Genomic DNA, 120,975 nt, shown 5'->3' on the forward strand with positions numbered 1-120,975 from the left:
TGCCGTCTGTCCGCAGCTAAACTCGCATACTACTAGACCCATGAGCCTGAGATTTGTTGTTCACATTTATGTTTCATGCCGCCAGTGAGTTGTTCCTGCAAAACTTTACAAGAACAACTTTTTACAGTGTAAAGACTTGCATGCCAAGGGAAGACAATTCTGGTTTGTAATAATTTAAACAGACATCACAGCAATGGTCCTTTCTGCTGCAAATCACAAAGACACTTTACAGTATTTAAAAGTATTCACTGACACATTGGTATTTATTACTCTATCTATGTTATGTAGTCAGAAACCTCCTGCTTGCCGTACCTTTAATTAAATTGCACATCAAGTTATGCATTGCAATTGTTCCCTTTCATTTGCCTTTCTGCCGATGGTTACAGAGAACTGTGAGGCCAACACTGTGAAGCCTTGAGCTTTTTTTTTTTGTTACATGTACAAAAGACACTTTGATCTGGCTTTGTTATTTGCAAGGAAAATGGCTTTAAAAAAACGGATTTTCTATTCACACCTCCATTTTCTTCATACACTGTAATGATTCCCTGCCAGTGAGAATGTAATAGACGTTTCGCCAAGGACATCTATGTTACTACAGCGACGACGAAGCACCGAAGATCACTTGCAAGTAGAGAAATCTTCATTTACTTGGAAATGAAATACATTTTACAATTATTTTTATTTCTTCACATTATATGTTCATTTACATCAAAGTGCATTCAACTATATTTGTTCCTCCACTGACGCAGCTCATCTTTTCTTCTTCTCTACCTGCTACCACTGCCTCTATTAGACAAAGGGTCATGCACACACACACACACACACTCACACAGCTTTGGAGGAGTGAGTCACAGGGATAGTCCGCGTGTCCCTACCTGTCAGTCAAGCCTCCATTAGTGGCTACTTGGCTGGGTAGCTCGGGGTCCAATGCTGTGGACGTAGATGTGAGATGACAGCACTGTTTCCTCCCCAATACACGCATTCTACATCCGTGTGTGTATCGTTGTTCGCTTTATTAAACCACAGACAGAAAGCAACACGGACGCACACACCTGTGCATGAGTGGCCATGTTGGATTCACACGAGGGGGAGACGTCTTTCTCCTTTTTTGTGTGTCTGTGTGTGTGTGTGTGTACGCTCACGGACCCCAAACCACGTTGTATTCCTGCAGGATTTCAATTTTATGTCAAATTCTAATCTCGTTTTGTGCACTCACAAGCATTTAAAGGTTTGTGAATATGTATGTGTGTGTGTGTGTCCCTTGTGCCCCCCCTGGAGGCAGGTCGTCATGAATCATGTCAAAGCGAATCTGCGATTAAAAGGAGCCCTCCGCACTGAATGGAAAGTCACACACAAACAAACACACAAACAAACACACGCACACACACGCACGTGTGCGCGCGGTGGCCAGTGGCTGGTTTGTAGCCAGCAGTAGTGAATCACAGCGGTCATCACTTGGTGTTTCATATGCGGAGCATGACAGACACAGATTAGTGGAGCACTGCTGTATAACTGGCATCTGGTCTGCTCGCCTCTGCACCTCCACCTCCTTTCTTTCTTTCCTTAGTTACTTGTTTTCCTCTCCCCCTCTCTCTCCCATTTCTCCATTTTACTTTCTTCTATTGTGCACCTTCTTTCTATTATTCTCTTGCAGCTCCTTCCTTCTGCTACACTTCCTTTTTCATCTGCATCTGCTTCTCCTTCTACTGCACCTGCTTCTCTCTTTCAGAACCTCTTGTTGCTCTGCTCCTCCTCATCAACACCTTCATTCCTTTCTTACCACCTTTCCTCTCCTTCTTCTCTGTTTTTGCACCTCCTTTCCTACGATTACTCATCTGGACACGTCCTTCCTTCTCCTCTGCATTTCTCCTTTTCTTCTATCCATGCTAACTTTACATTTCCCCTACCTTCCTCTCCTCTCTTTTCCTACAGCTTTCTCTTCTCCTATCTCCTTGTCACCTCCACATCCTCCTCCTGTCCCCATTCCACCCTTTACCTCTCTTTCCTCCTTTCTCCATCTCCTCAAACACTACCCTCGTCCACGCATTCCTCCCCTCCTTTGGCAGCCCGGTGCACCATTTCTGAAGTCAATATGAATAATGTGTGGTTTGTAACAAGGGATGTGATCAGATCCAGATGTGAAGAAAAAAACACAATAAAAACTATCGCATGCTTGAGAGAAATACAATTCAAAATAGATCAATTCACAGTTACAAGTCAAGGTTTTATTCTCAGTCACGTCCTCGTGGAATTTAACCTTGTCGGATTAATTACCTGCTGTTGCCTCCAGGTTGCCTCTTAGACACGTAGTGTGCATGTCTCGGTAGTTTGGGATGGATAATAACTTCTGTTAATCAGCTTTGGACGAATCCTCATTTCTTTCTTGAGATTAATCTATTTTAATTCCTTTTCAAACATTCTCTTATCCCTCTTTGTCCAGGTTTCAACTGTTTATTTGGACATTTTAAGCCCGACTGTGTTGGGTAAAAGAAAAATGAAATTATAGCTCTATGAAAGAAACATATATCTCAGTGAGCACTGTGCTGTAAGACGGCATGTTTGTGTGTGTGTGTGTGTGTGTGTGTGTGTGTGTGTGTGTGTGTGTGTGCGTGCGTAAACCGAAGGCAAGGCTGCCATCTATCGTTCCCACACGATCTAACCGCGTGTGCATGCATCCACTGTGGAGCCCCACTGAGTGCTCAGTTTTCCATTTAAACATCCATCATCAGATCCTCAGGACTAATGCAGTGCATACTCAGTGCAGTTAGTTCAATCAGAAATGGCTTGACTGTATGTCACATGTGGTCACTCAGGTTAGAAACACAGCATAGGCGACACGCAAGTGACGCCAGCGATGCCTCAAGTACTACACAGACAGAATAGTCGTGCCACTTCCTCGAACAAAATCTCCTGCGGCCGTATTGCATTCTGGTCTATTGCAGCTATTACTCATACTCCCTTAAGGACTGCTGAATGAGAAATACAAACGTGTTGTTCCAACAGCGCCTTTACTCTTTGATTCTGAGAGATTGACAATAAAAGTTGACATTTGCTGCTGTTTTAACATTCTTCAAACATGTTCTACTGCTGGAAGGAGGTAGGCTATTCTTGCTGAAAGGCAAACCCATGTTTGTGACTTTTTTAAAAATGTTTGTGCACTTTTCAATGATTTTTGGTTTAGAGAGTATAAATCATAGCTTATAATCCCTCTCTAAAATGCCTTCTTACCTCCATGACAGCAGTGGACCTGATGGGCGAAAGCAGTAATGATCAGATATTTCAATGGACGCACCTTGTAATCTGATTATGTTTGCATACCTGATGACATGTTCAATAATTCGCCAGTGGACGGGACAAAGGACTCTCAACAATGAAAGTTACATCTCGGCTGTGGGCCGATCCTCTGTGCACGAACACACGGAGCAAAACTTTCCACTGTTACCGCTCGGATTTCTTTAAAGCTCTGCGGCGGTTGTTGCTGTTTGCCTAAAGATCCGATATGTGCGGCGAGATCTAACCACAAAGTGCAATATGATGTTTGACAAGTCTGAGCCCCTGAGTCAAAATCCAATACTTCTGACTCAATAAAGTCCTCGAAGAGAAAATTGCATTGGCCAACATGTGTTGAAGCTAAAGAAATATCTGGAAAGTTTTGTCGGATTATGCGACGGGCTTCGTTGTGGGAAGTTGCGGCGGGCTAGGGGAGGGGTTCTCGAGAAATGTGTGCGCTGCAGCTTTAAAATGAAAGACTACCAGCGTACAGGCAGTTATTCTGTTGCGAACACTGTTTTTTTTATTTTGAAACAGGATGTCCACGTGCTATTTCACAATAAAGGTACATTTATACGTGGTGCATCTTGGGGGAAAGGTGTGGCTTTTGTTTTACTTTTGGTCACTTGAAACATTCCCTATTACTAGGGATGAGACTAACAGATAAATAAAAATATGTTTGAAAGCATTGACATTTGTCATACAGACCTCAGACTGTGTGCTTTTACATAATGTGTTTTCCACAAGTTGACGAAATGCTCATTAGCCGCTCTTGGAAGTTGCTCCTGTGTCTCCAGCTTGTAAGATATTTTTTCTATTTCTCCAATTGTGTTGAAGACCTCTGTTACCTACTGGCACGTTGCCATGGCAACCCCTAGTTAGGCTGGAAAAATACTACAAGGTTTTGATAAGACTTAGCCCCAATTAAGCCAGCCCACACAAATTTAGAAGGCCAGAGTGGAAATCGCACAGCCATTCCTCCCAGGGGGCTTTTTATTCCAGAAATATCATTTTGCATATTCGCCTGAAATGGCACTTTAACAAAGTAAAGCCTTACATGATTAGCTGTTTGACTAGATCAAGACAAAATCTGAAACGCTCATCAATGCCCAGAGCATTGTGTGTGTGTGTGTGTGTGTGTGTGTGTGTGTGTGTGTGTGTGTGTGTGTGTGTGTGTGTGTGTGTGTGTGTGTGTGTGTGTGTGTGTGTGTGTCTAAGCCATTCCTCAGTGCGACCACCTACAATAAGAGAGAACACATAAACCTTAAACACACACTCGCGCTCTGCCATCCACTTACGTGTGATCACAAGTAAACCTTCCTCTCGATCACACTTGTGTCGCACCCACGAAGAAACATATAGAGAATGTTTTTAGGTGTTTTTTTGGGGTGGGGAGAAAAAACAACAACAACTGTGAATTGACTGAAAAAGATGTGCAGGAGTGTTTGTCCTCTTGGTGTTGTGTCAAGTGCTTGTCTGCCAATCAGGAGACCATAGGGGGAGGCAAACCAGACACACTGTCATACATCATTAAACAGGGCTTGGTTTCGAAAGCTGTGGATATAGCGTTGTAAAAAAAAATGCAGTCTCGATATAATTGGGTAAATAATGACATGTCCAGGGGGCAGTTTGAGGGAGCATGAGGCTGGCTGCTTCCTTGTTAATAATGGATTTTAGAGGTTGCAGGTAAGCAGAGACCATATTCCACTATCCTCTCGTTAAATATGAGCCAGCTGCTCGATTTCATCATATAGAAAAATAAGTGGGGGTAGTTCTGACAATACAAATAATATATACAGGATTCCCAAGTTGGTGAGGCAGCACTTTGATAACAAATAAATTCATATAAATATGAATTGCAAGATTGCAACATTGGGCCCCATGCAGGAAGCGATATATATGTCGAACATACTTCCTCTGAATTATCAAGGATTCTCCAATTCCGTTCTTATTTTTGAACTTCTTTTCGGTAAAGAGTGTTTGAGAGCACTCTTACCAAGATAAGAGAGAAAAACATCGTGTTGTCACAGTCCACAAATTGTTTATCCAACTCAGGGTTTTTACATTTTTTTACTTGAGCAACATAAACTAAATGGGGGCCACGTGCCTCTCGTTTATGATCAAGTGGGATTCATCATTCATCTGCAAGAGCACATTTGGATGGTTAAGAACATTTGGTGCATCTGGAGCGGACTCCACTGATTTCTTTTCTCTTAAATAATATTTTCGGAGAATGTTGCCGCCAATTGTGTGTTACTTGTTGCACATGGAAAAATTGGCTGGATCCATACACTTATAAGCAACACTAATCAATCATTTTCAAAAGCTAATTCATATTAATAGGTGAAATCAGCGTGTGTAATGGGAAAGGGAGAATTCGCACCTGACTGCAAAAATTCCCCTCAGCTCAATGAAACGTTTTAGCGTTTTTTATCTAATTGCTTTGGTTTTACAGCCCGCAACTTAATTGTTCTGGCTCATTCTCATCCAAGCTGTTTCTCAGCGAGACAGCTCTGACAGGCTCGCTGTGCGCTACCTGTCCAGCCGAACAGCCGACAGAGTCAGCAACTAGCCTTTAGCAGCGAACGGCACAACTACCTTCCCCTCGGGAAAAACAGTGTTGATGGGAAATGGGGTTTCAAATTGTGAGAAACACAGAATTGAACATCTTTAAAGTTTTTGGGCTCAAATTGTAAACAGGAAGTGAAAATATTATTATTATAAAATTGTTGCGGTCATGAGGTCATTTGGGTTAAAAGGTATTCACTATTTCCAATTAAGCATGTCGGGCATATAAAAGAACCTCTGCTAATCGGTTCAATGTGGAGATGTTAGCAGCTGCTGGTCACACAGACATAGATAAACTTCTTGAACAATACATTGTGCCTCTTTGTCCTCTCAATATGTAATGTCCTTCAAATGTATTTATTTGTCCCAGAATGATCATGTAAGTAACAACATCTCACACCAAAGACACACATTTTCTAATGCAGTAGCTATTGGAGCACCACTGAATAAGAACTAATTAATTCAATGACATTTAAACGCACTCCATTCAAAGAATCAAATGATATGAAAAGAAAAATGGAACATATTGCGTCGCTGAAATATACTGCATGTCCGTTCCAGCTATCAAAACCTGTTCATCTCCTCCCACCTGCAGCGCCCGGCATCACTATTTCATAACTCCTGACTGGAGATGTCAAGGCTTCTGCTCCACAATTAATCTAATACATCTGTGTGGTTGCTGTTAGCAACAGGTATGACATCAGACCACCTTGGCACCTTCTGCCGGGTGAGAAACATCCGGAAATGTGTTAAACTAGTCCCTAATGGCTCCACACGTGTAACAAGCAACGTGCTGCATTGACTTATTTCCGGGCAACATTTTAGGGTCAAAGGTAACATCATTAATACTGTGGCCATCAAACCTCAGATCCTGTGTTCATAATGAGAGATGCCGCTATCGTTATCTTCTCTCTTGGATGTTTCTGCAGCTCTGTTGTTGTTTTTCAATCCAGAGTCTTTGCTATTCAACCCATATTCATTATCTGTCTTTTTTGATGTTGCTCTTCACTTCTTAATTTCTGTTTCACCTTCCGCTCTGACCACGGCATATGGAAAGTCTTTTCGCAGTGTTTTTAGTGATAGATGCATCGGTAAAAAAGTGGCGCCACAGAACTGACAACGACATCTCTGAGGTCATCAATACCTCTGCAAGTTTTCTTTTCTTTTTAAAAGTCTTCCAGTTCGGACAGTCCAAACAGCCCCGCAGAATCATCAGACCATGTCAGAACATCTTTAGGAGAGTGCTACTCACAGGGATAAAGTGCACACAGTCGCGATCAGCTGTCCCCGGTGGACTCAGGGTCACAAATTCGCAGCATGAGCCTCCCCGACAGAAACATTGCACAAGTCAAGGACTTGTCTGTGCCTAGTGGGGCGAGACGGACAATGATGACAATTCCAAAGAGTTTTTGACATTGAGCATTTGTTAGTCTCCATAATGGGGATCGGACATATGGATTGTGTTGTCCGTGTTGCCTTGAAGAATCGGGTACCCGTGGCAAGCGTCATAAAGCATCAAAACAAATAACAGGAATTCCTGAGGCATATCTGCAGGGCAGAAAGACTGCAGCGCTACGTCTTTGGTGCGATTTGATTAAGCCTCTATCAGGAGAGAGCAAGCGTTTTTATACCTTCATTCATGTGGAGACGAGACTCGTCTTCTGTTGATCTGCCAGCAGGTGCATGAGTAAAGGTGTGTTGAACCTTTCATATATTACATATTACATGAGTCCACGTCCCTGTTAGCCAAACGTGCAGCAGCTCCACGGGTGCTCAGATGCATGCATTTGTAATTAAAAGGGTTTTAATAATTCATTCATGGTTTAACACAACTATTTACATTATTAAACCAATAAAGGTGTTTTTTTTTCTAAATCAACACAGTCATGAAATGCAATCTATTGGTTTTGTGTACAGAGACACGAACTGTCCGTATTTTTCGTGTCGCTCAGAACGACTTTCTTTTCGTGGACGACATTACATAAGCAACAAACCACTTAGTACGTTTTTGGAAAAACATCGTGGTTGGGCTTAAATATATGAACAGTTAGGTTTAGGCAACAAAACAAACCTTATGTTTAGGCAACAATACCACGTAGTTATTGAGGAAAATTGTCTGGAACATTAATTTAGGCAACAATACCACAAAGCGGTGTCGAACACTGGTCTCGTGGTGGAATGTCCAGAGTTTGTTGGACCCATTGACCTCCCAACACCCGCCATAAGCGGTCTTTTTACTAAATACTATGTCACTTGCTCCGACCATTATTTAGTCTCGTGGATGCATTCAAACCATGTCCACCACGAAAAAGGATCCTAATTGACTTTCCATTGGCATTATTTTTGTCCTGAACGACATGAAAAAGAAAACAGTACGTCCAATAGATTGCATTTCTTGACTATTTCCCGACCTGCCATGATACTGGGCTGTGTGGTTAAAACCTCTGGTCGGACTGACGCTGAGTGGAGCCATGCTGAGAATTATGTGAGTTCACCAACATTCAACGTACCAATAACGGCACAGGGATAAGTTGTCCCGCCTTAACAGGAGCAACAGAAAAGTTGATCCACACAGTCCAAAGTTTAAACGGCATCTTTGGGAGTTTGAACTTACCAAGGTCAACTCAGTCAAAACTTCGGAGAATGGGAGGACGCATTATGCTCAATTTGCAATTGGGACAACACCTTCTTTTCATGTCGACTTCCATATTAAGTCAGCGTCAGGTATATCAAGGTTTTCAGAAAGGTTTCCCAGTTGAAATCATGACTTGGACGTTAATATGAACACTATTTATGAGTCGAATCTCGTAAAGATGGTAACTCAGACACAACATCAATGTGGCATCAGATCTAATCAGGCACACTAAATGACGATACCTGTGTGGATAATTCATAGGGCGTAAAATGATTGTCCTCTGAGTTTCCATACAGTTGGAGGTGTAAAAGAGGAGTTGACCTTGCAATGTTCAAAAGTCAAGACAGGATTGAGCTTTGCTGTGGTATCAGTGTCTCCCCCTGTGGTTTCTCTATTGTTCATGCCTACAATCATATTCCTGAGTGTTGAAGATAATGATGGATAAAGACTGTGAAAAGTAAATTTAGTCTTTAATAATAATAATTGGAGTTACTCTAAATCACCTGTTTCAGTCTTCAAATCACAAATGGACCTACACTGATGACCACCACGTAGAACAGGCTTTATTTAAGAAAAAACTACGTATTCTTCTTGCTTTTCTTCAGCAACGAGGTGTTGAATCTCTCTTTCACACAGATCGACCTGTACACCCACACATACAATGGCATGATGCAACTCAAAGTAAGAGGTTGCTCTATAATGAGGGGTGTAGGGGTCATCATAGCAGACATGAACCCCGTTTGTTTCCCACAGTCATTATCACCTTTCCTCTTTGCTCTTCCAAGATGATCCCTACGTTATCTGATCGCACCAGTAGCTGTAAAGACACAGGCGTGTACGCATTTACACTCCTACGCATACTCGCACATCAAAGGACATCATAGTTTCAGAAAGTCTTTTATAAAAATCACACACACACACACACACACACACACACGCAAAAACACACAACCTATATGTATTTCTAGTTGAAGTAATCATAATGATTAAACATTGGATTCCTTTTGGAGGTTACAAGTATGCCTCGACTCTTACTGAGGAACAATTGTTAATATAGCATAAATAAAAAGTAACTACGCCGTTGGAAGCCACTGCAGGGACCGATAGGATCTCTCCTGTTTCTTCTCTCTGGCACAATGTTTTAAATCTAATCTAAAACCAGCCAATCTGTCTGAGATGTTCTTCTGGATAAGATGAAACTTTTCATCTGCTGAAGGAAAAGTCAAAGTCTTTAGGATTCATCCTCTGGGGACCCTAAATGTCTGAATCAAATGTTATGGCAATCCAACTAATAGTTTTCTAATATTTCAGCTGTTTCAGTCTGGACCCAAATGGTTGACCGAACAAACGGCGTTGCCGTAGAGCAATGTGGTCAAAGGGTTCATCATTTTAAACTCTTTGTTTGTGTCCAACACAATGATATAGGCAGGAAGACAATACACCAAATTCCACCTGACACACGTACCTCAAGGTTGCAGGTGCATAAAATAAGACAGAGTGACAAGATGTATCTTTTTATGAGACGTAGATACATTTATAGAGATAGAAGTTTAGAAAGAGGTGAAAAGCACCTCTCAAACCCATAATCGTAATGCAAACATGCAAACATCAGTAATGGTTTTTTGTCAGTGGTTTATTATACTACTTTGCTACAGGGTCACAGCACAACATACATTTTCTATTCATATATTTATCATTTTAATATGATAGTTGAAGCTTATTACAGAAGTAAAATCAGGATTCAGCCCGAAGCTGAGGAGCTTCTATTATGCCAGAGAGCTCTGTCTATTGTCTCCTTATAGTTCACTGCAACACTTTTCATTACTTCTAATGAGTAAATCAATTACTAGAATCCAAAATCTGAAAAAGTAAAGTAAAGTAAAAATTCCCTAAACAATTATAAAAAAAAACACCTCCACTTAAAACTAAAGTATTGACTGAAACACATACGCTGTTGAAAATAAAGAAAAGCTCTGTTGTGCTACATGTGGCCCCAGTGGGAATCGTCCCACAACCCAGAAATCCTCAGCAGAGACAGATTGTCCATTTATAACAAGGCTGGTGGACGGTACATATTTCAAATCCCCTTTTGCTTTTCCAAACCACATTTAAAAAAGGAGGCAACAAAACAAGAACTTTTTGGCCTAACAAGGCGGATGCCATTTAATGTGAGCCACCTGACAGCGGCTGTGAGAGCAAAACATTTTGACAGCAGGTGAATGGTAGTCAGTTTGTTAAAATTTAACAAGGATGGTGGACTGAGGATTGGTCTCCATTCATTCGTCTGTCTGTCACACACATCATCTCAGATGCAGCAGATCAAATTCTGACAGCCTTGAGGGAATGATGCGTGTCACTGGGATCCTGGATTTTCTAAAGTTGCACTGCCCAGGAAGTGAGCTACAATGACATTTGTCCCTCATAGTTCACTCGGGCCAGAGGACTGCTGCATCACGTGTGGGGGATTATGTATATGCTGTTGCTTTGTTTTCACTCCTTTCTCATGCAGTCTCATGTTTGTGTATTAATACGACCCGTTCTCAATACCAACTCGTCAATTACCGACGCTCGGTCAGCGGCCCTCAGCGTCCGATACCTATACGCACCCTTTCTGGGCTTTCAACAAACTCCAATGTAAAACCCATTCGCTCCATTATTAGATGGTCAGAGCAACTGATGTAGTAGAAAGAGCGAGAACGTCTTCGTAGGGCGAAGTTGCTTCATTTTAACAGTTTTGTTACATAACTTCCGTACTAAACTAATGCCAGTGACGATCTTTACCGAAGCCCGACCAAGTTCTTATGTTGCGTAAGTAAACCTAAATGAGTAAATCTGAAAAGTAAGTAAACCTACATTGAAATTTTGTTTATTTTGAAAAGAGACTGTGATCCTGTAACGAGCTGAAACTGACACGCTGCCCATGACACGGTCAAAACTGATGCTAGAGGGTTACCTAGAGCCTCATAGGTTGAAGCAAGCATCGTCCGTATTTGACAATGTGTTGGTTAATAAGCCAAAAAGTCCCAAGAAATGCTAATTATAAACTGTGCTTCTTCTTTTAAGGTATAAAAGGAATTTAAGGACCAGTTGTAAACAGTTATAGATTCTAGGCTCATCTACAGAGCCCAATTCTCGTAAAGGAACCACCACTGAGTCACAGATAAGTTTGACTAAGAGTTGTATTGTGATTATATTCCAAACAAAAATTAATTACATACAAAAAAATAGACAACGGGTCAGAAAATTCAGTTCATTTTCCATATAGTTCACAGAGTCTCCGTTCAGGTTTTTTCTCATATTGTTCTCCGTTCCGTTAGTTTCTCATATATTTCATCGAGTCAGTTTAGTTTGTTCCTACCACACCTCTTGTTGGAAGGAAAGGAATTGTGGTCCAAAGAAATCTCCATTTGTAGCTCGCCATCCAAACCTTTACGTGCTCCGGAACTCAGTCACAAAACCTGACCTAAAAAGGCCACAAGGAATGATAAATGAACATGAACTTTTAAAGGAGAAATACAAATATCTGTCATGTTGTAAATCAGTCACTTTAATTATTAACAGGTTTTAACAACTGCACAGTAATGAATTGCTTAAACAAAAAGAAACCCAAAATAATTACAGGGCTAAAATAAATAAACCTCCACAATCAAATATTAACCCAGCTATGCTAAGCGCTAAACTAGCGGGAGCTAGCTAAATGTGAAGTCAGCTGGAGATTAAATTCAGTCTTAGTTCTACTCACCGCTGACTGCAGATTTAGTGCGCAAACCCACACGGTCTAGTTACCACACCGATCGTAGCCGCTGCTGCTCAGATACCGTCCGGCTGAACCAAAGGTAAACAGGAAGTGACCTAATATTGACCCGAATATTTATGGCAGCTGGCGGTCCGTGATTGGGTACGTAATTAAAAATAGTTTCTGGATCAGAGGGTTACATAATGGCTCTGTGAGATTGTACTTATGCGTACACGTGCTTTGAGCTAAATGCTCCTCTTAAAATGCTAAAATGTTGGTAATAACACGTTATTGGTTTATGGGTGAATAACGTGCTGGCTAACAACAGCCCAGTGAAGTGATAGGTTTGGTACCATCACAGCGGCACACAGACCAACACCTAAAGATGTGCTTGCTGCACAAAATCAGTTGAGGACGGGGTTACGTTAGCTCGGCAAAAAGACTGGAAACGGGGAAATAGCTAGCCCGACCATGTCTATGACATTGTGTCAAATAGTCAGTTTTAAAGTTGCTGGTCGGTGTTATTTTCAAACTCTGGACAGACCCAGGCCCACTATGGTTTCCAGTCTTTCAGCTAAACTAGACTAAACGCATCCTGACCCCAGCTCTGCTTGAGATTGATGTGTATCTTCTCATCTCGCTCTTGGAAAGAACACTAATCAGCATATTTCTTAAAATGACGAATGAAGTGGCAATCCTGGGACTTCCATGTGTTTTTTAACATGGGTATTTCAACATCATTTTGGCACAAGTCCTTACTGCTCATTGACATTTATTTATTTAGACAGTCCCATTTTAGCTCAACGGAAGCTTCGCTACAGCAGCGCCTTTGTCCCTAAGAGAGAGTAATGACAATAGGCAGATAAAGGGAAGTCACCACATTAAACAGCATTAAGCCACTCAGTACCAGACGCATTACCGAGACAGAAAAGGGGGACTGAAGAAAGGGATGAGAGTGGAGAGAAAACGACAGCGAGGCCCAGAGAAAAGAGCGAGGCAGTGACAAATCGCAGGACTAATCCGGGCTACTATAGAGGGATTAAATCGTTCTCTCGCCGCACGTTCGCCTGCTCTGTCAGACGGCAGAGGTTAAGCAGACCGCTCTCTCCCTGTCCCGCTTTTCTTCTTTTCCCCTCATCCCCTCATCCACCTTCTCTGCTTTTTCTCATCCGTCTAATGGCATTAGAGAGGTGGAAGTCTTTAATCGGAAGAGCAATGTAGTGAGGGGAGGTCTCTGCAGAGCGCCACACACACACACACACACACACACACACACACACACACACCAAGTGTTAGGCGGATGGAGTGTCGAGCTAATAGATGTCAGTGTTTCTGATAATCTGATGGAGGGAAGAGATAACAGAAAGAGTCATTGATTTCCCTTGTGGCAGGTGTGTGTGTGTGTGTACGTGGTGTGTGCGTGTTGTGTACTTGTGTCTCATTTCAAATGGGAGGTGAGACAAATTGCCTTGGGAAAAAAAATAAGCAATTATTACTGAGTATCAAAATTTAAAAAGAAAAACAAATTGTAATGTTTTTCCAAATTCTTAAATTATTCTCTTATACCATTTCATATTACAGCGCTTCAATTTTAGGTTTAAATATTTCATGTATTATAATTGGGACGACCGTGTGTGTGTGATGGAGGAGTACCAGCACCTTCTCATTCCCAGGTTGTCAAATACCGACGCCTCGTCACGCCCCTCTGCATCTGATAACACACAACTTTAGCGTCTGTATAAGACGCACAGGGCTTTCAAGTCACTACAGTGTAAACCCTTTGGCATCATGTGATGATGTTAAATCATTAATAATGATTCCTATTCATGATATTGTTATTATTGCGCAACTATCACAATTTACAGAGCAACCTCCTGGATTATGACCCCATGTACCTGCTGTACTTGTTTTTTGTTGTTTCCTTTAAAATGAGGGATTATTACCAACATTTCAAGTGCAAGTGCAGTTCAAAAGCAGATGTTGGCTTGTTTTCAACATGTGTGAGCCGTTTCTTTCCCGTTTGACTTTGTTGCAATGGCGTCTCCGTGTTCCCCTCTGATGTGGAATTACTTTAGCTGAGTACAGTGACAACTTAACTGAGGGAAATGAAGGCCAAAACTAAGTGGTATGGACTATAAAACACAATTATAACCATTTCTGGGTGGAATTTCATAAGCAGAAAGATATGTGAGCGGACAAATAAAATAAAAAAAACACCCCTTTTTTAATGCATGCATATATTACTAGTGTAGCCTACAACGCGCACACAAAAGAAACGTGCCGCAGCATTAGCCTGCATAGCGCAGGATGCAACTGTGCGCGCTGAGCTGGAGCTCTAGTCAACGCACTTTTACATTTTCACAGAGAAGTTGTCACGCACTGAAATCTTCACCTGCCTCACACGCGCGTTCTCTTGAAGCTGCAGATGAGAGAGAGCTTTTTATTTTTTTTGCCACAACCTTCCTCCTTGCATTGAACAAGTAATGACAGGCGTGGGTGTTTACCTCGCCGCACGAAAGGTTCAAGCAGACACCGGAATGCTCCTCTTTCTCTCTCTCTCTGTATGCTCGGTACTACCCCCCCTCCCTCCCTCCTTTCCACGCGCTGCGGTAGTAATTGGGTATGACATGGGATCAACAGAGAGAGAGAGAGAGAGAGAGAGAGAGAGAGAGAGAGAGAGAGAGAGCGAGAGGGGGAGAGAGATAGGACGCATTCAAATGCGCTGAACGTCGTCTTCCTTTTTTTCTCTAACCTGCTGCCTCGAAGCTCCCCGGCCCGCGCTCACCGCTGTTACCCTAGCAACATCTGCGCGACCACATCCCCCCCCCCCCCCCCCACCCGCGTGTCATTTCTTTTTTATTAAGAATGGCCGCTAGTGCCCTAACGTGTGTGTGTGTGTGTGTGCGCAACAGCTCGACGGAGAGGCGCGTGGCAGCGGAGCGTGGCCAGCCTAACTCGCGCGCTCCAAGCCAATTACACCGCAGCCTCGCCTACAGAACTAACAAGCTTCAACTCAAGGAAGAATTAGCCCGAGCAGAGAGAAGTGGAGCTACTTGAGTCACACTTGTTACATTAAGTCAATCAAGCACATTATTGCACACCTGGGTACACGTCAGTGTTGCTCAAAAAGGGGGGACATGGCTGCTGTAGTCAAACAACTGCCACGAAGAAGTCCATATGGCTTTTCTCCTGTGAAAATAAGAAAAGAAGGTGATTTAGAATGTGTTAAAAGAATAATTTTCTGTTTTCAATCTAACATCTTTGTTTCTCATGTACGTAGCTCCAGGCCTGAGGACAGCAGTCTTTTTCTCTTTCCTCCTAACTCTTGCCATTGTAGCTCCCTCAGGCTACAGGGCTGAGGACTCGCAGCCGTTTCTAAGAATCTTTCATTTAAATGTAAATTTAATCACAAATTCACTACTTTTACAAGGGCTCTGGTTCAAAATTCACCGTCAAGCCATCTGTTGTATGGCTGTGTGCTGCCCTATACCAAACCTCACGATTTCTGCCCGTTGTTAAATCCTCTGATTTGATCTCCTCTTTGGATAGGGACAAACGACACCAGTAAAATATAATAATATACTGTACATTTGTTTTTAATATTCATATGAATGATTCCTCCAACAGGGCCTACTTGAACGGGCCTATTCAGCGATGATGGGAATATCCTCTCAACACCACAGTACGTGCATCCTGTCCTCTTGTACTGTTGCTGACACAGAGCAGCATCTGTTCACTGTTGTCCCTCACGGACGAGCTGTAAAACATGTTCACACACGGTGCGGCGGTAACAGCAAGTGCGGCTGAATACGATATGTCAGAATACACGGAGGCAGCACTTCTACAGCGCAGCCAAACAAACTCAGTTGGTTACCTTGCTCTGTTTGTAGACCAGCTTCTTCAGGGTCATTGTTTTTTTTTTTTAGTGTTCCTCCAGCTCACTTCTTCACATCTTCGTGCAGGAGCTCACTGTTGTGTATCGCACGGGGAGTCGTCTGCATTACGGAGAAGAAGCCAGAGTCTCGTCTGCAATTTCTCAGTGCGGCCTCCATCAGTGAGAGGAAATAACGCATTTCTCTTCACAATTCATCACTTTTAAAATGGAATGTTCAAGAAAGAAATAAATAAATACAAAAGCTGGTTGAGTAGTTCAGAAGAAGAAAAAAAGGCGAAGACACAAACAAGATTGACGCAGGATATGAATGGTTTAATAAAATCATACATTACAGGTCTGATGGATTTAAGCCATGGCCAGGATTACCTGAGCTTTTATTCCTGTGTTGTTGAAAAAAAAAACAACAACCATGAAGCTCAAAAACAATAAAACTCAATCAGTTCTTTTTTTTTTCCCAGTCAGAGACCAAAACCAGGACGGTCCCTTTGCACTGGATTCATCTCACACCTGAAATGATTTCCTAGTTTTTCATCCCAACAAAAGGAAGCAGAGGACGTTAACTGAATTTCTGAATATGGAGGACTGACCCTGAGTGGATCTTTACAGCCCACATCTTAGGAATACTTTCTCCTGAATGACTGAATTGAAAGCGCACCACAAATCTAATAAGCATACTCATTTCTCTTTCAAAAGCTTCCTCTGAAAATGTAGCGGTGCAGAGCAACAGAGCATCCTTTACTGGATGATACCGCATGATAAATACCATAATGAGAATGTTTTTTAAAACAAAAGCATGCTGACAGCAAATCCACTCTCTCATAATTCAAAAACAGGAAAGCGACAAGTGCCGCCCTTAGTGCCAAAGTAAAAGCCTACGTCGGATAACTGTTCTGCCCTTTTCCTCCCGCTCTTTATCCGTGGTTGACCAGCAGGTTCTAAGAAAGGAAAGAAAATAAAGAGGAAAGAAAGAATAGAGAATTAGTCCATCTGCACTCTTGCCACCTCCTCCGACCTTTGAGATGCTCTTAGGAGCAAGGACAGGCATGTTTTGAGGACACTTTCCCAGCTTTAACCGAACACAGCTGAAAGGTCAGCGCTGCTAATAGTAGAGATTACCTCAGTAATGGAGAGGAGTGAACCATGTTGACTGATGTTACTCAGGCTTTTTCATGCTGCAGCAAATTGCAACTACAGGAGGTGGACAAGATGAGAATTCTCCCTCTTGGTTACCCTCAACTTGTAACCGTCTTTGTTGGTGCAGTCTGGGTTCGGCATTTGGTTTTTACATTTTTTTTTACAAAGACTGTTCCCCTTGACGTATTAAATCATTTAAAGTTTTTTGACCAATGCACTAGAAGTTTGGGCAAGGACATTCAAATGACTATTATTAATAACTTACAGAATATGTTGTGTTAAGTCCACCTTCTTCTACTTCCCTCTGTCTGTCACGCTCCCTACACACATAGCGAGCAACCCGGCGCTCGGTCCTCCTTTCTGTAATTGTCTCGGTTAAAAGTCAAAATGTATTGAAAAGAAGATGGATCTATATTTGTTAGAGTTGGGGCTTTTCCGCCAAAAAAAAAAAAGAAATGGAATTGCTTTCTAAGAAAAATCTCTCTGAATGAAAATTGTAATTCAAAGTCTGTACGAGCGCCAGTTAATGTTGTATGTCACAGTTGTTTAGACTGTTATCCCAAAGTAATCACTCACAGAAGCAAAAGTGTCCCTCATTGTGTGTTCGGAGCCTCTAAGTAAAACAGTGATGTGCGTCCCCGTGTGACTGGTGGTGGCTACGCAGCCATTGACATTACATGACTACAATTTAATTGTCTCTATCTGTATACTTTGTTTTAAGCATGAACAAAAAAAGAATAACCAACATGTCGTATTTCTGTTTCAAAATAAAAGCTCTAGTGTTTTTTTGTGGACTGAATCCCTTCATTTGTTAACACAAGGCTTTTATTCTGAAATATTTGCAGGACAGTGCAGGAAAATACTGTGACATACAATAAATACAGTTTAATCGTGGATCATTATTATTATGATGATTAACAAATGAGCACACACACTTCTCAACCTTTTTCTGTGTAAAATAAATATATATGCAATTCATAATGAAATGAATTGGCCATTATTAAAGGCAAGCTTTCAGGAGAAAGAAAGGGCCGGCAGTAGCGAGCAGCAACACTGTGCGGAGATCTTACGTTATCGAGCAACAGTTCAGCGAGATGGCAGTGTGGCCCGGGCTTTATTATGCAGGAGATCCACCCAAAACCCATTTCAAATAAATTCAGACAAATACTCGTTGGTGCTCTCTGAACAGCCTAGCATTCAGTTCATGTACGGGGGATGTACACCGACCTCCAAGAGAGCTATAGCCTACTTACTTGAAAACAGCTCTGTGCAATTGATCCAAGCAGTGGAACCTCCCATCTTTCAACCGAAGATCAATGAGGTCCTTGAAACCCTAGCACTTCATCACCCTGAGAGAACACAACAGGTCTGACACCGTGATTCCAAGCTACAGTGTACGACCTCATCTTAAATACTGTGAGGGGGGCTTCACCCATGAAATGGCCATGATCAATTAACACCTTGAAATCCTGGCAAGACGTTCCTGAGAGAGAGACGGCATATCAAGACAAGGCGATTAGCAGCCAATTGGAGTAGAGCTTTGACACCAAGCAGACCTATTCCGATAACCTTGGAGTTCAACCTATCGAAATGATCGATAAAAGCTCGGTGATATACCTCGTTAGTGTGATGGTCTCAACAGAACATATCGAGTTATAGATTAAGAAGTGGACGCTCATGGGTGTTTAAAAGTCGGTGTTTGGCCTTCAATGAGAAGGTCAACAAACTCTTTGAAGCCTTATTAGTTATTACTTATGTTTTCCAAGACACCCAATATCTAAAACAATGGCTCCTAGCTGTGTTTATATAAGCTTAATACCAAGGAAAGACTCATCCCAGACTACTTGGTCCGTTTTTTGGATGCAGATGTGATGCATTCAGCTCCAGACACAAATGCGGCGCCTCTCTCATTACCGCATATTCCTTTAAGGAAAGATCATGCAAATAACTGCTGGAAACATGTCAACAAAGTGATTATAATTCCGCTGGATTTATTGAGGTCAAGCCATGTGTGACGATCACGTTGGTGAAGAAAATTCTCTGTCGCTGAAAGGCAGGCTTAACAATAGCACAGACGGGTTGTGCCAGAAAGGGATTAACCTTTAGTCTGCCAGAAAACAAAATAGCATCAGTCATAGAGTGAGCACACCCCAAATCTATTTAGAGATATGTGTTGTTCAAGGTAGCTAGCAAGACTAAGAGTCTACAGCCATGTTAGCGACTACTGCTAATTAGCATGAAACAGAAATTACAGCTGATGGGAATGTGACTGGTTTTGCAGCTATTTTCCTTGAACCACAAATGTCAACGATGTGGTGTCGTTAGAGGAAACGTAGGACGATCACCTCAGTCATTAGGATACACTGTCTTATAGCCAGGAAATTCTGTAGAAAATGTAGTGCCAATCTAGTGGAAGATGATTGTGTAAACTTTGACTTGCTAGTGGCACGACATGAAAAGCCACCAGTAAGGTTATTAAGATTCATCCTCTGGGCATCACGGATCTCTGTACGGGAATTCTTGGCCATCCATCCAACAGACATTTCACCAAAAAGCAAATATTTATAACCTCATGTTATCGGGGGATCACCAACAGCTCATCCTTGTCGGTACAAATTTGTCATGGCAATCCATCCAATAGTTTGTAGAGATGTTTCAGTTTGGGGCAAAGCGTTGGACCAACCAATCACCATTAGCATAGTTAAAGATACACGAAGAAGTAAACATATTGGCTTGAACATAACAGACAGATTCTCATAAAGAGGAACAATAATCATCAAGAAAATGCATTAGATCTTAAGACTGTAATGTTACAATTTAGTCACCAGCAGTCTTTATCTAACGGAGCAGAAGTGTGGCTGAATCAAGATCCCTGTCATTTCTTTTCTGAGCTGCGATGTCAGACAAGTCACACTACTGTTCCTAATGCTGCGATAGCAGCCGGGCCAAGGGTACCGATGTCAGGCGGTCCAACGCTTCGGGATGGCCTGGAATATCTCTACAAATATTGGATGAATTGCCATGAAAGTTTGTGCAGACATTAATGGTCCCCGGATGACAAATTGTCATGACTTTGATGATCCCCTGACTTTTCCTCTAGCGCCATTATGAGCTTGACATTTTCCGTTTTGAATTAATTGTCTCAACAACTCTATTGCAAGGTTGGCGATGACATTTGGTGCAGATTCATGTCCCCCCCCAGAACAGAAAGTTGTAATAACTTTGGTGATTCTCTGACTTTTTATCTGGCACCATCATCAGGTCCCATTTTTTATATTGTCCATTACTTTAAATAATGACCAAATACCTGCCAAACTAATGACCTTTCCATCAGCCTCAGTTGTACTTTTTGTTCACTGATAATTTGCAAAATGTTAGCAACAGACTGAACTCAGATGGTGAAGAGGGTAAACATCAGTATTTCAGCATGTTGTGATTAAGAGCATGTTAGCATGCTGAGATTAGAATTTAGTTTAAAGCACCACTGTGCCTCCATACAGCCCCAAAGAGCCACGAGCATGGATGTAGACTGTTAGTGCTACATGTCCCAAAACCTTCTTCGGCCAAATGAAAACAAATCTGAAACAACTCTCCTTGGACCCCCAAAGTCGATCCCTATTTTAGAAAAACCACTTGGCTCCGATGTCTACGAAGGTTAAACCTGCAGCCAGAAAGCCTGGGTGTTATATTTGACAGTGACCTTTCATTTGAAAAGCAGGTTGCATGGATCGTTCAATCGTGTTTTTATCAGCTGAGAGGCATCTCAAAAATCAGGTCTTTTCTCAGTCAACCGGATCTCGAAAAGGTCATTCATGCTTGTATTTCATCTCGGTTCGATTATTGTAATTCTTCGTACGCAGGCTAAATAAAAAACACACACGCCTTAAGCTGGTGCAAAACAAAACAGCTCAGCTTTGAACAAATACCAGAAGATAAGATCACATCAGTCCTGTTGTAGCCTCCCATTACTGGCCAAGTTTCTACTGATTACTTTTAAATAATACTTCATGGTTTAACGGCATTAGCGTTACATTGTTTCAAATGCCGCTTTACTCGTAACATCTTTTAAATCACTCCTCAAAATATATCTTAAACATATTATTTTTTTAATTGAAAGATGTGTGTGTAAGATCTGGCCAGCATTTTGGTTTAAAACATTAAAAAATGTAATTTACATTAACAACTTGACATTCTGTTGATAGTGTGTTAAATTGTGTCAATGACGTCAGTGTATTGTGTTGCAGAGATATCTACTGAGATGTCCAAAAAAAAGCAGTGATCTTTCCACGAGAGGACAGAGAAGTAGAGCTGCCACGAGGGCTTGTTAATAGTTTTGATTTGATTTTTTTATTGCATTAAATCCAAAGTGGCAGAAACGTGAAAATGCCTGGCACACTCGCCCCGACCTCCCAGTTGCCGGGATGCTTTTTTAAACTGATGACTGTACATTTAGATGGCATGGACCCAGTAGTGGAGGTGAAATGCTCTGTCCCCTATTTCTTTGGCGCATGTGGTCTTACAAATTAAACCTGTAATGCGAGCAGATCATTATATTTTCAACATGTCTTGGCTTTTTATTGTCATTGCCTTCTGTGTTTTTTAAAAATATTACTTGGGGGTATTTTCTCTCCATTTTAACATTCGTCTGAATTTATTATATTAAAGTCATTTAATTAAGTTTGTTTTTTAACCATGTTAAAGCACTTGTAACTCTTGACATCCCACCATCTGATCTACTGCGTTTGGAAAACTGAAGGTGAATTAAGGTGCTTTTTTATAAAAGAAAATTGGATTTATAAAGTGAAAACTTTTAATGCATGCCTTTAACACTGGCAGATATTTCAATTTGTATGCTTTCTTCGATTAAGATTATTAATCCATGGTTTGTTACTATACAATAAAGCGAACACTAAAATCTCTGCTTTGGTGTGCCAGTCACAAATCGATGAGGCTCAGCCCTGCTTGGCTTTAGAGGCTGGACAGCCGCAGGGAGGAGGGCTGTTTGAGAATTACAACTGGTCCCACTGAAGTCCTTCAGAGACCCATGTGGAACGATGCACTGAGCTAGACGAGGTGCATTGACCGGTAGCCAGCCGGCAGAGGGGCAGCCTGCATGTATGTACCTGTATGTGCATGTGTGTGTGTGTAGAGAGGGCTTGGTATCTGTTCTAAGCATGGCGGAGTTCTCTCCAGCTGTGAAATTCAAACCATTCAAACCACAGAGAGACTCACAGAGCAGGGTGATCAATACGGCTCCCCTCCTCAGTCCTCTCATCTCATCCCTCTGATTTCCTCTTTACCTTCCCATCTCTTCCCATTCTTCTGCCCCAACATATCATCGTTTCTCCTCTCATCCACTGCTACATCCATTTCTTTTCTGCTCTATTCCACACTTCACTGGGTACAAGTAGTAGGTGTTTACTTATAGAATGATGACAAACGCAAACCTGAGAACGTGCTTCTCTTCTTCCTTGATTTAATTAGCCTCACTGAACACTCTAGTACCGGAGGTTTTGACATTTGAGAATCACAATTTGTGGGCCGCAATGTCTCGGGTTCGATTCCAGCATCGAGACCTTTGTTTCATATCATGAGCCGACATGGACAGGAAGTTGTGCTCGGGTAAATGGAAATTTTCTACAATTCTCCATGACAACTGGGCGAACTTTACCTGCTTATGTAAATCTTAATATGGTTGAAAGGGGGTGTAATTTATAAAATGGCGCGTAGGATCCACACTAAATGTTTGAAAGGAGGAAATGCACGTAAGCCAAAAAAAAATTATATTCATAAAACCCCATAAAACAAATAAAAAACCCATATATATACATATATATATATATGTATATATATGTATATATATATACATATATATATACATATATATATATATACATATATATATATACATATATATATATATATACGTATATATATCAATGGGTAATGCACACGTTCACTGAAGAAAGTTAGAAAAATGTCCGTGTTGCAGAGATTCAACAGCATTTGATGAAGAAGAGGGTACAATGCTGGAGATGGAGGGGGATGTGACTGGCTCCACTGACAAAGATCATCTCAGACTGCCAAGATAATCAGCTTTTTCCGCTCCTATCAAAAATACAGGAACTAGGAGAGCAACTAATGACAATTTATATTATCAAGTAATCTGCAATTATTCTTTCAATTAATCAATCTGTCCAAAACCCAAAGATATTAAATTTATGATGATATAAAACGTAGCAAAGAGTAGCAAATCCTCACATTTGAGAAGCAGGAAACCCGTTCAGAATGTTTGCTTGATTAATTAACTTAACGATGATGGTGTTCTACAGTATTAAGTCTTGCATAACCTCTGCTAGTAATGATACTCATGAAAGAGAATGCAACTTGGTCTGTGCAACAGACGCCAGCAAAAGTAATTAGTACTGCGACAGGTTCTGAAAATGCTGTGTACACTTTTACTGTATATAAAGAAGAAAAAAAACCTCTAACAACTCTCAACTCAGCCCACTAACAAACTAATGGATTTCCCACCTGTTGCTCTAATTGAAGATCCATCCAGAGTTCAAGCAGTCACGCACTAAAAAGTCTTGCTGGGGTTACACCACGCTGCCTCCCAGATAGCACGTTGGGTATCTGGGCTTTTACAACGAGCCTATTTTCATTAAACGTGGCACCGGCCAGCAGATCAGAGAGGGGGAGTGAGGGGAGTGGGGGAGAGAAGAAGAGGGACAGGGGCCAAACACAGTAGGAGATAGAAGGAAAAAAAACTAACAACAAACAGAAAGTCAGGAGAGGTAGACGAGCAGCAAAAGTCTGCCTGTTCTCCATTCTGCCTGACCCAGCTTGGGAGCCTTGACTCAATTGGAAATCCATTTCATCTGATGACTGGCAGGCAATTGGGGCTCCCAGGTGATGGGCTGAGGCTCTGTGGTTGATGGGCCTGACCACTCCGCTGCTGAGGGATGGAGGCGTGGAGGTGGAGGGGGAATGCGGAGGAGAACATATACTGCAAAGATTGTCTCCACTAACAAAGTTCATTTAAAGCTACATAGATACTCAGCTGCCTCCACAACTAAAGCAGAACTTCATTATCAATTGATACGTTCATTACTTTTTCATGAAAAGTCCAAAATCCAAAGCTATTCAATTAAAAAAAAGATAGGAAATGCAAGAAAAGCAGCAAATCCTTATGCAGACAAGCAGGAATGGTGAGAAGGGCGATGGTATCGGCCTTTCTTTCAGACCCCTCAATGGAAAAATCCCATCGGCTTTTTGTTTAGGGAACCAGTATGATGCCAACTTCCAGCTTGGCCTCCTAAAAACACATCATTGTTGCAGCACTCACATACCTGACCGCAAACTAAAGTGAAACAAAATGGAAAAGTCGATTGTGATTCATACCGTTGTAGGCCTCAAAAATTGCATTGGCCACCTCGATGACTTTGCGAACGCTCCGACGCACAACGTGTTGAAACCAGTTGCAATGCTTCATCTATCCACTAATCATGGAAGCTGCCAAGCTGCTTCGCTGCCGTCAGACTGCTGCCGTGTGACCATTTTACTTCATGGTGATCATTTTTATTGACCCAGAGTGGCGGAAATTAGCTGTTCTTATCTTATCTTATCTTATACTTGATAAAAAATGTGTGCTTCCCACACAGAGCATATTTTAAGTGAAGCGTTAGTAGCACGTTAACATTCAACCAATTGCCTAAACTTGTATTCTCTCTACTGCCCAGCAGGTGGCGACTCCACTAGTTGCGGAAAATAGTCCGATTGTATAGAAGTCTATGAGAAAATGACTACTTCTCACTTGATTTATTACCTCAGTGAACATTGTAAACATGAGTTTATGGTCTCAATCACTAGTTTCAAGTCTTGTTTAATACAGCATGATGTTTATTCAATAAATGATTAGAGTCAAATAGACCATAAAGTGGAGTATGCTTTAGGGCAGGCTCACTGCGATTGACAGGTTGCTATTGCTACCAGAGCCGTGTCCGGCGTCTTTACGTCACTCCTCCACAATCCAAATATGGTCACATCCGTGCAAAAAACAAGATGGCGACGACCAAAATGACATTACTTCGTCCACTTCTTAAATATAGTCTATGGTTAACACACTGAATTAAAGGGTGATCATGGTAATCAACATACAGTACCTGGAAATGTTAAAGGTTATACCTGCTAAAGCTTTATGTTGTCACTGTGAGCATGTTAGTATGCTGATATTAGCAGTTAGCTCAAAGCACCGCTGTGCCTATGTACTGCCTAACAGAGGCACTAGCATGGCTGTGGGGTCTTTGTCTCTGTTATGTTACTGGGAAGAGTTGTGATAGGCATAAGTATACTTTTGTGTTCAAAGCACTGGAAAAGAAATATATCCCTAGTTACTGGACACTGAATACACTATATAGCCGGGGGGCATAGCTATACTAACCTGAGGCTAACTGCAGGGCAAAACTTTGAATTACATCAACTGGAAGCACAGATGAAGATATTTCGATTTTACTGGGCAAAACCACCCAATGACGCATAAATGAATCATCGTTTTCGTGCAATGCAAATATGCAGCTGCCTTTGGTACATTGGCTTGACAAGGAATTGTAAATAACTGCAGTAACACTATCAACAAGAAAGAACTTGTCAACACAGCTCTGAGAGAAAACAATGACACAATGGCATTTATTTATTTACAAGAAAAAAATAAATCGATCTCTTTGGGAGTACATGGTGTGAATTGGAGAGCAATCACAAAGGAGAGGCAGGCCTCGATTCATAACGAAAAAGAGGAGGTGGGGTAGACGGACGAATTGAGTGTCAACGGGACACAAAAGAGAGGCTGGTATAAAGTGGACTGTTCCGATAATGTTGCGGGCTGCTTTGAGGCACTGAAAAAAAAAAAAAGCCACCCAAAAGCCCCGCTGCTGTCCTCTCTTATCCCAGCTGGTGGTCTTGGTTCCACAAAACCTCTTGCTAAGCGCGCCAGAGAGGGGGCGATGAAATGCTTACCAGAATATTGGTGTGAAATGCGCCTAGGGAAAAAAACTAAACAACTGAGTGCTTATGCAGCCGAGGGCGGCTTTCAACGGCACACAATACAGGGCTGTGTTGAACTATTATCGGGACCCCCCGCCAGAGAACGCAGAAAGGAGGAGAGGGGGCAGGGGGTCTCGTGTCGCGAGCCGACGGGCGTGGTGGCACTCAGAAAGGTCAGCGAGGTGTACAAAAGCTGGTGAAAACGCCTCTCTCAGGAGGCAATTGCGAGTACCCTCGACTCTACCCCCCCCCTGACTCGCTCCTCGTTTGAAAGCTCTGAGGCATCTGAGGGCCACCGGGGGCCACGAGGCAGATAAAAGAGGAAGCAGAGGCTCTGGATTTGGCTCGATGTGGCCTTCGATCGAACACTGTGGCGCAACAAAAGACAGGGAGAGTAAAAAACGGGGGGAGGGAGCGAGAGAAAGGAAGGATAGGGGTGGAAAAGAAAAAGTAAGAGAAAGTTCCATGTGTATTCATTGTCAAAGACGGTAAAAGTTTCATTTCTTTGCTAGAAGAAGAGCGAGGTTGTGATCATTTCTTATGAAAGGTTTGTGATGTGGTTTTCTTTTAAACCCCTCAGCTTTGTATCTGAGTTTGTCAATTCCCCCCCCAAACTTAAAGAGAAAAAGAAAAAGAAAGCCTAATTCCCTACCTAAATACTTAAATGTAGCAGGGTGTTATTTCACCGGAGTGCTGAATGGCTAGATTAGAAAATATAACCCACAGAGCACACAATACGAGACAGACGAGCAACAAAAGAGCGAGAGCAGATAATGACGCTCGCTGGTGATTGGTTGTGATCGGCTGTACAATGATCAATGCTGGCGTGAAAGGAGGCAACGATGATGGTTGATGACAGAGGGAACAACTGCCAACAGTATGAAAATGAAATCAATAAGTCAACTGCAGAGCAGGGAGAGAGAGAGAGAGAGAGAGAGAGAGAGAGAGAGAGAGAGAGAGAAATGAAGGAAAGAGAAGAGAGGGGTCTAGAGAGGAGAAACAGATCGGAGAAGACAAGAGAGACAAAGAGAGGGGAGTCGACACATAGGAAAGAGGGAAAAAAGAGCCGCAGAGAGACGAAGGAGCTAGATGAAAGGTGTTGGTTTAAAGGAAGCAGAGGCAGAAAAACAAAATTGACAGATGAAGGAAGATTCATTAAAGATAGATACAAAAAAAAAAAGAGACTACAGCGAAAACAAACTGACGAAAAAATCTGATAAACCAACTGCCAAAAACTTTTCTCAACAAACCGCTGGAGCTGATTCTAAGTGTACTTGAGTGTGTGGTATCTATGCATGTTTTGGGCTATTTTTTCATACAGATATCTGATATCGCAGAAAATAAATTGCAATGTCAGGTTTTTTTTCCCAATATTGTGCAGCCATAATATATGTTCAGGTACAGTAACCGTACACAGGAGCAGTAAGACGGTGTTTGACACATTCTCTCAGCTTCCCCACAGGATTAACCTCCTTCATTATGGGCGCTTCCACACCAGGCAGCAACCTCCGGTTCTGACGAGTGAAGCTGATGCGGAAGTGCCTTAAACTTGCATTCTCTCTACTGACCAGCAGGAGGCGACTCCTCTGGTTGCTAAAATGTTTGATTGTATAGAAGTCTGTGAGAAAATGACTCTACTTCTCACTTGATTTATTACCTCAGTAAACATTGTAAACATGAGTTTATGGTCTCAATCTCTAGTTTCAAGTCTCCTTCAATACAGCATGATGTTCATTTAGTAAATGATGGTCCATGTAGAGTAATCCAAGATGGCGACGGAAGTAGCCGAACTCGAGGCTTCAAAGCGGCAGTCTACAAACCAACGGCTGATGTCACGATGACTACGTCCACTTCTTATATACAGTCTATGTTCAACATACAGGGAAACGATGTGTCCTGTTGTTGCTTACAAAATAAAATGTCTTCGTTTGTTTCGATTTGCTTTTTGCCTTCATGTTTGAAAACTGGACTCACAGGTTCATGTGAGTTCTTGTAGTCTGCTGTTTGTTTTCACACACATAATGCAGAGTTTGACCGACATCCTAACACCTGCAGATCGTATCGTCGGTGGGATCCATTGGACTTGTCGAACACAAGACATAAAACATCCCAATCAAATGAAAACAACCAAATTAAATACTTTCCCCTCTTTATGTTCTTTGTTTTGTTTTGCTTTCTCCTGCACTATACCCTCTCCGTATAGCGGCATTATGTTTTGCGTCAACGTTTCTTCAAATTTTGCTTGTAAGAATCATCCACTCTTGAAATGAATAATCACGACTCTGACTCGATTGGAAAGCAAAATATTACCGACCCTGAACGCCCACACGCACACGACTGCAGCATCTGAGCGTCACCTTCCAGCCTTAAAGGCTCCAAACCAAAGCCAGCACGGCTCCAAGATGAAAAATCAGCCACGATGAATCATTGATCTGAATCCTGTATATTGTTTAAAAGTCACCTGAACCACGTCCGGAATGGCTCAAGTATACTTGTTGAGTCAAAGAGCTGAATTTAATAAGAATACAGATAATCATTTATGACGGATTGAGGGTCCATTTAAAGGGCAACAGACTGCCGCTGTATGACGTACATCTAAAACACCTGCACACGAGTATTGTCACTTTTCAACATTTTTTTTTTTTTTTACATTCGATCTGTAATCACCGAATTACAATTTCAGTTTATTACCACAACGAAAACTCGGATGTCAACTGTTAGCTAGACAGTCTCTGAAAGCTTCTCTCAACAGAGACTGGAGACAATCTCCTTGGTTTTGTTGCTAAATCTGGATTGAAACGATCCAATCCAATGACTTTAAGGAGGCCATTCAAAACAGTCGTAGCAGAAACAGACGGTTCACTCACTGTTCCAAGTTACCACCAGACTACCTGTTGGCTTATCACCCAGTCAGGCAGCAGAGGCCCGGGAATGAAACACCGTTGATTCTACAGGGTCATTTAGCATTAGGCTATGTGGATAACATTCAAATACATTGAAAAACATTACATGTGACTGCTAATTCGTTCAGTCCTGATTTTTTAATTTTTTAAAACAGTGCCAGCTCTGCTGCATTCATTGTTTTCCATCTTGACGCCAGTCAGAACATCAAAGCTCCACATAAGCAGCAATATTATCTGTGGATCGGTGCAACCATGAACCGTTCCTTGACCTTCTGTCTGTATGATATGTCCATGATGCGTATGTGCCGCAGGAATGGTACATGAGCCGGTGACTTGTGCACTTAAAAACGGCCACGTACGCGATGTTCCATGCACTACGCGCCTTAGATTGACAGTACAACAATAGAGTGGTGCAGGGATGACGTATTTTTGGAGGCCAAACCCCGGAAGTTAGCGTTGCCCTGATTCCCTTGACGAGAATCCAATGGAATTTTCTCATTGGGTTTTGGATTATTGCAGAAAATAAGCTCTGTGGCAAACAAATGCTTTTGATACTTTCACGTTTCTTTTCAGCAAGATATTCTTCGCATACGGACACCACTTTGATGATTTTTTTTAATTGTGAAGGCGGACACGTCGTCCTGATGACGTTTTCTAGACTCATTGAGCCACTTGTTAGCAACCACCTTTTTCAAGACACGTAAACACTTCAAAATTCACGAGGGGGTAATTTACTGACGTATTTCATATTGTAGAACAAAACTTTCAAGTCTCTTTAGCTCGTGTTAACCTCAGACCGAGACGATGGAACCAGAAGTGCAAAAATGCTAATTTTCCAGGTTTTCGGACTCGATCCCGCAGCACTTTATAATCCATTACAGCTAATTATCTTGTTGACAAACACAACTTGTTGAAAAAAAAAATGAAAGATGAACAACGTCCTTGGTACTACTCCACTTCTAAGTATCCATAACACATGGGAAATAAAACTTTTGGTCAATAGACATTCATCACTACTCTGAGCATTTGCACTGCTGTGTTCTGGCAAGTCTTAAGTCAACTTTTGTTCAACACTGTGAGCTTGGCTGGAAAAGAAATAAAGCAAAGATTATTCCTTAAAGCTTTTTCTTTTCTTGTCTGAAGGCAGTCACAGCTAATGAGGCACAAACAGACCTTCAGCTGAGAGCAGAAGAGAATGACTAAAGTGTGCTCCAAATGAACGTTACCTTTTTATGAATCGATTCAACGCCTTTGCAAAAACGGTGGTAAACTACTACTGAACAATTTGTTAAGATTCAAGATTTTCATTCCTGTTTTCTCCAGTGGGCAGGAAGTCACGCTGGGTTAAAGCACAGCCACAAATAGAATGTCAAAGGATAAAAAAAGTGCTATCTGCTCTGCGGTGAATCAACTTTGTAGAAAAGTTCTGCACTTTGAAAGAAGATATAAAAACGCTGCAAGACTTTAGCCCCAATTAAAGCAACCTACTCTAATTTAGGAGCTTGGTGTGAAACCCCCACGCATGAGTGTTTAATCTGAGATGGGTTCTCTCCGAACAAATATAAAAATTGGGGGAAACTGTTCCTTAATTAGGCCTAGTTTAAAGAAAGCTACAAGACACTTTGTAATATTTATTCATGCATACCAATGAGGTGAACGTGGAGTTTGACTACTTCTGCGCTTCATGAATTTTGTGTCAAAAATCGAGGAGTATGTCAGTGAAAGTGTGTGTGAAACTCTCTGTGTGTGTGTGTGTGGTCAGTAGCAGGTCCAGCAAGCAGCTGAAACCGCTCATTCTTCTTCATTAGTGTTGACTGCTGAGGGGCCCACCATCTATTCCTCCCTCTGCATCTTTAACATCCTGCGTCCATCTCTAACCCTTCCTCCATAACCACTTACCATGTCTTCACGGCATCCACCCATCTTCCCCTTTTACCTCCCCGATACTCACCCTTTTCTCCCAGCATCCTCTCCCTTGTGACATGAGCCTCGTGCCCCCCCCCCCCCCCCCCCTCTACCCTTTCCCTCTTTCTCTCCCCTCTAGCGCATCTGTCCAAGTCTTTCTCCTCCATATTTTTCCCCATCATCCCTCGTCTGCCTCCACCTCTGTTCTTCAACTGTCCACCTCCTCCTCTTCATCACTTTCTCCTCACATCTCCCCATTTCCTCCAATTGCTGTTTTTCAAAGCCCAACTGCTTTTCTTCCCCTCATATTTTTCTCCTCTTCCTTCCTCGCATTCATTCCTCCGGTTTATTGTCTAGTAATTTCTTCTCAGCTTTTCCCCATCAGTGCTCATCACAAGGTTCATCTCTCCTTTTTCCTTTCATTCGGCCAGTAGAAGGAAGTCCGCTCCATTATTTGTTTCACATAAACTGATCAACAGCTTCTGCCAGTCGACATTTAATCTCAGCCTTCTCTTCGGACCTAATCGTTTCTTGTCACGCTTTAGTGCTCCCTTCCCCTGCTTCCTATCTATTTTTTCTCTTTCTATGTCCAGTGTTTCTCAAGGCCTTTCCGTTCATGTCTTATCGGCCTTTCATATCTACCACCTCTATGTAACACTTTCTAGATCTCTGGTTATCTACAACAAGTTCTTCAAAGCCTTGTCTTTGTATTTCTTCCTTCAGTTTGTTTGTCTACATTTTTATCTGCCGGCAGAGAAGCTGACCTGCTGTGATCTTTGTACCGGCATGACTCCCGTTCAATCAACAATAAAACTGAAGGTAAGAGAAAGAAAAGAGAAATCAATAGCAGGTTTTATACTGCTGTGATTCACTGGCTCTGTGAGAGTCAGTTTGCATACAGATTGGCAACAGATACAGATGTATTATCAGTATTGTCAATGGGGTTTTCCTCTGAGAGTGGGCTTATCAAAGCTTGATGAAACTATTTTCTCTCTTCCCTTATCTTCTGGTGCGCCTTTCCACTGGGAATCATACTTGCGCACTAAGCATGCCTCGGTAACAGCACACGGCCTCCTGGACAACAGGCTGGCCATTTCAAATCACAACAGCGCTCCGAAAAAGATTTCCAATCCATCCCTCCGTGGGTCTCAGGAAAGCTCCTCTGCATACACTACAAAACTGCCCTGCTCAAATGCACGGCCACCCCCCCCATTTACATAAGTGAGAGGGACAGAATATTGCAAAACACTTCTCAGCACATAATTGCAATGCAGTACATCCGTCGATACCACCGACATCGGAGATGTTCCAAAGATAATCAATTAGAGCTACTTTTTCTGTCGTTTTGTTCCGCCTACCAAACGGCAACTAAAAAGTTTGCCCGGTGTCATCTTTACAATGACATTTACATTTATGAAACATAATGGATTTAAAACCTAGAACCTTCACAAAAGCTTCGCTGCAAGGCTGTCAGATTGTTTTTTGTGCTTTTATACAGGTAGTGGCTCATAACCTTTTCTTTTCTAATGTAAGGTTTAGCCGGATTTTAACTGTGATTAGGGAGAAAATTCTACCACTCTTGAGTAAAGCTCCGTCTTAACACAGCACTTAATAAATCTGTTAAGTGGCATCTGAAGGACAGCAGACGTGACATGTCGTCAGTCGAAACTCCTCCGCTATTCGTAGCAGCCCCGGATGGTAATGACTGTCAACGGCCGAACAGTCCAACAAGCTGAATCATTAGCTAAGTACAAGAGGGGGGAATTAAAAGGTGTAAATGAATGCCTGACACGCAGGAGAGGGACAGTCAATCTTAATGCACCGGGTACTTTTGGAGAATGGGTTAGAGTGTGATAGCTGACAAAGCTGACATCTCATCAGAAAGTCCTCCTACTCCCTATTGCATCTCGTTGAGGCTGTCAGGGACCGGGGAGTTCAGCAACTTGGACAGTTTACGGGAGCACATAAGGCGAGACTACTAAACACAAGTGTAAATTTGTAATAAATCAATAAAACAGATAACACACATGCGCTCCGGAGCAACAAAAACAATATTCAGCCTCATTATTTCTACAACAGTTTACCCTAAAAATATTTTTTTTTTATGTTTTTCATTTTACCTGTAGTGCTATTTATTGATCTAGAATGAATAATCTAATCCAATCTAAAATGCATTTGAAAAACTCAACAGAATTTCCCTCTCCAGAATTCATCACCTGTAAACTTAATATGATCTACAGACCTCGTTGTGAGCGAGGGCTCAAAACTAATGGCGTCCCGCGCCGATTTCCCCGATAAGGCTTCATTTGTGAACAACTAATCTGCGTTGACATTGGCGGGACCAGAGCGGGTCCTAATTCCATTGACCCAAATTGAAGCAATCAACAGACAGAAGGGAAACAACAGGAAAGGGCTGATTTTAGAGAATCGCTCATAAATTCAAAATATATCCAGCCTCTGATAGCGCTACGTTCTTATGTTAGGGCTCTGAATAATAAATGGAGGTTCATTCTTTGATTTTGGCCATGTTGAATAGTCGACTATTCAGGCTCACCCCTATTGAAAACACATGCTTTCAAATCTCCTTTTCAATCAACCTGCTGCTGCCCAGCACTTTTCTCTCTGGTTGCTTCAGTTTCTCTGCCTCTCTCGTCTGACAGGCAGCTTTTAACTTGAGGAGTAACTCCCTTGGTATTAGACCCCAAAGCCTGGCATGTCTGTACTCCACAGCAGGGCATCGGATATATATGCGTGATTGTGTGTGTGTGTGTGTGTGTGTGTGTGTGTGTGTAGTTGGCCTTGCTGAAGGGGAAAATAACGTTTAAAGTTTCTGAGGTTTCAACTGTACAGCTGGCTAGATCCTGACCTCGCTGTAATTCCACATACAGTATACGTCTGTGTTTCGGAGATGCCGCTTGTAGCACTCATCCGTTTCCCTGTATATCCTTCACCTGCTCTGTCTCCTCTCCGCTCAGGTGTTTTCTCCATCCTCTCCAAATCTCTCTTTATACCTCGCCGTCACCGTTTCTCTCTCTTCTCCCCTTCTCTTCACTGGGAGCCGATCAGCATCAGAGCCAGGCTTTTCTCTGAGATTGGCACTAAATGACTGCAGAATCCTGCCGGGCATATAGTCGGTGTGTGCGTGTGTTCACATCTGAGAGGGCAGATAAATGCCTGGAGAATCCCACCGAGCGTCTGGACGGTGTGTATGCGTTACATGTAGCGTTGCCCACGTCAGGCTCAGCCTCCCAGAGGATAATGACTAGAAGTCGTCTGCTCAGTCTCTGCGGGCTCTGTGGGATCCTCCCCTCATTTGCCATCAGACGCACACGCATGGACACAAGCGCGCACAAAGACGGCAGTGTAACCCAGCAGGAAGACGTCTGTGATATGCAGGCCTGTCCGCTGACCCGCTGTGACACTGATCAAAACACATCACAGTCGCTTCTGTCGAGTCGGGAAAGACAAAACAAACAAAACTGGACCACATTTAGTCCACAATAATGTCATTTCTCGCTCGTTTAAAAAGCTGAGGAATGAAGGGACATCATTTGTTTTGCTTTCTCCCATCAGAAGCTTTCCATTTCATTCTTACGTTTTGATTAATTAAATAAGCAGTAGGCCAATTGAAGGGATTAACACTTAAATTCGTAATACAGAAGACATCTTATAAATAGGAGGAAAACAGAGATTAAATCAAATTTTCCCCAAGCTCAAAGCACACTGACTTTCTTTATGATGCACTCATTTAATATGCATTATAAAGAAGTACAAAATATTTCCCCAAGGTTTGTTGGACTCAAACATTTTTTAAATGATAAAAATGTAATCACTTCTTTTGCTGCATTTCTCTGTTGTACAACACAGAAAGGAAACGTAAAAGGTGTGATGCTCTAGTGCTGGATTCAAACTTAAGCACACAAGAAACTATTAAGCTCAGTGAACAACCCAAAAAATGACTTCTCGGTTACTGATTCGTCTTTAATTAGTAGACAACATTGGAGAAACCAGCAAGAGTAAGCTAGATTTTGAAAGTATCCAACCAAAAACACCAACTCTTTTCCAATGAAAGTAGCTAACCGCTCTAGCTCCAAACGTCGCTAAATCTAGTGAGAAAGTTGCCAAGTCGGCCAAAAATTATGAACGTGAACGAATATGGTTATTATTTGTGCTCACAGCTGTCAGGCTAGGTGACGGATTTAATAGAAAGTCAACAAGGTGCTATTTAAAAAAAAAGAAGAAAAAAAAAAAAAGAAGAGAACACTTTTGTCAGTAGACTTTACAGTTTGTCTGGTATGTTAAACTGAAATGTTATTCCAAAGGCACTTCCCGTTCTCCTTGTTCTATGCTAGCAGCTAGCTACTTAGCTCTATTTTCAATCTAGCTAGCTAGCAGAAGGCAGAAAATATACTTTTTAAATCTTTAGCTTAGCACAGGGGTCACTAATAGCTGAACCGTGGTCCGGACAAGTTTCCCGACTCCAGTGAGATTTAGACACACGGGAGAGACGAGGAAAGAGAACGAAGAATAAGAGAACTACGTGAGTCACAGAAGTTATTTCACATTAGGATCTCCAAAAAGAGGAAAGTGGTCAGAGAGACCAGAGTCTTCAACCAATAATGGACAGATTCTTGTATGTTAATTCTCCCCACGGGAAGTTTAAAACCAGTATGTCTCATATGTTCAGAGACCGTGGCGATAATTAAAGGCGGTAATGTGAAGCGCCACTACGAGACAAAGCAAAACTCTTTTTAGCCAACGTACCCACAGAAAACAAACAATCTAAGAGCCCAATATGATCAGAATCCTAACACATGAATTCACTGTCCAACAATGATGTTAACAGAGAGGAATAGAGCGGAAACAAGTGGTTTCAATAACCACAGAAAAAGTCCATGCACACAAATGTATCTTAATATCTAAATCTTAATAATTTATCTTTTTACAAGATGAGAAAAATATAAAATCGTCACTTCACACCTCAATGAACTGAATGCAATGTTGCAGGGCAATTCAGTGAAATACATTTTTCTACTTTATTTTAAGATGCATCCCTTATTTAAATAAAAAACTATTTCGTATTTAAGTTTATTTGTTACATTTAGTTTTACAAAGTTAGGAAAGCAAAGTCAATTCTAATTTTGCCTAAAACATAAAAATGATGCCTGTCTCTTTAAGACAGTGAGGCATACAGCTTATTAATTAAATACTGGTATCAGATCGGTACTCTTATCAGCTGATACCCAAAGCCCAGGTACTGGTATCAGGACTGAAAATGTTTGTTTGAAGCATCCCTAGCCTGTCGCCTTAGTTTTTCGGTTCTGCGTCATACAAAAACTTATTTATGGGTTCTTTGCCTTGTGTGCATCCCACTACAAAGCAGCTTTTGGGCATTTTTCTGTTGAAAATGACAAGGAGGCACCTTCACGCAATACAAAGTCCATGGAGAGCGATGAACTGTTTTCCCCTCCGGTGTGGGCGGCATTTCATTTTCTTTTTGTTACCATTGTCAGATGTGACTTAGTTACTTAGTTGGTCAATGCTACCATAATTAGAAAGCTGCAATTATACAGGACTGTCTCAGAAAATTAGAATATTGTGATAAAGTTCTTTATTTTGTGTAATGCAATTAAAAAAACAAAAATGTCATGCATTCTGGATTCATTACAAATCAACTGAAATATTGCAAGCCTTTCATTCTTTTAATATTGCTGATTATGGCTTACAGCTTAAGAAAACTCAAATATCCTATCTCTAAATATTAGAATATCATGAAAAAGTATACTAGTAGGGTATTCAACTAATCACTTGAATCGTCTAATTAACTCGAAACACCTGCAAGGGTTTCCTGAGCCTTGAAAAACACTCAGCTTGGTTCAGTAAACTAAATCACACGTATGGGGATTATCACAATATTCTAATTTTCTGAGACAGTCCTGTATATATATTATAATGTCCTGATATAATAATTTTAAATTTTATTTTGAAGCCAAGCAATAATGGTAATGCCATTTATATTTAATTTAAGTCTGCTGGCTCTACACGGTTATTTTGTTCAATATGATGAGTTGGAACATTTCTTTTTTTTTTCACGGTGTGTCAGGCCGTACTACATTAAGTAAGTTCACAATGTGCTCCGTAAAAGAAAACCAACAAGTCATCAGTGATAACCAAATGGTGATAGCTTCTAAAGACACATAATGGAAGAAGAACTTTATAAACTTTCAACTTGGAAGAAAGCCAGGGAGATGCCTCGGGGGCTAATCAGCAGGAAAGACCTTGATGTGTAGGTTAAAGCAGACTGCAATGTAGAGCTATACACACACACACACACACACACACACACACACACACACACACACACACACACACACCTACACACACACACACCTACACACACACACACACACACACACACACACACACACACACACACACACACACACACACACACACACACACACACACACACACACACACACACACACACACACACATTGTGTATGATCTGCTGTGCTCTTTTAAATACAGCCTTCAAAGAGTCTTCACTTCACTCCTCGTTATCTCACCAGCTAATATGATAAAGAAGATCTTACACACTCACAGGCGCACGTACGCACGCATGCACGCACGCACGCACGCATGCACGCACACACACACGCACACACCGGACATTTGACATCTCATAAGTGTAGAAATACAAGAAAACAAACGTCGGCTTAGCTGTATGTATATAAAAGTGTGTTTGTGTCTGCATGGGTTTCAGACAGAGACAAAGCTACAGATGCGATTGAAAGTGCACACACGTATAGGCAGCCACACACACACACACACACACACACCCACACACACACACACACTGCACCAGCACAAGAGCGGAGGAATCAAGTTTCAGTGAGCTGATTATCACATGCTGTATTACTGTATGCCAGGGGGAAGCCTCAGTGCCCCTGAGCAGCGCAGAGGAGATGTGAGCAGAGAGCACCATGAGGCAGAGTAATACGTTGTCCGGGTGCATGATGAGCAGCTACACCTTCAAATGCCTCTACTGTACAAACTTTTGGAAGGGCGAGCTTCCAGTACTCCACTCGCGCACATTTGCCTCTCTAACTTTCTCTGAATTTGTAACTTAAAACTGCTGCAGTGATGCACATACTTGAGGAGAGGAGCTCGTCTTCGCTTTTGAATAATACAGCAGTGGATCCAATTGAGGAATGTGGAATGCTGAAAGCGAAAGTACAAAGGCTAAACTTTTCTGAGTGAGCAGTGGTTTTTAAAAAGGCCGGATTTCTTGACTCAGATGGATGAAGACATACCGACATCAACTTAATTAATATTGCGTCAGAAGACGACATGAGACCCAGATCACTCTATTAAAATGTCATGAAGTTTGCTGCTTCGTCTATGGACCTATATCACCTGTGTCTTGGTGTCCTCCTCTTGTATAGTATTTTATATATTGTATTTGTATTTGTGTTTTTGTTTTATTTTTTTGCTATTTGGACTCATGAGTCTGAAATAAAAGTTGAATATAAAAAAATATGGAGCCCCATGACTGTCAACATGTAGTAAAATATTATCAGACAAGTCAAAATTATGAGTAAATCCAAAGAAATAAACACTGTTTGTTGAATAATTTAAATGGCGTAGGAAACAAAATCTACAGGTTTTCACCTCACTTTGTTTTACTCCATAGTTTCCCCTTTTCTGGTGAAAAAAATAGACCGGATGTGAAATAGGAAAGTAAAAAAAACTGAACGCAAAATGAGCTGGAAGCTAAACACATAGTATAAAACAAATAATGTATAGGTTTTAAACTATTTTCCAAACTTATTGAGCTTAATGAAAAGCATAAAGCTGTGTGTTCCTTTTCACAATCCATATTTTCAACTTGTCGGATAACCTCCTTCTACCTTTTGTCAGTTTTAAGACTCCATGTATCAGTCTCCAATAACTCACACAGCTTAATGTAACAACACAGAATAAGTATAATTCCTGTCTGCCTGGAAATAGCTTCATGTCATTGTGTTGTGCTATTTACAAGGTGAAACAGCAAAACAACACTGCAGATTTTAAAACTCACTTTGCAGCTAAAATGACACCAAAGATACAGTGAAAGAAATGGATTATATCATCAGCATCATATAAATATTTGCTTTGATGAGAGACACGGGTTAGTAGTTGAGTTTTCAAAACTTAAAAAATGCAAAAGTCTAACACACATAAACATAAAAAGAAGCCTTTGGGTTATTCAAACACAGTTACAGTCCACAGTGCAAGGCTTCTGTTAAACTCTCCTAGAGTTCTAATGATGAGACTGCACACATCATCGCTGCGTCTGACTGGACGACCCTGTCTGCTTTACTGGACATTAGGTGAACCGCTTCATATTTTTCTTCTATTCCGGCAGTGTTTCACTTTGTTCGTATTCAGAAAATATCAAAATGAATGTTGTCAGGGAAAATGTCGAGTTTTACTGCTTGTTTTTTCCGATGACAACCTGCCTTTTTGTTTTCTCCTTTCTCACTCACTTTCAATGATTGTGTGTCTGTAAACTACCTAAAATTAGAACTGAAAGGGCGAAGGCTGCGGTGACGAGCTGAACTGCTACAGAGGACTTATGTCACAGCAACCCGAACTGTGTTTGCCTTTGAAACGGTGTCATTTTCAGCATAAATAGGAAAACAAGTTTGGTAGCGCCGAAGAACTTGGATTTCATACTTTTAACATCAGACGCTCACTCTGAAAGCCGTTTCTAATGACAAGACTTTCCTCTGTGTTAAAACCTAAAGTGACAGCACTCAAACTCCGATCAATCTGATTTTTTTGGGGGGGGTCTTTAAACCCCCCACCCCCCCCCCCCCCCCCCCTCCCCCCTCCCACCTGAATAATCGTGAGAAAAATTGAATTTCTTTCTTTTACATCAGACAGTGTGCTGCTCTGAAAATATCATCTCTCTCCGTGGGAAACTTCAAAAGACACGACTCAGACTGAATTGTTATGTCCCCCCTGCTTCTTTGAAGGGCCATGTGAAGTACAATTTAATAAAATATTATGAGTCTTATTATAATAACTATGTATTTATTCTTTTTGGTTGAAAGTTGCTATTGATATGGCTTTAGAAAGCGATCCTCATAATTAAGGTATGATCTAGGATTGGCACAATTGTTGTATTGAGCCTTGTTGTGTTGAAGCTCTCACCTTCTTTGCAGCGTTGATACACCGCATGTATTCTTTGGCCAGGTCTGAACACCTTAGGGTCTGGTCTCTGTTGTCCCTGTAGCAAGATAAGATCTGAGCCTGTAGGCCAAGACACACCGGGTCGGTATTGCGAGACCTGCAAAACACACAAACACAGAAGGATGGAATTATTGAGGTGAAAAAACAACAACAACAAAAAGAACGTTTGATCCCCTTTTTTCTCACCGACGGTTTAAATTTGGGCCGGCAGAAAAATAACGGAGCCTGAAAAGCTAGATTCACTTTCAAATGGATGAAACCAAACAGATGAGGATCAACATCTAAAGCCTGAACATTGGACCAGATGCGTCACATCCACTCTTTGTGGATGTTCTGTCGATCAGGGTTTCATACATCACTTCGGCTTGGATTTGTTCAGGATTTTTAATGGTTGTGACAAAAAAGTGAGTTCTTTAAAGGCTATAATCTATGTTGTTGTATGGAACAATGGATCAGATACATGCATAAGAAACTCTCTCATAGTGTTTCCCTCAGCAAAAAACTTTTGAGAACCGACTTTAACCGGCCTGCTCAGTAACAGCCGACAGACGAAGTCAGCGACTAGCTGGTGAGCACAGTGAGAAGACATTTAGGAGACCAGGAGCCAGATATCTCCCTCAGTCGTTGCTGGAGACCAATGAGAGTCCGAAATGGCGACCAGAGTTTAAAAGGTGAGTTCATCTTAAACATGTATACATTCCTCAGGTGACAACAACTCTAAATGGATGATAATGTTGTGCCGTAACTGTTGGATGTGTAAATTATCAACTGTTTCCTAACAAGTTGGCCATATTAACTTAAAAGGAGGTGATATGTCAGTGTTGCGTTCATGGCCCGTTTCCACTGCACTCGAGTGGGCCAAAAATGACTATATCAGATGAATTAAACAAAAACTAATTATCTTGTGCTTAAAAACATTGCTAATTCGTTAAGCCATTCATTAAGAAGTATGTTTGATTACAAAGAGCCTTGATTCAGTGATTTGATGTCAACGTGACTGTTTATACACTGTCAAAAAATGTAATCCAGAGTATATTCGAGTTTCCCCATTTCCTATTGGGATACTTTCTAATTATGGTGCGTATGTATATGGTACAAATTTGAGAATGGCCACTGAAATGTGCATTAATATATGACTTTAAAAGATCTGTGTGGCTGGTCCAGTTCACAGCTTCCTCTGACTTCATGCTTGTCTTAGCTGAACAAAATAAAAAATTATTCAAAAAGAAGACAAAGAAGAAAAAAAAGAAAGAAAGAAAACAAACACACACAAGGATAAGTCTGACTAATTGAGGCAATGCAAAGATGGAAAACAATTAACAGCACCATCCACTGCAACCTGTTCAACAACCTATGGTGTGTTTCGTACGTGCCTCATCGCAAGTCGTGCAATTAGCGCCAAATCGCTCTTAATTGTGTGGGTAGGATCATCCTGATCAAATACAGCAGAAAAGTGTGCTCTGAGCGACTGAATGAGCCGTGCTTAATTTGATATGTGGGCTGTGTTATAATTGGTCTTTGGCTGTCTATCTGTGCGATTGTTAACTATGACAGGCTCGCTGCCTGAGTGCCTCGCTGTAATGGATTCTGACTGATTGAAGCAGAGACAAGCGAGTTAAGCACGCCTACGCAGGTATAGTAAGGGATGCGCACAAACGTACACACACACACACACACACACACACACACACACACACACACACACACACACACACGTGTATTACACCGTAAACATGAAAGCGCCACAAACTTGCGCACACACGCACACACACCTCCCTACACGCCGACACGTCGATCCCCTCTGCGCTGTGCTTGCGCACCCTCTCTGTGAGGAGCGTTTAACACCAGATTTAATTGAAAGCCATATTACAGGGTCTTTTTGGCTTTGATTCATGAAGGAGAGCTGACCCCCGCATTTCAATTACAGTGTATCCGCATCCACACGGGCGCTCACACACACTTTATCATCGGTATCATGGATGCAAAGACTGAGTTTTTCTGGCCATGGGTGATGGAGGTTAAAGAGGAAAATGAACAGAGATGGATAGAAAAACATATAAAGGAAGGAAGGGAGATAAAACGGTGAAAGGGAAGGAATGAAGCGGTATTTTGGGGCTCTCTCACGAGACCCATTTTAAAAAGATGACAACCTATCAGATTACTCTGTGCCCCCCCCCCCCCTCCCCACCTCCAATGCTGTATCTTGCCTGTTTAATCTGCCTTTTCCCACTTTTATTCTCTTTCTTCTCTCCAACTCACATCTCCTTTCTTACGCCTCCCACTCACCCACCCCCTCCTTTTCTCTCTCTCTCTCTCATCGCATTAACAACACAGTGAGGACGACCACAAAGCTCGCCATCTTTATCTCTCTCGGCGTTTGAGGCCGCCGAAGATAAGGAACTCTCCTTTAATTTGAAATAAATGGCCTTCATCAGGAGAGCCAAAGCCTCCTGATAGCGCTGCGTGGTTTATTAAAGGCGCTTGAAGCAGAAAATTGGCTCAGCCGCGGCAAAAGCTAAAGCTCTGTCCAAATGCTACACCAAATTGAAGGTGAGGTCTTAAATCAACAATATTAACTGAGCCGCTTACAAAAATAAATGTAGAGAAAGAAAGGTGTGTGTGGGGGGGGTTTAGCTGGAACGGGCAGCAAAGCAGCGTCCCTGACAGCCCGTCCAGCCACGTATGGGGTTGTTTTTAATGTGCGTACGTGCTGTGACAGCATTTTAATGCGTGTGTGGGAGCAAACATTTTTTGGGGGACAGTTCTCCACGCATCAGTGAGCGGTAAATGTGACAAAACATAAACAGTCAGATTAGTTGCTTAATTAATGGTGCTGCCCATTATTTTTAATCTCCGGCGGCGGAGGCGTACGGAAACACAGAGGCCTCAGACTTCTGGACCACGCCGACCAGCTTACCAAGACAAAAGAGAGGGAGCGACATGAAAGGGGAGGAATTGGAAAATGGAAAAAAGACACAAAACACAACACCAACTACAAAAGCCTCTGGCAAAAGCTTGGAGTCTGATAAGGAAGATGCCTTTATCGCCTCTAAACCATGCATCTCTCAGAGTTAGACTGATGGTTCTTTTTGTGCTCTCCTTAATGGCTTTGGCTATACATATGAGGCATTGTTTGTCCTACATGCCATGTTACTTCTATCCTGTCAACTACAAAGTATTGGTATCTGTGCTGTGTTTCAGGCAACCAATTAGTAAATCGTGTTCACATCTCACGGGAAGCAGCGCCCGAGGAGGAAAAATAAAGGGAATCCAATATTGTGACTGACTTGAAGGCTACAAAAAAAAACTTCTGTGAAAGTCTGCACATCGTGTTTGTGTGTCGACACATTGACACGGTATGAATATAGAGTCTCCTCGACTTTTTCTTTTTTACAGTGCCTGGCTGTGCATTCCAATGACAACAACTGCGTCTTTCATTGTGTGTTTAAACATTAGAGGTGGAAACAAATAAACTCCCCAATCGCAGTACAGGCACTTCCCCGAGTGGAACCCAAATAGCCGACTACCTGCCGCATTCTGGCAGCTACTTTTCTGTGAAGTGCAAAAGTCAGATTTTCTGGGGAGAAAGGGCAATTAAGGTTATTAACACAACTTTTAAACTCACTTATGGCTTGCTTCGTCTTATGACGGAAACCTGATGATGAACTGCAATCCAATTGAATTAAAACCCTAGTTTCATCAACCAATCCCGACCAGTGCGCTATGCGCTTTCACATCTTCAATCTCCACATTTTCAGCCTAAGAAGTAACAATATTTCTGCATCATGACAGTATCATGATAAATTTATTAACTGCTTTGGGCGTGGCTGTTTGGAGCATGTGCCGATTCCTTGGCTCTCGGTATTGCTGCTCATCGCTCATCGCTCCTTGTCTCCAGGGGAAGTGGAGTTTGGTTGTAACGTGAGTATATCCAGACCTGTAAAGCCCCACTGAGGATGACATGCACGACTCAGTCCGCAGAGCCCCTAAGCCCCACCCCCCCGTACAGAGCGCCATCGCTTGTTTATTCAAATTTTATTGATGTTGACGTGTCCAAATTGCACCATATTTGACTCAGCACGTCCTTGGCAATCCCCAGCAATAAACCCGCCAAGCGTGATGTAGATCAGATGAACGCTTGGATTGTTGAAGAAATGCGCCTGCCCAAGCGTAAGTGTTTTAAATAGGAAGGTTTTAGCGCATATGCATGTGTTTAGGAAGGACTGAGGATACCACTGGATAAATGAGACTCGGATCATACAGCATGAGTTGCGTGATACAACATGTTATTTAAAGAACTCAAGGTGACAAATGGTGAGCAACTTAATGCACAAATATTCATTTTGGGGTATAATGGCCGATTGAACCACAGTTCTCTGCTCAGATGAATCTCTGTTTAGTGCAGTAAGTTTCATCATAAAAACTTCTGGAGTCCTTGAGTAGTGAGGTTTAATTTCAAGTTTGCCATTCCAATAACATAAAATACAGCTGAATGACATATTCTTTCATTACTAGGATAATACAGATTTATATATATTTCTTTAAATCAGCAAAAAAAAAATCAAGGTTGTGGGTGCATAAAAATCTGAGAGCAATGAAAATGAGAGCGGTTTCTAAGATGCGTCAGTTAATCTCTAATTTTGTCTGCATACTGACTTTCTCCAAGAAGTAAAAGTCCTGCAGGAAATGTCTTCATATTAGGTAGTGGGCGTTTCTCAGACCAGGCATCTACATCATGCTCATGTCCCCAACCATTAAACCTCAGCATTTTGCCTGTCTTTCTCTGCCTTCTGTTCCTGGAGTCTGGCGGTTCTCTTCGCCTTGAAAGACTTGAGCCTACTCTTGTAGGATCAACATCAGGTTTGATATTCTGTTAAACACTCTGCTCTCTTTCTCACCTTACAACTCTTGTGAAGTCCGTGTCTAAGCCCTTTTGTCAAGGAGGTTGCTGTTGTTGCTGTTGTCGCTTGGGCTTTGAAGATAGAGGTACTGGATTCCATGATTGGAAGTGTACGTGAAAAACTCAGGCCGACGGAAAGGAAATAAAACCGCATTTGTTGATCCAAGATCAATGGAAAAAACAATCTAGTTCAACATTTCAGGAGTTGTGCTTATTTGGCTTTTTTTCCCCACGAGTTTCATGATAAGATTGAAACCACTAATGTCTGTGCAGTAAATATGAAGCTGGAACCAATAAGGGATTAGCTTAGCTTAGCATAAAGACTGGAAGTAAGGGGAAACAGCTAGCCTGGTTCCGCTAAAAAAAATAAAAAGCCAACAAGCACCTTTTAAATCTTACAAATTCATTACTTTATTTAAAGCTTTGCCATTAGCTTGAATCCAGCTCACGGAAATGTACATATTTAGCATTGTTTATTGCAACTTTCCACGAATTTGCTTAAACTTGGATAGGTCCCATATGATGAGAAAATGTTTCATTCCTGGTGAAGAGGGAAAGCTTTGAAGAGAGAACGAGAGACTGTGAGCAAAACAGGTCCATCCTTATCTGTTGAGGCAAGAAATGGCATTTGACGTGTCGGAGGGTCAGAACTCCTGAACTGACTGCTTTGCCATTACCAGCTTGATTAATAATGGTGCGTTGGTGAAGTAAAGAGAAAAAGAGAGATGACAGCAAGGGAGAAGGTGGGCAGGAGAGGTGAAGAGGAAAACAGCTAGACAGACAGAGTTGCCTCTAATCTCTTGCTTGTATGCACCTGCACCCTGACAGCTTTTCAATTGACTGAGGACACACATCCTCTTCTCCCCTATCTTGTATCTCCACACTCCTTCACTCGTACTCTCCCATCCCTCCATTCCTATCACAGCCGGGTAGAGAGGCTCCTCTCTATGCTAGTACTCAGACTTCACTGTGTCTCTCGTAAACATTGAAGTGGATGTAGGGTACTTCAATTCTCCCAATGCCTCGCACTTTTGTCACTCCTTTTGCAGTTTCTTTTAGTTAGCTCTAATGAACTTGCATCGTTGCTACGACTTGAACTTGAATTACGGTCGTCATATACGTACAGGTGCATGCATGAAATTAGACCTAGATTTTTGTGAAGAGTCCGGGGACCAACTTGGGGTTTGATTAGAGTAGAAGCCGGTGATCGAACCGCCAACCTCTTGGTTAAAGAACGCTGCACCACCCACTTAGGCACAGCCGCCCCTAGACATGCAGCAAATGGTCCAGGGGACTCGCTGCTCAGGGTTAATTGCGCCCATGTGGTATGCGCACTAACCCTAACCGCAACCGCTCGGCTATCGGGGCGTCAAGTAGGAACATTTCCATTACATTAAAATGGGTTTCTGTAAAGAGTTCGTCTTTGGTGTTTTGCTGCTCAGAAACGGTGTTAACGGGTTAACAGTCTGACACATTGTGTAACAAATACTGTACAGTATCTCAGGGTTTTCTATCCTACAGCTGTGAATTAAAGCGGGGTGTGAATACATTTGGAGGAGCTGTGGGATTCATTTTACCATCGGAGTCCATTTGGTAAGCTGCTTTAACACACACACTCGCTCTCTCTTTCCCTTTTCATCCCAAACAAGCTGCTTTTTACTGTTCCCCTCAAACAGTTGAAAGTTTACTGGCATGAAATGTACTTTTGAAATTCACCTGGGTCTAAATACAGCGAGCCTCACACACCATATCTTTGGTTTGCTTTTCTCTCGTACAGCAAAACAATGGCCAGGTAGTCTGCCTTTTAACTTGGACTCCGCTTGTCAATGTTTCCAGCCTTATCGCTGAGTGATCTCCGTAGGCTGGTATCATCCGGCACAGGCTGGAAGGATCTGACAAAGGCCCGGCTATTAAGGCTAGTTCGACTACGTCTGTAAGAGACAGCTGGCCTTGTTAAAATGCCTTGGAAACTGACCTGAGCGGTTTGACGTGGGTATCTGCCTCGTCCGTCTCCGTCTCGCTCTTGTTCCATTACTTTCAACTCTGAATAAGAGGGCTGTCTCCCTCACTCTCTCACACACAAAATGTATCGAGACTAAAAAGACGAGCGTTTCCGTGCCCCAATCTGTAATTACACAGCTAGGCCAAAGCCTGTCAAGTTAGCAAATGCAAAAGTTTCTTTGCTAAGTGGTCATCAGGTATGCGATGCAATCTAAATGTCGGCCAGTTCCAGAACGGCCTGCTGCAAGAGTCCACTGCTAATGGTGCACTCCTAACCCGTTTGGTTCGGTTAAAAGTGAACTCAAGTCCATTTGCCCTATTGGTACGGTTTGTTCGGACCGAACCCTGGTGCTGACCAACAACCGAACCAAGACCGCTTGAAAAAGGAGGGTCTAGGTTTGCTTCCAAGTGGACTCTGGTGCGGTTCATTTGTGGTCTGAAAGCACGCAAACCAACTACAGGAATTTATGATAGCAGATATGTGATTTAAGCAGGATTTAAAACGCTATACTACTAATAAATCCATTCGCTGATGGTGAAATATCTTCAGGAGGCGAAGGCCATGTCCTCGAAGGCCATGTTTATCAGCCAGTCAGCTTGAATATTTTATAAAAGCTGATAAAACTGCTGTGCTTGTATCCAACTGTGTCAGTTCATTAACTCTGTTAAACAAGTGTATGACAGAGATCCCACAGCTATACGATTCACGTGCGTGTTCGAGCGCTCGCCGACGTTTACGCTACGCGTTCGCACCGGTCGTCTAGAAGCACGCAAAGGGGCTTTTGTACATTCCTGTTTCTACCATTATTCATTATAACATGCGGTTGATTTGCGGTCTAAATACTGATGATGCTTATAATCACTTATTAATCAAATAACATACATATAGACATCAGAAGCATTAAAGGGCCATCACTGAAATTTGATTTCCTCATGCGGGTTCTGATGACGCAGGGTGACAATGGGCAACACTGTCCAATTAAAGAGTTACCTGTCAGTCTGTATGACTTAATGTTCATTTGGTTCATATGTAAAAGTCAGTGCGGCCCAGAACAATGCAACAATTCTTTCCTTGGTCCGAGTACAGGTGTGAAAACAAGCTTTTTGTTTGTGGCTGCAGACCATTAGAGGGTGTACATGTGATGCCCCACTAGCCATGCTGAGTAGAAGTCACATTTCCAATCAAATCACTGACCTGGCAGAACAAGGCACACCTGTTGTCTTAAATAGCTGAATTGCACTAAAAGCCTTAGTGTTGCTTTTTAAACTGCTTTGACGCTTCTCCTCCAACCTCGTTTTGAATTTGGAGCGCCAAATGAGGACCCAGTGACCAAAGCTGTTTTCTTCCCTCTAGCCACAAAACCCGTTAAGAGAGAGCTCAAAGGAATCAAAAGCCAAGTATGCCTTTATTACTTTTCTCTTGCTTAATTTTACGTTTCACAAAATTGGTATTTCATTGTATCTGCACGACTTGTTGGTCATGCGATTGTTTGGCATAATTTTGGCAAAGCAAATTGTGTCATTCACTCCCATAAATAAGGGAGAGAGAGAGAATGAAAGGAAAGTTATTGTGTCTCTCTCTCTCTCTCTCTAAACACACACACTGGACTGTGACACACTGGTCCCCTCTGGAGTGCTTGCAGCCAAAGCCCCCCTTTTGGCAACAAGGGTTAAGCTGTGGATTAACATATCACGCACACACAAATTTCGGCACGTATACACACTTTCTTACTCAGGCCACAGAAGGGGGAATGCAGTCACCCACGTCATATTTTACAGTAGCTTTGTTCTACAGCTCTGCATTGAGAGCAACATAAAACCAGAGTCCGTCTGATGTTTCCCACAGATTATTCAACATTTATGGCAGCTGAAAATGTCAGAACATGGCATTGACATCAAATACATGATGAATGATTCTAAGTGTCTTCCTCTCTATGACGAACGCTATATCAGGCTCTCTGCATATGGAATTTCATTCATTCAAGATGACTCTCAGGCCAATCAGAGGACACAGCAGAGACTCACCCAATGTGTATACGTTTTCACTTGATTTGAAGCAAGCAATTAGACGTCAGTACCAAACTGAAGAAAGGAAATCAAGATATCTGCTACAACTCACCTATTTAGCCCGATGCACTGACTATAAGTGTTCTGGATGGAGTGCTTTTGGAGTGCTGCTATCCAAGTTGATACAACGCAGGGTAGAGACCGTCTCCCAACATCATAAAAGAATTAAATAGCATATAGTGCTATTTCCAACAGCAAATGGCATCTTCATATTGAGTGTGGCCGCTGTTTAAACAGTGATCTACAAACTAAATGTTTAAATCATGAGGCGAGACACAACAAAATCTGGCTGGCTTTACATTTCCAGGGAGAAAGCCTGTACTGTATATACACATGGACATTTGTCACACTGAAGACAGATGGCTCAAGGCTATCGACTGCCAATGAAAAGGATAGTGCGAGAGCTATGGCAATAATAAGAGTTTACACAGCTGAGGTGTATAGAGACGGTGATGCAATCCGTCCCAACTATCTGAGGACCGGATGTTACAGACAGACACTGTGTTCCAAGAGCTCATTTTATCAATGCAATTAACAGGAAGTATAAATTGGCCACTAAATGAAGACAAGTGTGGTTTGGGTAGTGTTACATAACCTACAAATGATATATTATTTCACATGAGGGTTTCATTTTAATGGGCAGCTGATTAGTTACCTTCTGATCACATGTTTAAAAGAGGCAAAATCAAACACACTTAAACGCACACAAACGTGATCTTATCCCCTTTTTGGTAGAAAGTCTTATAGCAGGCGGTTTTATTCAATGTTTTTTCTCAGCAGACATTCCGGCTTGTCACGGTAGGAAATGCAAAGCTGTTGCTCTTAACATCAACAACGACTCCGTTCTATTGAAGAGAACCATGTCGTAGCCACTGAAGTATACAGGTCCACGTCAAAAGCATCCTATTTTCTTTGTATCGTTTAACACCAGTCACACACACGCACGCACACACACTCGTATCCTTACACCTCACTTCACTCATTTAAGTGACACTACTGAATTCCCCGGAGGTTGGGGCTTTGACTAGATTACCGAATGAATGAGAGCCTAATCCGGGCTCCAAAGCCTGCAAAAGCGGTATATAATTGTCAATGAAGATCTTGCCATACAGGAAGCTCGGATCGTTTTATCTTCTCTGATAAAAATGCAACCTCCCTACGAGAAGAGGATTAGCGGTATTACTGTACAGTATTCCCCAGAGGTAAGATCACCTGGTCTTCAGCATCAGCACAGATCAAAAACATGTAGGCATTGCTTTAAATCGCACTGTAATGGGGGTCTTATATTCCTAAACTGCTGATAACGGCGTTCAGTCACTCCAGATTACCAGGGACTGGGTGTATTAACTACATGGCGGGCACACAAAGAGCTGTGTCTGTGTAAGTGTGGGAGGGGCGGGCCCAAACCTTCTTCTTGTTATAGTCAGGCTAAAAACCGAAGTGCAGTGCTTCAGTGCTCTGTTCTGCAGAGGATAGGTGAAACGACTGATTCCAGGTAGAATTGACTGACCGAGCTTCTTCTATACCAGTAACGCTGTGTTCCAAACTCAGACTCTTCCTCATAGTTGCTTCCAATAAACCTCCAGCTTGCTGTCAGCTACTTGAAGCAGCCCAGTACACTCCAAGTACTCTCCATGTGGCATCAAGTCTTCTTGGAGCGATTAGGCTTCATTCATGAGAGTTACTTATTGTCATTGTCATTGGCTCAACTAATCCAACCTCCAGAGACTAAACTTGTCATGACAATGTAAATTTTTTTAAGAATATTTCTTCTAACTTGGGTTTTTTTTTTGTTTTGCTTTGGCCCTCATTTCAGTTGGCTCTAAAAAAAAAAAGAATTTGCAGCGATCTGGGAACATGGTGAAATCGCTACAAAGAAGTCCGACGAGCCAAGAAACAGAAACTGTCAGATGATAAGACGGGTTGCACACAAGCCAACAGTTTAGGCAGATTATCTGAACCATTCGGTGAGGAAAATGGAGTGAGTTGAAGTATCCTGTGGTTTTCTTCAGGAATGAGGGTAAATTGGAAGCAAAAGGGACAGGCCGACCGGCTCAGCGTAAGCAGCAACGCGGACATTGTACCAGACTCGATCTGAGTTCCAACCCTCACCTAAAAGCTTGGAGTAGTGGATGAGACCAAGATACAAAGCTAAACAGAGACGTCGGTCAGTAAACTGCCAAGGACCTTTTACGACGGACTGTTTCTGGAATCATTTTACTGGTCGCCCTGTTTTTTTAGAACACATATGATCTTCTGACTGCTTGTTTCTTCTTCTTTTTTAACTATGTTGCACATTTGCACTTGAGTAAAATGTTATTACCATTAGTGTTGATGCAAAAAAACACTGGACAAAATCCAAATTGTAGTAAAAAAAAAAAAAAAAAGAGAAATTATAATTGAAATATAAAAATACGGATAAACTTCAACAACAAGAAGCATGGCGACAAGCTAAAACTTGCCGTCAGGGTTGAGGACACACTGAAAGACACATAAACAAATGTTAATGTTGTTTTGTCCTCAGCCATAAATACTAGCGTGACTCTTGTTATTGGGAAAAGTCCATGTACTGGTGTGACAAATGTTAACAGCGAGTCAAAGCCCGGGTGTTTTACAGACTGCAGCGGCAATAATTAGCTGCCTCTCCCCTGACTGCGGCTCATTACAAGTCCACGCTGAGAAGCGAGGACGGGGAAATAGGGTATTGTTAAATTCAGCTTAATTAAAGCAGCCAATTAAAACACTTATCACATTAGTCAGGTGTGTGCCAGAGAAGTATTCATGTCATTGGTTAAAAATTAGAAAAAACGAGCAGATCACTATCTATCACTACTTATTAGTCTGCTGTGGGTATGCTCATGTACGTGTGTGTGTGTGTGTGTGTGTGTGTGTGTGTGTGTATGTCAGAGGCTCCAGGGAATAATATCTGCTTACTTTTTGAACTGCAAATTAGTTTGTGAATGTGAGTATGCGTGTGTCTCTCACCTCACGCTTTCTTCCGTCTTGGAGGCAGCTTGGTGGAATTCGTCCTTGCTCTGTTGGTATCTCTCCAAATTCTAAAGGGCAACACAGGAAGACATCAACAGAAAGTATTATATAAGCATAATTTATGATTTTTAATTCTATTTTTTAATTGTAAGTAAATGTATTTTTTTTTAATTGACAAAGGCTTTTGAAGCATTTTGTTATGACACATTTATTACCAGTTTCATATGTTCACGGCATAAACACAATCATATTTTTGGTAGCAGCTTCTCTGTCCACTTGTATGTCCATGAATTCAACAAATGAGATGCAAAAGGAGTAAAAAGTGAGTTACTGTCTGGCAATCAAAAAATGTATGTCTTGTCTCAGTTGGCACGGAGTAAAAGAAAAAAAATGAATAAACAAAAAGTAGAGAATACACATTACGATCGATCGTTCATGATCAGTGACCTGCTGATCCGTCTTCTGATTGTTGTTTTTTTGCTGGTCAAACGTGCTGCACGATTTCGCACAAGAGGAACTTCTTCAGTGCGAGTGAAGAAGACATACAGTTTGCCATTTGTAACACCTGCAAGTCCAAATAAATAAGCTGTGGAGGAACAACCTTAAAAATGTTTGGAACAACTTTTGTTGTTGAAGATTTGTTTGAGTGAGACTGAGGGAAGGTCCTGTGACTTGAGAAAAAAATGGAAGTTATCTAATAGTTAAGGTATTATTTTGAACAAACTTTCAATTTGAATATTGAATTTGAGTTTGAACTATAGTTCTTAGAGAGAAAGAAAGTCACTTACGAGGAATTTCTGTTAAACTGTTTTAAAATGTTGGTTTCTGTATGGGTTAAAACAAAACAGACATCACACCTCCAGATGTGCCGGTAGGCAATCTTTCTTACTTTTTGACAGAATCAGACTTGCCGTTTCCCCACATTTCTAGTCTTAACGCTAAACTAAACTAAACTAAGCTAAGCTAAGCTAGGCTAAACGGCTGCTGACAGTAGCTTCAAAGTTAAAGGGAGAGACATAAAGAGTGGAATTTTCTAATTTGGACTTAATCCTGTTTTGTGATGATACATAAACATTCTAACCACTAAATCACAATGTTCCTATCCTTTTTTAATCCTACCCATCTGGGACTCCTTTCAAATCAAATATCCCTTCTTTCCTAAACTCAAATTACCTCGGTTTACTCTTTAGAACAAATATTTTCTCCCCTGCACTTCATTTCTTCATCTTTCTATTTTTCCCTCCTCTGTAACAGCTTCCTTTTCTCCACTGTCTTTCTATTTTCCATTTCGTGCCTTCTGGGCCTTAAAGGATAAACCTCTTTGTGAGTTCATGAACTGCACCTCTCTTTAAAAAGCTGAACATTACTTTTTACCGTAAGATGAACGACACAGGACACCGCGGGCCAGAATTCACGGACATTCTTTTCACACCAAAACTTAAAAAGTAGTGTTGTGTTGTGATTTCATCCACAAGAAAGCTTTGCGACTCCAGCCCCTTCTAGCTACGCTAAGGCTCGGCAGTAATGAGGTGCATTACTCATACATTTTTTTAAGCAATCGTGATTTCTGACTTCTGCAGCTTGCCCGGTGAGCCCCAACCGCCAAGCAAGCAGGCAGTGGTATTATGATAAAACAAGCAGCTAATCCACAACAACTGCAGCCCTTCCGCTGTTGATCCTCCTAGCTTAGGCCTTCCAGCACCCACTACCCACCCACCCCAATCCCAAATATTTAACCAGCAAACTGTACCAGCTGGGGATGGAAGGATGGCTGGGGAAGAAAATAAAGAAAACGCTAAAAGGGAGGGAAGAGAAGAATAAAAGAAAAAGAGAAGCAGCAGAAGGCATGACGGTAAAAGGCGGGAGGACAGAGAGAGAGAGATGTTTGAGTACGTAGGGTTGGATTGGGCTCTGTGTGGAATTATTATGTAAAAAAAGGTATGCAAGGTACAAAAGGAGTCCTGCCTGTGACATATATACACGGTATTTCTCATAAAGTGGCTGTTGAATCTGAATCTATTTGTCCGTATTTCCACATCACAAAGCTACGTATGGTGTTTAATTACAAAGTGTTCCTCTCAGAGGCAGTGAACACACCTGCCAAGTGTCTGGTAGCGGTCCTGGTGATGCCACGATATCTCAACTATGGCTTGTTTTCTTGCTCAGTGACCGTCTTACATGCATAGTACTACATACTACATTTAGTACTACACTATTGTACTACATGCCAAAGCCAACTTTGAACCACAGTATGGTTTGTGACTTTGATTTTTAATAATACAAATGTGATGACTTCCAGTGTGAACTTATTTAGACGGATAAAAACACCATCCGCTTCTAATGCTGGAAGTGTCAACGACTAAAGCAGAACAAAGACGTCAGGAAAAATGAAAAAAAAAAAAAAAAAGAACATTTACATTTTAATCAAAAGTGCACATAGTGGCAGGTCTCGAGTGTGGGTGTATCAAAGAGCACCGGCTATTTTGGTTCACGTAGGTGCAGCGGCGCAAAGAGGTTTGGATGAATATAGATCAGAGGGGTGTAGTACGCACGACGACAATCGCTCGACATTGAAGAGTCGGCTTCTCCGCGAAATCATGTGGTTGTCATGGTGCAGAGCGGCACGATGTGAACACGAAGCGGTCACACACTCACAGCTGGAGGCAGATGGTGTGGCTTTCTAACGAATAATAAATTGGTGAAGCCAATGATCACATCAATTGGATGCTAATGCAGTCTTAATTCTGCTGTATTTTCCTTGCAGATGTTTACATTTCTTTATCAAATGTGACTTTGGATTTGCATCAGAATAAATTTCAAGAATAACACTTGAACCGCTGAACTTATTGAAAGAGTTGGGAAGGTTGGCTGTGACGCACGGGATTAGTTTAGCTGATGACAGCATAAACCGTCAGAATGCAGTTCTAACAGACCTGCATCATGTGTGTAGAGGTGTGTGTGGTTATTTTTGTAGCAGCCTGGTGTCATTTGCATGAGATTTAACCACGGTAAACAAAGAAGATGGCAGAGCACAATGGCACTGCGCCCGCCTGATATCTCCAATCAGAGGCTGCAGATTGATTCAAGGGATCTGTCCTGCTGCCTCCAGACGGCTGCATGTGACCTGAGAGAGAAGCGTATCATATAGTATAAAGCACACGCTTTACCGATGTGCACCACAGTAGCAGCAGTTTTTTTTGATGCCGATATAAATGTATCTGTTGGTTGGAAGGTGTTTAGTTAAAATAAACTAAATAGCCGATTTACATTGTCAGTATCATTGCGTGTTATACTTTGCGCTCCAGGTTCGGTGACGTGGCAGCCGACTGACTTTTCTCCAGAAACATCGGTCTGTCATCGGTGCAACACCTTCGACACATTCTCAACGGGAACACCGACAGCTTGTTTTGCGCTGCCTCATTTCAATGAACCTCTCGCACTTGTGGAACCAAAATACCACAGAAACGGGCAAAGCCAATGCGCGAGGTCTGCCTGTGCTGGTTGGTACACCGCCGCAAAAATAGGGCACTATACCATACCGCTCTTCATAGGTCTTAGGGAAGGCTGAAAGACTTTTGAGACTGTGCCTAAGTGTACCCTCATTAGTGCTTTTGATAAATGAACATAGACATGCCCGTAATCATACATTTGCATATCAATACATCTGCCTGCTCTACCACTTATTAGACCCGTCAGAGCTCCCAGCGAAAAGAATGGCTAAGAAGCGGCGTAATTTCCCTGCTTGTGTCGCACCGGCAAGGTTGTACAATAATGCCATAAGAGCGGTCATTACTAGTGACCCATGTGCACATCTGTGGCTATTTACAACACCTGTATCAGTACTTTGTCACATCTACCTGTATCATAAAACGTGAGAAAGGTAATCAATAGTGTAGTTTATAGTGCTCGTATTGAAACAGATCGAAGACATGATTAACACATACTCTGACAACAAAACAATAACTTCATTGTACATAAAAAACGGACGGCAATGAAAGTCATTAATCAAAATGAAATGCATTTTTCTGCTGACGCAACACTCACATCATATCCATCCAAAAAAAAGCCATGAAGAGACAGATAATGGAGATTGAATGATGGTGAAATAGAAATAGAGAATGTGGTTTGCTGGGAACATAATGTAAAAATATGATTTTTATAAACTTGTGGCTTTCTTAGCCCAGGATTGCCTACACACTCCAGGATCAGTCTTATATGAAAAATGTCAAATCCCCAAAAAGTTCAAACATATCGGCCAAAATATTGGTAGCTTAAATAATTAGTTAAATCCTACCTGCCACCTTTCAGTTTTCTTTTTTACCCTTCCTCATCTTCCTAAGTATCTCGCTCACCCAACCCATGTCTGCACGTATACAATGGCCTTTGAGAATTATTAAATCTGATTAACAAGCAGCTCTGGATTCACTTCTAGTAACCGGTAGGGCGAGACGATGAATTTTGAAGGAATAAAAAAAATGTACTTGTAGAATTGACAAGTAAAGGAAAGATTAACTCTAAGAGTCTAGAAAAAATAATCAAAGAATACAAGTGATCTACCCTGATGTAATGAATATATGTAGACATTGAATCAGAACATATACAGATGTGTTGTTTAATAAAACTATATATATATATTTTTTTTTTTTAAATATATATATGTGTTTTGTGAGTCTGTTCCTGTGTTTGGGTAAACACACTTTACAAAGAGGGAACTGGATATTGTTCCAAAAGATGCTGCAGGTCAGGTTTTTCAATCTGGACATCAAAATGAACAATTGTCAGGAGGAAAAGAGGAAAAAGAGGACTTTAGAAATGATGGACAATGGAAAACACAATGTATCAGCTTATTTATCTTCCTCCATCCCCCACTGTTACTTCGTTTTTCTCCGGTCCGACCGAATCTTCCAACTTACTCTCCCTCCTGTGCCGCATCGCGGCTCTTATCTATGCCAGTTTGCGATCAGTGATTAGATAAGGGTCGAAGTATCTCGCTTAAGGACAAAATCAACAACATTCAGCACAACACGGATCAACTGATTGACAGTATTTGGTGCTGCTGAATTGGGGCTTTGACTGCAACTATTAGGCCACCTGCAGACTCTAATTGCTCGTTATGTTCGCTCACTCTCCATCCTGTAGACGTTTCTCACTCTCTCTGTGCCGAAGAGCAGAAAACACATGTGCATGGCATGAGGAAAAAAGAATGAATAATGATGCTATTATGGAGAAACTAGTTATTACCATCATGTTGGTAATAACAGTGGTGTTTTATATGTATTATGTTGCTGTGGAGACTTGCAAAATGTTTGCAGAATTGCGTAGAACGAGGACAAAAACAAGCTTGTTAAATGTGAAAAAGTGGCAACAGCTGTACTGACTACAGTCATCAGCCACCACTAGCCCACAGATTCTTGCTCCCTGATAATGATGATGATTGCAGCCAGTCACCCCAGCTGTTTACACAGGTTTACTAATACCCTGCAACTATGGGATTACAAATTTCGTAAATCCGGTGCACTGAAGTCGACGGCAAGCTCAGAGGTTATTAGGTAGATGTATTTTTGCCGTTTATTTCCATTGTTGTTGGCTCATTAAAAGGACGGCATTTTATTCAAGCTATTACTGACCTGGAAACAAGCCTTGCAAGCTAAAGTTTGGGATACAGAGGAGCCTCTCACACAGGCTCCAATTGGTCAGAGCAGAGCATTGATGAGGTTGTTCTATCGTGACTCAAACCATGCGCCATGACTTACGAATGTAAGCAAATACACACTTGCCAAAGCAGCAAAAGGCCTCATTCTTTTTTACAAGTGGGTGGCCAAAAAAACATGTCACACACACACACACACACACACACACACACACACACACACAGGGTGCTCTTTGATCCAACTGTAAAAGGCGCAGTCTTTCAACCCACACTCACTCCCACCTCATCTAACCTGTTGGTTTGATCTGGCAGCAGTATTCACTGAACACAAAAGAATTTCTGACCTGTGGACCCGTGTTTGTGTGTACGTTAAGTGTGTGAGCTTTGAGAAATAAGCGCATGTCATATTCTATATGCTTAAATGCATGTACTTTAAATCCATCTGTTTAAGCATTGTTCTTCGGGGTGTATGTGTGTAGCCATTGAGGGGTCACAGAAGTCGCTAATGGAACACCTAGTCAGCTAATCGTTCTGACTTACAACTCTGTTGACATTAGATGGGACCCGACAGCACACATAGACGACTAAGTGTAAAAATGACTGCTTGTAGTTGTTCCTGGAGGTTATGTGGCAACTCTCTGGAATCTCTGCGCGGTGACAAGATTTCGGTTTGATACTTTGAGCCAGACTAGCTATTTTCTCTCTTTTCCAGTCTTTGAGCAATGCTAACCAACCTTAGCATGTCAATTTAAGTCAAACAAAAGTTTGACTTTAGTTCGATTGCAAAGTAGGTATTTGAAAGAGAAAAGGCTGTTTCAGAACATGGCATCCAAATTAAAAGGTGCAATACACGCGATTCAAAGCATTAATATAGCAGCAGACAACTATTTGCTATGCAAAGATATAGCGGAGTAGTGTCTACCTGAACAGAGGATGAAATCCCTCTGCTTCCCCTTCATGTTAACACGGTTAGCTCTCTCAGCACTTTCGCCGTAGTTCGCGCCGTTAGCGCCGTTAGCTGCGACCGGCCGACTCAACCGTCACCTTGTTGAGAGGCAATAGATATGCCCCAATCTCATGTAAAGCACCTTTAACTAGTATGTGATCTGCCCAGATGCCCCCCCCCACACCCGGAACTTCTCAAAGCTTAAAGGTTATGAGACATGTAAAATACAGTATAAAACATGCGTTCTACAGCTATCTGTGTGAGAGGCAAATTAAAAGTATTTCAAGAACATTTATCTCCACACCTTGAGAAGTTCAATTAAGTTGAATTAAATGATCTCACTGACCGTTTACCGCTGTTGGGGAATGAACACAAGCACCTTTTTTGTTGCCAAGGCAAAAATAATGAGGCAACTTGAATGGAAGCCACAGCTTCGCAATATCTGGTAATGTTAACTTATTACGAAACTCATATCTTCATCTCCAGATGGGTGCAGCCTCAGTGGAAATATTGCTAACAAGCTAAACTAATAAGCAGATTCGAAGCCCTCGCTGCAGCATATTGAGCAGATCGCTTTTCACAGGATGAAAGCGTTAAACTTTGACTCGGTCTACATCGGGCCCTGGGTGTATTCATTTCCATAAGACAGTGCAACACAGCAGAAAAGTGAAGTTTTCCAAACAGTATTAAAAAGTATATATACATACACTTTATACTAGTTCTGATCAGAGGGCCAACCTGGCTCAATTGTCGCAGGACCACACATATGGTTTGTTGGCAGGGTGTGTGAATATGTTAATATATGTTTATGTGTGTGTGTGTGTGTGTGTGTGTGTGTGTGTGTGTGTGCCTGTGTCTATACAGCATGTGTGTGTGTGTGCATGGCATCTTAAATAAGTCCTTTGCCTCTCTGTTTGACCAGGAAAAAGAAAAAAAAACAGGTACAGCCATTGGCATTATTTGGAGTAAAGCATTGTGTGTGTGTGTGTGTGTGTGTGTGTGTGTGTGTGTGTGTGTGTTTAGCGTGCAGATATTTCTGGTGCACTACGTGGGGGCCCATGCTGACAGCGTGTCAAGCTACCTGTCAGACGTGGAGGAGGATTATTATCTCCTCCTGTACGCTCCATTTCCACCCGCTTCAAACTACACTTTACTATGAGAGGGCAAGACAGACAGCGAGGGAAAGAGAAAGGAGGAATTAAGACAGATAGTTTCAGGTGCGTCTGAAATTAACAAAAGACTCATACGCCCACGTCAAATAAATGTTACTACAGCCTTTCCTGTATTGACATTTTGTAAGAAATGGAAAGATGGATATGAACTTGAAGACGAACCTCTGGATTGTCAAAACATGTAACTGAATCGCAATCGGGCATGGTGTTTCAGGTCCTCTGTCAGTCCATATTCATGTTTTCTCAGTAGGAAACACAGAACAGTACTTAACAACATCCGAATGCTCCACTCACCAAGGACAGGGTGGAGAGATACAGTGCACGAGAGTTAACTTGTGTGACTGAACTGGGCTGAGCACAGTCCATTAAAAGTCTATAAAACAATCTATTATTTTTCATTAAAAAAAAGTATGAAAATAGTTCACTGTTCACTATAAAGTGCCACATTTATTTGAATGTTGAGGAAAATGGTGACACAGACCATTGCCATGAGAATGTTACAAAAAGGCACACCTTAAAGATATGGCGATATGTAGCGGTGTTTCACTTTGCATCAATAATATTGGATCATTGAGGCAGAAAAGGACACACGACACAGGTCGTTTCATACCTCGACAACAATATACATCATGATATAGCATGTTTTCTGGTCGTGCAAAGAATATGAATGAAACTACCCCATGAAAAAGCTACTCATGTCTACTCCTGTGTGAATGAAATACTTGATATACAAATGACAAGTACTGAGTATTTCCTCAAGGTTTTTTTTGCTATAAAGTTCTTAAATAAATAAAATGCTTATGTTATAATATAAAAAAAGTTTTGAGGTTGTGCGTGCTTATTATCATCTATTGCGATGATGTTATTGTGTATTATGGTATCGCTATATCGGATTACATCGCGATACGATTCCATTGAAAGGTCCATAAATGATCATGTCGACTTATCGCCCAACCTTAAGATTGCACCGCTGCGGTGGGAATGTCCCCAGCGATGGGCAAGCCAAGCACCAGGGGATCCTCCCACAATTACAAATGTGTCAGGAGTTTTTTGTTACACCCCTTAACCAGCACATATGTTAATGCAAAGGGGCGAGATAACGTTAACATACAGTAAGCCTAGCTCAGTTTGACTATGACTCATCTCGGTTCAATTCAGCTGAGCCAAACCTCGAGCAGTGGGAACACTTGGAGAAGGCAAACAGGCTAAAACCGAGGCATTATGGGGGATTCTGGTGGCATCTGCGAACACACTGAGCCTGCAGATAGACGCATGAAATTCCCCCATTTACATATACAGTACACGTGCACCTGAATATACAGTGTGCATGCAAAACACACATCACACACACACATAAATAGAGGTCTGTCTACAAACATCCTAAGCCCAACAGCAAACACAGCTTGTGCTTGTATGTCAGCCTGCCAGTCGTCTTCTCCCTCTGCAAACCCAACCTGTTACTAATGAGACGAACACAAACAGCAAGGCATCTGACACCAAGACCTCTGTGTGTGTGTGTGTGTGTGTGTGTGTGTTTCAAATGTGTGGAGGGACTATGCATGGAGGTAATACATGTTTATCTATGCTGACTGCACGATAATTAGAATACAGATCTGGTGTTACGGTGGTGTCAGCCTGTGTGTGTGTTTGTCAGTCATTTAAAAGTGGACAGCCACGGAATCGTGGAGGAAGGAAGGAAGAAAATAAGGACAGAGGTCATGAATAAAAACACACAAAGACAGACTTCTTCCTTGTCTTCTCCTTTGCAGGACAGGATTGACACGCCTAGTTTCAAAAAAGCCCAAACTTCCGATTTAACCAAACAGAAAAAAAAGCCTATTGCTCGAGTCAGTGCCTACCAAGAACTCTATCCGCTTATGGTAGCTTATGGCACACGCTACCCGTAACCTCCACTGACATGCACATACGCACACAATTTATTCCAAACTCGGTTTGAGGTTTCCTTTCTGTCAGTTTTCCAGCAGCAATGAGGAATAAACAAATGATGTAATAGAAAAGAGAATAAATTACAGGCCGAGTGAGTGGTTGAGTAGAAAGCCTACCCTAAGCTACGAGCACAAGAACCACAGGGGGGCAACTGTGACACTGCAGCGATGGTACTCCAATGTTATGGTCCCCCCCCCCCCCCCCCTGTGAGACTCCATCTGCTGCCACTACTCCCTTGGCGGGACAGATTTCAATTAGCCATGGTGAACAGTACATAATACTTAGATTTCACACATAACGTCCAGTAAAGGTCTTCTACATTTGAGTACTAGGGGGAGTGCTTCCCCCAGAGAGCCCGTGTAAAAGGTCCGTCTTGTGTGGCACCCGGTGAGGCCGAGACTTAACTCGTGACCAACAGCTTCTACACCTTTTCTGCCTGGTAAATGTCAGACAGACGGACGGATGAAAGGGGATGAAAGGGCTTGTAAGGGCTCTGTGGAGATGCTCAGGCCGGCTAAAAATCGGTGTTCCCTTTTGAACTCACATTTACCGACACAGTGCTTTTTTCCGACGGATTTTCGTGTGCATGCTCTCTCGGGCAGCTGTGTCAGCTGTAGTTTAACTTTTGAGTTAGACAGAAGAAGTGCAGAAAGAAAACCAAACTACCAAACCAACTACTCACCGTGTCAAAAGGGACAGTTTACCAAGAGTGGATGGCACGCCCCTCAGTTCGGAGAAGTAGAAAGGAATACCAATACGGGAGCTAAACAATGTCCTGAGCCAGCAGCAAAACATTTTTAGCACCCTCAATATCAATAAAAGTGTGCACTATATTTAGATTTTCAGCCACGAGACTCCTTTGTCAAAAACAAGTATTTTACTTCGCAGATCACGTGAGTTGCTGATCGACCGCTGCTTCAATTGGTTAGTTTGTTTGTGTCATTGTGTCACTCAGTTCCCCGCCAGAAACGGCTGTCTGGCGGCAAGGTAAAGCGTTGAAAATATTATAAATATAGCCCACACTTCAACTGACCATGATTTATTCAGGTGGGCCTTTCTTTTATGTGGCTAAAATACCTTTTGCTGCTGGCCCGATCCACAGCGGTACATTTCGTTTCTCCTTAGCCTGTACTCCTCTCCGCTTCTCCAGACCGGGGGGTCCGCCATTTACTGCAGGTAATACACCGACTGTGGAGAAGTACCCCATACAACCCCACTTCAAATAATCCAAACTATCCCCTTTAATGTGATTGTCACTGTCACACATTTGCACTCGTGAGTGCTCGTGCTGTTTTTCCAGCAGGTGTGTTGGACCAGAGTCAGACAGCCGATGCCATTCATTTTTGCAAAATTCGCATAATGAGAGTTACAACACAGACCAGTTATGTCCACCCACTTTCTGTCATAGTGCGGCGGCTGAGCGAACATGCACGAAGCACGTTGGCAAGTATCGCATGTTTTTTTTGTGCCTGCATTTGTGCGATTGTACAATAGTGTGTAGTGTGTTCGGTTTGGGGCTGTTTATCTATTTGTGTGTCGCAAAGTTAAGTTTGTCCAAGTGTATAGACACTGTGTATGTGTGAGCGCATCTGTAGATTTGTGTGTACAGTATGTGCAACTTTGGGAATCTGTGAAAGCCTCTAATGAAGTCTTTGTAAGCGTCTGTGTGTGTGTGTGTGTGTGTGTGTGTGTGTGTGTAAATGTTGTACCCTCTTCTCCAGCTGTGCCAGCTGCTCCTTGTAGAAGGCATCCAATGCTTTCAGCTGTACATCTTTCTGCTGTAGCTGCTGAGCCTGCAAGAGGGCGCGCACACACACACACACACACACACACACACAGAGAGGAAAGGATTAAACATTGTGTACTGCTACGTTTTCTCACTAGAAAGTAGTAGACTCGTGAAATATATGGTATATGGTGATGCTGATGGGTTTTTTGTTGATGTTGGCATGTTAAATATCAGATACAATTAGATTTTTAGTCATAATATTCTCCAACAGTGCTACAATATGATACCATACGACAGTGGTTACCAATCTGCGGCTCGCACATTTCAGCTCAGTGTGAGATGTTACTGTGTTTGTCATTAACTGTCCGTCACGCTAGTTTCTCTCCTCTCCTCTGGTCTCTGTGTCACCCAGGGGTGTGCGGAGGGGAGAGACAACACTCGGCAGTCCGCTAGCTTGTTGCTCTCGCTACCAATATTAGCTGATCTGTGATCTGAAGAAAGGAAACGCATGCATGCAGCCTGAAATTCAACCGTGGCGTTGTTCCCCCTGTCGCTAAGTAAGTAAAAGCCTGCTAGCCGCTGTAACTAAGTGTAAAAATGCCAGTTGGTTGTGAAATTTTCCTTGCAGTGTAAAATGCCCTGTATTAATTCTTGAAAAAGTAGCCATGTGCAGTAATATAGAACATTGAGGATGCAATACGTTGAGCATCGAGAATCGTTGTGCATTTGAATCGCTGACAGGTGAATTGGAATGGAAGTGAATCGTAAGGTCAGTGATGATTCACACCTATAGTGCTGGTACAAGTCTCCTCCCTGTGATCAGCACCTCATCACAGCCCCTTGGGTGTGCGTTACTTTTCGAGCATTTTACAGCCCTCTCACCACAGATCACATGTTATTTTCAAGTAGTTATAAAGGCACCGAAGGTGACAAACATGGACACATGTTTGCAAAAGCATCCACAGGTGTGTGAAAGCAGGCTGACCAAACGGGCTCATATGCCGTGCAAACACGCTCCACACTGACTGAAAGACGGGAGAAAATAAAAACAGCACGTGTGGTGGAGATACACTGGAGAAAGAAATGAAGGGGGAGGAGCCTAAACAAGGTGCAGAGAGAATTAAAAAGACATTATTTCTGTTGCTCCACTTTTATTTAACCTCCTCTGTCTCAGAACAAAATGCTCCACAAGTGTCAGGACTCGAATACTTCACTTATTGTCTAACTTATTGTCCCTTATTGAACTTTATTGAATGAACTGATGAACGACCCCTTAGAACAAACTACCAGGGAGAGTTTACGGCACATAAAGGAAAAAATGAAAAAAAGAAGCTTGGAGGGCAGTTGTGGCTCGGCCCGTCGCAATTATCTTTGGATTCCACAGTTAAGTTCAAGCTAATGTTGGCGAACAGAAATTGGATTAGGTATATTCATAAGCCGGGTAAATAAAGTGTCTACCTGAGCAGATGTTTCTAATGTCAGGAAAAAATAAAAACATGAAAAAAAAGAGTCTGTGACCTTATTGCTGTTGTACAGCTTCTTCTGTTTCAGTCCACATGAGACCGTTTGTGTTGCGATCAGAAGCTAGATGATGACAGACAGGTGCCAATAACAGCACTCTTGATTCTCCTGAAGGGGAAGAAGTGTGTTCGACATCTCTGAAGAGTAAAGGAAAGTTGTCTGGTTGTAGTAAATGTGTAACCCCGAAGTGAGCGTCAACTTCGGCAGTGGAGCTGGAAGCTGCAGCAGGAACGGTTAACACAGGCTTTGCGTTTCCACGTCGCAGATTAACCTTTGAAAGTACGATCAAGCGTCCTTCTAATTGACGGTCTTGAACCACGTTTAAAAATGAGCTATTTAAAATAATTTAAATAAATCTATGCAGCAGAACGGGAGGTGAAACTTTGTTGTTGTAGCAAATTATTTGAAGATGAACTGACTCATTTCTTTGAGCAGCTATTGAAAAGAACAACATTGATTTAGGTCTAGTTGTAAAGATGTAAAGGTGACCGGCACATATTGAATTACTATTTTCTTTTTACTATTTAAAATGGGTCAAATCAGCACATTGATTCATTCAGTCCCTGCTTGTCTCGCTCTGGCTCTCTCACAAACACACGGACCCAATACTATAGTATGCTGCAGTAGTCACAGATGAAAAAAAATGTCTGTCTTTTTGAAAAAATCTTTTTGACGAAAAGGTCAGAATAAAAAATGTGTGAAAAATAAAATAAAAGAATCAATACCTAAAATAAAGACAAATAGCAAAGTAGGGAAATATGTATGCGGGATACGGAAAAATGGAAAAAAGAATAAAGACTGACAGCTATGGAATGAGTAAACAAGTGGGAGGAAAGGATGGAATTATTTGGACGGACGGACAAATGGGAGCATTAAACCAGGAGACAGGATGTGGCAGAAAGAAAGAAAGCGATCCGTAAAAGATTTAACTTGAATAGAGATTATTGAGAATAATCGTGACGATTGCAGTTTGAACTTTTGTGAAGTGACCCTAAGCAAGAGGAAAGTGGGGACGTAAAACATTGCGAGGGTTAGAAAGCAGCAGGATGGATGGATGGAAGGGACAATAGAGCAGGAGGTTGGAAGGTTATGATGAAGCTTACCATCACAGGTATCTCATCTGCAGACTAGAGAAGTGGGGATATAGAAAGTAGAAAGAGTAGAAGAGGCAGAGACACAAAGCATGTTAGGAAAAGAAAGGAGGAGCACACAGTGTTTGGGTTAGGGCTATCCCATAGTTCAAATACAAATGCCTGCAATTGAATTCAATGAATCACATTATTGATGAAATAAAAGGTCAGAGAAAAAAGATACTACAACGCTATTGTGCTTAACAATTGCTAAATGTATTTAGTGTCACAAAGAATTCTATAATCAAAAGGCATAAAGAAACAAAGTTTTCTCAAACTTGTATGACTTGTATAATCTTCTCCCTTGCTGAAAAGTTCTACAAATCTACGAATCTGCAGATATTTTTCATTTCAAAAGATGAACTGCTGAATGAGATGTTTCCCACAACGTCCGTTGTCATGCGTAGGTGTCGCGTTTCCACGTAACAATACATCACGTACACTGGAACAAGTTTTAAACTCTCAGCAAAGCCTTCTAGAGACGGTCAAACTTAATCCTAAGTAACAAATCTCAGATGTGATCTGTTCATCCAAAAACTCCCCACAACAACCGCAACACCGGCATTTTCATAAATATCTATTAAGTTCATGTAAAACATACTGAGACATGAGATGGACTTGAATAAACTCACTTTATTTCTACTTCTTATTAATGGGAAATCTTGGCTGTGAAGTGGTAAACTGAAGACTTCTGTGAAATCTGAATTTGGCAGCATAACAATTTCATTCAACTACGACCTATTCTAAAACGGCACAAACAACTCCACTGACTGCTGGTTGTTTGCCTCATTTCACACGGACTCACACACACACACACACACACACACACGCGGTATGCTCTGCACTGTCCGTAATGTGATAGAGGTTAAAGGTTAATAGATGTTCTGACTCAATCCTCGCTGGTCAAACGTGGCTATTGAAGCACAAACACACCCGTGTCACATCAGTCGAGGTTTTCCTCAGACCAGGATCCTGTGCCAAAGTTTACGGCACTAAAATGTATCAACATGAGGAAAACTTCATGGAACTTGCTTCAGACACAGCTGACAACAGATGGGTGCGTTTGTCACACCGCGGGTTCAACAGGCAAAAAGTTTGAATAACAACTGCAAAGTAGCTCCGATACCGACAGCCTGTCAGACACTATCTGAACTACCCTAATGCACTGAATCTCACACAGTCTGGTACACCCGGCAAATTAATGCCAGTCAATGTTTTTACAGCACCGCTGAAAACATCAGGCGCATCGGGACAGAAGAAGAGGAGAGACAACGAGCGCACGGCGTACAGAGGGAGGAAGATTCATCATAATTATCAGGGCTGCTGAACGCCAAATCAAATCATAGTCGATCGTCTGCGTTTCATAAACAGACCTTAACTGAGGAGAGACAAAGAGCGGGGAGGGTCGTCTGATGTGAGAGATACTCCCACTGTCGGGTGAGAGCTGCAGCTGGTGCATGTTAATGCAGGAAGGGGGGGGGACGAGGATGAGGGAATTGTTCACGTTCATTTTATACGTTAGGCGAGAATCTGTTGGCGGGGATTAAGCAGAAACTGAACGGATTTTAATTTGAAAAACAGAGCTCTCCTTCCTATCTGCGTCTGCGTTTTAATTTGCAGTCAGAGATGAAACTGCGAGTGAATCAGATGAGTCCTCTGGTGTCCCTCCAGGGACCTGCGAGTCTATGGCAGATAAAAGCCAGCCAGGCGTGACTTCACACACACACACACACACACACACACACACACACACACACACACACACACACACACACACACACACACACACACACACACACACACACACACAGAGGACGGCTGAGGCTTACACGCCGAATCGCCGATGTTCGTTCAGTCTGTCTCTCTGTTGGGAACCCTTGGTCATCCATTTGTTCGGTCTTTTCTGTCTGCATTAATGTGTGTCAGTGAGTCCAGCTGTAACTCTGCTTTGCGTTAGCACTCATTCATTTCAATTAAAAGTGAAAACTGCAGGAGCAGAGGGCTCCAACCAGATAACAGCAGAGTCATCCAACTCTAAAGCGAGGACAATCTTTCTGTCGGTTTGTTCTTCGCATGTCTCCAAGAAACGCTCGTCTGATCTGCTTCACACTCGGTGGGTGTTTCGCGCGGGGCCCCCGAGGAGTTTATCGAATTTGGTGCAATTTGGATACGCAGCACGTTCAATATAAAAATAGCAAAATTAGCGAACAGCGCTCTTTAGCATGTCGGCTCATTGACTGCAGTTCACTTTTGCTGCTGGATTCTGGAAATACTAACGTTACAACCAAACTCTTTTTTTACTTCCCTGCAGCATGTCCGGGACGGGGAGCAATTGGCCCGTTTCGACGGCCACGCGCAACCGACAGGCCGACATTTTAGGCAGACAAAATGGTCCCCAGAGGATGAATGCATTGTAAACACTTTGGTGATCCCTTAACAGTGTCTATAGCGCCCATCAACCAGTCAAACTTGCCCAATATTTTGGTTTATGACCAAATATCTGCAAAACTACAGACTTTCCTCTCAGCCTCAGCTGTACTTTTAGTTTTGCATGGAAACGTGCTGAACTAATGCGATGAACACCGTACGTGGTTAGCAACAGCAACTTAGCATTATCACAGTGAGCGTGATAGCTGACATTAGCAGCGTGCTACGTAAAACGGAGCCTCACAGAGCTAAATTAAATCATTCAGTGTAAAACAATTATAATGCAAATCAGTAGTAAACTGAATAATGAAGTAACGGTGAGTATGAGCATTTCCACCAAATGAGCCAGCATACAAAATAAATTAAGTTTAATGGGATGCTTAATCCCAAAGCAGTGTAAAACTACAGATATATTAAACACTGTGCTTTTAGACATACATACAAAAAAAATAGCCACTGTTGTCACCAAAAAGGTCGGCTGAGTGTATTGCAATAGCTCATTTTCATTACTTTTTATAATGATTAAACAATTTCCACTTGCCATACAGGATATCCAATTCATTCTCCTCTGGAGCTTTTTTAAATTGCTCTAAAATTGTCCTAAATGACTTCAGTGAAAACAATGAAAAGAGATAAAAACTCATCTGTTTGAGAAGAAGAAGGAAAGAGAAGGAAAGACAAGAAGAATCCCAAACATGTAACAAATGTAAACAAGTGCAGAAAAATATCTCCAGTTATTAAGAAGGTGCGTAATGGAATAGGACAGCTGGTACGCCGTGAGCGATACAGGAGATTAGCTTACAAATGTATTATCGCACATTCTTCTTGCTCGGGGCACCTTCTGCATACGTATCCAGTCAGTACACAGCTAGAGGTGTGAAGCGTCTATTTAGAAGCTCCAGGCAGAGCGAATCAAAATGTGCAAATGTGTGTGAGACCGAAAAAGCAAGCGGGAGTAAGTGTGGGGGGGGGGGGGAACGGAGAGAAAACTATGAAACAAAAACAAAAAGTGAGACAAAACAAAATCCCAGCAAGCGAGAGCGGGAGATGAGAGCCTCTGTTGTGGAAGCATCTCACAGCAAAACCAGAATCTAGCAGAGAGGTGGAGGCGGTTCACGTTGTTCGCGATGCAGTTTTGCATGTTAACTTTGTTACTTTTTCTGTTAGAAACATAGCAGCGCCGTGAGGCTGACCTCTACCACGCACTATTTCCAAAAAACAAAAAAGTAGAGCGTTACTAAAAAAAAAACACATCAGGAACGCTGTGACGCATGTTGTCTTAATGCAGCAGCAAAACAGATCCAAACGTTTTACAGTGTGTGGTAAAATATGTATTATGTAAGTAACACTCAACAAAAATGACTAAAAATATATAAATATTTGCCCCACTGACGTTGGTCAGACCTGTACTTCTACCTGGAGAAGAGAAATGGATTGTCTGGGATGTGGAGGAGTCATGACATGCATGTTATAGTGATCAGAGACCTGACGAATGTTAGAGGGCGTCAGATATGTGATTTGGTAATGAAAGGATCAGAGCTCTTGAACTTGACCTCGATGCCAACGAACCCGAAAACGTTTCCCAGATGGCGAGGTCCGAGAGCAGTCCCGCGGCAGAAAGAAATGGTTTCCAACAACACAAATATAGTCTTCTTAATTAATTAAGGCAGCTAGAGGCTTCAGTTCCAAATTGGGTCTCCTGTTGAGATAGTCGTAACAAAAATTGGTGTGTGAAAAACACTGGTGGGTCAAAAAGATATTTTCAGTGCTGGACCACATGCTGTAGAAGGGGGACTCCTATGTTAACTCTCCCTTCATTAAAGAAAAATAATAGTACTAGTACTGAAGACACGGGATGACATCATCAAAGCTGTCCAATGAATGAAATACCGGTAAGTCCAACTAGTCTAATTATCTAGTCAGTGAAATCATATTTTTTTTAACTCATTCTTTGATCCGATGGTTCCTATTTAAATTGAAAATGCAAGACTATTCAATTAAGTTCTGGTGGAGCTGCATGCGTACATCTTTTTTATGTATTTTTTTTACAGTGCACAGTACTCGGCGTGTTTTGAGGCTGAGGGGACAACAGATGGCGGTTGTCTGAGCAGTTGCGAGTGCGTCTGGCGGGTAGACGCCACAGTGATACCGGCTACGGAGGGGCCAACACCCTGATCCAGTACAGAAGGGAGGACGTGAAGAGAGCATCTGAGGGCGGCACAGTCCAACTGATCGTCGACACGACACATGGGCCCGGAACGCTGGTGTTTGGGCTTGTAAGGATGCCTGGGACGGACAAATACACACTCGCGCATCTCGCTCTTCCCCCCGTGGGCAATGCGTGTGCTGTGTAGCCATCTGATAGCAGCAGCAGTCTGTTCTCCCGTTCCCTCTTCCCTCACTCTCTCTATTTACTCCGCTGCGTTTATTTAACACATAGCTCCCAGCGAGGCAATAAATTAGCACTCAATAATAATCTGACTGATAATTACAGCTAGGCAGCTATACGCAGAGGGAGGACAATAAGGGCCACTGGCCCTCCTCCTCCTCCTCCTCCTCCTCCATCTATTACCTTTACTCTGACTGCTCCCCCTATCATGTGACCCTCCCTCCCTAATGTTTCAATTTGTTGTCGTACAGTATTTTCTACATTATAATATATGGTCTAATGTTACAGTGGGGTCAAACAAATCAGAAATACTTCAAAGAGGGAGTTCATTTTGACGAGACATACTGTATTTTAAAAAGCGATCTAAAAAGGTGTATCCTGGCAACAAGAGAAGACCACCAAGATAGATAATCAGGGTGCTTTGGTGCGAGGTGGTCCCTGAACTCACATCCTCTTATCACCCCATTCACATAGTCCTACTGCAGTGCCTTGACCTGCATTATGATTAGGACTCATGATGAGGGTGTGGAGTGATTGTGTGAGGGCTGTCGTTGGCTTTGTTTCCAGATGTTGCTAAGTTATGCAACCCATATGTGCAGGTGATGAAGATGTGCTGGGTGAGGTGACTGGGGAAGGCAGACTGTGGCTGTGAGCTCTGATATGGGCATCGGATAGCCGTTTATATTTCGTCTGTATGCAGTATACTGTGTTTGTCAGTATCGAATAAAACCATAAATGGACTTATTGTCAGGAACTTTTGACTGGTGATTAAAAAAAAGGTCTCAATTTAACACCGATAAGTAAGTAAACGAGACCATCAGCGAGAAAATAGGCTGTTTCTATATAGCTATTGTTAATGCTCATCATCGGTGCCACCGGGTCGGATTCCACGCAAAATCAGATGAAATCATGCAGGTTCACCAGAAACTCTGCAGCGGCTGCTGTGCGGGTCGCCGCTGAAAGCCACCACGCTGCTGTAGAACCAGGACCAGGACCAGGACCAGGACCGCGTAGGGCATACTGCCAGACCCTGCTGCAGTCAACGCTTTTCTAAAAGAGACTCATCCACAGGGACCGCCAAAATAAACACAAAAATAATAATTCCTTGTAGCTGCTTTAAGTTAAGTACTTCAAACTTGACACGGATTGATTTTATCACTGGAGTAATATGAAGTTAAGATAATCATGTTTTTTGAATCAGTGTGGGGAAAGGAAAATAACCGAAGCGATTAACAGACTGTAACAACAGTCTGCAATGTTAGTTAAAGCAAACAGAAAATATAAAACAGCCGACAAAACGCACTGTGAAAAGTTACGTTACCATAAAACTAGCATTGCCGATATAACTTATAACACGAGGGCGATAAAGAAATCTATTTCGAAAATCTATTTTGAGTGACTACTACTACTGACAGAAGCAAGTTCGGCGTGTTGATATTGCCAATAAATCATGATCGGGGACAAAAAGCAAAACAGGACACTGCCGACTCACTGCCGTCTTTACAAAGCGCTCCTAGATGTGAATCGCAGTCGCACTGCTGTGAAAAGCCATTTCCAATTTGAGTTCACACAGCACAGCATTGCTGGATCTCTGTCTGAAATACTTCCACACTTTTAGGAGCATCGTGAGCAAAGGTTCCGACGCACACTATTCAAACCAGCATCATCTTGTGACTGACGTCGATAATCGCCCCCCTGCTGTACACAAGACCGTCTGACCGTGCGGTGAGGGAAGCTGGCTGTTGAGCTCACAGTCAGCCTAATAGCTTTACATGCAGAACCATGTCAGCTCCTGCAGATTACAATTACCGATATAGCTGTGGGCTTATCTGTACCTCACCAACTCCTTCACTCCCCTCTCTCCCTCTATTTCCTTCACTGCCATCTCCTCTGCACCCTCACTTTCCCAATGTTCTCCTTCTTTTGCTCTTTTTTTCCCCCCCTTTTCACCCCTCTATTTTATTGCATCTTCTCTTTTCACCCTCCACTCTTACCTGCTATCCCCTTTACTCGTCTTGCTCTTCATTCCTCCAGGTTTTTTTCCTCACAAACACCGGCTGAAGCTCTGTGATGAACGGCGTATGAGCTCATACGCCTGAGCCCAAGTCGACATGAATACATGCATTTAAACATACAAAATGAAAAAGAAAAAAAAAACGTTTTGTATCCACGCAGCGAGACACTTTACGTCGCTTAAAGGATGTAAATCCATTGAAATTCAAGGCGAAACCTGAGCAAACTAAAGGATCTCATTGAACCTGGTTTTCACTCATCTAAATGGCATAATAGCAGTGTTACCATATGTCTGACTAGATAAGCAGTCAGAGGAGTACATGATAAAACATCAAGCTATTCACCGGCTCATACGTACTGCTATAATGAAGCGTGTCCCCATCTGCTTCCCTCCTGTGTGTGTGTGTGTGTGTGTGTGTGTGTGTGTGTGTGTGTGTGTGTGTGGGTGTGTTCATGAACACAGCTGTTTCTCTCACACCCATAAAGTCTGAATGAGTTTCCTGAGTGTGTAAGACAGAGACAACACTGCCGCTCCATCAGCGGAGAATCTCCAGCTGATTACACGGGTTTAGGTATGAACAAGTAAGGCGGGTTCGTCCAATCAGAGACAACATCTGGCTCATTCCGGCAGGGCCGCTCGAACAAACAGAAAAGACCGACAGGAGGGATCCCGGCGCCGTGTTGCTCTGAAGTGGCGCCGCCGCCTCTGTATACCATCTGGGAATGAAACACTGGGAATTTAGCATACCGCTAGGACGTGTAGTCTCTGCTGTAGAGTGGTGGTGGCATTGTAAAAGCAGTATTCCTGAGACCTGATGGGCCTTCTGTAGAAGGTGTGTGTGTGTGTGTGTGTGTGTGTGTGTGTGTGTGTGTGTGTGTGTGTGTGTGTGTGCGCGCTGTCCAGGTTGCTGAAACACAGCGGAGGAGATCGATAGACAGACAGCATCAACAAACCCAGGTATTTTATTTAAGGCCAATATGTTGGCATGGACTACGGTTTATATATGTATTTGTTTTTAGGCCGACATATGAGCAAATGTGTTTTTATGGGCTCGTCTAGCGATTTATTAGATGTGATTATTGCACATTTTGTAGCAAAAAAATCTCAAAAATGCTTGATGTCTGATTTTTGTCCTCATCTCACGTTAAGACAATAATAGCAAAATATAGCACAATATAAGTAAATAATGACAGAATCTGAGGAAAGTGCGACAGCTTGTGTTTCAGATGCACAGGTGTTACCGGGGCTCACGCGGGATGCTCCGGGCATTAACGGCTTTTTACTGCGACAACAACCTGCCACGAGAAACACAATGCAACTTTTGAAAGCAGTTTCGTATCTGACTGAGATCTGTTTCTTTCTTCCTGTACGTGTCAGCGGACATACATGTCCATTATATGTGAGAGATTGACAGATGGCCCACAGTGAGTCGGCTGTAACTGTATCTATTTCTGTAACGTGTAGCCTGTAGTGCTGCACCTGTATGTATACATTACACAGACACTGTTTCCACTGACAATGTTGACACCATGGGTCTTTCTTATTTCCCCGATACCTCGCTAGCTCCCCACTAGTGACCGGCTGCTTCCATACATGACTTACTGGCTGTTTGCTGGGGACTCAAGAAGACTCCCGGAGAAATAACCCTGATGATGTCATAGTGACATCATCTTGGGAACTTTTTAACAAAAAGCTTGCATTACAAACTAGGGTTGTGGATTTTGTAAAACGCGGGTGCTTATAAGACGGGGCAGGTCTCACGGAAAATGCGATGAAAAAACGCATCGAGTAGGATTATGGGAAATGTAGGATCTAGTGTTTTTGAAGTTTCACCCACACTAGGGACAGTGTTGGGATCTCTCTGCCTCTGCTGCTTTGATTTCGAGTTTTCTTTTTTTAAGTCCCCCCTGTGAGCTCCCCAACTTTATGGGAATACAATATTAAATCGCTGGTGTACCTCTTTAAAAGATCATTGAAATATTTGTATTTCACTGATGAACACAGTAGTTTGTGAACTACAGGAAGCATAGTTTTCCACTTCATGTCTACTTTCTTCTGTTTTACGCCCACAACTCCAGTGATTGTGCTTTGGCCTCTGAAGCGCTGCCAAAAGGCAGGTGACCTGCACTCAGCACTCCATGCGTGGACACAGACGGAGCACTGAAGCCGTTACCGTTCTGCTAACGCGCTGCTCAGGTTACGCCCCCTGTGTGAACACGGCGTCGGCCTTTCACCACATGTGGGTAATTGTGTTGGGACTGCAATCTTCACTGACACATTTTACAGGGCTGAGCAACACAAGAGAATGATAATGTTTCACTCATTTCATTTTTGTGGCCTTTAGGGGGAGGATAACGTTCCAGCTGTGGTGGCCTCCACAGCCAAATAAATGAAACACTGCTGTTGGAAATATTAAACAAAAGACATTTACATTTTACCAACTACTCACTTCTTTTTGACTTTTTATGACTCTTATAGAGCGTTATTAAGCCAGCAAAGACATGCAAGCATAAACAAAAGACAAACATATTCATTCCTTTAAAAAATCCTCATAAAATTGGCACGCAATAACTTCCTTGAAGACAAAAGTAATTTGAGCATTACAATAAAATGTTTCCTGTCACTGTGCCACTCTACAGCCAATTCTGAAGTATTACAAACAATAAGAGAGATGAACGGTCACAGATTAGACACACCTGCGCTGAAATTTGATAAAGTGCATAATGGATACAGAGACAGAGCGAGAGAGAGAAATAAAGAGAGAGAGAGCGAGCGAGAGAGAGAGAGAGAGAGAGAGAGCGAGAGAGAGAGATATGTAAAATCAGTGAAACATGCAATAGGCTGCTGTTGCCATCTAGTGTCACTTGGAGGAACTGGTTAATCCAGCAATTTCAATGGACATATAAAGTCACTAATAATGTGAACTGAAAGTGAACTAAACTTGCACCTTTCACCTTTTTGTCTTTAGATCTTTATAGTAATTATTGTATCACACGGCTGTGGTTTACTTGACAGTTCTAATTTCAGTACCTGGGGTGAGCATCACTTGTGAGCCCGTTAAATTGGGCATCTTTTTTGTGGAGGTTCAACGTTTAGAAAACTGTCGGAGACAAAGAATTCCCACCCTAACAATGTCTGTAGCTGTCAGAGAGCGTTGAGCTTTGCTCAGCTCTACTCGTATCATTTAAAACAGGACAAACCGACCGACTGTTTTCACAGTCAGCAGTGACGTAAAATCCTAACTCGGCACTTCCAGCCAACAAGAAAATAAAAAAACTTAAGACTTTGATAAGCCCTTCTAGAGCCACAATTGTTCTCACAAGCTGAATGCTACACCTCACCAGAGGAAAGCGGAAGCAGCAACGGTCAATACTTTCATAACAATGTATCACACGGCAACGTAAACGCGGTCGCTTGTAGCGATGAAGAGAACCATCACCTGAATCTGCAGCTCACCTCTGCTTTGAGGACCTCTGTAGCGTCTCTCATCGCTACTTTACATAGAACATAGAGCTGCTCCATAACTGCTGGATGTGCAAAGAAAGGTGATGTTACTGCAGGTTTAAGTTGAGTTGGTAACAATGGGTGACTGCCTCTTTAGTTCAAGGCCCTTAAGATTTTCACTGGATGCAGGACGGTGACACTAGAGTGCACACATTTCCTCGTGATGCATTTCATTAATCAGCAAACAAGAAGTTGGAAAAAATGCAGTTCTATACTTTCCCCAGCTTGTCGCATTATGTCCTCATAAGATGCGACTGATTCACCTGAGCTTTACGGGCGCTTTCAAAGAATCAGAAAAGCGTGGGTGGCATCTTTGTATTAAGTGAAGCTCCATCAGAGGAAGTTAAAGGGCAGCTAATAAAATAGGCTTCCTAATTGTTCTGCAGAGAGAGAGAGTGAGAGATTTACCATATGCTAATTTGGCTTATAACCTTTCTACGCTTTCAACAGGCACCGAAAGGCCATTAACACATTACAAAAAGAGAAAATCCCTTTTAGCCCTTTGGTTCGACGTGCTTCCTTTCTTTCCATTCTCCCGTTCCTCTCTCTCCTTCTGACATTAATCTGCAGAAGATTTGCTATTAACAAAGACAATTCACTGAGCGCAGCACAGTGGGTGAGGGCCTTGGCTGAAGAAGAAGAAAAAAAAGAGAGAGAGAGAGAGAGAGAGAGAGAGCGGAACGGCGGGATCGGGCACTTCACCGAGATGAGGACAAAAGACAGGAGGAAATGAGTGAGGGAGAGAAAAGAAAACCGGCGACTGCAGATGCCGCACATCATTGTCTGGCTCTCTCTCTGACTTGTGACTCAGCGCTGCTCCCCACACACACATACACACCCACACACACACACACACACAGGAACAGGAAGCACTTAGGAGAAAGGAGAGAAGGTGCCACGGGCGACACACACCTTTGTTTCACACTCGAGGCCGGACTTCTCACAATGCAGGGATTTTGTATTTACCCCACGTTTACGCTACAATCTCTCCTCCTCTCCCGCTCCTCCTCTTTATCATAATTCTGCAGGTAATCCTCGCCTCACCTGTTGCGCCACTTTCCTTTCTCATCCCCTCCTTTGCCCCCTATCTGTTCTTTCTTTCTTGTTCTCTTAAGCGTGCAAAATGTTCAGTCTTCTCGTGACCTTCTTTTAAAGCATTTTAAAGCTCCTTCTCTCCTTGAAGCATTGAAGAAACATGCGTCACTGCCTCCTTCTCATCTCGCCATTGCTGCTCTGCTCTTCCACCTCCTCGTGATCCAAAGACTTCTTTTTCACCCTCCGGTTCATTCCCTCCTCCTCCTCAGCTCAATGCCACAGGAAATGAGAGTCGTCTTCTCTTTCATTCCCATTCATTCGCCGTTCCTCTCCGTTCTTCATCTTAACCCTCTACTTCTTTTTCATTCTCACATCCTTCTCGCTCCCGATCACTTAGTAAATGCTTAATCAGCCGTTTCCTCTCGCTTCTCATATGTTCAGTCTTACTCATCCGTTTCTCTCCCGGCGATATTGCATCACTGTCGGCGCGTAGGTTGGTTCTGACCGCGGCAGCCCACCGACTTTGTCGAGATTCAAACAGCCATGCGGGTATGCGACATGTGCATGACACTTTTAGTGGCCCAGACGCACTGAAAGCGCCTGACGCGGGCTTTTTAAAGTACACCCATTGTTTTAAATGGCCGAACAAAAGCTTTAACATTAACTACTTTGACACCTCTACTTTACCTAAATTTGATTTTTGGAGTGGGGACCCTGCAGCCTCAATGTTTAGCGAGAGCTCAAACGATACAAAAACTAGAGGATATTCTCCAGAGGGCGATATTTTAGTAAAGAAATACGTTATTAATTAATAACAAACATGGCCGGTGGTAGGTCACATTAGCTGTATCTACTTAACGAGTAGATTCCGTTTGTAACTCGAAGGCCAGTTTTCTCTGCATGACGGCGTCTGCACACTGCCGCTGTACAACAGCGGGTGTTTTTGCAGGCAATTTCACATTATCTAATTCAATTTAATCTCATCCACTTTATAGTTTTGAACCAGGACCTTCATTATTCAGATCAAGCTAAAAGATTAAGGAGTGTCTGTAATAAACAAATATGTCGCCTATGACGCCTCAGACCACACCCACCATGGAGCTGTACCTTTATTAATTGCATTGTTGTTGGTATGAGCAGACGGCCATGAACATTATAGGAATATTAACAATAAGAATATACAATAACTAAGTAAACATCAAGGGGCTGAACATCTCAGTAATAACATGGGAATAATGCACTACAGGAAGTGTAGCATACGGCGTTATTGAAGCTTAACCCTAACACTGAGGGTCTGATATCCCAGCTTCTGCTGGTTTGATGTTGCCTGTACTTTGAAGTACAACACTAAATTGCTGGAGAAATACGCACAACAACATCTTAAAAGGATTCATAAATCCTGCTGCCCTGCTTTACAGTACTACTTACAACACTAAGCTTCAAATGTATTCGTTACCCCGCAATGTGATTTTGCACACTGTGCGTTTCCATAAAAACTGACAGTTTAAACGTACTAACAATGAATAAAGGGGTAGAATATGCAAAACCACCCGTTTCTTTTTTAATTGATGGTTATATCACTGAAAACTGAAGCGAGTCATTACATTGAAACACAGATTGTAGTGTCTGTGTTATCACCACGATCGGCGATAGAGAATACAAATACCGCTACTTAATTTAGGGGTGAAATGAGTTTTAAAAGAAATGACGCTAAACCCAACAATATCCTGGCTCTCACAGCGAGAGGCTGGAGGTGACGAGAGCCCCAAAACACACAGACCTTTTCATGGACCTTTATCTGCAAGGTACGACTACTAAACCAAACAACACTAAGGGGAAACAGACAAAAGGACGTAGGAAGGGCTCCCTAAAAGCTTCTCCGGTTCTCACCTGAGCCCAAAGGGTGTTCCTTTTTTTGGCCAAGGCTGGCTTCTACAGGGCCTCCAATTAAAATGTGGCTCTCCAGAAACAGCCATAACCTTGGTTGTGTTACTGTCACTGAGCTGTAAAACATCAAATTCAAACAGCCGTGGATGATGGGGACAAAAAAACAACAGAAAATCTCATTTGAGTGAAGAATGTGAGCAAGTCTGCCCGCACTTCAAGTGCATGTGCGTATATGTATTCATAGCACAAGAAACAGTAATTACAAAGAGCCCTCAGCATCAGGAGGTCTGGTCCTGCTCGACCGGTCATTCTGTTCGCGACGTCCCTCCAGCCGCTTTCTATTAGCGTCGGGAGTGTGTTGGAGTGGAGATAAGGCGGGCGCTACAGCATGTCTCAACGCGGTGGGAAGGCAGGTGGGAGAGGAGAGGGGGGTGGGGGGGGGGGGGGAGTCACGTGAAACAGGCGCCGGTTAGTGTGTAAAACAAGCCCCCCCCCCCTCCCTCCCACAACTACACCTCCAAGCACAGCACCACTCCTATCTCCAGCTCCAGGAAACTCTCAGGGTGCAATTTACCGCTCGCACTGCACTGATAATACTGTCTCCGGGGCAGCAAGGAGAGAGTAATGGGCTGGGATGGAAAAAAAGAGAGAAAGACACGGGGAGATAGAAGGTGGGGGGTGAGGAAACTGAAAGAGAGCGGAGAGAGAAAAATGTTAAAGAGAGAGAGAGAGGGGGAGGGGGGAAGAGAAAAGAGAACAAGGATGTAAAAGGTGAAAGGAGGAGGAGGCAGAAGCAGTATCGCCATGGAGATTATAAATGCAATCCCAAAGCCCAATTAGCGTCCGGGCGGAATGTTCCAACATGCGATTGAACCACAGAATTCCTCCGGACTCGACCCTACCTCCCGCTACCGAGACACTCGCATGAATCAGCATTTACACAGCTTCATCACTGAACTCACTGCATGTAAAAACCCAACGTGTTTGGTTCAAAAGTGCCGCCATGACTGCCGACGAAAATTCAAAAAAGGTGCGGCAACAGCTCCGTCAACAGATCACCAGTGGGAAGGGGATTTTTCCCATCGTCCGACATTTCAATCCAAGGACACATCTTAGTGACAAACATCGCACAGAAGGTTTCTGCATGTGTGAACTATGAATGAAAGTCAAAGAAAAAAGTAATCTCAGCGTGTTAGCTGTGATCTATGAAACTAAAAGAGTGATTGTTTAGAGTAAGTACCATTATGGTCTATTCCTCAGGCAGCTGCAACTACAGCAGGGATGTCACTGTCATTCCAGTGCTGTCAGGGATTGTAAAGGCAAAATTGTGCAGGGGGGACAACATATTCCACAAGGAGCAAATATGAAGTTAGCATATTCTCTGAACCCTGTGTAGGGGGCTGGGAGAGAGCCTGTCACTGCCTGCATGTACTGATTGTGCCCAATGCAACTGTTACAGGTGCATTATGGTGTTACAGTTGGTTTTTCCTTGCTTGATGCTTACGTTTATGGACTTTTATGTTACGTTACTTTTTTAAATCAGTATTTTGGGTTTTTTAATAAAAACGTCTTCGACCGGTGAGTGCGCATATTACAGCTGCTAGAGGAGCACATCTCCATCTAAAAAGGTCACAACATTCGCACAAAAACAAACTGTGTATTGTCAGCAGTGTCCCGTGTGTCATTTCACTCAAAGCATTTTCAATTTGTAGATATGGGTGTGTGTTTTGAACATGCTGTAGACCAGGGGTACTCAATTACAATTCAAAGAGCTACTAGAATTTCCTGATCAGCTACGGTCTGAACCTCATAATTACTAAATTGCGTCCTAAAGCCCACCCCTAAGTCCATCAACATGTGCATTTCCATATCAATTCAACAATATTAAGACGTTACGGTTATATGGCATGCACTGTAACCACCTAACTAGCGGCTAGCCAGCGGTAGCTATCTTAACCATAAACAAAATTGGTTTAAGGGCAATTAAGTTTAGGCCTAGATTTCAAGTAAAAGAAAACAGTATGGAATAAAATCAATAAAAAGTTCCTATTTTCGAAAAAAGTGCAAACAGAGCTTTGAGCCACCTCTTTTCTAATATATATATTTTTTTCAGTCTAGATCAGGGGCCCCTCTGTTGCGGCTCCCTGAGTTCTCTGTCCACACGGCGTTTAAGCATCGTTTTCATTACTGTAAGTTTGATGCAAAAATGGTAGATGGATCCAAATGCAGAGAGACACGGGGTAACAGAGGGATGATCAATGGTGATTTTAATAATAAAGAAAATGTAAAAAAAAGGGTGTTCCTTTTTTTGGACAAGGCTGGCTTCTACAGGGCCTCCAATTAAAATGTGGCTCTCCAGATACAGCCATAACCTTGGTGTTACTGTCACTGAGCTGTAAAATTCAATGCATTCAACCAGTGGCGGGCCGTCAGGGCCTGCAAAGCCTTCTCTGCTGGCCTAAACAGAATCACAAAGTTATAGCTATTTTATAATTTAAGAATTTTTCTTAAATACACTACTTGTATCATAATTTATAAAAATATTTTTTCCAATATCTTATTTTCTCATTGCACAGCTACTGTGTTCCTTAAGTAGAGCTTTTATCCAATCAGATTTCACCTCTGTGTCTCTAGGTAAGAAGAGAGGCCCGAGGCCTGCAGACTCACCAGTGCCTCCATGTGCAGTTTAAGTGAATGGGGACGATATTGTTGATTGTCATAGTCTTCAACCAATCAGATCTTAAGTTTGAGATTCTGCAGAGCGGCCTGCAGGCCTACAACTACGTCAGCATTACTGCAGCTCACTTTGCAGGAGTGAGGTGCAGTGTGTGCTGTGATTGGTCAGTGGGCGAGCACGTGACTATTGGAAAACGAAACATAACTTGCCAGCAGACCGGCGAAATACAATTGAGGATCGACTGTCATCACTGGCTCCATGAATCGAGAAGGTCTACTGGAACTGAAACGATGTACTGGGATTAAACTCTTTAAGTTTCGGTAAGTCACAAACTGCGTCAGTTTTTTTACATAGTAACGTTACTACTGTTCATTTGTCTATCATGTCGTTTTTATGAATAGTATTTGAATGGCTCGTGCTCTTGTGTGGTGGAATGCGTGGATCCGCTGCAGGTTTGCTGGATTGATGTGTTATAATGAGGTTATTAGGAGGTAATTCAACTGTAGTAGGACAGTACTGAAGGCCCAGGTATAAAATGCACGGCCTGCCACTGCATTCACCATAGCGGAGGAGTGGGTTCTGCCTGCCGCTGTGGATATGTGCCGTGAGATGATTGGAGAGGCTGCTGCAAAGAAGCTGCTGACCATACCACTCTCAAATGACAGTGAGTCACCGTATCGCGGACATGGCCTCAGACATACAGCATCAGCTTCTGGAAAGAATAAAAAGTAGCCCATTTTACTCTTTGCAACGAGACGAGTCCACTGATGTCGCAAATGCCGCACTGCTGCTGGTTTTTGTTCGCTATCGCTGGGACAGTAGTTTGCACGAAGACATACGGTTTTGTGGAGAGCTACCAACACGAGCTACGCCTCAGGAATGTTTCCTTTGCATGGACAACTACTTCACTGAGAATGGCCTGGACTGGCAGAACTGTGTTGGGGTGTGCAGTGATGGTGCAGCGTCAATGACTGGCAGGCATAACGGCGTCGTCAAGCAGATACTTGATCGTGCACCAGAAGCTAAATGGACCCACTGTTTTCTCCACCGTGAAAGCCTTGCAGCTAAACATATGTCCCCAGAGTTCCATGAGGTGATGGATGTAAGTGTGAAAACCATCAACTTCATTAAAAGGAGAGCTGTAAACTCCAGATGTTTTGCCAAGCTGTGTGAGGACATGGAAACAGATCATGTCCAGCTGCTCTATCACAGTGAGGTGAGATGGCTCTCAAGAGGACTGGTCCTCAATCGTTTGTTTGAACTGAGGAATGAAAGAGAAAAAATCTCCTCTGGCACATTACTATGCCAACACGAAGTTCACAGCTAAACTTGCCTACCTATGTGTAGGGTTGGGTACCGAAACCCGGTGCCAATATGGTATTTTTTTAACACTACTATGATGACTCAGCAGGTAACGATAGCTACCGTTTGTATAGCTACAGCAGCTAGCTAGCCATCAACCTTTTAACAGAGAAAATGCCAAAAGGTAAACGGTCAAAAGTGTGGCTGTTTTTATTTTGAAAGTCCGTTGCTCACTGGCAGCGGTGGAGGAATGGAGACTACTGGACATCGCTGCGGTAAAGTCAGCAGTCACTCAGGTCTCCGTGGTCAAGTCAGCAGACACTTACATGTTAGTGACCTATACGCTGAAATTCACGGTAAACGCATTCAAACGGTACAGATCGGGAGCGAGCGAAGGACTTTGAAAGTTAGCGGAAAGATTTTTAACGTGAGACAACATCCGGTTTCTTCAGAGGAACATCCGGTTTTCAGAATAAGATGCCAACAAAGTATGAATTAAATTGACATTAAGTATAAAACATGCTACCTGTATCTCGTGAGTTAAAGGGAAAATACACCTACATTGTGCGTAAGTGTGTCTTTATTCTTTGATCGCTGGGTAACCATCATCACCTCTGAGTTACAGCATTATATTGATGAACAGTAGAGCTGCATTCACATGATCTGACTCATGAAAACACAACACACGCATTTTGGTGCTGAAACATTTTATTCATGTTGCACAGCAGTGGAACGTTTCACATGAAGTCACACACTGAGCACAGATAGTGAAGAGATATAACTGCTACTGTGTAAAGGGAATACTGCTGTTAAAAACAACCTTATTTGTTTAAAGTGTTTGCAAACCAAATGTTATTGCACTTTTGTTCATATAGCAGTACTTTTAAAATAAAAGTGCACAATACACTAACTTTGCCATAACAATGAGATTAATCGCAAAAAAACCATGCGATTAATCGCGATTCAAAATTGTAATCGTTGCCCAGCACTAATATGTATAGTATACTTTAAACAGTTAAATATATTGTTAAATTTGAAGAAAAAAAAATTTGACTTGGCAATAAAAAAAGTATCGGTTCAGGCACCGGTATCGTTTTAAAAGTATCGTTTTAGCACCAGTATCGGAAAAAACCCAAACGATACCCATCCCTACCTATGTGACATTTTTTCACTGTTGAACCAGCTGAACATCTCACTTCAAGGGAGAAATAGCAACATATTTGTTGTTGCAGACAAAAAAAAAAAAACTTGCTTTGTGGACTAAGAGGGCCTAGGAACAGAGGATGAACATGTTTCCACTTTTGTCTGACATTTTGGAAAACTCCTCAGGTGCAGATCAGTGACTCAGTCTATCAGCACCTCTCACAACTGGCAGAGAAATTTGATGACTACTTTCCTGAGGATCCCAGAGACGGACACATGTGGATTTTGGACCCATTTTCTGTGGATCCCACTGAAGATGATGTTGCCCTCACATCTGGAATCCCAGCTTCTGGAAGTTTCCACCGACAGCACTTTAAAGTTGCAGTGGGGCAAACTGGACCTGGGCTCCTTCTGGATTGCTGTCTCAACGGAGTACCCATGTCTAGCACTGAGGGCTGTGAAACTCCTTCTCACATTCACGACTACATACCTGTGTGAATCAGGATTCTCCAGTGTGGCCACAACTAAGACCAAAGCCCGAAACAGACTCAGAGCAACACTGGAGGCTACTCTGAGAGTGAGCCTTTCCCCCATTCCACCCAGACTGGATCTGATCGTGTCTGAGAGGCAGGCCCAAGTGTCTCATTAAGAGGGGAAAATAAAAAGGGAGTTGTAGCCTGTCAAAAAATGGACTGTTGTGACTGTTGTTATTGTTTGTCACAGATATGAAGAACAACTTCTGGTTCGGCCATGCAAAAATAAATTCACAGATAAGGCTATATATATAAATTGCACTTTATTTAAATTGTATTTATAGTTTATTTAATTTGAAACTTATTATTTTGAATGTATTTATTTTATTACCACATATTTATTTATCAAATTTCAATTTTTTTCTGTTTTTTTGAGAGTCCTTCCTTTTTTTCTGTAGTGAAATCTAATTATTTATTATTTTTGTGTTAATAAGTCTGAATTGAGCCTTTAAGTTTGTTATTGTATTAGCTTGATTTGTTCCATTAATTGTTAGCCTGTTGGGCTTCTTGTTGTGTATGCAGGTTTACATACACATGATAAATAAATGTCTTTGTGATCATCACATTGTATCATCTCATTTATTTGACAAGGGTTTTGCTTGTTAAACTGTAAGTGGATTTGATTTAGTTATTGAATACAAATCAAGCCAAGAGTGAGATAAATTAGTGAAACCAATACAGTGGTAATATTTGAATGGGCCCCGGGCCACTTTGTACTTGAAAGGTTGGGCCCCGAGGTCAAAAAGGTTAAGAACCCCTGCACTACGGCACTATACTAATTGTAATGCCTGTGTACTTCTTAGTGTGGAAATATGCTAACAAAATATAGAGGCATTGAACTTATAAGAATTATGTATGTGCTCAATTGCAATAGTGTTGCGTGGTAATTGAGCAAAGGTTTCAAACACTCCGGGCGAGGCACTTTTGCGCTCTTCCAATTCAAACGATCTGCGCGGGGTCCTTCTGGAGGTGTAGTCTTTTGGAGTCAGATTATACAGTGGGCTTTTTGCCCGAGGTGAAATTCCCAACATTAGACATTGTGTCTCACTGGAATACGGCAGCACTGGGAGACCCAATGTTTCTCCTGGAGTGTTTGGTAAGTAATATTGCTTCATGTAGCTTTAACATTTAGAGAATGCCCTTAAATGCAAATCTTAAGCAAAATGCTATTCATGTTATTCAATACACAATATTTTGAGCGTAGAGATGTACAAAGTATGAATAAAATGAAAAATACTCTATTATATATTGTGTGTGTGGAATGTGAGCGTGTCATAAAAACCTTAGGCCATGTCCACATTACTCCGTTTCCATTTGAAAACGCATATGTTTTGCTACATTTACAGCGTCCACACTACGCCGGAGTTTTAGAGCACCGTAAATGATACGTTTGAAAACGCGTCCACACTACGCCGGAGTTTTAGACCACCGTAAACGGATACGTTTGAAAACGCGTCCACACTACGCCGGAGTTTTAGAGCACGGATATGTTTGAAAACGCTCCCGAGGTCGGATAAGTTTGAAAACTCCGGGGTTGCGTTTTCGTGTGGACGGCCAAAAACGGAGAAGTTTGAAAACGATGACACCCACACCCGCGTTCGCTACTTGATTGGTTCTTAGCAGTCATGACGTCTCTTTCCCTGATTCGTCACATGTCTATCACGTGACCCTTACCCGGAAGCTCACGAACGACAACATTGAATACCGATCGACTATCAGGTTAATTTAACATGAACAACTGATTACAGGTGTTGCTGAACTTGTTGTCTTTACTAGCAACTGTTGTTCAGTAAAAGTCTGCATTATTACGGAGGATGCAGCCGTTAATGGAGCGATTAGTGACCAGCGTAACCAGCGACGACGTTAGCCCTACGGAGCGGACGTCTGAAGTCGCGGTTAGCAGTAAATGCTATTCAGTAGGACAGATAGTTTTGCCACCAGCAGAGCTACGAGTGAGAACAGACAACAACACCGAGGAAACGAGTGAGAGACGTGTGTTGACCACATTTATGGACCCATAATCTAGCAAGTCTAGCAAAAGAAAAAAGTAAATTTGATATGTGAGAGAGAGAGAGATAGAACAAGACCCGCAGCGTTGTAACTAAGTCTGAAAAATAAAACTTCTAAAACTTTCAACGAACTGTGTCTGTTTGAGTTCATAGAGGAAGATTTTAGAGAAGATCTTAAGTATCAAACACGACCTTTCATTATTAAGGACTACTTTATTACTCTGTCGTATTTTTTTTAACTAAGCAACCAATCTACTTCCTGTTTACATCAACACGCATGCCCAGTGTACGTGAAGAGTCACGTGATATTCGTTTTCAGGCGTGTTAGTATGGACGGAGATCATTTCGAAAATGGTGCTGAAACGCTGTGGACAGAGATTGTTGAAAACGTAGTAGTATGGATATAGCCTTAGATCAAGGCAGGACTCCATGGCAACGCAAACATTCCATCATTATTGTGTGGTGAATTTGAGATTGGGCCCCACGGGGGTATAAAAACGGGTATGTGTGTGCGTGTGTGTGGAATGTCAGCGTGTAATAAAGACCTTAGAACAAGGCAGGACTCCATGGCAACGTAAACATTGCTTGTGTGGGTGTGGACTGAGCCTGTCATAAACGACATTTCAAGACATTTCCAAGTTGACAGCTAAACAACAAGTCAGAACGATGAAGAAATACAGAAACACTAGTTCAAGCTCCAGCAAGGAAAGCAAGGAGACGGTTACATCGTCGGACGATTCAATCTCTGAAATGGTCAACAAAATGGTCTCAGATACAATTGATCGCACTGCTTGTAATATTGACGAATTAATGCAAGACATGTCTAGGTGGACGACTGAACAGCGTGACAATAAAGATACAGTCTCAGCTGCTTGTCAAGTTGAACAAAAGGTGGAGAAGAAGTTGAAGAGGTTCTTTAAAATCCGGCGAATGTTTGCGGAGCACCGAGACACAGACAGCGACTCTGAGATGGACTCAACAGTAGGACCCTTAGTGCAAGACGAGAGCGAAACAACTTCCCCCGTCAGTCCACAGAAGTCCACCAAAACCAGCTCCACAAAGAAATACAGATACACTAGTTCAAGCACCAGCAGGGAAAGCGAGAGGTTTTCATCATCGGCCAATTCACTAATCTCTGAAATTGCCATGATAATGGTCACAGATACAATTGATCGGACCGCTTGGGATATTGGCGAATTAATGCAACACACGTCCAGGTGGACGACTGAACAGCGTGATAATAAAGATACATTCTCAGCTGCTTGTCACACTGACGTGTCACAAGACGTGAATGATACAACTTCCCCCGTCAGTCCACCGAAGTCCACCAAAACCAGCTCCACAAAGGTCAACAAGGATGATAATGTGTGTTTTGAGGACGTCACAACAGAGACAATTTCCCAAGATCCTGTAGAGAACATGGATTCATCAGACTGTGCATCTCCTAAAGAGGATTTGAAGGATGAAGGTGGCTCACCAGAGGACGAAACTAGCAAATCTATCTTAAACAGTGAGTTGAAAGACAAAAGTCGAGAGGATGAGGTCGTTGTCCTTGCAGACACAGAAAGCTCACCCCTGCACACACAGACCGAGGTGAGAGAAAAGAAAGTCCATCCAACAGCTTGCTTGGAGGATGAGGTCGTTGTCTTTGCAGACACAGAAAGCTCACCCCTGCACACACAGACCAAGGTGAGACAAAAGAAAGTCCATCCAACAGCTTGCTTGGAGGATGAGGTCGTTGTCTTTGCAGACACAGAAAGCTCACCCCTGCACACACAGACCAAGGTGAGACAAAAGAAAGTCCATCCAACAGCTTGCTTGGAGGATGAGGTCGTTGTCCTTGCAGACACAGAAAGCTCACCCCTGCACACACAGACCAAGGTGAGACGAAAGAAAGTCCATCCAACAGCTTGCTTGGAGGATGAGGTCGTTGTCCTTGCAGACACAGAAAACTCACCCCTGCAAACACAGACCAAGGTGAGACAAAAGAAAGTCCATCCAACAGCTTGCTTGGAGGATGAGGTCGTTGTCGCTGCTCCTTCAGCTCAGCATCAGGCTGCCCCGAAGAAAAAAATATCTTTATGGAAAAGGCTAAAACGTTGCTGCTGTCCACAGTGAATGACCTCTTCACACCCCCCCTCCCCTCCCAACCCCTACCCCCCTTCCCCCTTCCGCGCACGCTCACACACACACACACAAAATATATAATAAATACAAACAAAAAAAAAGCTTCTGTCCCGACATTGATAATTCATTTAATAGGTGCTCTGGTGCTTCCGATACCACATGATCATTATCAGCAGATGGAGTTTAGCTCATTTTAAAAGAAAACCGCATCTGCTGATGAAAATCACTTATGATCAAAAGCCACAGAACAGGCATTTAAATAACTTGAGATTGTTTTTTCAACTGCTGTGTCTCAGGTCAAACATTAACTTGAAACCTTATCACTGACTCTGACACTTAAGTTATTCTTAGAGCCATGTCTAGAGGCTCCAGCGGGTTTGTCCTGTGTGGCGCGATAGAGAAAAAGGTTTTATCATATTAAGAGTACTCCTCCAACTGACGTTGCACTCCTAACATTGTTGGGTATTTAAAGAAAAAGAAAACAACTCAATGCAACTCAAATAGATTTACTTGACTGAGGATTCAGCTCTGTTTTACTATTGTGAGGAATTTAAGTATTAAAAGCATTCTTAGTATGATTAATGGCACCCCTAGTGGTGAATATAAAGGTCACAATGTATTAAAGGTCAACTTATGGAATGTATTATATGTTTACAATATGTTTACTTATAGAGGATATTATATGTTACAGTAAATTTACTTATAGAAGTGTTGAACCATAAAAGCATAATAATTGAATGTATTAAATCATAAAAGTATATTCACTGTAGGTATCAAACACTGTAAAAGAATAGTCATAAGGGCCAGAAAGGGATTTTGTGAGCAGGGATTTGCAGACATGGGAGGAGCTGAGAGCGGGGACACCGTCAACAGGCAGGAAGTGGTCAGCGAGGAGTTTGGACATCTGACCAAGAGGGTAGGAGGAGTCCGGAGGATTCCAGCCACACACTGAGCGAATACTGTCCGAGGCGCGGAGGGGACAGTAGGATTGCAGCCAATCACTGAGCTGATAGACATTTTCAAACAATATGACAGTGTTTTTTCGGGACAAGAATCAAATCACTTGGGACCGTCGGACAGCGAACTAGCTTTGCTGGACTATGTGGAGGGATTTCATTTGATCTCTGTTTCATGAAACATATTTCTATCGCTAGTGTAGTTCAGTTTGCAACTGTTTTAGCCTCTATTAGTTATTAAATAGCACTACATCACAGCCACGTATGAAGAAATACATTGAAGAAAATATATTTATGGAAAGATCACATCAACCTGGATTCGAACCTGTCGAGCAAAATAGTAAGATATTCAAAAATGTCCGCGCTACGCGATCCGCCGCTTGCATCTTACGTCGTTGTCCAGCGGCTTTCTCTGCAGGTCGCTAATCATGATTTGCAGACCGCCCCCCCCTATAATTTCATAAATACAACTATAGTTTTTGTATATATAATATAACTATATATAAAACTTCATAAACTGTGACATCAAATAGCTTTTGCGGCTCCAGACAAGTTTTATTTGGTGGAAAATAGGGCAAAATGTCTCTTTGGCTGGTAAAGGTTGCCGACCCCTGGCCTAGATGGAATTAGTGGCATTCTCGTGCTTCTGTGTAGGTGCTCACTGGTGACCCTGTACTTGGTTTTTAATGACGTTCCATAGGTGAGAAAGTTGACTCCCAGCTGTAAGTCGATTCAAAATGGTTCAGGCGCGTAGTGCTCCTTTGGTTAGATCAACAGAAAGGAGCAGGTCAGCTGCTTCATGCTCCACGCCGTCATCGCTCTCACTTTCAAATGACTCTTAGTTACACTGTTGATGTAATGCAGGAAAAAAGGGACAGTTCCTGAGTTGATTGTCCTCAGAAAGCATTGCTAGCGCCTCTGCATTCACCACAGCAGAAAGAATGCTGATCAAAAATCAAATATAGTTGGGCCTAAGTCAACCCTGATTGCCACCTGAGGCAATTTTGAGTGGTTTTCCAACAATGTTGTCCTTTGAAAGGAAAGGTCTATCTGTCAGATAATTTAAGTCACAAGGTTGGTGTTAAAAGGGCATGAATGTGTGTGTGTGCGTGCGTGCGTGCGTGTGTGTGTGTACCAGTTGTTTGGCGTTCTCAGCTTCCTGGCGTTTTTGTTGTCTTTCCCGGGTCATGGCTTTAGTCATCTCCTCCCTTGCCGCCTCCCTCTCTCTTTGTGCCACTTTGACCCATTCCTCCTTCAGTATTGTCTGCTGGCGTTCATACCTGAAACACATAAACACACACACACACACATAATCATGCTTCCTTTCCTTGCACACCTGTGATAAAGTGATTACAGTCAAACCTACTTTAAACATATATTTCCACAAGGGGGCAGCATATACCAACTTTTATCACACCGGTCAAATACATGGAGTATCTCAGTTGTGCTCTTGTACCCGAAGACGCCCAAAAGCTCTCAATTCTGTTCCGAGGCTCTGTTCCAAATGTCGTAGAATGGACTTTTCATACAAAAATATTATTAATGCTTCATACCAAATTAACAAAGAGATTCTGTTCAACACAATCCTGCAAGCCAGTGTACACACTCCAAACACAATTCTACACAAACTCAAATAAGCAACTAAAAGAATGTCCACAATATCACTTTTTTTTTGCCATGGCTGAGCCGACCACACACTCCGGTAGGCGCTAATAAGAAGAAGCTAAATGCTAACACGGAAAACCGAAATAGCAGAAAACACGCCAATAAAATACTGAATCCAAAGATATCTTCACTATTTATCTAAGTGAAACCACCACAGAGCTGTGAGCAAACAAGCACCAGAACAACAAACCAGCTTCACCGCTAATATTTCATAAGCTGAAGATTTTCAATTTGAGCTGTGTGTAACATTCGTCCAGCATTTACCAGTAACATATACAATGATATGTACACATCTTAACAAAGCTCACATTTATTTGTGTTATTATTCCATTTAAATTATTCAAATAGACCTTGTAGTTAGCGAGATAAGCCCCTTTGAATAAGGGTAGGACATTTTCGAGCACAGGGCTAAAAATAGGCCTAGTGTTCAAGAGGTTAAGAGATTATCCTGTAATGACAAGATTACTGAGAGAAATTAAGAAAATAGTCATTTAAAATTGGCTGCAATCTGTTAACATCCGGTTTGATCTTCAGCAGTGACACAGAGGTTATCAAGATAACATTTATGTGCGTGTTCTTTTTAATCTGTGTTTTCCCGTTTTTTGAATATTGAGGGCCACTGGCCCAAAACAACTGACCATCATAATGTAATTGCAAACTTTGGTCCCTGAGCCATAAACCACTCGTCAACTCCATGACATTGAATTGGCATCTCCCTGGAATCCAAAGTCAGCTAATGAACTTGTGCATTTATATTGCACTGAGACCCACGGCCCTGCAGAAAGGGAAATATAGCATGTATTCATACAAAGTATGGAGTATGGAATAAGAAGCTTCGTGATATTCGGATTGAACAAGGCAAGGTACAAATTCACAAATGAATTATCTTAGCTTGATATGTCATTTTTTGCGCATGATACCTCCAGCTCAGAAAAAAAAAAAAGGTGTCATACTTGCTGGCCATTGCATTCCAGAGGATGCTCCCCCATGTCTATGCATAGGGGTTGTTATGAAAAGTATGAAGTATGAGCCATCTCGTGTCTATGAAATGTTCACAATGTGCAGCATAGTTGTAACACCAATGCTGCAAAGTTGTTTTTGAAGAAGGTAAACAAAGCCCAGATACAGTAGTTTTAAGGGCTGTACTGACTAGTTTGGACATTTCACATTCTAAAATCAACATTCGTAAGCTGTGAAGCTTCTTCTTTTTTCCATGTTTATTCATTCTGTCGAAACACAGTATTTCTGCACAGTTGCAGATAAAAATCAGGCAACATTAATATGATTAGTACTCTACTAGTTGAAGTATTAGATTCCAGTGGTGGCTGCATCAGATTGTTTCCCACTTGTGTGATGAAAACATTTCCAATAACTCCAGAGCGTAGTAAAGTCCAAAAGTCAAAATGTAACAAAATAAAGAGATTCACAAGATGTTTTTATCTAATGAAATATTCAGCTTCAATTCATATTCATATGGGCCTTTTAAAAACATTTTCACTGCAGTCTGCTGCTTGCCGCACACAAAGGGAAGCTGTATTAACAGGACGGTCTAGCAGCAATGTAACAGCACCATCAATTACATTTATTTATCCACAATAACAAAAATATGTTTCCATTTTATTTCAGACAATGATCATAAAATATGACGATAAGACATTAAAAGCTACAACCAAAAAACTCAATAGAAGATTGGAATGTAAACAACATGCATTCAGCAGCAGGGCCTTAGCTGCTAATGAGTTTAAAGCAGATAAGAGGCAGTGTTGGTCACTTTACATGAAAGTGATTCAGTGCTACACATTCGGCCCTACGTAGCTGTTTTTGTACAACAATATTCAAAGTTACCTTTATCATCCCTTGAATGTTTTTCAACCATTCAAGACTCTGTATTGCAAAACAACATTTTCTTTCAACCCACCTTTTCTGTTCTTCCTTAGCATAGGAGGCTGGTTTGCTAGTGCTGGACTGGGTACCGGGCTGGGCCTGGTGCTGAGGGCCCTGCTGGGGTCGAGAGCCTGGGCTGGCGCTGTGAGGAGCCCCTGGACAGAGTGGACATCGAAAAAAGAAAGAAAAATGAGATGGCACTTAAAAAAAGTGGGGGCTGATGGATCTGGCCTACATATTCATTACATCAGAATGAAAAGAGTAGCGGTGTGATAGCGGCTCCTACAGAGAATGTTACGGGTTGATCGTAGCCTTAATGTCGCTAGGCTAGCAAGTTTCTTGAGTCCCTTTTATAGCATGTCTGTTCGAGTGAGTCAGCCTTCAAAGTCTTTAGGTTGTGATGGTATGTATACATTTCTGACAAGTTCAAATGAGTGAAAAGTGTCTGTCTGTGTCTTAACTGCAGGAGATCAGTGATCAAATGATCTCTCAAGCTGCCAATAACCCGCCCTGTCACAAAGTGTCATGAGTAGAAGCTCAGAGAGTCTGAAAAATGAAAACCATCCTGACTGCTTCAAGAGTCAGGGAGAGCGTGCGAGTGTGTGACCGATAGACAAACTAAATGGGAGATTTACAGAAGTACAAGAAATGCCTTATACAACTTGTATGTCTGTGGAGTTACCCTTTCATATTCAAATGTAGACAGTTAAGACACATTTTTTATTTTCCTTTCCAGAACACCCACTGTGTGTACATGCACCGTACCTGTGTGCTGTTGACAACATGTAAACAGCACATTAAGATTTACATGTTGTCGTGTTGTGAGGGACAGACCGTCAGGTGCGTGTTACCTGTGTCTTTCTGAGGGCTTGAGGTTGGCGAGGATGTGCGTTCTGGAGCAATGTTGGCCACTCCTCTCATCCTCTGAAGAACATCTTCTGACAGCTAGGGAGGGATGAAGAGCAAATGTAAAAAGAATATGTAAGTAACAGACACAGAATCAACCCGTGATTGAGAACCGAGGATAGGCCGGAAGTTTTTTGTCTTCTTATTCTTTGCATTTGTTTGCTTTAAAACAACAAGAGGCCGTTCTGCAAGTTCCTACAAACTTAATAACAGTTTACTGGAGCACAAAGTGTAGCATGCACATTACATGGTGTCATATTCAAATGAAAATCGGCTTTTATCTTTTTTTAATCCGTTGGTTAGGACAGAGCTACTTATAAACCTGCAAAAAGTTCCAGAATAGAGTGAGTCACTGTAGCTCTACTTTATATGTATGTGTATGTGTATGTGTGTGTGTGTGTGTGTGTGTGTGTGTGTGTGTGTGTGTGTGTGTGTGTGTGTGTGTCCAGGGAAATGGCAAAACATAGTTAAACCACAGTAGGCAGCAGCAGCCACTGACTCACTGTTCCTGTGACTCACAAGTTTTGAATGTGCAGGCAGGGCTGTTAAATAAGGTCATCCGTAAGGCTCGTCGTTTTGATTTCTTACAGACATGTTCACACAAATGTTCACAATCATTGTGATGCATGGAAGAACCAGAACTGGCCTATGAACTTTTAACTTGCTTGAATTGCACCGGTTTATCTTTCATGGCTGTAAAACTTTCCTAGCTTACATTTGAGTCTAGCTAGGTCTGAAGGTGCCTTCAAGTCCTATGGGAATTTTGGGGATTATATCCAACAAGTTCAAAATACAGAAATGTGTGCATTTATTTGTGGGAGTGCACATGGAAGTGGCTTTCATCTTTCATTTTGAAGGAAGAACATAATTGAAATTAATGCCAAAGCTGGTGGAGGGCACTACTTAACTGACCTTGAAGGTTTCTGGTCTGTTTTACCTCTGACCACACACCCAGCAGAGTGCAACGCATGCACCTGTAACCACACTCAACAGGCTGTGAAGGGCACTTCTACTTCACTACAGCAAGATGAGAACCTCGACAACTTAAGGTTGGCAAAATAAAAAGTACATTACATTTTCTGTTGGTGTAAAGGTGCACTTTTTCAGATAAACGACCCTGAAACAAAATCTGCCGAGTTCCCTATTTACTACATTAAAACATAGAGTAGTATATTTTTTGGCCACATGTACAGTTGTATTACTTTTTACAGTATTACTTGGTACTACGCAAAATTCCGACATTTACAATAGCACTTGAAGGCAGCATCAGCAAGAGGAGAGAACAGAACGCCAAACTTCTTTCGAAATTTGCCAATTTCTAGCTCCCTGTTATGGCCCATGTCTGCATCGCTACAACAACATATTAATCTCTCCTTGAGTTAACAATGCATCTACGGTGCAACTGAAATGTTCCATATAAATAATAACGAGCTTACCGATTGGTTCGCATTTTAACTGGTAGCGAAACGTTGTTAGCAAACGCTGGACAGCAGCTAGTAAATTGTCAAAAGTGTGCGATTTCTTATTAATGTATCACTGCTGAGTGAATCATTTATATGCCGAATTTACCAGGAGACACTGGAGGTTTCTAAATGACGTTTGGTCATCTGCCAGGTATGCTCTTTTGCCGATAAGCAAGGCATACCTTTACCTGCAGCCTATTACGACTGAAGTATGGCGTAACGACACTGGGTGGTCCACCTGCCCCAGCCCCTGCATCCCTTTACATCCTCATCACTCCAGCAGTCGCTTCACGGGTTGCTGACCTAACGTTAGTTCAACTCAGAATTGCTGCTAAGTCAACGTTGCTGTGTTGTTCTTATACAGTCTATTGGTTGCAACGTGCTAGCGGCTAGTTAGCGCTAGGCGTACCACTAAAGAAATGTTAGCATGGCTTATCAAACGCTAGCTAAATTAGCATTACCTTGACTCCACGAAGAATCCTGACTCTGTCCTCATCGTCAACACCAAAGGACACCTTTCTGGTCGTACTCTCTCCCGACCCCATACCTGCTGGTGTTAGGGGACAACTTTGCTGATGACCTTGCATAGAATTAAGTTAGTAACACGAATTAATGTCCTGCCCAATGACAAAATGTGTGACAGATAGGATCTGGGTTGCCAGATTCGTCCTAAACCATCCCCCTCTAGCAGATGTTTGTAAAACTGGGAGTAGGTTTTTCTACCAATACATTAATAAGACAAGTAACTTAAATTAATCCCGGCTAACACAATTGTTCTGTATAAGTGTACAGGTGCATTTAGGTTGAATACAAATGGTTAAATCTCCGTTAGTTGCCTATTTACTGCCCAACCTGGCAACCTTAATGTCAACTCCAGCACCCTTGAATTAATGAACGGTCAAGAGCCAATCATGTACCACATGAACCATAGAAACTGTCAAACATAGAAGTATGGATACACAGGCATCATCATAAGAGTTTAATTCTTGCATAAACATAAGCATGTCTCATATCCAGCCTAAATGTCAGTGTTCACACACAATGTTTACTGTATATAAAGAACATAAAAAGGAAAACAGGCAACATTCATGAGACATTCAGTTCACTTTTAATACGCAGACAAATGGAAACATAATAAATCTTAGCATCTCAGATAAACAGATGACCAAAAAAACCACAAAGCAAATTCATTCAAGGAACACCCATATTGATCTATATACCCCACAAATTTCACTCTAATCATGAATAAAAAAACATGTTTTTGTAAACAAATTATCTCGTGATTTTAATGCTCCAGTTCCATAATGCCCTCATGGTTTTGTATCATAGCATGGCATTTTAAAGTATTGTATGTATTGTGGGATATAACAGATACAAAAAACAAGCTAATAACAATATTATTAATATGGCACTTTATTTAGAAAAGAGATGTAGCTCAAAGTAAAATTAAAATGCAACCCATTTAAACAAAAGGCATAAAGACAATAAAAATAGACAATAAAAAGAAATAAGTTGAGAAAAACAATCTAATCTAATTGAAATAAAAGCATATCTTTTAAATATCTTTTTCTGCACTTTCTGCATATGATCACATCCCATTGTGCAGTGTGATCCAGGACTGCTGTGTGTTTGAATGTATACTGAACGCCGGATAGACCGGTTCCTTGAACGCAGCCCTGAAGGTGTGGAGGTGCTCCCTGCGCACTTTGATGTTGTGGAACATCAATGTCCCCGCCTCATAGTCCAGCGCTATCTCGATCCTCAGCGGATGATGGGTCATTTCCCCCAGAGCTACGTTGCAGGAGGACTGGCACCCTGTCAGCTTGCCGTTTTTCCACTGCAGCCGCCAGGAAACTGAGTTGTGACCCAAACGACTGTGGTCCCCACGGCGAGGGATGCTCTTGTAACACACGCCCAGCGACCACATGCTGTTGGGCCCCACCTCCACCACCCATACATGCTCCCCGCTCGAGAACCCCTGCCCGCAAAGAACCTGAGGCACGCTTGTGAAACGCTCTGGGTGCTCCGCGTATGGCAGCTTGGCGGAGCTGTACTTGACTGTACGCTGATCATTGGAGACCAACAGGCTGGGGTGGGCGGTGCAGAGGTTGAAGGTGAGGTCCAGCGGGTTCAGGAGTATGTGGAGGGAATCCAGGAGGCCGGTCATCTCTGAGCGGAAGTCTTGGGTTTTGAGGCCCGCCTGGAGACGCTTGGTGTTGAGCGGTGCTTTCGAGGGGATCACGGGGGGAATGGCGCCGGTGACGACTTCTCTCAGCTTAGGTTCAATCATCATGAACCTGGAGAGCAGAAGGATCTCCTCAGTTGAGGATTGTTGCTGCTATGTGCTGTGCTTCTTTGCGACACATCTTTACTTATGTAGGCTGTGTGTGTGTGTGTGTGTGTGTGTGTGTGTGTGTGTGTGTGTGTGTGTGTGTGTGTGTGTGTGTGTGTGTGTGTGTGTGTGTGTGTGTGTGAGTGTGTGGACCTATCTGCTTATCTTATATTTCACAAGCGCCAATAGCTTACAGTGCACATTTTTTAAATTCTATATTACTCAGTTTGAAAAGCTGATCATGCAAATGCAATTCATTTTCATGGTGCATGTGTTGACTAACCTCTTTATGTGTTTGTTCTCATCAATCAATATACTAAGGGACAATGTAAACAATAAAGTTTGTAGGGAAAATATTCTTATTCATGCATTGCTATTTCCTTCACTGGGTTTTAGAGTAGGGTTGTAGAAGCAGTTTAGATTTGTGTTGTACCTGTGTATGAAGATGCACGCGTCTGTCTCGCTGAGGGCCTGCGTGGCACTTCGCTGGGCCTCCACTAACTGCTGCTGTTGCTCTTCGAGTGCACCCAGTTCCAACTGCCAGCTTTTCCTGCGCATGCACCGCTCCTCCTCCAACAGCACGTGCAGACGCTCCCTGTACCTGAACACAACACAACAGCGTTGCATCTAAATAACGGTAAGCTTGGAGGACTAGTTCACAATTTTCCGCATGGGGATTTTATATACTGTTGTTGGTTTTTTTTAAATATTTATTCCTCCTATTATTACTAGCATTGCTTGTACTCCAGCCTTGAGACCTTTCCCATGTCGATAAGGACCAAGGCTGATTCCAAGCTCTGAATCCTCGAGGTTAGGTTTTCGTGGTGAGCTTCCGTTGTCCCGTTTAACTGTGAATGGCACAGCTGTTTCAGAGCTCATAGACCAGTGATGTGACTGGGAGAGAGTATTTAGGTGTGGAGTATAACAATAGAGAAGAAAAGGAAGAGGAATTCCTCCCAAATAGCTGATAGCTATTTATAGACTGCGTGAGCTAAATAACACAAGAAGCCTAATTCTCCTTTACAATAATTCACCACTTGTGCTATATAGCTTACGGTCCTAAAGAACAATCATATTGATACAGATTTATTTTTTCTTTACATGTAAGGAAATCAAACTTTAAAAACTGAAACAGTGACGTAAACTATCTTCTAGTCCAGTTTTAGAGCTGTTGTCAAATAGTCTATGACGTTAAGTGTACTGGCAGTCTAAAGGCTGACAAACTGGATTCATCTCATGAAGTGAAGCCACTGCTTGAACCTGCTCTTCAAGCCTGAAAGAAGAGCCGCTTCTGGTTATCTGATGGACACATTTACTGTAAATCCTGGGTGAGTGACTTCACACGTGTTCTTAAAGTTATAGTAAAGGGAGAGAACTCCAAAAAGACTAAAAACAGTTCCATCACTATTTAAATGTAAAGAAGAGTTGACCCATCTTCTTTTAAAACTTACTTACATCATTTTACTCATTTAAAAAAAACGGTGTGCATTAGGATTGGTTGTTTTTAAAGATGAAGACATTTCCATTCCTTTATTTTATCTAATCATATCTATTTTTAATGTCATGGCTTATAGCCTATACAATTCCATAGAATGTGATATTATCCATATCATTCACCATTAGTGAGCATCACAGTCACGAAAAGCAACAGGTGATGGTTTGTTTTTCGTTTTCTGGTTGTGACATTTCTAAAGAGATTGAGATTAGTGTTATTGTCCACAAATGACGATGAAGGGGTGAGAGGTCCTGTTATACATTTACTGCCATCCACTGGACCATGAAGGGCACTGAAAACATGGTTTAAAAGCTTTTTAAATATCCATGTCTTCATAAAGTAGGACACTTGCATCTTTTAATACACCAGCTTTAGGGCACCATGTGTGACTTTTAAAGGCAGCATCAATACCAGCACACGTGCGGTATGTTACCTGTCCACCAGAGCAGCCATGCTGTCCACGACGGTGACCGCCTTGTTGACCAGTTTCTCCCCTATAACTTCAGACGCTCCCTGCTCCTGTGTTGTCTTCTGAAGGAGACTCTCGGTCATCTTCAGCCTGCAAGAAACCACCTGCAAACACAGAAGTGACATTTTGAGATTTCTGTCTTCAACACTTGTGCTTTTCTCGTAACGGGCTGTGAACAAGGCAAGGGGGAAAACACATTTCCATGTTGCAAGTGAAATGGGATGGACGGGGCCTGGAGTACAGTCATTTTGTTAACGTCCCTGGGACTCTTTGGTGCGATGGGTTGACTCTGCTGCTCAGCAGTGATGGAATGTAAGTGTTTGAATCAGTCACCTGGAACAGAGAACTCCCTTTCATCCTGTCAGAATTCATTGCCCATGTTCTCTAAAGTCAGACATGTTTTGCATTCTCATCATGCAATAAGCACAATGGCACTGAGCCAGACAGCCGCCAGCAACCAGCCACATTATTTTAAAGTTCTGTAAAAGTCTGCATACATTTTCTGGAAAGAACTATTTTATTTTATTTTAATCTAGCAGTTTCCTTGAAATAAAGAGTTGTGTTTCAACATAAGCATACAATAAACATTCATTAAGATTATTGTACTGTATTAATAGGAACGTTATTCGTCTCGTCAAATTGTGTGCTTGCATGTTGATAAATGGTCGGCATGTTCACCTCATGCTCTGCTCTGCACTGACTAAAGAAATCTGTGTGTTATCAGTTTGTTTGAATTTCCCTATAATAAGATATTTTCAGGAAATTATTCTAAAGTTTGACCGTAAAATAGAACATTACCTTGTCATTTACTTTATCACCAAATCACAATATTTTAGACGTGAGCAAAACTAATGCTACAATATCACAGTTGGAAACATGCCTCTCGAATAAAGGTCTGGAAAACACAAGTGAAACAACAGAACTACCGTGCTGCGGTTCTCCAACGCCCGTCTCATCTCCTCTTCGGCCGCGTCGAAGGTGAGGACATCGTGGTTCTGGTGACGGCCTTCTATGAAGCACGTGTCGCACATCAAGCTCATGTCGCTGGAGCAAAAGTACTCGAGGGGACGCCGGTGGGTGGCGCAGCTTTTGGTCCCCAGCTCATTCAGGGGCTCCACCATAGTGTGCGCACTCAGCCACTCCTTATCCTGGTGTCTCTGGAGATGCCCGGAGCACAGCGACACCTCACACCTCAGGCAGGTCTTCACAGCCGGCGACTTTTTGTCGATGCAGTGGTCGCAGAGAACCTCCGACGTCCTCTCGGGCTCGCTCTCAGGCTTGCTCTCAGGCTTGCTCTCAGGCCGCCTTTCCAGCTGCGGCGCGGTGGCTTGGTACCCCTCGATGATGCTGCAGAGCTTGAAGTTTTTCCTCAGGGAATCCACACCCTGATACTCCTCGCGGCACTCCGGGCAACGTTGATGTGTTTTGTCCGTACTGTCGATGATCTTGCAGATGCAGGCCAGACAGTAGTTGTGGCCACAGGGGAGAACCACCGGATTGGAGAAGAACTGGAGGCAGATGGGGCAGCTCAGCTCGTGGGCTAGCTGCTCCTCCGGCTTGGACGAAGACATGGTGGGAGGTGGTGATGTTGGATGCTTCTTATGTTGCTTGCCAATTATTTCTCTTGTTGCTCTTACCTTGCCTCCACCTTTTCTTCACACTGTCTCCTCTTCCCAGGCCGGTGAGGCTACAGGTGAGTCTACGATGACAACCGGTAATACAGGTAGTGTACAACACAAACAAGGAAGTCAGCTGACGTTTATAATTTATCAGAACGGTAGAAGGCGTATCCATGTGTGCAGGAGAGCATTCCTTCCCAAAAGGCCCTGTCCTCTGCGCTACCAGAACTTTCCACCACCACAGGGGTTGCTGTTGATGGTAAAAATATGCGACGCATGACAATAGTCATGCATGTGCCCGCCCCGCGGAGCTCATTGCGGGAACTAGAAAGCAAATGATGTGCCAGGAGCCAGCTTAACTGGAGAACAGAGAGAACAAATATTACCCGAGGCAAGTGCAAGCTGCACACCTTGATCCATTGTCTTGTTCATTTTCTTATTTTCGCTTTATTTGTCTTCAGTAGACTTGAAAATTCCACAACCCAACCCAACCCTAAAGGTATTTAAAACTCTTCGTGGTACATAACAAAATACATGACCGACAGTTGGTTTCATCCAACATTTGGCTCATCGTGTGCGCGTCACGTAAGTTGTGTGCGTTTCTCTGCACGTGCTCGGGTGCAACGGAGGAGCCTGGTGCCTCACACGCAGCACGATCACACGCGCTGAATGTCTCCTGTTGACTGTAAGCAACGCGGGGGGGGGCATCGCCTCCTTCAGTGCCCTTAATAAGAGACTTCTCAGTTGAGGCAACAAGGTCATCTTACTAACAAAGAGTCAAGTGGAAGTATTTCAGTGTTTTCTATAATTAGACACCCAACCGTTTAAAAGTGGTGGCTCCGACTGTTTCCAAAATAACCGATAACTGCAGGTACTGCATCCTAGCTCATAACACGCATGACCTCAGGAGTATATTGAAGCATAGAATTCAGCTCCTGAAATAGATAGAAAAGGTTTACTCATTAACTGGCCATACATTTAAGAAATGCAAATAAACACCTTTTTTTAAATAACTGTCAAACGCGTGCATGCAGTATTTATTATAATGCACATGTGCCATTGAATACACACATCCCACATTTCCATTATTCTAGAGATCAACACAAAGTTGTAATACGTCATTATTGCTGAGTTGACACTTCTGCTCAGCACTGATGTAATTTAAGTGTTTGAATCAGTCACCTGGAACAGAGAACTCCCTTACATCCTGTCAGAAGTCATTTCCATTTTCTCTAAAGTCAGACATTTTTTGGCATTCTCATCATTCACCAGTTACAAAGCACGATGGCCACCAGCCAAAGTTCTGTGCCAATTAAAGAGAAATCTAGAAGTTTCCTTGAAATAAAGAGTTGTATTTAAACATAAGCATGCAATAAAAATTCATAAAGATGAATGTATTTACAGGAAGGTTATTCGTCATGTTTGTCAAATTGTGAGCTTGCATGTTGATAAACGGTCGGCATGTTCATCTGACATGCTGTGCACTGACTGATCTCACCATTTTTAAACCATCAAGTTTGTCAGCACATCTGTCTGAAAGTAAAGTTTGAAGCAAACATTGGTGTGAGACTTTGACGCAAGGACCGCAGGGAGGACATCTGCTGAACACAGAGGCTCGTGACGGCATCCCTAGATTTGGGTAAGCTTCACCACTCAAGGTCAATAACCTCAACCATCATGACCATCACGCCAGAGCTTCACAAACTGAGGGTTTGACGCCCTATCCTAGCCATAACCTTAAGGTCGAAGCCAAATCTCAATCATCTTGCGAGAGATTTGCTAATCGTAAAGAGCCTTTAAAAGAACAGGAAGCCAGCGTTAAAGGACCAGTGTGTAGCACTTCTGGGGGTCTATCATTAGAAATGGAATATAACGTTCATAACCATGTTTTCATTGGTGTCAAATCACCCGGAAATATAAATCGTTTTTGTTAGCTTAGAGGGAGCCCTTCATATCAACAGTGTTTCTCAAAGGCAAGGATGCTTCTTTGGTGGGACGGGTCCTCCCAAGTCGGGTCCTGCAGTTGCAGTCTAGCGAGTGTGCTGTTGTGCAGAAAAAATGGATGTTTAAAAAAAAAAAGTTTTTTCTTCTATTTAAAATAATTCAGAATACATTACAATTTCTAGTATCAATATTAATTTCGCAATCCTCAAAACACTACTCAGAATCAAAGCCATGTTGCACTGCCATGTTTCCGCAGCAGCCCGGAACGGACCATCCAAACCATCTCATGACCTTCTCACTTGGTCCACATCGGCAGACTGATTTTGCTACATTGGCATGAAACTTTGGATGTTCCAGCTTTCCATGTTCTTCCACTCCAGAAAAAGCATGTAAGTGAACCTTGAGCCATGACAGAGACTGTTTATTAACTGTCTGTTTGGACAAAAAGAGGGATTACACAATACTTTACAATTGAATGAATCCATCACTATAAATAATATATATTGAATAAAAAATGTATTTATTAATTCACTGAAAGAGTGAACCGCTGAATCAAACAGTGAAAATGGAGCCCTGAATCGTTTCTGAAGCTTGTAAAACAATTTGAAAATGCAATTTGAAAAAGTAAACAAAAAGATCATCTAGATATACGTTATGCAAAAGCTGCTCATAGTAATGCAAATATCTTACTACTCACTTGTGAGGCGTCAGGTGTTATCTCTGGCTCCACCTTGTGTACTTAAAGGGTTAGTTCAACCACAAAAGTGTTCCACTACACATTGATCTCCTGAATAAAAGTCCTGTATTTGATAAATGATCTGAGGAGAAAGGGTGAGATTAATTTGATCTCATGCGTTTAGGACATTTCCTTATTTTCCTGTAGTGTCCCGTAGCTAAGTCGAGGGCTGATGTGTTAATAGTCTCCTTGCTGTATATTCTCTATTGATGCCGATTTCTTTGAGTTTCTTCGGGTAGCTTTAGTTTTAGTCTAACAACCCAGTTCTGCACTTTATTCCAGTCACACCAGAAAATGTAGCTGCGACAGCAGGAAGAAACTATTGTTAAAATAAGGAAGTGCTCAATAAAACCTTAATAATGCCTGAGTAAACTACCGATTACACAAGCTGATGAGTCACTGGCTAAAATGTGCTGTGCAAATGCAAGAAGTGTTTCCGTTACATTCGCCCCCGATTGTCAATCACATCATTTAGAAGTCATTAATGAAAGTAAAGCTGAGAGTCTGATGCTGATCCCGTTTTCCAGGTGAAAAGCCATACAAATGCTCCCTCTGTGAGGCGACGTTCAACAGGAAGGACAAAGTGAAGCGACACATGCTCATCCACGAACCCTTCAAGAAATACAAGTGTCCGTTTAGGTGAGGCTCTCCGGTGGAAACAAGACCTATTGGCTTATTTAACTTCCCTTGTTCCTACTTAATTCTTTTCATCATTTAAGCCTTTTCAACTTTTACGTCTATCCTTCTTCTCCTTTTTCCTCATTTGAGCTTTTCTGTCCTCTTTTTCTTTTGATTCTTTTCTATTAGACTGTCTTACAGGTTATTTAATTTAATTTGTCTGTTTTTTTTGTCATCAGAACACATGTGGGCTGCACTAAAGAATTCAACAGGCCAGACAAACTCAAGGCCCACATTCTGTCCCATTCTGGTGAGTGAATATCACCAGAAATCATTTTCATCTGAACAGAGATGACGGAATATTGCTTGTGATGTTGTTGTGATGTTGTAGAAATAAGAAAACGTCTTTTCCCACTTTATGTTTACACAAATAAGTGAGCAGATTGAATACATTACATATTGGTGGTGACCCAGATGTGGAAATATTGCTGTTGGATGATGGACTTTTCTGTAGTCATACCTGAGACTTGACTGGAAATCATAAGTGTGTGTTTGCAGGGCCAATAGATTCAATAAAAAGATAGAAATATCATGTTTAGGTGTAGAAGTCTAGAGCAGCTTAAAAGGAGAGAGAATTGTTTGTATCACTGAAACTTCAGTTTGCAGTTACATACAGTACATGTTTGCATAAGGCGTAAGTGAAGCGAGGTAAACCCTTTATTAGTCTCTAAATCACAATTACCAGATCGAAATATTGTGTTCATTTAAATAACATTGACAGGACACGTGTACAAAGGTTCACCTTAGACAACAGTGCATTCAGACAAGCAATACATTATGTTGTACAATTATCAGTATACATGGATAATTAGATATGGCTAAATAAATACAATAAATAAATCAATGCTGAAATAAGTGCATAAATAGATGAATATTAAATTGATAATAAAATATATCAAAGCTCGAGGGATTGAATAAATATTTTCTTTGTTGTAAACTTATTTTTATATATTTTTAAAAATAGAACTAAAAGGACTAAGTAATAACTAAGTAATTGCATAAATGGATATTAGTATGGCATAAATACATGTCAATAATAGATTAGAAACACAGTAATGCACAATGTATTTTATACTGACACAGATTATTTTATTCATTTGAGGCACAAACACACACACACACACACACATTCTTTATGTAATTCATCAAAGTGACAAATTGTCACTTGGATTTTAATTTGTGATCGACCCAGAAAAAGATTAAAGCAATACTCTGCAAAAATGTAAATAGGCAACTTCACCGATCCACTTTTAATCATGATACATTCGTTATATTTCACTGATTTTGTCTGTTAAGCTGAACTCACTATTAGCCATCGAAAAAGGCCGTGTGTCATCAGGACAAGTCTTTTGTTTTCATCAGTCTATAATAATCTGAAATGAGAATGTTTTCAATCACTTAGAATGAGCCCCCATTTTTACATAAGGAGCTGGTCCTCTTCCAGGGAGTCCACCATGTAGCAGCCCAGATCAGACAAACCAAACACCGGCTCCAGAGCTTTAATGTCTAGTAAAAGGTTTAAAAGGTGACGGCTTCAGATGCACACGACCTGCCAGAACCACAAGATCTGTTTGCTGCTTCGAGCGTAGTGTCTGTAGATGGTGTTTCTTTGCCAGTCTGCAAGGTCGATCTCCTGCATACCACACAGCATCACCTGTAATGGGACACCAGTTATTAATATCAAAAGATCAAGTTAATTTTTTATATATTTCATCAGCTCTCAATCAGATCTTTCTACAACACAAATTGAATTTACAGCACAGTATGTGCAGAGGTCTCTTTCCCATAACACGTCATGTATCCCATAAATGATGGTCCATACCTCGAGCTCTTTAGCATCAAAGTACTGCAGGTACTGCTGAGGGAGGACCTCGTTGAAGCCTTCAAAGAAAGCCTGCGTCTGCTCCTCCACTCCTCTGGACATCCTCCACTCTGCTACCAGCCTGCAGGGGGAGACAGAGGCAAATAGTCACATGTTGCACTCCACCTCATCAAACTCACAACGTTAAAAATACAGCAACACTGTGTGCTACATTATAGCCGGAGGTTTCACAGAGTAAAAACAACCTGACATGTAATTATTGTGTGCCGAATTAAAATGACTCGTATCAACAATCCACCTGATGTACTCCTCCTTGTTCTCCTCGGTGACCTGCAGGTCTCCTCCTCCTGATTTCAGCTCATTTTCATTGATTAGAACATTCTAGACTTCTTCAATATATATAAAAAACCCACATAAAACATGTTTTATGCCAAAGTACCCCAACAACTAATACCTCTGTGAATCAAGCAAAATTAAATAAACAAGTGAAATAATAAAAACTTGAGTGAGGTAGCCATGCTCTCGGCCTCTCTAAAGATCCGACTCTAACGCCACAAAGTTCAGTTTTCCTATGTCTTTGCAAGAAGAACAGACTGGAATTTTTAAGAAACATGTCAAATGTTTTCTCTTTTGAGGAAAACAAAAAAGTTCAGGCAGAGGAAAGACCGGAGTCTCTTATCAAGCCGAGGCAGAGTAGACTCTGTAAGCTGCTCTCAGTACGACAAGGGTTTTTAATATTATTATGATCATGATCATTATTAGTAGTAGTAGTAGTCATAGTGGTATATTATGCTAGTGTAAGTATAAGCTCCATTTGTGTCAAAGTCTAAATGAAAAATACAGTTCACCCGTCCTGCTCTTTTTCTTCAGGTGAGATTAACATAATCACAGTAATAATATTTTGAGAAGAAATAAGTTAACATTTTGTAGTGGTGGTTGTTAAGCAGTCAGTATGTAACATATGTTGGATGAAATACATGTTTAATCACTTACTGCATTTAAAATGACAATTCTAATATTATTCATTTTTATCTTGTGTGACAGTGAAAATGCCACGTCACGTCCACAACGTGGTTGCTCAGCTGTTTTATGGAAAATGATCTTCACTCATATAAAATGACAAACCAAATAGCTAATGTAGTGGATCCTCTTTATTTGTGTGTCTGTGTAAACATATGACGCAGTGTAAACCCATGACCTTTCAAGCGTGTGTGTGCCATATGTGCATATATATATATATATATATATATATATATATATATATAAATATAAAAGCTCCACATGTGATAACATTCTCCCATTTCTCTTAGTCGAAATATTTATGCTACGTCCTCATTTGAGCATGCAGTTCAAACAGACAGGGTCCGGTGTTCTTTCCCCTTTTTCCAAACGCAGTCAGCCTCCGGGGGGCCTTCCCAGACAAGACGAAGCATTGTGCGGCCCGCCCCTCCCCGTCTTCCCTGCCCCAATATGCATGTGTTTATATCAAGGCCTGATATCCATTTTCCATCGCATACTCCTGTAGCTCGGAGTTATTTATTTTTAGCAAACAGGGAACAGTTTCAAGGGAGCTGTGTGATCCATCACAGGTGTCCCGTCGCCCACTGAGAGGACGTGCGGTCTGATGATGGTTAAAGAGAAGAAGATGAAAAAGATTCAATGGGTTTGGCAGCAGTCTGCGCTCAGGAGCATGGGCGCTAACTTCCACGACTACTAAAAAGTATTGCATGAGAGTAGGATTGTTACTTTCTGATGTAAATATTTCTAGTCATTCAACACCAGACTGATTGTGTTTATATTAATTTGATCATTGTGTGACCTCATGCCAAGTTTTCTCAGAGTTTGAGAAACTGTTACTCATATACTCCTGCAAACATTCTAAGATTTGCAAAATGTTGTAATGTAGGATACACACTGCACGAGAATCAGGCCGTTTCGGGGCCTGACCCCCCCCCCCCCCCCTTCAGCAAAGCCACTCTTTTGAAGTTTCTAAAGATTACCTTGCCAGACTTTCCTGTAGTGTGAGGTATGTTTAGAGTGTTTTTTTTACATCCCCTGATCTGCTCGGAGGTCCATCAAGAACGCACCAATTTTAAATCCTGAGTATTAAACATGTTCAATATTTACGGTCGTATTAAATACTATTTGAATGTGGGCCAGCCTTAAGGGTGTAATAACGGGCCACCTGCTAGAAAGAAATAATCATTTCATCTACTACCGGGTCATTCGTATGTATGTATGTATGTATGTATGTATGTATGTATGTATGTATGTGCGTGCGTGCATTGGGTGGGTTGCCAGGTTGAGCGCAGTGGCTCCACCAAGAGAACATTATATTTCCCACAACTTAAGCTTCTGCATTTTCCAAATGCAATAGTATTATTCAAACGTATTGTTTGATTCGTAATGCGTACCGAACCGTGAGCCTCGTGCCGAACGGTTCAATAAGAATACGTATATTGTTACACCCCTAATAACCTGTAGTGTAGCGTCATAATGAGGTTATTAGGACGTGGTTCAACAGGTATAAAACACATGGCCCGCCACTGAACGTATATATATATATATATATATATATATATATATATATATATATTAGTGCTGGCTAAGTTAACGCGTTATTATTGCGTTATTATTGCGTTAACGCATTAATTAATTAATGCATTTTTTTTTATTATCATTTTGAAAGTCGGTTGCTCACTGGCAGCGGTGGAGGAAGGCTTCGGCAGACTACCTTGGCTGCAGCGTGTGGGAGAAGTATAGAGAAACAAAAGCAAGACAAGCTAACAAATGCCACAGCGAAGTGGATACAAACTGCACGTAGACGCACCATCACAAGAAGAATACATAAGTTGTATGAACAGGAGAGGACTACAAAAGCGACGGCGTTACAACGTGCACCAGCTGTTGCTCTCACTGGAGACTACTGGACATCGCTGGGTAACCATAGTTACCTCTGAGTTACAGCATTATATTGATGAACAGTAGAGCTGCATTCACATGATCTGACTGTCATGAAAACAGACGACAGACATTTTGATGAAACGTGCTGAAACATTTTATTCATGTTGCACAGCAGTGGAACGTAAAGTCAGCACACTGAGCACAGCAATATAACTGCTACTGTGTAAAGGGAATACTGCTGAATAATTAGTGCTATATATGCTATATATATATATATATATATATATATATATATTATATAAATAAATTCAACCAAAACTGCAGCTTGCGGTCATTTTGCAGGCAAATAGTTTGTACGCCATGTAGTTTGTACTGATTACAATGTAAACCCATCCGAATAACTATGACTGAACAAGTGACGTATGATGTGTGGTTGGGGAGGTGGATGGGTCAAACGAGGCTCAAGGTTATATTTTTGGCGTGTCTTGTGTTCTTATGTTACGTTGTCTACGTAAGTATTTGACTAAGTTGACGTAGTTATTTTAAGCACAACCAGATGTTTTTTCCTAGTCTGAATTTAGCGTTTTTGTTGCCTAAACCTGCTTAAAACGTGTCTGTTATCACTGCTTTGTTGACTACATAACCGTGACCATTTCACGGTAACGGCGTGGCGTTAAGTGACACGTGAAAACCTGTTTGACAATGTAAACCCTGTGGTGATAAATGCCATGTAAAAAGCCTAAAATTGCATACCAATGACACAAGGAAAGGTCACGTTTCGTTTCGTCCTCCTGTTTCCACCGGAGAGGGGCGTGCGGCAGCCCCGGGGGACGAACTTCAGAGACCCCTATGCCAAATGTTGAATATTTATTTAAGTGCAATTTTTTTTCTTTTACCATGAAAGTGTCTTAAGTTGGGGCAGTAATCCCCCAAGATCAGAGCTCCGTCTGTCTTCTGGAGCTGCCGCTCGCTGTATTCCTGGCGAAGTAGCCTCCCGGTGGGGAGCAGTTTCTGCCACATTGAATTTACGTTAATCCAATAAACAAACTATAAAACGCACACGAATGTGTACCTGGAAGAACAAGTCGTTCGTCCAGGTACAAGATATCTCTGTGTCACAATTTAACAACATTTTACAACATTCTGTTGATAATGTTATTTCACTTTTGAAAGTTTTAAAATATACTGCCATATATTTTACATTGCACCTTTAAGCTGCCAATATGGCAGATCAAATATTATTAGTTTATTTTGTCACCCTGAGGTAGTCTGTGGAGCTCTTGGACACAAATAAAAGTATTCAGCATCAAAACACATGTATCCTTGAGGCCTGCAATATGTGTTGAATATATTTTCCTCCTCATACACCTGCTAGGCCCCATTTTAAAGTGCTTCAAATCCTGCATCCTTTACACACTCATTCACAAATCGGGTAATAGCCTCACTCCTGGCCTTTGCTGGTCCGTTGTCAAGTTTGTTTGCACGATTGCTGGCAACTCTCTGGAAGTAATGGCCAGCCCCAGCGCCACACCCGGGTACCAGCTGCAGTCAAGACCAGCACCGTGGTCAATCAAGAGGACTGTATTTCAAATACCTAGCATAGGATGAGAGGAAACCCTGTCAAAACCTAACCCCATTTTATCTCAATACTTTGCATGTTACTCAGCCACATTGCGCAACAGTAGAGCGGTAGAGAGACAACCATATGTTTCCAGCGGCAGGATGCATCTTCAAAGGTAGAACTTTGATTTCATATATGTCTGCAGTCTGCCCACAGTGAACAGAAACCAACTTTCAATCAAATGTTTTCAACACCGTGCCAAGTTTTGCAGTAATTAAATTCAGCTGCTCTTGTCTTTGTTGTGCAAGCTAAGCACGGCTAGGGCAACAGATGTTCCATGCATCCAGCAATGTTAACCAATGAGCTATGGTGCCAGGAAGAACAACAAGAGGAATATTCCTAGCAACTGATATCTTCATGAGCAGAGGATGTGACAAAGAGCACACAGACTACACGTCAGCAAATCACAAACCCACATAGTATCGCATTACGAAATAACTGGTGGTCACCTTGCTGCTACCAGACCTGACTACAACCTCCGGCTCTAAAAAGGGAAGCCAAAGAGGAAGTGCCTTAAACTTGCATTCTCTTTACTGACCAGCAGGGGGCGACTCCTCTGGTTGCAAAAAGAAGTCTGATTGTGTAGAAGTCTATGAGAAACTGACCCAACTTCACACTTAATTTATTACCTCAGTAAACATTGTAAACATGAGTTTATGGTCTCAAGCGCTAGTTTCAAGTCTTCTTCAAAACAGCATGATGCTCATTCACTAAATGATGGTATAATGTAGAGTAAAATAGAGGGGGAATAGGAAGGGCTCCTCCCAAAATTGACTGATCCTCATTTTTGTTGAAATCTGACTGGCTTAGTCATTTACATTGTGAACGTGACTAGCGCTCCAGTTGACCTCTGGCTGGACATTATTTGGTTCAGTGCTCAATGTGGGTGGCTCCGGCCGCCGCCATCTTGGTCAGTAATTAAAAAATGGGCAAAGAGGTGGATGGTCGGTGGAGCTGTGGCAGGAAGGGGAGACAGTTATGAGCTAGCGATCTGATTACGCACCCATCAGTCACTGAAACTCAAAAAGATGTATAGATTTAAGCCGTAATATAATTCAAACAAGTGAGTTGTATAAAAATTCACTCCCCCTCCCCCCACAGTCATCATGAAAGGAGAAATTAGCTATAGGGACCAAAACCAGTTTTCTATCTGGCCGTAAACATGTTTATTTCTGCTGTAAAGTTGGACATTTTTACATGGGGGTCTATGGGGATTGACTCGCTTTTGGAGCCAGCCTCAAGTGGCCATTTGAGGAACTGCACCATGCGCGTTGGCTTCATTTCTCAGCACCAGAAGTTGCAGCTTCATACTACTCAAGATACTGTTGTGGCGACAGAAACCATACGCCGTCATGGTGAGCGGTGGTGTGTGCACAAGAGAAATAGTATCATCTGTGGTCAGACAATAGATGTTTCTCTTTCTGTTGTGGACAACAGCCATCTTTGCGTTGACTCAGTGGAGAGACTTTCCAGTTCTGTGTCCTAACAGTGCCAGTTCAAAAGCATTTTTTTGACCCAAGTGTTTTCAACAAAACAATGGACTTTTCTCTTGTCCGGGTGTGGCTGTGGGCCATCCCAAAGGCTCGCCCAGAAGTTTGGAGAGCAAAGTCCACGTTGGACCAGGACAGAGGCTTGTTCTACATGTAGCTCAGTGGATGAAAGCAACAAATTGTCCCAAAGGCCTCCCTCTGATCCACAGAACTCAATCTTTCCTTAATGCTGTGATTAGATCTCCTCCGTCCAGGTTTATGCTGAGAAACAGCCAAGTCCCTTTCCAATTATTTATGAAAGACATGTTTATTTCATAGTCATAGAACACCAAAACATTTTATTTCAGTTATTTACTTAATAATGGAGTCTGATTTGAGGCCATAGTTTGTAAGGATGTAGCATTGTATTTCTTTATGTATTTTCATTTACCTTTAAGGTTTTTTATACAGCAATGTCCATTCCTCCTCGATTTCTAATGGTGGCAGATCTGCCACAACCGCAACATTGTCATTTATTTCTCAACCACAAAAACAGAAAATGAACAATGAACAATTACCACCATTACTCCATCGGCCTGGAATGTCATGTGTTGAAGAATCATCACATTTCACTATTTATAAGGCAGAGAGATGTACCATGTCACTCTTCTCCAAACCAGAAACAAAAACATTTGTGGAGCTTCTTTTACAGATTTCTTTTCCCTTTTCTCTGAACTATAATGAAAGCAACCGATGATGGTGCTGAGAGTGGAGGCAGGGGGGACAGAGAGCCAGGCAGCGAGAGGGGGGGATGGTAGCGACTTGCTTTGGAGGAAATCTGGAACCTATAAACTTGGGCAACTTCTATGACAAGAGGCAAACGTCACAACGGCTCGGTTTGGTTGGCTGTACGGCACACCTTTGTCTCCGCCTCGTCTCTTTGATCGGACCAATCGCTCATGATTTGTTCTTCCTGTTGTCTTAAGCTCAGCTGTCCAAAAAGAGTCCTCTGAACCAATCGGTGGCTCAGATGGGTGGGCAGCTGAAAGTTTCGTGGTTCCCTCCCTTTAAAAAGTCAGATTCAGGTTGCCGTTGTCTCACATGCAGCTACAGGAGCGGGACATGAGAGCAGTCTGGTTTGCCGATGCATTTCACACTCACAGAGACTGTCGAAGAGGATCATTGGCAGGTTTCCACATGTGTGGATGAAGAAGCACTGTGGCGATCCAAGGCTGAGTGCCGATTACTCACCCGATTTGCTTGGCATGTTCAGCTGTGACAAAGCATAACGCTGAGAACTGTTGGAGAAGAACAACAACACAGCAGAAGGCCTGGAGAAACACGCAACGCCACAGAAGGAGTTCCTGAAGACGAACAGAACAGAGGACAGCCTCGCGGGAGAAGCAGAGGGGGAGTGGAGAGACATATTGGGGGAAAGAGAGAATCACTAGAGATATTCAGAGAAGGAGTGAAGGATAGAGAGTCCCATAAAGGAGAGAAGAGAAAAAACGTGGCCAAGCATGAGAGAGGAGGAGCAGTCTAATGATGACCACTCTGAGGGAGGGGGGGTTTCCAGCGAGGAGAACACGGTAAGACCACCATCTAACGCCTGTCCTGTTGTCGTAGCCACGCCGGGGGTCACCGGGCGTAAACGGCAGACGGGCTCACACACGGAGGATCACGTTACGACAGTTACTCCCACCACATCGGCACACGACGGCAAGATCAAGCCAGTGGAAGACATCCAGATCTACACGCTGACTGGACCAAAACGACTCAAAAGGAGTCCTCAACATCGGCCGCCTTCCTCGGGCCCATCCCTCTCTCCTGGCCCCGATGATCTCTCATCCCTCGAGGACCCACACGGCCAGCGGGTGATTGCCAACATCCGGGAGCGCCAGCGGACACAATCTCTAAACGACGCCTTTACGTCGTTGCGTAAAATAATCCCGACGCTCCCCTCTGACAAACTGAGCAAGATCCAGACCCTTAAGTTGGCGTCGCGCTACATTGACTTTCTGTACCAGGTTCTGCAGAATGACGAGATGGACACTAAGGTGGCTGGATGTAACTACCTGGCCCACGAGAGACTGAGCTACGCCTTCTCTGTGTGGAGGATGGAGGGGGCCTGGTCGACCATGTCTGCTGGTCACTAGCCCTGCCTCAAAGCAAGGTTCGTCTTTTGACTGTTTGCCCTAAAACAGATGGTGAATTCCACACTATAGGGAAATATTCTTACTTGATACAGAGGGTTGAAGAGAACTCTGAACTGTGTCTGCTCACCAGCGGACTATCTAACACCTCAGTTTAGATCATCTGTTTGCGTCAAGGATGATGGAAAGACTATTTGACACTCGAGCATGATCATTTTGATGGAGCTGATTTTTAAGCCACTATCACTTCGTGAAGTGATTTCATCGTTGTCTAGCGACATAGCAGATGGATTCTAATAATTCTATTGTCTTGCTTGCCAAAAGCAGCTATTACTGCTCAAGGGAGCCAATGATGATGTTGAAGAAAAGAATCAAAACAGGGACATTGTGCTCAGTGTGTGATTCCTAGCTCTTTTTTTATTTTTAAGACGCCATCACTCTTGTCATCTTCATAGATATGCATACTTTGAGCCACATTTAAACTTCATTTAATACTTATATTTAACTTTATTTCTGCCTCAGGCTAGCAAGTGTATGAAGTTGTGTGTAATATTTAAAGAGCAGCAACAAGAAAATGCAGAGAAATAATTTGAGGAAAGTCAGGACTGGAAAGACAAAATTGGATGTTCCAAGAGAGATTGGACCTTTGACTTCTTCGTACCCTTTCAACCCCCACTTTGCCAAGACTGACATATCATGAATCCCTGGCCGCCCCTGAACACAAGCGACGGTGGAAAAAGTAGCCACGGGCAGCCGTCGTTCTGACTTAAGTTTCTCTTCTTTGTACCCAAACCAAGCCCCTTTGTTTCTTCTGGTGCCAAAAAAAACTCTCCTCTTGAAATTCTTTCCTCTCGTTCTGGCCCAAATTTGCTTGCGTTGCACGAAACAGTGATGCAGCTACAGCGAGCTGACGAGGAGGCGTAATGAAAACAAACTGCCTCAAAAAGGCCATGAATCATGTGTGTCACCATCAAAGGGGAGGCTGATGTGGCTCCCTGCTGGGCTCCCATAAACCACTGGAAGTGATGGAGGAGGTGAGAGCTGATTTATGCACACACACACACACACACGCATGCATAGGTGAAGCCGTACACTTGAACCCATGCAGAAAAAACAAGCACCTTCCGTTGTTGGGTTTGGAAAAAAAAGTCAACATCCAGGATTGTCAAATTATATAAATAAAAACAGTTTTGTATCATTACAACCCTGATTTTTGTCTTCACCTGCAAGGTTTAGCCTTTATTCCATGTTAACAACCAAACTCCGAAGAGCTGGGAGTTGTAGTTTTGTTTGTATTCGATACATATCCATGACAAACCACTTCTTCCTTCATTGCCAGTATGCATGAAGCCCAGCAACCTATCATTAGACTGTCCCGGGGAGGTGGCTAATGTTTCCAGCTCCAGACTAATGAAGTCCTTTTTTACTGAGCCCAGTCGGCAGAGTGTGGTCTCCGAGGACTAACCTTCACTGGCATGTCAGAAGACACTTGACATCCAAAAAGAATTCAGTTTTGGACCAAAAGAGAAAAGTAGCCCCTGTGCATGTTGTGTATAAAATGAGAGTGGCTGGCTTTAAGAATCGTGGGGGATGAATTTTTGAGTGCACGTTCATTTCTTACTGCATTCGACAGTGTGACAGCTATTTATTGGGAACCCCCCCCCCCCCGAAACGTCACTGCTGAACCTCAGTTTAACGCCCATGCATCACCTTGTATTATTACATTTAAACCAAGTTCTGATTTTGTATGTTGATTCTAGCATATTATGAATAAAAACATGTGACATTTATTTCAGCTCTTTTTCCAATGATAAAATGAGCTAAAAAAGTTGTGGGTCAGCGACCCATTGACGTCTTCGTTGTTTGAAATTATTTTATTCATATGTCCAACATCCAATGATGAATATGCGTACCAGCGGTTACAGCAGTAACGTGTCTGTCTTTTTTGTCTTTCCAGCTGCTGAATAGAGTGACTGTGATCTGCCCTACATTTCTGCTCCATGCTGCCATTACTGCCGTTCTAATCACATGGACTTTGATGCAAATGGATTTTTAGGAGAAAAGGACTGTTTGATAATATTCAAAAGGCATCTTGATGAGGATGCACGCTCACATGGAGAAAGAGGACATTTCTGGACCAACTAAACCAACAAAGAGCCTTTGCTTACTGAGAATACACAGAAATTGACAACACGGGTCAAGTTGGATCAGTTTTTGTGTTTCATGCTTTTCCCGCTGGATGTTATTCTAAGGGCACTTCTGTTATAGCTGTCAGTGTAGAACACTTAACATGCAGTTCAAGCAAGACTTCAATCTCGGACAGTGATTGGTATGTTTACAGGCTTTTTTTTTTTTTTAGGAGCATTTACTTGAAGTATATACATCGTGGTGCTTTACAAAAGAACTGAGAGACACTGATACAGTATGACGAAATATAACAAGCAGAAAAATCATTGGAGAATTAGATGTAGTGATGCATACAGCACATGAGTCAATATATGTCTAATAAAAATAAAACTGTCTTCAAACTATTCACGAGATTCTTGTTTAAGTAAAAGCGGATGATGATCTGTGCAAGGACTCATACTGGCACCACACCCTCTTTGTCTCCTCTGTCTCTCTTGTTAAACTGCCTCTCTTGTTTTCCCTTCCTTCCTCCTTCCCCCGGTCTTTTTTTTGTTTTAATGAGGTCTGTGTGCCTTTGCCTGGTCAGTCAGGAACACTTAATTCCTCCAAAAAAGAACACGTTAATGTGCAATTAAAGGCCCTGGGAATATTTATAGCCTGTTTTGGGCCCAAATTCTGATTTGTGACTTGATCTTTTCAGTCACGCTACAGTGACCTGCAGGTTTACTGTTGCATATCCTGATGCTTTAGCAAGAGTTAGATCATTAAAAGCTTTCACACAATGTTAACCCTCAGGGACAGTGTTACAGTATGGGATAACGGCTTTGATCGGTGTTGGTAAATGATGAAAAGGAAATGCAAATAACGATGAATCAACGGATAGTCACAGAGCTGTTATGAGACCTCATACATGGGGAGAACAAAACTCTCTTCAGTTTGTTTGTCTGCTGATATAGCCGGTATTTTTTAATCGACACTGTGAGATTGTTAGACAAATCAGCACCAGTCTTAATTGAGTCAAAGATTCTTAAGCTGAGGCATATTATATGATTTATTTTACCATTACATTCAGTGCCTAGCTGTAATTAACATACATCTTTACAGGTGCTCTCGTCTTCCTCTAAAACACTACAGCGTGCTTTGAAAACTGGTTCGCCATTAAATGTATTATTTTCTGTAAAATAGGCAAAATCATGCAAAACGGTGACGCAACTAGTTTGAAGGCTCTGCTCACACCCATGGGTGTTTCCAGTCAATCTGTCTGATTAGCCCTCTCCTCAGGCTAAAGTTGAGCGGAGTTGTGATGGAAATTGATTACAATTGATAAAAAGGTAAAAAGGTGTGGATTGTCCCAAAATAACAGGTGCAACACAGTTAACAGGAGAGTGAGGTAGATGTCAAACAGTTACACAGTCCTGAGGAGAGGTCTAATCAAGCACGAGAAGTAGAAACACCTGTGTGGGTGGACCATGATGAAGGCTTATTTAAAAAAAAAAATGTAGTCTTAAACTCTGTTCAAAAAGTCACTGGTGACCATGCCATGGTTTTGTATCAGATTTAGTATCACTGCTGTCGTATAGGGAAGTATAACAATAATAATATTCTGTGCTGAACTGTTGTTGTATAGCTCAACGTTTCAATTAAACAGTTCCTTGCCCGATAGGCTACGTACAATATTGTTACAGCGCGATCAGGTTTTCTTTCTGCCTCTTTGCCAGTAGACCATTCATTCTGACGTCTGTTCATTGATAACAGTTGAGAACGTTTCAGTTCACAGAGCTGAGAGGTTTTCATGCTCTGTGGATCCACTCATGTTTCTAGCAGCTGACTGCTCACTTGGACCGACACCCCAAGCTAAACTAACTAATAAATATCACATATCAAACTACCCTAGTTGAATACTTAGATTAAGATAATATTTTGTTGGTACGTTTCGTGGTATGGATGAGAAATGTGTTTATGACATCAAAGCACTCACATGATTTGTGACTGATTGAAAAGTACCCAAGTACTTATAGTCACAAAGAAATTAAATGTAAAAACAAATTATATTTATATATATATATATATATATATATATATATATATATATATATATATAAATAAATGACTGAAGAAGTTTCTCCTGAAGCCCTAGCCATTCACTCAAAACATAAAAAATGTATGAACAAGATGGTTGTCTGACCGCTGCATTGGTCCTGTTACGGGTTAAAAAACATTGTGCATTGACAATCGAGCACAACATTTGGGTTTAATGAATGATGGCTGAGGTAAAGAATCAGTATTTGTTTGCTTTCCAGGCTTTATTTGTAGGAGTTTCTCCTAACTCAGCCAGGTGGGGGCTACTTTTAACCTGAGGATGTTTTGTTAATAACCCACAATTTAAATATCAGAAACTAGTAATTACAGTAACTACAATATGCATGAATGTGGCATTAAAATGGGAGGTATTTCTGGGCTCAAGCTCAATATTAAATTGATGCCTAAAAGGGATGGTAAACCCCCAAATCAAAAATACAAATTTTCCTCTTACCTGTATCAATCGAGATGATTTGTGTCAGTTGCCTGGTGTTGGAGATATCGGCAGTAGAGCTGCAGCCTTCTCTCCAATATAATGGAACTAGACAGCTTGGCAAAGCGCCAAAAATGCATTTGCAACTGCATTTGCTCACAACAAGGTATGTGGATTATCTTGAGTAACCGGGTCATGATTTCCGGAAAGAGACAGTTTTTCAAATGTACCACAAGCCGAGTACCCCCTAGTCCCAAAGGAACACAGGGCTTTCAACTACAACAGTGTTCGAAACCTTTGTTCAGGTTGTTGAGTTGTTGGTAAGTTACGTTTGTGATATTTTACTATGTGGTTTTGTTGCCTAGACCTAACCTTTGTTTTGTTGCCTAGACCTAACATTATTTGTGTTGCCTGGACCTAACCTTTGTTTTGTTGCCTAGACCTAACCTTTGTTTTGTTGCCTGGACCTAACCTTTGTTTTGTTGCCTAGACCTAACCTTTGTTTTGTTGCCTAGACCTAACCTTTGTTTTGTTGCCTGGACCTAACCTTTGTTTTGTTGCCTAGACCTAACCTTTGTTTTGTTGCCTGGACCTAACCTTTGTTTTGTTGCCTAGACCTAACCTTTGTTTTGTTGCCTGGACCTAACCTTTGTTTTGTTGCCTAGACCTAACGTTTTTTTGTTGCCTAGACCTAAAGTTTTTTTGTTGCCTAGACCTAAAGTTTTTTTGTTGCCTAGACCTAACCTTTGTTTTGTTGCCTGGACCTAACCTTTGTTTTGTTGCCTAGACCTAAC

General features: G+C 42.1%; 3 protein-coding genes and 1 long non-coding RNA gene across 4 annotated transcripts; 1 reads left to right on the top strand and 3 right to left on the bottom strand.

Annotated features, from left to right (window-relative positions):
• Positions 1-16,401: 16,401 nt before the first annotated feature.
• LOC306709484 (MICOS complex subunit mic25a-like) lies at positions 16,402-96,946 on the bottom strand. The gene is made up of 8 exons (XM_079177658.1): positions 96,762-96,946; positions 94,783-94,876; positions 93,966-94,086; positions 91,518-91,662; positions 63,709-63,792; positions 52,282-52,352; positions 40,290-40,425; positions 16,402-17,039 (listed from the first exon to the last, which is right to left on the bottom strand). The coding sequence occupies exons 1-8, from the start codon at positions 96,885-96,887 to the stop codon at positions 17,016-17,018; spliced, it is 801 nt and encodes a 266-aa protein (XP_079033784.1). The 5' UTR covers positions 96,888-96,946; the 3' UTR covers positions 16,402-17,015.
• Positions 96,947-97,266: 320 nt separating this feature from the next.
• LOC306706466 (E3 ubiquitin/ISG15 ligase TRIM25) lies at positions 97,267-102,249 on the bottom strand. Its single transcript, XM_079173568.1, has 4 exons — positions 101,523-102,249; positions 100,561-100,700; positions 99,066-99,233; positions 97,267-98,597 (listed from the first exon to the last, which is right to left on the bottom strand). The coding sequence occupies exons 1-4, from the start codon at positions 102,165-102,167 to the stop codon at positions 97,889-97,891; spliced, it is 1,662 nt and encodes a 553-aa protein (XP_079029694.1). The 5' UTR covers positions 102,168-102,249; the 3' UTR covers positions 97,267-97,888.
• A 4,874-nt stretch (positions 102,250-107,123) lies between these two features.
• Positions 107,124-107,738, bottom strand: LOC306701585. Its single transcript, XR_013767240.1, has 3 exons — positions 107,694-107,738; positions 107,396-107,516; positions 107,124-107,227 (listed from the first exon to the last, which is right to left on the bottom strand). It is a non-coding gene; the product is annotated as an uncharacterized lncRNA (long non-coding RNA).
• A 7,171-nt stretch (positions 107,739-114,909) lies between these two features.
• LOC306713062 (twist-related protein 2-like) lies at positions 114,910-117,872 on the top strand (the record flags this gene model as incomplete). The annotated part of the gene is made up of 2 exons (XM_079182622.1): positions 114,910-115,562; positions 117,500-117,872. The coding sequence occupies one exon, from the start codon at positions 114,910-114,912 to the stop codon at positions 115,543-115,545; it is 636 nt and encodes a 211-aa protein (XP_079038748.1). The 3' UTR covers positions 115,546-115,562; positions 117,500-117,872.
• Positions 117,873-120,975: the final 3,103 nt, after the last annotated feature.

The sequence above is a fragment of the Pholis gunnellus genome (assembly GCF_910591455.1).
Source record: "Pholis gunnellus genome assembly, chromosome: 2".
Lineage (NCBI taxonomy): Eukaryota > Metazoa > Chordata > Actinopteri > Perciformes > Pholidae > Pholis > Pholis gunnellus.

What these genes read in the sequence shown, in the direction of transcription:
- LOC306709484 (XM_079177658.1), bottom strand. Translation starts at nt 96,887, where the DNA reads ATGCAAGGTCATCAGCAAAGTTGTCCCCTAACACCAGCAGGTATGGGG. An exon ending in GCTAAGGAAGAACAGAAAAG is followed by an intron (nt 91,663 to 93,965) that starts GTGGGTTGAAAG and finishes TATGTGTTTCAG; the next exon opens with GTATGAACGCCAGCAGACAA. An exon ending in AAGACGGAAGAAAGCGTGAG is followed by an intron (nt 40,426 to 52,281) that starts GTGAGAGACACA and finishes TGTGTTTTGCAG; the next exon opens with GTCTCGCAATACCGACCCGG.
- LOC306706466 (XM_079173568.1), bottom strand. Translation starts at nt 102,167, where the DNA reads ATGTCTTCGTCCAAGCCGGAGGAGCAGCTAGCCCACGAGCTGAGCTGC. An exon ending in CGTTGGAGAACCGCAGCACG is followed by an intron (nt 100,701 to 101,522) that starts GTAGTTCTGTTG and finishes CTGTGTTTGCAG; the next exon opens with GTGGTTTCTTGCAGGCTGAA. An exon ending in ATGGCTGCTCTGGTGGACAG is followed by an intron (nt 99,234 to 100,560) that starts GTAACATACCGC and finishes TGTTGTGTTCAG; the next exon opens with GTACAGGGAGCGTCTGCACG.